Source organism: Hordeum vulgare, chromosome 1H, assembly GCF_904849725.1.
Source record: "Hordeum vulgare subsp. vulgare chromosome 1H, MorexV3_pseudomolecules_assembly, whole genome shotgun sequence".
NCBI lineage: Eukaryota > Viridiplantae > Streptophyta > Magnoliopsida > Poales > Poaceae > Hordeum > Hordeum vulgare.
In genome coordinates, this window is record NC_058518.1 from 140,439,645 (window position 1) to 140,583,823 (window position 144,179).

Genomic DNA, 144,179 nt, shown 5'->3' on the forward strand with positions numbered 1-144,179 from the left:
GTAATCACATCTACCCGGAGCGCTGGACTATCTACTCTTCTTCTTCTGATAATATATTACACACACTGTCATTTGACATCCGTGAATCTTTCTTTTCAGATGCTTCTTGCAAGACAGCACGTGCGCGTGACACTGGCCACTGAGACGACTGGGTTCCTCGCCATTTTGGTCGACCTCTTGACTAGGCTGGGATATCGCTGGTACCCCGAGTACACTGTATACGAGGACTTCCGCGAGTTCAACCACTATCAGTACCAGGCTGAGGTTCGCATCTTCGATCAGATGGGCAACTCCACCCGCGAGCGCCACGTCTTCTGCGATATTGGATTGTCGATCGAGATGGTCGTCCGTGATGTGGCCTACATCACTATCACCTGTCTCTGTGGAGCATACCCTCACCTGCAGGAGAGTGCTTTCAGATACACCCCGCATGTTCCTCCTGGGGATGAGACTGGGTATGATCTCACTGCCTACACTGCTAGATTTCGGGAGTGCAACGACCGGTCCTACGTCGCTGTCTGCGCCCCCTACGTGACGCGTCGCTACGATGCACGGGTTCTGGTGCAGTACACTGAGGCTCTAGATCATGCTTTTTGAGCTCTAACTCTGGAGCTGGCTACGCGTGCTCGTCTTTACGACGCGTTGACAGAGTTGCAGCCCGAACACCACCCGAGGGTCCCCCCTGTGCACATCCGCGAGCCGAGAAGGACAGAGCTACCATCAGGTATTGAGTGGACTGATGTTGGTGGTAGTACCCCAGGACTTGGACCTCTGCTCCCCGATTGGATGCGGTACCCTCACCAGATTCACCACGGAACGCAGGGTCCTGTTCCTACCTTCTATCACCGCCAGCTACCAGAATTTGTTCGTCTTCTCCGACATTGATGTAACCTTATCACTATGTCTCGTTGTGGTACTCTTCCATCGCGTGCGTGCGTGCCGCCTAGTGAGTCCAGGGTATCGTCTAATGCGTCCAGGTTATCGCCAAATTTCGAATTTTCAATCGATGGTCTGTAATCGAACTTATGTATGAGTATGTATGTCGAACTCAACTACTATGAAGTATCTATCACATTTACCTTTCGTCATGCTTGAATACTTCATGAATGCGTATGATGCCTTTGCAATTACTTTAAGCTAAACCACCCCTGTTAAATATTTAGCAGGATGGTTAGATCAGCTGGCCGCCCGCGTGGCCCTGCCAACGATGCACCACCCCCGCCTCCTGAGTATATGGCGGGGATGATCCAACAGTTTGAACTGAACCGCCAGTTTGTGCAAGGGTTCATGGATCAGTTCCAAAGGCCGAACATGAACCAGCAGCAAGGCGTGACACTGCAATACTTCTGCCCCTCAACCCTGCGATCTACCGCAGCTCACCTCAACCTCTTGATGCTGATGACTGGCTCCATGACATTGCTTATGAGATGGAGTCTACCAACGTGTCCCTAGCGAGCTATGTCAACTTTGCCGCCTACTTCCTGAAGGGTCCCGCTGCTCAATGGTGGTACAGTCACACGCGCTCTCAGCCCGTTGGAACTGTCATCACTTGGACGGAGTTCAAGGCTGCTTTCCGTGCTTGCTACATTCCTCAAGGAATCATGGACCAGAAGAAGTGTGAGTTCCGCAACCTTTTCCAGGGAAACAAGATTGTGGATGCTTATCAGCGGGAATTTCTGGACTTATCTCGCTATGCTGGAGAAGACATTGCAACTGATGCACGCAGACACGAGAAATTTCGTGAGGGCCTTCACCCTGATATCAAGCTGACGCTCCTCGTTCAGGACTATGCTGATTTTGCCACCCTGGTGAACAAGGCTCACTACAAGAAATAAGCTCGTTTATGACAAAAAGTAATGACGACGGTTGAATTGGTCATAGATCTATGACTAAAATTTACAAAAAGGTCATGAGGTCTCTAATAGGGTCCAAACCCTAGAAATGTTTGACCATCTCTATCAAGAAGGTCATAATCCCATTGCTCAAAATGGTCACTGGCATGTGTAGCTCTATTTATGCCCACATTGCAGGTCCTCCTTGAAAAAATTAATAAGGTGATAGGCTTAAATAGAAGTGACTGAGCAGATAACTCGACAATTTTGCCTATGTGTCTTGTATAGGTGTCGACAAGGCCACAAAGCATGAGTACATTGACAGGTCAGAATTTATAATTTCTTGATTGCCCTCAATATTTTGGGCACTCTTTCCTACCCAAACCACTGCCTCATGAAACTTTTTTAGCTCTATTTGCAAATTAAATCGTCATCAGCAAAATTCCAAAGTTTCTGTTCAGCTATAATTTTTGTGGAGGAAGTACTAGCTAGGCATTTCCTAATGAGGTGCATTTTTGCCACATATTCTGTATGCCCAAATCATATCTCTCCACAAATTTTGGTCCCCACCTAACAATCCATCTAAGCTCACAATCCAATCATTGTTTCTCATAATATTTCCAGTTTGTGAAGCAACTATATTTTATATTGCTTTATTATTGCTGAAAATTTACCAAGGCATGACACTGCCTATAAAACCTTCCTCAACCAAATTTTAGCTCATTTTAATGTATCCTATTTCCCTCAATATTTTTCCCGATTTTTTGTTGAATGGAGAGCATTGTGAAGGAAGTACTATCTAGGGTTAGCTAAATGATCTTCGATTTCTATTAATCTTTCGTATGCTCAATTAATCACTCTCCACAAAAATTGAGCTTTATCCAGTAAACCATGTGAGCTCATCATACAATTTTTATTCCGGTCATATTTTTAGTTTGTGAAGAAACTATATTTTATATTGATTAATTATTCCTGAAACTTTACTAAGATCCTTCACAAAAAACTTATATGTATATGAGAAAAGTAGACATAAAAAAAATAAGTACACATAAAGAATATATAAATTAAAAAATGTACAATATATATGAAAAAAGTAGACACAAAATATACAAAAATATAAGTAGACATAAAATATATTAAAAAACGGGTGTATACAAGAAATGTATGATGTATTTGAGAGAAGTAGACATACAAATATAAGTTATAAAAATGTTAGTTATACATTTTGAAAATCTTAATCCTCTATATAAAAATTATTCTTGTTGTATACGAAAAACAAAGAAAGCAAAAAATAACATAAACCCTGAAAAATATACCAAAGAAAGAAAGAAAAAATAAAGATAAAACAAGAAAGATAAAAATATGCTATCATTAATAACTAAAATGTACTTTGTTATTTTCATCGCATTGCAAGTATTTGTTGGTACCTCCGAGGAGGAATGGTACCTATTTTTGGTTATCTAATAAATTAAAATCAGGTTGAGTACAAAACTTTATGATGTATATAAAAATGCATGATATTATTTTCATCGTACTGCAAGTATTTGTTGGGCGTAACGAGGAGGAATGGCAAAAATGATTAGTGAGATATCTCCAATTAGGTAGATATTTTTGTTGTTCAATAAATTAAAAACAGGCCCAACAGGCTCAATAGCTTATAAACTCCCTCCCAAAAACAAACCTAACCCTAACCCCAGCCTCGTCCCCTCCCCCCTCTACTTGTCCTGCCGCCAGCCTCCACCTCTCCCTTCCCCTCGCTCACCAGATCGATCCTCTCGGCGCTCTGCACTTTGTCTCGCCACCACTCACCGTCGAGTTGGTTGCAGCTCCTACTCGCCGCGACAGGCCCCGACGTCAGCGCGTACGGCCATGGCTTCGACGGATCTAGATGTAGCGCTCGATGCGGGAGGCCGTTGCGTCGGTGCGGATGACCATGGAGACGGCAGATATGATACTACGGCCTCCTCTCTACGCCGTCATTCGTAGCTCCCGCTGGAGGAGTTTGCACCTCACCGATTTTTTTGCGTAGAGGCACGAACAACCCACGCTCGCGGCGCCGCTGCCTCCTCCTCTGATCCACAAATGTAAGGCCCCTCCCTCATTTGCCCGATCCGAAATCCTCTCCCGTGTTCTTATCTTGTTGCATTCACGTGCCCCCCACTTCTTCCCAGGAGCCTTCGCATCCCAGAATGAGGAGCAGATCCATGGAGGCATTGGGATCCAAGCTGGGGCATATGCAGAGCAAGGCCTGCGAGGTGACGAGGTTTGCAGCGAGGCATGGGTGCCCCTACCACAAGAACAAGCAGTTCGTCATGAATCTGCCCACCGTCTAAAAGTGCGAGGAGCTCTCCAAGAAGCTCTTCTACGCCCGCATCGCCAGGTCCATCCCCCACCTCCCTCTGTGTACTTCCCCACAATTTTTGTGTGTCGCGCATTGATTGCATGTTACTTGTTGTAATTCTCGAGCGATCCAGTTAGTGCGTTTTATGTCGAACCTATTGTTTGTTCGTGATTGGAACTGTTATAGTTCTTAGCGGGACATGTCAGATAGGCAGTGCCCTAGGTCATACTGTTATTTGGGGCATCTGATTTCGTAAAGATTATTAAAGTGGATCCTCTAAACATATCTTGTTTGGTAAAACCTAATTTATATTGCATCTTTGTTGACTTGTGGATGCTTGATGAATAATGTAGGAGTACTACATAATGCAGGTGTTCTTATTGTGCAAACTACGAAACAGTGTTACGAAAAATTACCTTGAATGTGGATGTGTGACGTAAATAGGAGAAGATTTTTTTTCCTTAGTCTCCTTGCATATAAGCTTTGGGCACCTGTTAATGCTACAAGTTTAAGTAATATGGCGATGGAATAATTTCACGAGCTGTATGCAACTGTTGCCCCAATTTTTTATACCACGATTGGAACTATAGTCATGATGCCATCACGTTCTTCTTTTTCTTTTGATGCAAGAGTTAGCTGGGTGCGGGAGATGGAATCAACACACATAGCACATCAACTTGTTCTTTTCCTTGTTTTTTGCAATCAGTATTGCTAATACCTCCTTGTTTCCATTTTCTTTCTCTCGTAGACACGTGTATGAACACTTCACTTAGTAGTACTAAACTATCTCCGCAAATAAATATAAGAGCATTTATATATCACTACTAAACTCTCTTATATTTCTTTACGGAGCGAGTAATTTCTTAAATATTGTAGAACTTGTATACTTTAGTTAAATGCGTGTGTGACAGCAGTAGAGCAAAGCATCTAATGGACGGTTCATTTGTTTTCCCTTTCAGGGTCAGGATGTCTCAATATTCTAGGAGAGGAAGACAATGGAGCCACACTGTCGTTATATGATGTCACTTCTTCTTTTAGTGCAGAGTAGGCTATGTTTTGTGTAATACCATTTGTCCAGGCTTTGCAATTTTAGTTTGGAAATTTTATCTGTGTAATTGTACATTGGCTAATGAAACTCGGTACAGTAGCTGGATTTGTTGTGCACATCATAGAAATAGTAACTTTATGTTCATAATACTTCTCTAGTTCAAATTTCTCGTGTAAAAAGATGAAACGATAAAAAATAGCGGTTAGAAAACTAAACCAAATAATTTCTTCGTGAGGAAGACAGTAAATTATGGATCAGAAATATGTTGTGGAAATAGTGTATTGCATATAACCCGTGGCCCAACAAAATGCAAAAAAGTTTTATGGGCCAGAATTTTTGGGCTTGGCCCATTGGGCTTGAAAAACATATTGATTTTATTGCATGCCAACCCATGCCATGTCATATCTCATGTGGGGTCCATGTCACTATTTCTGCCATGTCATATGTTTGCCACGTGGATGATGCCACATGAGCTGAGCCATGTCAGATCCTATGTGGATGAGGCACATGGGTAATGACCAAAACTTTGGCTATGACCTAATTGTTTGGTCATGAAAACAGTGACCAAAACTTTAGAAAGGTCGAGTTTGTTCATTCTTGATGGACAACTGTTGACCTCCTCATTTTGGTCATAAGAATGTCATAAATTGAAAATAATGACGACTCAATGTCCAAAAAGGAGGGTCATTGTCGACCATATTTCTTGTAGTGGCTATTCAGGTTGAGACTAGTCTGCAGGAATACAAGGATAGCAGCAAGCGCAACCGTGACATGGGCTCATCTGCACAGAAGCGGAAGATCTGGATTCCCAACAACATGTACCATGCACCTGCTCCTGCTCCGAGGCTGTCCGATGATGCGCCTCGTGTGCCTCCTCCACCACCTAGGCAGCCGAGGCTTCCAGCTCCACCGCCTTGAGTTCCTCCTTCCCGTCCTGATGACGGGCTGTGCTTCAAGTCTGGCCTTGCAGGTCACCGTGCTAGAGACTACAGGCAGAATCCGAATTAGCTTGCACTTCCCTCAACTGGCAGTGGGAACAACCAGAACCACAACAACAATGCCAAGCCTGCTTATGTTTGTGGTCAGGCCAACAACATTGAGATGGGTCAAGCTCAAGATCAGCCTGCTACCGTGATGGGTACACTTCTCGTTAACTCAGTACCTTCTTCTATATTGTTTGATACACGAGCATCGCATTCCTTTATGTCGGAAAAATTTTCATACATGCATGACATTAGGAGCAAAGAGATGAACATCCCGGTAGTGGTAAACACCCCCGGGAGCGAATGCCGAACCTCTGTGGTTTGCCCCCATGTTTCGATTGAAATTGAAGGATTAGAATTCCTCGCCAACCCCATCTTACTAAAGTCATCCAACATTGATCTCATACTGGAGATGGACAGGTTGAAAGCTCATACGGCATCGATCGTTTGTGCCACCAAAACCGTCCACCTTCTACACCCTTCAGATGTATTAATATGCTACCATGCTCATCTTGTCTGAGATGCTGAGGCACGGCTATATGCCTTGTATGCATTAAATGCATAGCCTCTTGAAGGGATTGAAAACATTCCAGTGGTCCGAGAATTCCAAGATGTCTTTCTAGAAGAACTTCTGGGGACCCCCCCTGCTCGAGCTGTCGAGTTGGTCATTGACTTGGTACCTGGTACCACTCCTATCGCCAAGCATCCTTACAAAACGCCACCACATGAACTTCTTGAACTTAAGCAAGAAATTGACAACTCGCTTTGTTTGGGTTTCATTCGTCCGAGTTCCTCCACTTGGGGAGCACCTTCTCTCTTTGTTAAGAAGAAGGATGGGACAAATCTATTGGTTCAAGACTATCGTCCTATCAACCAGGCCACTATTCAAAACAAATATCCTCTCCCTCAGATAAATGATATGTATGATCAACTTGCTGGTTCCACAGTCTTCTCTAAACTCGACTTGAGGTTGGGATACCACCATATCCGTGTTCGCAAAGAGGATATTCCAAAGACCGCCTTTGTTACTCGTTATAGATCATACGAGTACACCGTCATGTCCTTCGGCTTAACCAATGCACCAGCAATCTTCTCTCGGTTGATGAATTATATATTCATGGACTACCTTGACAAATTCGTTGTGGTATATCTGGATGATATTCTGGTATTTTCGAAGAATAAAGAAGAGCACGCTGAACATCTTCGTCTTGTGTTGGATAAGCTTCGGGAGCATAAACTCTATGCGAAGTATACCAAATGTGAATTCTCGCTGGACGAAGTGACATACCTTGGTCATGTGATCTCCAAGGATGGTATTGCAGTCTACCCCGAACGAATTCAAGCTATTCTTGATTGGACTCCCCCGAAGAATGTCAAGCAAGTTAGAAGTTTTCTCGGATTCGCCATCTATTGCCGTCGATTCATCAAGAACTTCTCCAAGATTGCAAAGCCCTTAACAAATCTGCTTCACAAAGGTGTTAAGTATGAGTGGATTGATAAATGTCAGGAAACTTTCCAGGAACTCAAGGAAAAACTGACATCCGCTCCGGTACTTGCTCCTCCAGATACGAAAAGGGATTTCGTCTTATATTGTGACGCTTCTCGTCAAGGCATAGGCTGTATCCTGATGCAGGATCGCAAGGTGATTGTTTATGCCTCGCGTCAGCTGCGTGCTCATGATGAGAACTACCCAGTTCATGATCTCGAACTTGCCGCAGTTACTCATGCACTGAAAGAATGGCGACAATACCTTGTCGGTAATCGCTGTGAAATCTACACCGACCATCAAAGTCTGAAGTATGTGTTCACTCAACCGGAGCTGAATCTACGTCAACAAAGATGGATGGAGCGTATAGCAAATTTTGACTGTAGTATATCATATAACCCCGGCAAGGCTAACGTAATGGTTGATGCCTTGAGTCACAAGTCATACTGCAACCACCTCTAGGTTCATAAGGTTCACGATCGCCTGCAAGAGGAATTCCGCAAGCTAAACCTCCATATTGTTCCTTAGGGTTACCTTGTTCCCCCTCCTGAAGAGTACCGAAAGATGAACCTTCGTGTTGTTAATCAGGGTTCCCTTGGTAACCTGGTTGTTGAACCAGATCTTGTGGGCACCATCAAGAATCTGCAAGGCTTTGACAATGATGTCGATAGGATTAAAAGCTATCTTCCGAAAGGTAAACCCTCCTTTTTCACTGTCGCTGAATATGGCTCGTTGTACTTCAAGGGTCGCCTATTCGTCCCAAATAAGAAGGAAAATCTTAGGATGACCGGTAGGGTGATGAAAGAAGCTCACGAAATGCCATTGTCTATTCACCCGGCTAGTACCAAGATCTACCAAGACATCCGTCAGAGATTCTGGTGGCCCAATATGAAACAAGACATTGCACGATATGTGGCAGAATGTGATATTTGTCCGTGGATCAAAGCATAACATCAAAATCCTGTTGGAACTCTGCAACCTATCTCTATTCCTGAGTGGAAATGGAACCATTTTGAAATGGACTTTGTCACTGGTTTTCCCAAATCTCAGAAAGGTAATGATGCTATTCTTATCGTCATTGACCGACTATTCTAGGTTGCACATTTTCTGGCCGGCAAAGAAACAAGTAATGCTAGTCAACTAGCAGATCTTTATATGTGAAGAATTGTGTCACTTCAGGGTATTCCGTTTGTAATCAACTTGGACTGTGGCAGCTTGTTCACTTCAAAATTCTGGGAAAGTTTTCAGAAAGCTATGGGGACTCATCTGTCCTTCAACACTTCATTTCATCCTCAGTTCGAGGGACAAGTTGAACGAGACAACCAAATTCTCGAGGACATTCTTAGAGCTTGTGTCATTTCCTTCGATAAGAAATGGGAGGAATCTCTCCCATGTGCCGAGATCTCCTACAACAATAGCTATCAAGCTAGTCTGAAGATGGCCCTTTTGAAGTATTGTATGGACGTAGGTGTCGAACTCCTATGAATTGGTCAGAAATAGGGGAACGATCACTCTTTGGTCCGGATATTATCCTACATGCTAAAGATCAAGTCCGCATTATTCATGAGAATCTGAAGGCTGCTCAGTCTTGCCAGAAGAGTGAGTATGACCGTCATCATCAAGATATGGTCTATCAACCTGGTGAAAAGGCTTATCTTCATGTCACACTGATGACCCACAAGTATATGGGATCAATTGTAGTCCTTTCAATAATTAAGAGTGTCGAACCCAACGAGGAGCAAAAGGATCTGACAAGTGGTTTTCAGCAAGGTAAAATATGCAGGCACTGAAATTGTCGGTAACAAGTGATTGTGTAGTGAGATGATTCGTAGCAAGCAACAAGTAACAAAAGTAGCAACGGTGCAGAAAAGTGGCACAATCCCTTTTGTAGCAAGGGACAAGCCTGGACAAAGTCTTGTAGGAGGAAAAACGCTCCCGAGGACACACGGGATTTTCTATCATGCTAGTTTCATCATGTTCATATGATTCGCGTTCGGTACTTTGATAGTTTGATATGTGGGTGGACCGGCGCTTGGGTACTGCCCTTACTTGGAAAAGCATCCCACTTATGATTAACCCCTCCCGGAAGCATCCGCAACTACGAAAGAAGAATTAAGACAAATTCTAACCATAGCATTAAACTAGTGGATCCAAATCAGCCCCTTACGAAGCAACACATAAACTAGCGTTTAAGCTTATATCACTCTAGCAACCCATCATCTACTTACTACTTCCCAATGCCTTCCTCTAGGCCCAAATAATGGTGAAGTGTTAGGTAGTCGATGTTCACATAACACCACTAGAGGAAAAACAACATACATCATATCAAAATACCAAACTAATACCAAATTCACATGACTATTATTAGCATGACTTATCCCATGTCCTCAGGAACAAAAGTAACTACTCAGAAAGCATAATCATAATCATGATCAGAGGGGTAATGAGTAGCATCAAGGATCTTAACATAATCTCTTCCACCAAAAAGTCCAACTAGCATCAACTACAAAGAGTAATCAACACTACTAGCAACCTTACAAATACCAATCGGAGTCGCGAGACGGAGATTGGTTACAAGTGATTAACTAGGGTTTGGATATGAGATGGTGCTGATGAAGATGTTGATGGTGACGAGTACCCTCCGATGAGAGGAGTGTTGTTGACGACGATGGCGGCGATTTCCCCCTCCGGGAGGGAAGTTTCCCCGACAGGATCGTCCTGCCGGAGCTCTAGGTTGGTTCTGCTCAAGTTCCGCCTCGTGTCGGCGGCGAAACCACGAAAAAGCTCCTCCTTGATTTTTTTTTCCTGGACGAAACCCTCCATATAGCAAAAGAGGGGGGCAAGTGGGCAAGTGGGCTGCCCACAAGCCCCCATGGCGCGGCCTGGGGGTGGCCGCGCCGTGCAGGCTTGTGGGCACCCCCTTGTGCCCCTCTGGCACTTCTTCGGCCCAGTAATTTTTTTAAATTGGGAAAAAATCTCCGTTGATTTTCACGGCGTTTGGAGTTGCACAGAATAGGTATCTCAACTTTGCTCCACTTTCAGGCCAGAATTCCAGTTGCCGGTATTCTCTCTCTTCATGTAAACCTTGCAAAATAAGATAGAAAAGGCATAAGAATAGTACCGTGAAGTGAAATAACAGCCAAAGAAGCGATAAATGTCAACATGAAAACATGATGCAAAATGGACGTATCAACTCTTTCCTAAGCATGTGACGGTAGCCAAGATAAAGGCGAAACAGGGAATTGGTGAAGATCACCATTACTCTTTCAGGGGCAAAAAGTAAAGGTACAAGATAGGCCCTTCGCAGAGGGAAGTAGAGGTTGTCATGTGCTTTTGAGATTTGGATGCGTGTCCTCTTAGTGCGGAGGAACGTCACTTTGTATTGCCCCCTATGATAAAGAACTTTATTATGCAGTCTGTCGCTTTTATGTCTTCCTCATCACACGTTCGTACAAAGCTTATTTTCCACACACTAATAGATCATACATATTAGAGAGCAATTTTTATTGCTTGCACCGATGACAACTTACTTGAGGGATCTTATTCAATCCTTAGGTAGGTATGGTGGACACTCATGGCAAAACTAGGTTGATGGTTTATGGATGCACAAGTAGTATCTCTACTTGGTGCGGGAGTTTTCGCTAATATGAGGTGGTAGAAATCGTCACATGCTAAGGGATCTCTAATCATATAACCTTGTTCAGAGCCAAGCAAACACAATTCATTACGTTGTCTTCCTTGTCCAACATCTACTTCTAGGCATGTAATAGTTTAGTGAGTGTTCACAATCATAGATGGTGTCAGAGATGATATATTTATATGTGAACCTCTTCTTCTTTATCACTTCCTATTAATTACAACAACGACCAAGGTCTACATTTGCCTACCCTCAACAAGTTTCAATCCTCATTCTTTTTATATGTGAAGCCATCACTTCCCATAAGATCATTACATGATCTTTCATGCTTTTGTTCTATTCTCACTCTTTTGATCATGGCAAGAGGCAAAGCCCTTCAACTAAGACACTCTTTATTATATGGCTCACGAGCAAGAATACATCGGGGGTGACACAAAGAAAAACTCAAGACTAAAACAGTAAGACTTTTAAACTAAAAGAGAAAGAGAAAACTGAAAAGGAAAACTAAAACAAAGGTAAAGGCAAAAGATGTGATGGTGATACTGTACCGGGGCAACTCCCCCAAGATTTGCACAAGCCAAGGGGATTGCCCATACCAATGCTTAGTTGTCTTCCTTTGGTGGTGATGGTGAAGTTGTTGCAACATGGGCTTGATCCTCCGTCTTCCAAGGCATAGGTGCTCCATCATGGAAAGATGAACGAGTCTCCGGAATCCTCAAATCTGCAGCCAACCGTATTGATTTAAATCTATACTCATACTCACAATTTTGGTTCTGCAGGTCATAGATCTGGCCCTGGAGTAGATCAATCCTGTCTTAGCGCCTGGAGAGGTGCTTCCCAATGTCATTGGCATCAATCCTGTGCTTGCTGGTGAACTCTTTGATCATCATGTGGTTGGCTTGAGTCCACGCTCCACCATCCCTTGGCACTTGAAGACTTGTTGATCCATTGCTTCGAGCCTCGTCTCCATGCTTCCGGTCTTCTTAGGCCCCTCAACATCACGGATGTGCAACATCCCCTCACGCATCTCGATAGATTGAGGGTGTTGCAGCACTTCCGTGAGGTAGGGATTGATGACCTTCTCAAATATCTTGTCCTTAGGAGCTTTTTGGGGAAGTCATGACGATCTAGATCTGCAACAGAAACAGGGTCGAAACGAAAAACACAAGAAATCTGTGTGATGCAGGGGTCAGACCAAACGGAAGTATATATTATGATTTTTTGTAGACCAGAAGGAGTCCCCTGCACAAAAACGGAGTCCAGGAGGCACACGAGGTGGCCACAAGCCCTCACGGCACGACCAGGGGGTGGGCCCGCGCCGTGTAGGCTTATCACCTCCTCGCGCACTTTCCGGACTACTTCCAATTTTTGTATTTTTTCAAATATACCAAAATGGAGAAAATTTCCTATTGGTAAAGTTTTGGACTCTGTTTTCTTACCGAATCTCATACCTCTTCGTTTTCGGAGTCTGAAACAGGCTGATAAATGTCCCTTATTGATGATATTGCTTTCAACATTAATGGGAGTACATGAGATATAATGCTTGATTATCTGCCCATTTACCACTCTTGGACAATTACCTTCCGTGTTGTTGATCTTGATAGCACCGGAACGATATACTTCCTCAACAACATAGGGACCTTCCCATTTAGAGAGAAGCTTGCGTGCAAAGAATCTTAAACAAGAGTTATATAGCAAGACATACTCACCTACATTAAACTCACACTTTTGTATCATCTTATCATGCCACCTCTTAACCTTCTCTTTGAACAACTTGGCATTCTCATATGCCTGAGTTCTCCACTCATCAAGCGAGCTAATGTCAAATAACCTCTTCTCACCGGCAAGTTTGAAATCAAAGTTGAGCTCTTTGATTGCCCAATAAGCTTTATGCTCTAGCTCAAGAGGTAAATGAGATGCTTTACCGTACACCATTTTGTAGGCAGTTCTATAAGCCCACAGTGCATCATCGAGCTTTTTAGACCAATTCTTTCTAGACCTATTGACAGTCTTTTGCACAATTAGTTTAATCTCTCTATTACTTAGTTCTACTTGACCACTGGACTGAGGGTGGTAGGGAGACACAATTCTATGGTTGACATCGTACTTAGCAAGCATTTTACGAAAAGCACCATGAATGAAGTGTGAACCACCGTCGGTCATTAGATACCTAGGGACTCCAAATCCAGGGAAGATAACTTATTTCAGCATCTTGATAGAGGTATTGTGATCAGCACTACTAGTGGGGATAGCTTCTACCCACTTAGTGACATAATCTACAGCAACTAAGATGTGAGTATACCCGTTGGATTTTGGAAAAGGTCCCATATAATCAAAGCCCCAGACATCAAATGGTTCAATGACAAGTGAATAGTTCATAGTCATTTCCTGACGTTTGCTAATATTACCCATTCTTTGACATTCGTCACATGACAAGACAAACTTACGGGCATCCTTGAAGAGAGACGGCCAATAGAAACCTGATTGCAATACCTTGTGTGCAGTGCTATCTCCCGCATGGTGTCCTCCGTAGGCCTCAGAGTGACACTTCTGTAGGATCTGTACCTGTTCATGTTCAGGTACACAACGTCTAATAACACCATCTACTCCTTCCTTATAAAGTTGAGGATCATCCCAAAAGTAATGCCTCAAGTCAAATAAGAATTTCTTCTTTTGCTGGTACGTGAAACTAGGTGGTATGTATTTGGCAAAGATATAGTTTGCATAATCAGCATACGAAGGTGCACTACGTGAAGCATTGATGACATTAAATTTCTCATCGGGAAAGCTATCATCAACAGGTTGTGGGTCATCAAGAACGTTCTCCAACCTAGACAAGTTATCTGCTACTAGGTTATCAGCACCCTTTCTGTCGACAACGTGCAAATCAAATTCTTGCAGCAAGAGAACCCATCTGATAAGTCTAGGTTTAGCGTAATTCTTCTCCATGAGGTACTTAATAGTAGCATGATCAGTGTGAATAGTGACTTTGGAATCAACTATGTAAGACCTGAACTTTTCACATGCAAACACGACTGCTAAAAATTCCTTCTCTGTAGTAGCATAGTTTCTCTGAGCATCGTCTAGAGTTTTACTAGCGTAGTGAATAACATTCAATTTCTTATCAACTCTTTGCCCTAGAACAACACCAACAACATAATCACTAGCATCACACATGATCTCAAAAGGTAAGTTCCAATCAGGTGGTTGAACAATAGGTGCAGTTATCAAAGCCCTCTTAAGTATTTCGAAGGCTTCCTCACAATCATCGTCAAAAACAAAAGGAATATCCTTTTGTAATAGATTGGTAAGAGGCCTATAAATCTTAGAGAAGTCTTTGATGAACCTTCTATAGAAACCAGCATGACCATGGAAACTTCTTATACCTTTGATATCTGTGGGGTATAGCATTTTCTCAATTGCATCAACCTTAGCCTTATCGACTTCAATACCTCTTTTGGAAATTTGATGTCCTAAGACGATGCCTTCATTAACCATCAATTAGCACTTCTCCCAATTCAAGACAAGGTTGGTGTCTTTACATCTCTGCAAGACTCGATCAAGGTTGCAGAGACAATCATCAAAGGAAGACCCGTAAACGAAGAAGTCATCCATGAAAACCTCGACAATCTTTTCACAAAAGTCAGAGAATATAGCCATCATACATCTTTGAAAGGTGGCACGTGCATTACATAAGCCAAAAGGCATACGTCTATAAGCAAAGGTACCAAAAGGGAAGGTGAAAGTGGTTTTCTCCGGATCAGATTGTGCAACTAAGATTTGGGAGAAACCAGAATAACCGTCTAGAAAGCAGAAGTGTGTGTGTTTAGACAGCCTTTCTAGCATTTGGTCGATAAAAGGCAGAGGGTAATGATCTTTCCTAGTGGCCTTATTCAATTTCCTAAAATCAATCACCATCCTATGGCCAGTAATAATCCTCTGTGGGATTAATTCATCCTTATCATTAGGGACAACGGTAATGCCTCCCTTCTTAGGAACGCAATGCACCGGACTCACCCAATCGCTATGAGCAACAGGATAGATAATACCCGCTTCCAGGAGCTTCAGTATTTCTTTTCTTAATACTTTTTTCATCTTAGGATTCAATCTCCTTTGATGATCAGCAACTGGTTTGAAATCAGGATCAGTTTTGATCTTGTGCTGGCATAGAGTGGGACTAATGCCCTTAAGATCATCAAGAGTATATCCAATAGCAGCACGGTGCTTCCTCATAGTTTTTAGTAACTTCTTTTCTACATGCTCCGAAAGGCTAGCACTAATAATAACATGATATATCTCCTTTTCATCAAGATAGGCATACTTAAGAGTATCAGGCAACTGTTTAAGCTCGAACACAGGATCACCCTTTGGTGGAGGTGGATCCCCAAGCAGTTCAACAGGCAAGTTATTCTTAAGGATAGGATATTGTTCTAAGACAACTCTATCTATCTCATCCCTTTCATCCATATGCATATCATTTTCATGCTCAAGCAAGTATTGCTCTAAGGGATCAGTAGGAGGCACGGCAATAGAGGCTAAGGCAAGAGTTTCATCCCTACTAGGAAACTCCTTTTCATGAGGTTGTCTACCAAACTTTAAGAAATTGAACTCATGTGACACACCTTCAAAGCCAACAGTGACAGTTTGCTTCTCACAATCAATATGAGCATTGAGAGTATTGAGAAAAGGTCTACCAAATATGGTGGAACAGAAGCTATCTTGTGCGGTAGCGAGAACGGGGAGATCAGCAGGATACATCGTTTTACCACAGAAGACTTCAACATCCCTAAAAATTCCCACAGGGCAGATAGTATCTCTATTAGCAAGTTGAATAGTGACATCTATAGGTTCTATCTCTACAGGTGCAATCTCATCTTTGATTTCATCGTATAAGGATTGAGGTATTGCACTAACACTAGCACCCACGTCACATAAAGCATGATAACAATGATCTCCTATGTTAATAGAAACCACAGGCATGCCAACAACAGATCTATGTTTGTCTCTAGCGTGAGGTTTAGCAATTCTTGCAGCATCTTCACAGAAGTGAATATTATGTCCCTCAACTTCTTCAGACAGAAGATCTTTGATAATAGCAATTCTAGGTTCAACTGTAATTTTCTCAGGGGGTGTAGGTGTTCTAATATAGCCTCTACGTATCACAGTTGAAGCTTTAGAATGATCCTTTATCCTAACAGGGAAGGGTGGTTTCTCAATGTAAGCACTGGGAACCACATGATCATTATAGGCAATGACTTTCTCTTCAACTAGAGTGGGTTTAACTACATTGACTTCTAAAGGAGGATGATATTTAAACCACTTCTCTTTGGGGACATCAATATGAGCAGCAAAATATTCACACAATGAAGCTACTATCTCACAGTCAAGTCCATACTTAGCGCTAAAGTCACAAAAAGTATTTGTCTCAACAAAGGATTTAATGCAATCAAAAGTGAAATTCATACCTGACTCCTTACCTTCTTCAAGCTCCCAATCTTCAGAGTTGCGTTTAATTCTCTCCAATAAATTCCACTTGAAGTCAATATCTCTCTTCATAAAAGAACCGGTACAAGAAGTATCAAGCATGGTGCGATCATCATGAGAAAGCCGAGCATTGAAGTTCTGAATGCTAATTTCTCTAGAGAGATCATGATTGGGGCATGAATATAGCATTGATTTAAGCCTCCCCCAAGCTTGAGCGATGCTTTCTCTATCATGAGGCCAAAAATTATAAATATAATTCCGATCTCGATGTACTAAATGCATAGGATAAAACTTTTGATGAAGTTCCAATTTCAACCGATTGTAGTCCCATGATCCAGTATCATCACATAGCCTATACCATGTCAATGCCTTATCCTTCAAAGATAAAGGAAATAACTTCTTCTTGACCTCATCCTCGGGCACACCTGCAAGCTTAAATAAACCACATACCTCATCTACATAGATTAGATGCAAGTCTGGATGTGATGTTCCATCTCTTGTAAAAGGATTAGCCAGCAGGTTCTCAAGCATACCCGAAGGAAATTCAAAGCAAATATTTTCTGTAGGTGCAGCAGGTTGAGGAGCAACTCTTTGTGCTTCCGTTCGAGGTGAAGATACCCCGAACAAGCCCCTCAAAGGATTAGTATCCATAGTGACAAGTGACAATAAATTTCAGCACACTAGATGAATGTTTACCTACCAAGTTCCACTTACCAAAGGCGCTTCACTCCTCGGCAACGGCACCAGAAAAGAGTCTTGATGACCCACAACTATAGGGGATCAATCGTAGTCCTTTCAATAAGTAAGAGTGTCGAAACCAACGACGAGCAGAAGGATCTGACAAGTGGTTTTCAGCAAGGTAAAATCTGCAGGCACTGAAATTGTCGGTAACAAGTGATTGTGTAGTGAGATGATTCGTAGCAAGCAACAAGTAACAAAAGTAGCAACGGTGCAGCAAAGTGGCCCAATCCCTTTTGTAGCAAGGGACAAGCCTGGGCAAAGTCTTATAGGAGGAAAAACGCTCCCGAGGACACATGGGAATTTCTGTCATGCTAGTTTCATCATGTTCATATGATTCGCGTTCGTTACTTTGATAGTTTGATATGTGGGTGGACCGGTGCTTGGGTACTGCCCTTACTTGGAAAAGCATCCCACTTATGATTAACCCCTCTCGGAAGCATCCGCAACTACGAAAGAAGAATTAAGACAAAGTCTAACCATAGCATTAAACTAGTGGATCCAACTCAGCCCCTTACGAAGCAACACATAAACTAGGGTTTAAGCTTCTGTCACCCTAGCAACCCATCATCTACTTACTACTTCCCAATGCCTTCCTCTAGGCCCAAATAATGGTGAAGTTTTATGTAGTCGATGTTCACATAACACCACTAGAGGAAAAACAACATACAACATATCAAAATACCGAACGAATACCAAATTCACATGACTATTATTAGCAGGACTTATCCCATGTCCTCAGGAACAAAAGTAACTACTCACAAAGCATAATCATAATCATGATCAGAGGGGTAATGAGTAGCATCAAGGATCTGAACATAATCTCTTCCACCAAACAATCCAACTAGCATCAACTACAAAGAGTAATCAACACTACTAGCAACCTTACAAGTACCAATCGGAGTCGCGAGACGGAGATTGGTTACAAGTGATGAACTAGGGTTTGGAGATAAGATGGTGATGATGAAGATGTTGATGGTGACGAGTCCCCTCCGATGAGAGGAGTGTTGGTGATGACGGTGACGACGATTTCCCCTTCCGGGAGGGAAGTTTCCCCGGCAGGATCGTCCTGCCGGAGCTCTAGATTGGTTCTGCTCAAGTTCCGCCTCGTGGCGACGACAAAACCACAAAAAAGCTCCTCCTTGATTTTTTCCTGGACGAAACCCTCCATATAGCAAAATAGGGGGGCAAGTGGGCCAGTGGGCTGCCCACAAGCCCCCACGGCACAGCCTGGGGGGTGGCCGCGCCGTGGAGGCTTGTGGGCACCGCCTGGTGCCCCTCCGGCACTTCTTCGGCCAAGTAATTTTTATAAATTGGGAAAAAATCTCCGTTGATTTTCACGGCGTTTGGAGTTGCGCAGAATAGGTATCTCAACTTTGCTCCACTTTCAGGCCAGAATTCCAGTTGCCGGTATTCTCCCTCTTCATGTAAACCTTGCAAAATGAGAGAGAAAATGCATAAGAATAGTACCGTGAAGTGAAATAACAGCCAAAGAAGTGATAAATATCAACATGAAAGCATGATGCAAAATGGACGTATCACACACTAATGAGAGGTGCACACCGTTTTGCGATCAAGGGCAAGTTAGCTCCTCGCTATATTGGTCCTTCCACTATTCTTGAAATGCGTGGAAGAGTGGTTTGTCAATTGGAACTGTCGGCGAACCTTTCTCAGGTTCACGATGTGTCGGGGGGATAACCCCGGGGTAGGCTCATCAAGCCTGTTCCTTCATTTCGGGCCCAATGGACATGAAGGTATCGAGATTCCCAACGCCCAAGTCTTCTGACCGGATAGGCATCACCTGCCGGCTCGAAGACGAGGCGGCCACCTTTCTGGCCCGCCAGGCAACCTCTGCCGGCTCGAATCCAGGAGGCCTCCCCTTCAGAGCCGGCCTGGCCCCGCGAGCCGGATTGAGGAGGAGGCGGCCACCCTAAAGCCGGCTGACCAAGCAGGCTAGCCGGTCAAGGATCACAAGTCACATCAGATCGTAGGTCAAAAAGAAACTTCACGATTAAAGGTAGCTACGCGTCAGCAAAGGTACAGGATCAGGGCGCCCGGCAGGTAAGAGTGTCGCCGGCCACGCCGCTGACCTACCCCGGCTCTGATCCATCACGTAGCATAGTGTCGGACCGTCACACTCCCACTCCATTACTACACTCAGCATGGGGAATAGTGGAGGCGGTCGTACTACTTGCCCATGAAGAATCTCGCGGGGCGATGCTCGACGTACAACGCGTGCTCAGCGTCAGCCTTACGCGAGAGCCCCATTGGCCAGCCGGCGGGTCCCACAGGCAATCGAGACCATGCAGCTTTTGGGCCCCTCATCGACAGCAAGACCCTTGTGGGTCCCTGGCCAACCGGCAGAGCATCCAGCCAGGTCCCACGCATCTACCCTTTATCCATATTGGAGGCAGGCGGGTTCGTCTATAAAACCCACTGGCCGCACCCCATGCAAAGGGGCCGATCATTCATCAGTCATTCTACAGTACACACTCACCAACCCACAGAGAGAGAGGTAGAGACGAGCCGGCTTCTCCCCTCTTCCTCCTCCCAACACAGCTCCATGGGCAACATTGTACTCTGTTCCCATACATCAAACACACCATTAGGATTAGGGGTATTATCTCTACGGAGAGCCCTGAACCTGGGTACATCGTGCGTCCCACGCGTGTACCAACCTCGTTCCCAATGCCCACCTTTGTCCCTTTGGTTCTCACCGACTTTAGCCTACCTATGGCATATGTTGTGAGTATTCACCAACATTTGGCGCCCACCGTGGGGCCGATCGCAGCATCGGCTTGCTTCACGCGCTGGGCGGAGCCCCGCACCTACACCACCGGATGCATCGCGTCCGGATGAGTCTGCATGCCCGTGGAGCTCGCTTTCGACGAGGTGACGCCCATGATGATCGACGTCCCCGTCCGCCATGCGGATTCGGACGAAGATTCCGATGAAGAGGCGCTCCCTAGCATCGTCGTCGCCGCCATGGAAAACCTCAACGTCCTCTTCACTAACCTTCGTCTCAACGACGGCCCGCGCTACTTCGGCGAGGACTATGACGTTGAGGCGCTCTGTGCCAGCTTCAGCAGGCTCTCTATCGCTGAGATGCCTGCCCACGACATTTACCCCAGTAACGTCCTCATCATCGACGGCCCTCGACCGTCGGTAGGATTCTTCACGCCATACCACGTTGCTGCCGTCTCCAACACCGTGGAGGTGATGGTTATCGGCGCTGGCACCAGCACGGCTCCCGGCAAGGCCTCTGCAGGCGCTGGTGAGCCCGCTGCGGCCGCCGCTGATACTCTTCGTGTCGGGACACCGATCCTAAGCCATAGGAATCCAGCCTGTAACACAACGCATCACTTTGCGGTCTCACGCACGGTTAAGCCCACGGCTGCATCCTTACCTTAGCCGGGACCGTTTGCGCCTTTTGACTCACGTATGCAATTGTGTCGCTATCATTCCAATGTCAAAGAACCCGGATCGACAAGTCTAGTCATAAACCAAAGTGGCAGTACCGCACAAGGACAGGCATACATGACCCAACAAAGCAGGTGTCGGTCACCAGCGAGTGTAGACGAGTCGTAGCAAGCTACAAGGACTCCATTACATCGCGTGACATTTCCCCAAAGGGGACAGACACAACAGCTAAGAAGGACACATGCCGGTCAACCAATGTGTCCGGAGCAGTAGCGAGCTACCATGGCTCGTTGGATCACAAAGGGGCATTTCCCTATAAGGAGTGCTACTAAAGTTCACGGCTAGGTAATCGAACCCCATACATATCAAGTACGAGACACGTACGCATGGCATACCGATATGTATAGATACATCGATGGCATCACAACATAACCATAAACATACAAGCTTTATTTAAGAGGCTCGGAAGAGCCACACACATAATAATACACAGTAAGGGTCTCACGACCCATAATAGCAGTCATTCAGTTACAAGCCAGCGGAAGTGTTTAAAACTGTCTGAGTACAGACAAGTGAAACTAGAGGCACATGGCGTGACTATACTACAGACCCAACCTAGGGCCAGATCGTAGCTGGGACACCAGCTACTCGTCGTCGTCGATGTCTATGAAGAACCCTCCATTAGGGTCATTAGCAACCTCTGCAACATTTATTAAGAAAACATGAGTACGGAGGTACTCAGCAGGACTTTAGGATAACTGTCTACTCATGCAATGTATCAATAAGGTATTGTGGGGTTTCATGCGGAAATCCAGCATTTGACTTGTGGCTAGACAACTTGCATTTTTAAATAATTTTGACAACTTGATTTCTCGCACTCGAGTCCACTAACACCACAACAGTACTCCATCGTGGAATCATTCCGTCTCCATAAGGAAATGCCGTCCACGACACTCACGCTTATCTTGATAATTTTATGAGTAGCCATTGAGGTTATCTATGAACAACATATGTCTCCAAGTAGTCCATATCTGCGGACGCGGCTATTCGAATAGATCATAACCCTGCAGGGGTGTACTTCGTCACACACGCTCTCGCCACTTATCGCCATGTGCACGTCATGCACCTCGGCAACCTTCAAGCGGAAGCCCAGCGAGGGAGTCGGCCACGACCGATAACCACATTAGTACCTAGTCCAGGTTCATCGCGTATCTGAGAGTAACCCGTACGGAAGTCCGGCCGAGGTCTCCGCCACGGCCTCAACGATGTGCGCACGGTTCCCAAGCCCACCATCCGGGTGCCACTTGGTACACCGTGCCATTGCCTACCGCATCACAGCAACCTCTCAAGTCAGCACCATGCATGGCCTCCAGCATGACTATAAACACCAGAAACTACTTGGAACTCCTGGACCGAGTACTAAGCGATTAATAAGTCGAGCGGGGTCATATTTCAGGGCCCAGCATGTGGTAGTATCTCGTCTTGGATTACATACACGGAACTCAGTTCCTAAGGACGGTTCCAATGAAACAACCCGCCATGTACTCCTACACAGCCTTTCACCGGTACCTTTACCAAATCAGGTTCAACACACAACCTTTTCTTACCGAACACATTCTCACAATTCTGTTTATCTCCCAGATGACAGACCATACACAACTCTAAGCATAGCATGCATAGCCGGATAAGGCACATCATGGCTCAAGCAACTACGAGGTATGCTAGGTTGCAAGGTTCAGCTATTTACTGTGACAAGGATAGGTCATGCAAAGGAAGTGGGTTCAACTAACGTGGAAAAAGCATTTGAAGCATTTGATCCTAATGCAATAAGTAAGTGCAGGAGCAAGAACATGGGATTTATCGGAATGATCAAAATGGTTGCTTGCCTTGTTGCTCAGAGGAGTGACAATATCCGTCAGACGGATGTTCGGTGGAATCCGGGGGAGCGGAGCCTACCGAAAGGACTCACAACAATCAATATCAAACATATGCAATCAAGATGATGCATGAGCATGGCATGAGGATGCAAGGTGATATACTATTATAGCTAACATGTATTAGGTTTGAAGTTGATTTGAATCAAATTCGAATATCACTTCAAACGAGGTATTCTCGGATACCATTTTAATTGATTCGACCTGATGCTCAGATCAACTTGCTTTTAACATGCATGGTATGGCATGTTAGGTTGCTGGTTTGTAATTTGGACAGGGTTTGATCATATCATGTGAAGTGAAATTTAAATATTTTCCAAATTCCATCTCCATAGTATTTATAAGAATTAACTTATTCATTAATCTACATGTTTGGGTTCAGTAACATTTTCAAACATGTTTGAAAATGACATATTCAGATTCCTTGAATTTTTCTGATACTTTTTCATATATAAATTATTTTCATTGGAGTTACAGATTAGTTCCTATGATTTTTAGAAGTTTTGGCATTTTTCTGGAATTCTATTAATTCACAAAACTCTTTATTCCATCAGCATGACATCAGCAGGTCCAACTGGTAGTTGAAAGTCAAACGTGACCAGTGGGACCCACTGGTCAGTGACTCTCGTTAGTTTTAGATTAGAATGAATCTTAATTAGCTAATTAACCTCACTGGACCCACATGTCACTGACTTATTAGATTATTTGATTTTATTTTTATTATTCCAGATTATCCAGAGGCTGGCCCCACACGTCAGTGGCTCAGGCCAGCTGAGATCCACCGGCGGTGAGGCAGTCCTCGCCGGCGGGGAGCCTCCGGCGACCACCAGTACGGTTGAGGGCATCGGAAACTCGCCTCCGTCGACCAAACTCACGGCAGAGACCACGGGGAGAACGACCACTCGACGGCGCACACGATGGGACAAACCCCAGGGGCTGGGGTGGCCAGAATCGACGCCGGCGACGAGCTTGGCGGCGACCAAGTTCGGCCATCATCGAAGCCATCGATCACAAGGTCAAAACGCGCGGGGCTGGGCTCCTAAAGCATCTACGTGATGTCCTGAGGCTGCTGGTGGCCTCAGACGGACCAACCCTTCAACGGAGGGCTACCGACGATGAGCTGCAGCGGCAGTCCTTGTCGGGCTCCGGTGGAACTAGGCCTAGAGGAAGGGATCGACGGAGAAATCTTAGGGGAAATTTGCGCAAGCTCACGAGAAGTGCAGAGGAGGGCTTAGACGGCTCGGGGAAGCACTGAGGGCGACGAATCGAGCAGAGCTCGCCAACGGCCGAAGGTTGAAGACGACGGTGCCGTGGGCATTGCAGGGCTCGGAGAGGTTTCGGCTTCTGCAGGGAGGACCAGCTCGTCGAGGCGGAGCTAACGGCACGCTCGGGAGGAAGATCTTGTGGCTAGGGGCACGGGCAGCTCGAGCTCGAGCTTCTGTCAATAGCGGCAGTGGGGGTCGGAGGAACCGAGAGGAGAGGGGGAAGAAGGAGCACGGGAATGTATAGCTACGTGCTCAGGGAGGTTATCCCCGTGCTTGCCAGTGCAAAGTGGCGGCCAGGTAGGCAGAGAGCTGCGTGGAGGCGCGCGGCGACGCGACGGCCACCTCCTGCTCCTACTGGCGAGGAGGAAGACGACAGCGCTACTGGGCCTGGGCTGAGGTGAGCGACAGGTAGTTCCTTCCTCTATTTTTTTCTCTTTTTTTTCTGTTTTGCTAACTAATTGATTTACTATTTATTTCAGCTCCAAAATAGTTTGTAAAAACTATTTTGAACACCCCAGAATATTAGTTGGAATATTTCCAACCATTCGTGGAGTTTTCAACATTTTTGAAAACTTAGAGTTTTTGAAATCAAACTTTAAACATGAAACCACTAGCTTTTTGCATTTATTTAAAATGCCTAAAGTATCAAGAAAATGGTTTTCTTCATTGCTTATTTACTTCCATGATTTATCAGAAAAGTTGAACTTTTCTTGAGGCCATTTTGAGTTCATTGATTTGAACAAGTTTATAATTCCTTTGAATTAGAGAAGTGGCTAGAGTTTTTGAGTGTTCCTTCACCATTTGCTTGTTCTTGTTGCAATTATCTTGGATGCAATGCAAAGAAGATATGAACACAAAGCTAAACCTTGGTTAGCGTTCCGGGATGTGACACTTCGGGATGCCATTGCCGGCCTGAAGACACAGGTTATCGCTTCCGCCGACCCTGCAGATGCTCGGGTCTCGCGGGAGGAGGCTCGCAAGCGTATCTTGGAAGAGGGCATCGCCGTGGCCTCGAGGAAAAGTCGGTTGGAGGCTACGCGGCGCGAGTATAACTCCAGACATGGTCTCACTCTGATTTCCGAGGCCCCTTGCTGGCTTGGATCGGTCCGCAGCCGCGGCCAGTTCATCGCCGAAGTTCTAGGCAGTGATCTGCCCACCTACGAGACTCCCGCGGCCAACATGCGGGCACCACATGCGGCCATGGAGGAGATGGAAAGCATGGAAGGTGAGGAGCGCGCCTTCCATGAGAAGCGTGGCAAGGATCTCCTTGACGCCGCTAACCAGCAGCACGGTCGGTTCGACCCTGGTCAGGCTCAACCAGAGTCCCCGGGACCGAACTCGGGGGCTCGTCGCAACCCTAGCGGCCAGCACTACACCGAAGGATCTTCCTCGCATCGCCCTTCCGGCTGGAGGGGCGAGGGAAGCCAAGACCGGCGCTCTCAGCACCAAAGCGAGCACACTTCGGGCTTGCGTCGAGGTGGAAACGAGGGCGATTCGGAGTACGGGGGACTTCCCCCGCGAACAACTCACGCCTCCGGCTCCCGAGGCGCCTCCCCTCTCGCCACCGGGCTTGGCGCCCCCGCCACCCAGGATGATCGGGACGCTCACCGGCGTATCATTGCCCTGGCCCATTTGGACCTCCTAGAGGAAGACGGACCCGTCGGTCCGGCATGCTTCGGCCCCCGGATCCAAGGGGAGCCGTTTCCCCGAGGTTTCACCTTGCCTCGGGATACGCCAAAATACAACGGCACGGCCAAGCCAGAAGACTGGCTGATCGACTACACCTCGGCCATAGGCATCTTTAGGGGCAACAAGCGCGTAGCGGTTCGCTACGTGCCACTCATGTTGGCCGGCTCGGCCCGGACTTGGCTTAACAGCTTCCCGGCCGACAGTGTCAACTCCTGGGTGGACTTCGAGGAGGCGTTCGTCCGCAACTTCACCGGCACCTACAATCGCCCTGGCCGGCCCCGCGACCTGGCCATGTGCATCTAGAAGGCCGACGAACCCCTCCGCGACTACGTCACCCGGTGGACTGAGCTCCGCAACTCCTGCGAGGGGGTGCATGAGGTACAAGCCATCCAGTACTTCATCGACGGATGCCGAGACGGCACCCTCCTCAAGAACAAGCTCATGTGTGCCGAGCCCACCTCTTTGGCGGTGCTCATGGCCAAGGAGGACAAGTACGCCACGGCCGACTCCGCGATGCGCATCAAGGTGACCGCCTTGGACAAGGTTGCCTGCGCCGGCTACTCCCAAGCCGGCTGGGGACAACCGAGGCGGCCAGAATAACTACAAGCGCAAGGCGGATCAGATGGATCCCCGCTCCAATAACAAGCTAGTGGCCAATGTGGAGGGCGAGGCGTCGGCTTCTCGAGCCGGCCCTCCACGAAAGCGCCGCAATCAGGGCAACCCCAATTGGCTGCCCAAACAGTCTCTCGAGCAGCTGCTCGACGCCCCCTGCAAGATATATTCTGGGGCGACGCCGTCCACCCATACCCTTCGATAGTGCAACGTCGCACGCCGGCTGTCGCAAGGGGAGGGCCTGCCGGCTCCTCTAGGTGCGCAGGCGGTGTCCCATGCACCGGCTCCTCATCACGCTCCGCTTCCGCCGCCACCGCCTCACGATGACGGTCCTCACCCTGAGAACTATGCTCACCAAGATGGACCATTCATCGTCTTCACCAGCCAAGGCGACGACAACCACAGCCTGCGCCAAAGACGGCGCGAGGTGAACGCCACTGTCCCCCCGGTTCCCCAGTACATGCATTGGTCTGACAAACCAATCACATGCCCAACCCGGGGTCATACGCACTTGTCCTCGACCCCACCTTCGCCTCCAAAAGGCTCACCTGCCGATTATCCCGGGTGTTGGTCGATGGCGGCAGCAGGATCAACATCCTCTACCTCGACACTCTCCGCAAGCTCGGGCTCAAGGAGACAGACATCTTGCCAACCAGCACTGTCTTCCATGGCATCGTGCATGGGCAGTCATGCTCGCCCATCGGCAAGATCCAGTTGGACGTCCTCTTCGGCGACAAGGCCCACTTCCGCCGAGAGTCCATATGGTTCGAGGTAGTGGACCTCAGTAGCCCGTATCACGCGCTGCTGGGAAGACCGGCTCTGACCAAGTTCATGGCTATTCCACACTACGCCTACCTGAAGATGAAGATGCCGGGTCCCAAGGGCATCATCACTATTGTTGGAGACTACAAGAAGTCGCTCGAGTGTGCCCAAGATAGCAGCCGCCTCGCCGACGCCTTGGTGATTACTGAGGAGAAGCGACAGATCGACCGGCTCGTGGCCCAGGCTACCGAGCAGCCGGCGATTCCTTCTCCTCCGTCCCAATCGGCCGGCGAGGGCTCTTTCAAGCCGGCTAAAGAGACCAAGCAGGTCCCACTCGACCCTGCCAACCCAAAGCAGTGCGTCACCATCGGGGCTAGTATCAGCCCAAATAGGAAGGCAAGCTCGCCGGCTTCCTCCGTGAGAATCGGGACATCTTTGCATAGTCCCCCAAAGACATGCCAGGTGTCCCGAGGAAGTACGCCAAGCACAAACTTCACGTGCGACCGGATGCAAAGCCGGTGAAACAACCTTTGCGCCGCTTCGCCGAGGGGAGTGGCGCACAATTGGAGAAGAGATCACCTGGCTCCTTGCAGCCGGCTTCATCATGGAGGTTTTCCACCCGGACTGGCTGGTGAACCCAGTCCTGGTGCTGAAGAAGAACAACACATGGCGAATGTGTATCAACTACACTAGCCTGAATAAGTCCTGTGCGAAAGACTCTTTCGCATTGCCTAGGATAGATCAAGTGATCGACTCCACTGCAGGCTGCGAACTGCTGTCGTTTCTACATGCTTATTCGGGCTACCATCAAATCAAGCTGGATCCAGCTGATCGCCTGAAGACCTCCTTCATCACGCCGGGGCCTACTGCTACACCACCATGACGTTCGGTCTGAAGAACGCAGGTGCGACGTTCCAACGCTGCATGCAGCAGTGCCTACTGCCACAGATTGGCAGAAACATCCACGTCTATGTGGATGACATCGTCGTCAAGACGAAGCAGCACTTCAGCCTCCTCGACGACCTGCGGGAGACATTCGCCAATCTGCGCGAATATAAGATCCCGCTCAACCCTGAGAAGTGCGTCTTCGGGGACCTAGGCGGCAAGCTCTTGGGGTTCTTCATATCCGCCCTTCACATGGAAGCGAACCCTGAGAAGATCAGCACCATCGAGCGGATGGTGCGACCGGCTCGGATCCTCGACGTCCAGAAGTTCGCCGGCTGCTTGGCATCCCTCAGCCGGTTCATCAGCCGATTTGGCGGGAAGGCCCTTCCACTCTACCAGCTCATGAAGAAGACGATGAAGTTCGAGTGAAACAACCAGGCGGACGAGGCCTTCCGCGACCTCAAGCGGGTAATTTCGAGCCTGCCAATCTTGGCAGCCCCATCTGAAAGGGAACCCATACTCATATATATCGCGGCGACCACTCGCGTGGTCAGCCTAGTGTTGGTAGTTCAGTGCAAAGAGGAAGGCAAGGCCCTGCCAGTGCAGCGCCCTGTCTACTACCTTAGCGAGGTCTTGTCCGCCTCTAAGTAGAACTACCCTCATTATCAGAAAATGTGTTATGGTGTTTACCTTGCTGCAAAGAAATTAAAACAATACTTCCAAGAGCATGCCATCACTGTGGTGAGCACTGCTCCGCTCTCACAGATCATGGGCAACCGTGATGCCACGAGCAGAATTGCCAAATGGTCCATCGCCATGGCAGACCATGATATTCGGTATGAGCCTCACACCGCCATCAAATCACAGGTGGTGGCCGACTTCTTAGTCGACTGGGCCGAGACCCAGTTCGAGCCACCGCCTCCAAACTCCACGCATTGGCGGATGCACTTCGACGACTCGAAGATGCGGACAGGACTGGGAGCCGGCATCATCTTGACGTCTCCAAAAGGGGACCAGATCAAGTACGCTCTCCAGATCCATTTCGCCGCCTCCAACAACATCGCCGAGTACGAAGCACTGGCTCACGGACTCCGGCTTGCCAAGGAGATTGGCATCCGGCGGCTCATATGCTTTGGCGATTCATACTTGGTGGTGCAGGAGGTCTCTGGTGAATGGGACGCCAGGGACGCCAACATGGCAAGCTACCGCTTCCTCATCCAGCAACTCAGCGGCCCCTTCGAGGGTTGTGAGTTACACCATGTTCCCAGGGCGGAAAATGAGGCGGCCGATACGCTGGCAAAGATCGGCTCCACGAGGCAGGCCATCCCAGCCGGCGTCTCCCTCGAGCAACTCCACAAACCGTCTATCAAGCCGTCTCCTGAGTCGGCATCAATCTTCGTACCGGCCGACTCTACGATACAAGCGCCGCCGGCTCCGCCAGTTATGCCGGCTCTGGACCCCACGCGGGCTGCACTGACGACACCGGCTCCAAATGCGGCACCGACTGAGTCTACGGTGCAAGCGCCGTCGGACCCACCAACTACGCCGGCTTCGGATCCTAATCCGCCCCCATTGGTCCAACCGACTCCAACAGTGGCACCAGCTACAACGACAACCCCGGCTCTGTCCGGGCTTGAATCCTCCCAGTGGGTGGAAGTCATGGAGATAGACGGTGAGCCGGCTGCAGCAATAGCACCGGAGATGCCATCAAGCTCGGGGGCTGCAGAAGCCCCCAACAGTCAAGATGAAGCAGAGGCGACCCTTGTGTCGGCTCCATCATGGGCTCAGGCCATTCTGGCCTTCCTTCTTTGCGGCGAACTTCCTCAGAACAAGGCGGAGGCGAGCTAGACCTAGTGCAGGTCCGCCGCCTACGCCATCATTAATCGCGAGCTGGTGGGATGCAGCACGACCGGCGTGTTCCAACGCTATGTCAAATCAGAAAAAGGGCAGGAGATCCTCAGAGACATCCACCACGGGGAGTGTGGGCATCATGCCGCCTCCACAACCTTGGTGGCCAAAGCATTCCGCCATGGATTCTACTAGCCCACGGCCCTCGAGGAGGCCGTGGATCTGGTGGACAAATGCGAAGGCTGCCAACGCTTTAGTGCACAAAGCCATATGCCGCCTTCAACGCTAAAAACCATTCCCTTATCATGGTCGTTCGCCGTTTGGGGGCTGGATATGGTTGGGCCCTTCAAGACGGCTCGTGGAGGGATGACACATCTTATGGTAGCCGCCGACAAGTTCACCAAGTGGATCGAAGTCAGGCCGATCAAGAAGCTTGACGGTCCCACGGCTGTCAGGTTCATTACAGACATCTTTGTCCGATATGGCGTTCCCCACAGCATCATCACCGACAATGGCACCGACTTCGCCAAGGGCTCCCTGGCGCTCTACTGTTCCAAGGTAGGCATCCGGCTCAACCTGGCTTCAGTGGCACACCCTCAGTCAAACGGCCAAGCGGAGAGGGCCAACAGCCTGATCCTAGCCGGCATCAAGCCAAGACTGGTGGCACCACTGGTCAGGTGAGCCCGCTGCTGGATTGAAGAACTGTAGGCTGTGCTATGGAGCATCCGCACCACGCCCAACCGGTCGACCGGCTTCACTCCATTCTTTCTGCTATATGGGTCTCAGGCTGTTATCCCCATGGATGTAGAATTCGACTCGCCTCGGGTCACCCTATACACAGAAACGGAGGCGAAGGAGGCCAGAGAAGACGATGTGGATCTCCTCGAAAAAGCAAGGGACTTGGCTTTGAGCCGGACGGCTATCTACCAACAGAAGCTGAGATACTACCACAACAAAAAGATCAGGCCTCTCTCTTTCAGGGAGGGAGACTTGGGCCTCAGAAGAATTCAGCGCACTACCTGCCAGCACAAGCTCTCACCCCCCTGGGAGGGACCCTTCATCATCAGTAGGGTGCTGCACAACAATGCTCACTACCTGATTGACGCCCAGAAGCTAAGGAAGTGCAAGAGGGACGATTCAGCCAAGAAACGGAGCACCCATGGAACGCGGCGTTGCTTCGCCCGTTCTATTGCTAAAAGGCAGAAGACAAGCAAAGGAAAGAGCATGCACATGTATCTTCCTCCCTCTTCAAGGAACAACGAAGGCAATAAAAAGAACATGCTCCATGTTTCTTTTTGTCAAGAGTTTTCACTCAGTGTACGGGCTACACATCGTACCACCTCCTGCCGGCTTATTCAAGCTCGGAGGCTACACAGCGCGGCCCCTTGCTAGCTTTAAACAAGCTCGGGGGCTCGCCAGCCGCCTGAACGGTCCACCCTTGTAGTCGCGCACATAGTGTACCAGCTGACTCCTGGTCCTTCGCTTGAGCCTGCAGGCTGGCTCCGGTCGCTCGGTTCGCGAAGTGACGCCAGGTCAGGTCGAATACATGCACAGTCCGGCTATACTTGGGATGACCGGCTCGGGCTGGCTCAATCATATATACGATCTCATTCAAAACTCAAGACGGCCTCTGACTGCCGGGAATAACAACTACGATGAAAAGAGCATGCTCCATGCTTCTTCTTGCTAAAGAGTTTTCACTCAGTGTACGGGCTACACCGCGTACCACCTCTTGCAGGCTTAATCAAGCTCGGAGGCTACGCACCGTGGCCCCTTGCTAGCTTTAAACAAGCTCGGGGGCTCGCCAGCCGCTCGGACGGTCCACCCTTGTAGTCGGGCACATAGTGTACCGGCTGAATCCTGGTCCTTCGCTCGAGCCTGCGGGCTGGCTCCGGTCGCCCGGTTCGCGAAGTGACGCCAGTTCAGGTCAAATACATGCACAGTCCAGCTATACTTGGGACGACCGACTCGAGTTGGCTCATTCAAGCTGGCCTCTGATTGGCTTATGTCATGTTCTTTATGTCTTGATGGCTTCGGATAAGAGAAGTCAACCAGGAATCAAAAGACGGGATCATAAGACAACACGCTTGGTGACGAATATAATGCTGAATATATACATTCATAAAAAGCATTGACCCACGGCCCACATTCGTTACATCCCTCCGGGGGTAGAACCAAAAACACAAAAGGACACCAGTTACGGCACATCGGCCTCAGTGGTCGTCTCGGCTGCTGCTCCTGATGTGGTAGCATCACCGCCTCCGGCTCCTCCCGAGGTAGTTGCGCCGTATTCCCCGCTGCGCCCCCCAGCTCCGCCGATCCCGGAGTCGGCATACACCCCACCGCTGGAGGCGGCTGCAAATTCCGCAGCCTAGACCGCCTCGTCGGAGCTGCCGTCGGTGTCGTAGGGTTGAAGGCCATGCAGATCTTCAGCGATCATGCCGCCGTCTTCACCCCTCTCAAAGACGAAGTCGTCCCAGGTTGCGTACTCGGCGATGGCGCTGGCTCTCACTCGGAGCTCCTCCTTCATGCCTTGCAGCTCCGCCTCTGAGCCGTCGCGCTGGGCAGCCAGCTTGCCCAAGTTCAGGTTGCGATACCATGACTTGGCCAAGCGCAAGGCCATATAAGCCCCAGACCGCGCTGCGGAGGCACGCCAGGCGTCCAGGCGCTCTCCACCCGGTGCGAGCCAGCAGGCAGGCCGGCTCATGGTCGTCGGCTCCACGCCCTCCGGCCACAGGGCCGCCACCATCGACGAACCTGCAACCTGGAGCTGAGTCACAGACTCGCCCAGGACGTGCAGGCAGGCCCGAAGGCCCACTCCGATCTCCTCTACGCTCCATCCGGAGGTAGTGTCTACCTCCTGCCCGGCCGCGTGGTGCTCCTCACGGCACAGCTCAACGACGGTGTCGGCTGCGACCTGGGTCTCGGGGAAGATATCTGGAGTAACGGCAACCGGAACGTAAGAACACAGCAAGAGGAGGAGACGGCAAAAAGACCAAACCCAAAACAAGGAAGAGAGACCCACGCTGGAAGGCGCCGTCGGTCTCATGAGAGACCTCGAGGAGCTCGCGCTCCCGCACCTCACTCGCATGAGTGAGGCGGGCGATTTCCTGCTGGAGGGTCGCGGCGGACTCCAGCGCCTTGGCCAGCTGCGCTTGCTTCTGGGTAAGGGCTTCGTCCTTCGCCCTCAAGGCGGCGTCCTTGAGGTTCACCTCCTTGAGGTGAAGCGATGCGAGGTGGTCCACATCGGCAGAGTAGGAGGCCTCCTTCTCCTGCAGCGTGGCCCGCAGCCGCTCCAACTCGACCTGGCCGGCCGCCTTGAGCTCCTTCTTCTCCGCCTGGAGAAGGTCCAACTGCTCTTGGAGCCGGCCGCCGGCGTCGCGCAGGGCATCACGCTCCGCAGCAACCTCGCCCAGCCGGGCTTCAAGCTCGGCGATCCGGCTATCAGCCCCCAGGTGCTGGTCCCGAAGCTCGTTGTACGCCTGTACCTGAGCATCATAAAGCGTCTGCCAAGGGGGAGAGAAAGGGAACAAGATTAAGATTCGACCTGGTTAAAAGCCTAACCAGCCCGATTCTCAGGGGCTACACCCAGTGGGTGCGCTTGCGCGCCCCCACTGAAGAAAACTGTGCAGGGAAAAAGGCCTCCAAGAGATTCGGACCGGTTGGCAATCAACCCGCCCTATTCTCGGGGGCTACACCCGATGGGTGCGCTGTCGCGCCCCCACTGACGTCAAGAGAAGAGAAAAAGCACAAAGAAAAACCAAAAAAGGAAAGGCCTACCTGGGTGCGGGCTTCCAGGCGCTCCATGTCCTCGCATGCCACGCGTGCCGCCTGCTCCACCTTCGACCGGCCGCTGGAAAACAGCGTCACCAACTCCGGTACACCGGAAAGAACGGTGTCGGCGGGCATTTACAGGCGGGCCAAGTTCGTCGCCCGCCATGACTTCATGGGCCGGCTCCTAGCCCGGCCCCAGGCCCTTGGCGCAATAGGGCCCTGCTGGGGGACGACGATGGCGTCGACTCGACGGCCGGCTCAGGCGCCGTCCCAACCGGCGCTACCTCCCCCGCATGAGGCGGATGAGCCGCGTCCAGCGCATCCATGGTCGCCCCTGGGGCATCAGGGGTTGCGTTTGGCGCGGTCAGATCCAGCACCGACGCGTCAGGAGCCGCTTCGGCCCTGGGAGAAACCGGGATCGTCTCCAGGTCCACCTGCTCCGGGGCTGCCGGTTCAGACGGTTGGGCCCCTTCGGTCCTTAGGTCCGGCGTGGAGGCGGCCTCGCTAGCTGGCTCCTCCACACGGGCATCTGCGGAGGGGTCCTGTCTAGGCTTCGCACGCTTCTTCGCCGACCTCTTGACTCGGTTGGGGCGAGGCTGACCCACGGCGGCCTTCCCCGTAGTCGTGTCCCATCGGCGCTTGGACTCTATCTCGAGCTCCCTCTCGGCAGCATCAGCTGCTGCCCTGCCGGCCCGCTCGGCTGCGGAGGCGATGTCTTCATCCGCATCCTCCGCCTCCCTGTCAAGCCAAGCTTCTCAGGAACAAAGCTCATATCAAGGTGAGGAAGGGAAAAAAGGAGGAAACCATACCCTGCAACTACTGGGACCTGCCTCCGGCCATCGCCAGGGCTCCTCTTGGCGCCGTCTGCTTGCTGCCCGGCTGGAGGACCCGGCGTCGGTCGCTTAGAGGCCGGCCGGGAAGCTGTGGCACCCTTGCCCTTCTTCTCGGCTGCCTCGTCAACAGCGGTCGCTCCGCCACCTTGACTCTGGCCACGCGTCAGCAGTGAGCTGGTGACCTCCTCCACCTTGTCGGAGTCTTCCTCGAAAGCTGCATCAGAACAGAATGAGGCTTCCTCATCGTTGTCCGTCCAGTCTGCTATGACGTGTCGCGGGTACTCACGAGACGACTCGGTCCCTTCCGACTCCAGGGGATCTTCCGAGCCGGCGGAGGAGTCTGAGCGGGGCTCCATCGCACCCTCGTCCTCCATCTCGGAGGCGTCGGACACCTCCACGTCAGGAGCAGGCTGACGAAGGGACCCCTGCAGGGTCTTGAACATATACAAAAAAAGAAATCAACCAGGCTCAGCAGCGCCACCGGCTCCAAGACAAAACAACAGAGAGGAACGGAGAAAGGCTACCATCGGAGGCAGGTGAGCCCGGTTGAACGGGGGCATACCCCAGGTCCATTCCCTGCCCTCATCCATGCGGGCGGTGGAGAACAGGTTCATCCTTCGCGCTACAGCACTCGGGGTGAACCTCTTGGCGGACAGCCGGCATGGATCAAGCCGGCCGCTCATCTGGCAGACCAGATGCGGCCGCCTCGGCAGAGGCAGAATCCGGCGGACTAGCATGGTGGCGAGAAGGTGGCAGCCGAGGAGGCAGCTCTTCCCCAAGTTGTCGAGATGGGCGCAGATAAGCGCTACCTCGGGATGTGGCTTGGGAGCCTTCGCATCCCAGTTCCGCCACGTCGGAAGAGCAATGGCGAACGGGGCATGTTGAGGGCGTCCTGGGCCGGGTCGACGCTCTTCACGTAGAAGAAGCCCTTCTGCCAGTGCTTGATGGAATCTTGCAAAGGCATCTGGAGGAAGCCGGACCTCAGGTGGTGATGCCCCAACGCGGCCCCGCACGACGTCGTGGGGCGCGGCCCCTTGAGCTACTCCACCCCGGATTTCTCCATGGCGATGGACTGTTGCTTGAAGCAGAACAGACTGCACCACAGATCGACGCGAGGCTCGATCCCCACGAAACCCTCGCACAACACCACAAAGGCGGCCAGCTGCAGTATGGCATTCGGCGCCAGGTGGTGCGGCTGCAGGCCGAAGAAATGAAGCCATTCGGAAAAAAAGGAGCTAGCCGGGAGCCCAAAGCCCCGGTAGAAGTGCTCGACGAAGACCACAACCTCTCCCGCGGCGGGTGCGGGAGCGGTCTCGCAGCTAGGAAGGCACACCGACACTTGGGAGGCCGGGGGCAGCAGTCGATGGGGCGGAGCGCATCAATGTGCTCCTCGTAGACGTCGCTGCCCAGCCAGGCCCCCTGCGAAGACGCCTGCTGCACCAACGACTTCTTCGAAGAAGATCCACCGGCCATGGCTGCGGGTGGTGAGAGCTCAAAGCGGTCGACGGAGGTCTCGGCGGCGAAGACGAAGAAGGCGAAGGGCGCGAGTTCTTCTTTCTCGAGACGGAAGGAGGAAGAGAGCACGGAGCAGCGCGAGAAGAGGGGGCGAATGGCGTCCTCGAAACCCTCGCGTCCCATTTAAACCCCCACAAAGCATCGTGGGGAGGGGATCCGTTGCGCGCCGGGCCCCATTAATTCCGTGTATTACGGGCGGTAACGCCCCCCTAAGCCCAACCGTCGCGGAGTAAATCCGCAGATGATCTCCCGCGCGGAGGCCGAGGGGGCGTCATGGCGGGACCCAGGGCCCATGCGTGGTCCTGTTAGCAGTAATCGCCATCATTACGCCAGGCGGGGCCCAACACGTGGCGTTCTCCGGGCCAGTTGCGACTGGACCGAGGTGTCGCTTCAAAGCTACCCGGTTCCAAAGCCGGCGTCCTTCGCCACGAACAACGGCTAGAATTTCACGACAAATCAACAAGCCGGTGAGGCCGCCCGCCCGCAGGCGGCAGACCTCGCCAGCTTCGGGGACTACCGTCGGGGGGATAACCCCGGGGTAGGCTCATCAAGCCTGTTCCTTCATTTCCGGCCCAATGGGCATGAAGGTATGGAAATTCCCAAGGCCCAAGTCTTCTGACCGGATAGGCATCACCTGCAGGCTGGAAGGCGAGGCGGCCACCTTTCTGGTCGGCCAGGCAACCCCTGCCGACAAGAATCCAGGCGGCCTCCCCTTCACAGCCGGCCTGGCCCCGCCAGCCGGATTGAGGAGGAGGCGGCCACCCTCAAGCCGGCTGACCAAGCAGGCTAGCCGGCCGAGGATCACAAGTCACATCAGATCGTAGGTCAGAAAGAGACTTCACGATTAAAGGTAGCTATGCGTCAGCAAAGGTACAGGATCAGGGTGCCCGGCAGGTACGAGCGTCGGCGGCCACGCAGCTGACCTACCCCGGCTCTGATCCATCACCTAGCATAGTGTCGGACCGTCACACTCCCACTCCATTACTTCACTCGGCGTGGGGAACAGTGGAGGCGGTCATACTACCTGCCCATGAAGAATCTCGCGGGGCGACGCTCGACGTACAACACGTGCTCAGCGTCAGCCTAACGCGAGAGCCCCATTGGCCAGCCGGCGGGTCCCACAGGCAATCGAGACCATGCAGCCGGCGGGCCCCTCATCGACAAGACAAGACCCTTATGAGCCTCTGGCCAGCCGGCGAAGCAGCCAGCCGGGAACCACGCATGTACCGTTTATCCATATTGTAGGCCGGCGGGTTCGTCTATAAAACCCCCCGGATGCCCCCATGCAAAGGGCCCGATCATTCATCAGTCATTGTACACTACACACTCACCAACCCACAGAGAGAGAGGTAGAGACGAGCCGGCTGCTCCCCTCTTCCTCTTCCCAACACAGCTCCAGGAGCAACATTGTACTTTGTTCCCATACATCAAACACACCAGCAATATTAGGGGTATTATCTCTACGAAGAGCCCTGAACCTGGGTACATCGTGCGTCCCATGCGTGTACCAACCTCGTTCCCAGCGCCCACCTTTGTCCCTTCGGTTCTCACCGACTTTAGCCTACCTATGGCATATGTTGTGAGTATTCACCGTCACGATGTCTTCCATGTGTCTCAGCTCCGCCGTTGCTTCAAGGATCCTATTCGAGCAGTGGATCATGATATGCTTGAACTGCAAACAAGACCTTTCTTATGAGGAGCATCCGATCCGCATTCTCGACCAGTCTGAACGTCACACCTGTCGCAAAGTCACCAAGTTCCTTAAACTGCAGTGGTCAAATCATTCTGAAGATGAAGCCACTTGGGAATGCGAGGATCATCTTCGTGATGAATACCTTGAGCTCTTTCCTTCTTCCTCTTAATTCTCGGGACAAGAATTCTTATTAGTAGGGGAGAGTTGTGACATCCTCAGCTTTTGCTACAGTAATGTCTGTAATTAAGCTACAGTGATCCCACGCTAATGATGCCACGTCATCGTAATTTCTATCGCCGATCTCGTGTTAGTCGAAACCGAGTTAAATTCAAATTTTAAAAATAAGTCAAACGAGAAAAGTTTTCGAATGTTAAAATAAAAATGTGGGATGAGTTACAAAAATTACCTAATAATTTATAAAGTTGAAACGGACATTTTTGAAATTATTTACAACCCCTATAATTAAATACAGAAACTATAAAAAAATAAATAACTAATAGATGAAAAAAACCAAAAAGCCCCCGGCCCAACTGGGCCAAATGCCCTAGCCGGCCGAACCGCCCCACTGCCCACCAACCCACCCGGGGGTATAAAACTCCCAGGGGAAACCCTAGCACCAAACCCACGCTCCGTGATACGTCTCCATCGTAGCTACTTTTCCAAACTCTTTTGCCCTTGTTTTGGTCTCTAATTTGCATGATTTGAATGGAACTAACCCGGACTGACGTTGTTTTCAGCAGAATTGTCATGGTGTTGTTTTTGCACAGAAATAAAAGTTCTCGGAATGACCTCGAAATCTATGAGGATTTTTTGCGGAATATATTAAAAATACTTGCGCAAGAATCAACTGGAGGGACGGAGCCAGGAGCTCACAAGCCCACCAGGCCCGACCCCCCCTGGTCAGGCCTCGCAGGCCTATGAGCCCCCCGGGACTCCACCGCCTCCAATCTCAGCTCTATATATTCTCCTTCGACCGGAAAAAAAATCACGAAGCAGAGTTCATCGCATTTTACGATACGGAGGTGCCGCCACCACCTTTCTTCCTCTGGAGGGCAGATCTGGAGTCCGTTCTGGGCTACGGAGAGGGGAGATCGTTGCCATCGTCATCACCAACCATCCTTCAACGCCAATTCCATGATGCTCTTCACCGTTCGTGAGTAATCTCATTGTAGGCTTGCTAGACGTGATGGGTTGGATGAGATCTATCATGTAATCGAGTTAGTTTTGATGGGGATTGATCCCTAGTATCCAGTATGTTCTGAGATTGATGTTGCTACTACTTTGCTATGCTTAATGCTTGTCACTAGGGCCCGAGTGCCATGATTTCAGATCTGAAACTATTTTGTTTTCATCAATATATGTGTGTTCTTGATCCTATCTTGCAAGTTGTAGTCACCTACTATGTGTTATGACCTGGCAACCCCGGAGTGACAATAGCCGGAACCACTCCCGGAGATGACCATAGTATGAGGAGTTCATGTATTCACTTTGTGCTAATGCTTTGTTCCGGTTCTCTATTAAAAGGAGAACCTTAATATCCCTTAGTTTCCATTAGGACCCCGCTCCCACGGGAGGGATGGACAATAGATATCATGGAAGTTCTTTTCATAAGCACGTATGACTATATATGGAATGCATGCCTACATTACATTGACGAACTGGAGCTAGTTACACATCTCCCCATGTTATAACTATTGCATGATGAATGTCATCCGGCATAATTATCCATCACCGATCCAATGCCTATGAGTTTTTCCTACTGGTCCTTGCTACGTTACTTTGCCGCTACTGCTGTCACTACTGCTACTGTTACTGCTACTGCTTTCACTGCTACTAATGTTACAATTGCTATTGTTGCTATCACACTACTTTGCTACTCATACTTTGCTGAAGATACTAAGTCTTTCAGGTGTGGTTGAATTGACAACTCAACTGACAATAGTCGAGAATATTCTTTGGCTTCCCCTTGTGTCAAATCAACAAATTTGGGTTGAATACTCTACCCTCGAAAACTGTTGCGATCCCCTATACTTGTGGGTTATCAAGACTATTTTCTGGCGCCGTTGTCGGGGAGGCATAGCTCTATTCTCTGAGTTACTTGGGATTTACGTTCGTTGATCACTATGAGGAATCCGAGAGATCCAAAAACTAAAGTCTTGCCCTCAGCTACGAGGACAGGTAAGGAACTGCCATCTAGCTCTGTACTTGATTCACCTTCAGTTATGAGTAAGTTTGCGACACCACCTCCTGCTAGAAATTTTGATATGTCGCCTGTGCTTGATGATCCTACTTCTGCTATCCATGATGCTTGTGATGCTTCTTTGCTTGATATTGCTTTGCCACTAGGTGCATTCCTAGATGCACAAATTGCTAGAGTTGCTGCTTAATGTGATGATACTTGTGAGACTGCTGAGATTATTGAAGTAGAACCAGCTGTTTCACCTGTTAGAACTAGCTCTCCTAGATATGAATTGCCTGATATACCTGAGGGTTATGTTATGGAGGGAGAGATAGCTGAGGACTTTCTTGCTTGTAAGGATAGCTATGATCTTGAGAAATTATTGCGCAAGTGGAAAGAAAAATCTCTGAACGCTAGGATGAAATACAATCCTAAGTTTGCTACTTCGCCTATCTTTGTGACCGATAAGGATTATGAATTCTCTGTTGACCCTGAGTTAATCACTTTGGTCAAATCTGATCCTTTTCATGGCTATGAGTGTGAAACGGTTGTAGCACATCTTACTAAGCTGCACGATATAACCACCCTATTCACGAGTGAGGAAAAGATCCGCCACTACTATATCCTTAAGTTGTTTCCTTTCTCGCTAAAGGATGATGCTAAGACTTGGTTCACTTCTCTTGCTCCTCGTTGTGTGCGTAGTCCCCAGGATATGATCTACTACTTCTCTGAGAAATATTTTCCTGCCCATAAGAAACAAGCTGCCTTGCAGGATATATATAACTTTGTGCAAATTGAAGAAGAGAGTCCCCCACAAGCTTGGGGGAGGCTTGTCCAGCTACTGAATGCTTTGTCTAATCACCCTCTTGAGAAAAATGAAATACTTGATATCTTCTATAATGGACTATCCGATGCTTGTAAGGACCACCTAGATAGTTGTGTTGGTTGTGTTTTCAGGGAACAATCTGTGGAACAAGCTCAGATTCTATTGAATAATATCTTGTGCAATGAGAATGCTTGGACTATTCCCGAACCACCTCCGAAGCCAACTCCGAAGAAAAGAGGTATTCTATTCCTCAGTCCTAAAGATATGCAAGAAGCTAAGAAATCTATGAAAGAGAAAGGCATTAAATCTGAAGAAGACAAAAATCTACCACCTATCGAAGAGATCCATGGTCTTGATAACCCGACACAGGTAGTAGAGGTAAATTCTCTTCGTAGATTCAATGAGAGTGATATTCGTTTTGATAAACCTACTAGCTTATGCTTAGATGAATTTGATAACTGATACGTCTCCAAAGTATTTATAATTTTTTATGGTTTCATGCTATTATCTTGTCAAACTTTGGATGTTTTGCATGCCTTTTATATATTTTTTGGGACTAACTTATTAACTCAGTGCCAAGTGCCAGTTCCCATTTTTTCCATGTTTTTGACCCCTTTCAGAGGAGGATTTTGAACGGAGTCCAAACGGAATGAAACTGCCAAAAAGATTTTTTCTGGAACAAAGAAAGACCGGGGAGCCAGAGAATCAAGGCAGGGGGCCACCAGGGACCCCACAAGCCCTCACAGCGCGGCTAGGAGGGGCCCGCGCCCCCCGGCTTGTGGGCTAACTGAGGCTCCGTTGTCCTAGGTTTTGCGCCTATATATTCCCATAAATTCCATAAAAAATCAGGAGACCATCGAAAGTACTTTTCCGCCGCCGTAAGCTTCTGTCTCCGCAAGATCCCATGTGGGGCACGTTCTGGTGCCCTGCCGGAGGGGATTCGGATATGGAGGGCTTCTTCATCAACACCATGACCTCTCCGATGATGCGTGAGTAGTTCACCATAGACCTACGAGTCCATAGCTAGTAGCTAGATGGCTTGTTCTCTCTCTTGGATCTTCAATACAAAGTTCTCCATGATCTTCATGGAGATCTATCCGATCTAATCTTCTTTTTCGGTGTGTTTGTCGAGATCCGATGAATTGTGGATTTATGATCAGATTATCTATGAATCTTATTTGAGCTTCTTCTGATCTCTCTTATGCATGATTTCATATCCTTGTAATTCTGTTCGAGTTGCGGGTTTTGTTTGGCCAACTAGATCTATGATTCTTGCAATGGGAGAAGTGCTTGGTTTTGGGTTCACACCGTGTGGTGACCTTACCCAGTGACACAAGGGGTAGCAAGGCACACATCGTGTTGTTGCCATCAAGGGTAAAAAGATGGGGTCTTCATCATTGGTTTGAGTTTATCCCTTTACATCATGTCATCTTGCTTAAGGCGTTACTCTGTTCGTCATGACCTCAATACACTAGATGCATGCTGGATAGTGGTTGATGTGTGGAGTAATAGTAGTAGATGCAGAAAGTATCGGTCTACTTGTCTCGGACGTGATGCCTATATGTATGATCATTGCCTTAGATATCGTCATGACTTTGCGCGGTTCGATCAATTGCTCAACAGTAATTTGTTCACCCACCATGATATTTGCTATTTTGAGAGAAGCCTCTAGTGAACACTATGGCCCCCGGGTCTACTCCACACCATATTTTCAGCCTTACACTTTTTATTTCGTTGCACTTTCCGCCTTCAGATCTCACTTTGCAAACAATCTTGAAGGGATTGACAACCCCTTTAAAGCGTTGGGTGCAAGCTCTTTTGTGTTTGCGCAGGTACTCTGGACTTGACGAGATTCTCCTACTGGATTGATACCTTGGTTCTCAAACTGAGGGAAATACTTACTGCTCCTGTGCTGCATCACCCTTTCCTCTTCAAGGGAAAAGCCAACGCAAGCTCAAGAGACGACAGAAGGATCTCTGGCACCACTGCCGGGGAAGGACTTTTGTTGCCGTATCAGAAGAATTTCTGGCGCCGTTGCTGGGGAGGATCAAGTCAAGAACTCATCCAAGTAAGTGTCGCAAACACATCTCTTGCATTTACTTTTTTGCCTCTCGTTTTCCTCTCCCCCACTTGTGAAAAACAATAATTTACAAAAAGATTTGCCTTTTTCGTTCGCCCTTTTCTCTCGCCTGCTTTCTGTTGCTTGTGTGCTATGTGCCTTCAATATGCTTGCATCTTCGCTTGCTGAAAATCTAGTGATATGTATCCTCACCCACTTGCTAATCTCTTTAAGAGATCCAATTATGTTGATCCAATTGCTAGTGAGTTGAGTGCATTTGACTTTCTCTATGGAGTTTTGTTTGAGATGCGTGAATCTGAAAATCGTGATGAAGAAATTTATGAAATGATTCACGAGGCTCCTTGAATGAAAAGCATGATTGCAATGATTTCATTATAAATTCTATTAATGACAATCATGCTAAAAATTTGCAAAACCCTAAGCTTGGGGATGCTAGTTTTGCTATGTCCCCTACTTGTTGCAATGATCGTGATTGGGGTGATAAATTTTCTTATGATCTTGAAAATTTGTTTAACCCTCATGATGATTATGATGTTTGCAATAATATTGAAAGTGGGTTTGGAGAAGTCATGACTTTAGTTGATGATAATCCCACTATTTATGAAGAGCGTCAATTTTGCATGCATGTGGATCATGAGAAGAATATCCTTTGTGATACCTATATTGTTGAATTTGATTATGATCCCACATGTAATTGCTATGAGAGAGGAAAATATTGTGGTAGAAACTTTCATGTTACCAAATTACCTCTCGTCATGTTGAGATTGATATTGTCTCTTTCTTCTTCCTTGCATATGGCAACTATTGGTTGTCTTGACAATCTGTTTTCCTATAAAATGCCTATGCATAGGAAGTATGTTAGACTTAGATGTGAGTTTCACATGTTTCATATGCTCTCTTCATGTCCGATTGCTATCTTTTATGTGAGCATCATTAAAATCCTTATGCCTAGCTAAGGGCGTTAAACAATAGCGCTTGTTGGGAGGCAACCCAATGAATTTATCTTTTTTCTTTCTGTTTTGTTGCGTCCACACCATCATAATTCTGTTGTGATTCTGTTTTTTGTGTTTCTTTTTGTGTTTGAGCCAAGCAAAACCTTTATGACTAGTCTTGGTAATGGTTGTTTTATCCTGCTCGAAAAAGACAGAAACTTTTCGCTCACGAGATTATTTTTCGTTTTTATTGAGAAATAGATTTTGAGTTGATTGTTTTTTCTGCTGGTTGATATGCCTTTTTCCCAGGCAGTCGAAATTTTTCAGAATTTTGAGGTACCAGAAGTATACGAAGTATACAGATTGCTACAGACTGGTCTGTTTTTGACAGATTCTGTTTTTGTTGAGTTGGTTGCTTGTTTTGATGAGACTATGAATAGTATCGGGGGGTACTAGCCATGGAAAAGTGATAACCCAGTAGCCTAACACCAATATAAATAGAAATCAATATTTCTACAGTACATAAAGAGGTGGTAGTTTGTTTTCTCGTGCTAATGATATCACGAGTTTCTGTTTAAGTTTTGTGTTGTGAAGGTTTCAAGTTTTTGGTGATGTTCTCATGGACAAAGAGATAAGGAGTGGAAAGAGCTCAAGCTTGGGGATGCCCAAGTCATCACAAGCCAAATTCAAGGACACCAAAAAGCCTAAGCTTGGGGATACCCCGGGAAGGCATCCCCTCTTTCGTCTTCAATCCATCGGTAACATTACTTGGAGCTATATTTTTATTCACCACATGATATGTGTTTTGCTTGGAGCGTCTTGTATCGTAGGAGCCTTTTCGTTTTGTTTTGTTACAATCATCCTTGCTGCACACCTTTTTGAGAGAGAGAGACATGCACTCATCGTGATTTTGCTAGAATGCTCATAGTGCTTCACTTATATCTTTTGAGCTAGATAATTTTGCTCTATGTGTTTCACTTATATCTTTTAGAGCACGGCGGTGCGTGACTTGGTAGTTGGCTTATACTATGAAAGTAGTCCCAAAGGTGATAGGTACCCAAAGAGGATACAAAAACCTCCATCTTCATGCGCATTGAGTAGAAATAGAAGTGTTGATTCCTCTCAATTAGTTATTAGACGTGGATTTGGTAATATTAAGAGCTATGTTAGTAGGGTGTTGTGAATCTAGAGATACTTGTGTTGAAGTTAGTGATTCCCGTAGCATGCACGTATGGTTTACCGCTATGTTAGGAAGTCGGAGGATAATTGATCTATTTATTGTCATCCTTTGTGTTGAGGTCGGGATCGCGCGATGGTTAACACCTACCAACCCTTCAGCTAGGAGTATGCGTTTAGCACTTTGTTTCGATTACTAATAAAAACTTTCGCAAGAAGTATGTGAGTTCTTCATGACTAATGTGAGTCCCTGGTATAGATGCAATTTCACCTTCCACCTTTGCTAGCCTCTCTAGTGCCGCGCAATTCTCGCCGGTACACAAACCCACCACATGCCTTCCTCAAAACAGCCACGATACCAACCTACTATGGCATTTTCATAGCCATTCCGAGATATATTGCCATGCAACTCCCACCGTTTCATCTCATGACTTGTGCCGTCACTCTCATATTGCCATTGCATGATCGTAAGATAGCTAGCGAGATGTTTTCGACGTCATACGCCATGCTAGATCGTTGCACATCCCGGTACACTGCCGGAGGCATTTCCTATAGAGTCATCATCGTTCTAAGCTTTGAGCTATGAGTACATAAAAGTGTGGTGATCATCATTAGTAGAGCATTGTCCCATGTGAGGAAATAAAAAAAAGAGCCCAAAGAGCCCAAATAAAAAAAGGGATAAAAGAGAAAAAAGAGGCCCAAGTGCCCAAATAAAAAAAGGGAGAGAAAAAGAGAGAAGGGACAATGCTACTATCTTTTTCCACACTTGTGCTTCATAATAGCACCATGTTCTTCATGATTGAGAGTTTCTTGCTTGGTCACCACCATATGCTAGTGGGAATCTTCATTATATAACTTGGCTTGTATATTCCAATGATGGGCTTCCTCAAAATTGCCCTAGGTGTTCGTGAGCAAGCAAGTTGGATGCACACCCACTAGTTTTCCTATTGAGCTTTCAGATAATTATAGCTCTAGTGCATCTCTTGTATGTCAATCCCTACTCATTCACATTGATATCTATTGATGAGCATCTCCATAGCCCTTTGATACGCCGAGTCAATGTGACCATCTCCTCCTTTTTGTCTCACAACCACCACCACACTCTATTCCACCTATTGTGCTATATCCATGGCTCGTGCTCATGTATTGCATGATAGTTACAAAAAGTTTGAGAAAGTAAGAGTGCGAAAACAATTACTTGGCCAACACCGGGGTTGTGCATGATTTACATTAGTTTTGTGAGGATGATGGAGCATAGCCAGACTATATGATTTTGTAGGGATAACTTTCCTTGGCCTTGTTATTTTAAAAGTTCACGATTACTTTGCTAGTTTGCTTGAAGTATTATTGTTTTCATGTCAATAGCAAACTGTTGTTTTCAATCTTACGGATCTGAACATTCATGTCACGTGAAAGAAGTTGCACAGGACAACTATGCTAGGTAGCATTCCACTTCAAAAATTCATTCTTTATCACTTCCCTACTCGAGGACGAGCAACAGTTAAGCTTGGGGATGCTTGATACGTCTCCAACATATCTATAAATTTTGATGGTTTCATGCTATTATCTTGTCAAACTTTGGATGTTTTGCATGCCTTTTATATATTTTTGGGACTAACTTATTAACTCAGTGCCAAGTGCCAGTTCCTGTTTTTTCATGTTTTTTACCCCTTTCAGAGGAGGATTTTGAACGGAGTCCAAACGGAATGAAACTGCCAAAACGATTTTTTCCGGAACAGAAAAAGATCGGGGAGGTGGAGAATCAGGGGAGGGGGCCACCAGGGACCCCACAAGCCCTCACGGCGCGACCAGGGGGGGGGGGGCCGCGGCCCCCTGGCTTGTGGGCTCCCTGAGGCTCCATTGCCCTAGGTTTTGCGCTTATATATTCCCGTAAATTCCATAAAAAATCAGGAGATCATCGAAAGTACATTTCCACCGCCGCAAGCTTCCGTCTCCGCAAGATCCCATCTGGGGCACGTTCTGGTGCCCTGCCAGAGGAGGATTCGAATACAGAGGGCTTCTTCATCAACACCATGACCTCTCCAATGATGAGTGAGTAGTTCACCATAGATCTACGGGTCGATAGCTAGTAGCTAGATGGCTTCTTCTCTCTCTTGGATCTTCAATAAAAAGTTCTCCATGATCTTCATGGAGATCTATCCGATGTAATCTTCTTTTGCGGTGTGTTTGTCGACATCCGATGAATTGTGGATTAATGATCAGATTATCTATGAATCTTATTTAAGTTTCTTCTGATCTCTCTTATGCATGATTTCATATCCTTGTAATTCTCTTCGAGTTGTCGGTTTTGTTTGGCCAACTAGATCTATGATTCTTGCAATGGGAGAAGTGCTTGGTTTTGGGTTCATACCGTGCGGTGACCTCACCCAGTGACAGAAGGGGTAGCGAGGTACACATAGTGTTGTTGCCATCAAGGGTAAAAAGATGGGGTTTTCATCATTGGTTTGAGTTTACCCTCTACATAATGTCATCTTGCTTAAGGCATTACTCTGTTCGTCATGAACTCAATACACTAGATGCATGTTGGATAGCGGTCGATGTGTGGAGTTATAGTACTAGATGCAGAAAGTATCGGTCTACTTGTCTCGAACGTGATGCGTATATGTATGATCATTGCCTTAGATATCGCCATGACTTTGCGCGGTTCTATCAATTGCTCGACAGTAATTTGTTCATCCACCGTAATATTTGCTATTTTGAGAGAAGCCTCTAGTGAACACTATGGCCCCCAGGTCTACTTCACATCATATTTTCAGCCTTACACTTTTACTTCGTTGCACTTTCCACCTTCATATCTCACTTTGCAAACAATCTTGAAGGGATTGACAACCCCTTTAAAGCGTTGGGTGCAAGCTCTTTTGTGTTTGCGCAGGTACTCTGGACTTGACGGGATTCTCCTACTGGATTGATACCTTGGTTCTCAAACTGAGGGAAATACTTACTGCTCCTGTGCTGCATCACCCTTTCCTCTTCAAGGGAAAAACCAACGCAAGCTCAAGAGACGATCGAAGGATCTCTGGTACCACTGCCGGGGATGGACTTGTGTTGCCGTAGCAATAACTTCGTTGCCAAACTACAAAGTTTCAATGATTATGTTAGCAGTCAATTGGAACAGAATGCTCCTATGCTTAGTCATTTAAGTGCTTGTGTGGATAGAAATGTCAATGATCTTAAGCTTTTGAGTAAACATGCCTCTATGATCACAACTCAAGTATAAGAAGTACTTAAGGCTCAAAATGACTTGCTCAATGAGTTGAATGACAATTCTGTTAGAGTCGTCACTAGAGGCGGTAGAATGACCCAGCAACCTTTGTATCCTGAGGGTCATCCCAAGAGAATTGAACAAGATTCTCAAGGAGTTAGCACCGAGGCACCTAGTCATCCTAGGAAGAAAAATAAAGATGATAGGAACTTGCATGCTGGCCAACCTGCTGTTGTTACACCCGAGAATCCCAACAATGTCTTTGTTTCTGATGCCGAAACACAATCTGGTGATGAACATGAGCCTAGTGATAATATCGATAGTGGTGTTCATGATGATGCTCAACCTAGCAATGATAAGGATGTGGAGATTGAACATGTTGATCTTGATAACCCACAACCTAAGAATACGAGATATGATAAGAACAATTTCATTGCTAGGAAGCACGGTAAAGAAAGGGAACCATGGGTTCAGAAACCCATGCCCTTTCCTCCCAAGCCATCCAAGAAAAAGGATGATGAGGATTTTGAGCGATTTGTTGAAATGATTAGACCTGTCTTTCTGCAAATGCGTTTGACAGATATGTTCAAAATGTCTCCTTATGCTAAGTACATGAAGGATATTGTGACTAATAAGATGAGGATACCTAAGGTTGAGATTTCCACCATGCTCACTAATTACACCTTCAAGGGTGGAACTCCTAAGAAACTAGGTGATCCCGGAGTGCCCACTATACCTTGCTCCATTAAAGGAAACTACGTTAGAACTGCTTTATGCGATCTTGGAGCCGGTGTTAGTCTTATGCCTCTCTCTCTTTATCGTCGACTTGAATTGGATAAGTTGACACCCACTGAAATCTCCTTGAAAATGGCCGACAAATCAACTGCTTTCCCTATCGGCATTTGCAAGGACGTGCCTGTTGTGGTTGCTAACGTTACTATCTTAACAGACTTTGTTATTTTGGATATTCCCGAGGATGATGCCATGGCGGTCATCCTTGGAAGACCCTTTTTAAACACTTAGGGGCTGTTATTGATTGCAACAAAGGCAATTTCACTTCCATGTTAATGGTAATGAGCATACGGTGCACTTTCCGAAGAAACAATATTGAGTACATTGCATCAATGCTATTGAAAAAACTTCATCGATTCTTATTGGGACCTTTGAATGCCCTATACCTATTGTTAAGATGAAGTATGATTTGCTTGTTGGGGATATGCACATCCCTATTGAGGTAACCTAGTGACTATTCAAAAAATCTCCGGTTCTATGCGATTCTAAAAAAGTTTGTCAAGGAGACTTGATCAACCTCATTGACGGATTTGTTTTGATGACCATGAGATGGATAAATCTAGGTGTCACAACCGTGTGTTCCAATCCTTTACCTTCCGTTGCTTAGAAGAAAAATGATAAATTTAGCTTTAGATTTTCCTGTTTTCTGCTTTCTCCGTCCCTTAGAAAAGATTCCCGAAAATAAAAGTTCTTCAAATGCCCTGAAAAATTCTAAGACAGAGAGCTAGTCAGGGGGATGCGCCAGTGGGTCACAAGCCCACTAGGCCCGGCATGTGACTCCTCCATTGGACCTTAAAACTATTTTGGGGAAATTGTTCCTTGGTATGTGACTCCTCCATTGGTCCAATTAGTTTTTGCTCTAGTGCTTTATTCGTTGCGTATTTTTGCTGCCTTGGTGACCGTGTTCCTGAGCTTTGCATGTTCATTTTAGTTGGTCCCAAGTAGTTTTGATGCGTGATATTGCCTCTAGGCACTTGAAGGAGTAGTTGCTATGAGTTTTGTTGAGTCTCGTTCACTTTTCTCTTGAGTCACTAAAAATTTCAGAAAAAAAGAAGATGTTCAGGAGAAACTATCATGGTGGTTCCTCAAGCAAAAGGGGTACCCGTCTCTCGATTCGGGAGCCCGACTCTTATCAGCCGAGGAACGCACAGGTACAACCATGTGAATGGCCTTCAGATGAATTCATGATTGATGCAGGTTTCAAAGACGAGTTTGATACATTTGTTATCAACGCGAGCCTCAAAGAATTCATCTCTGACAAATGCAAACAGTATACTATGCTCACTGCCTCTTTTGTTCGTAGATTCAGATTTTCAGTTGGCCGTGACTCATCCATACTATTTGATCTTTATGAAAAATCGTATACCATGGATTTAGAGGATTGTAATAGGATTTGCAAGATACCTGATTGGGGTAGTCCCAATGATCCTCCTAAGTCTTCAGTTAGAGATTTCTTTTCTAGTATAACTGTTGGAGAAACTAGAGATATTATGCACGCTACCTTGCGGAGCTTTCAATTCCCTGCCTTAGATTATGTTGCCCTCTTCATAGGTAGATGCATTAACGGCAAGATTGATCATTGTCATCTCTGCGCACGTGACTTTAGTATCCTTAAGAGCGCAATAACGGGTGATAGAAGTTTCAACATGGGAGCTATAATCGCGAGGAGGCTAAATAATAATGCTAATGAAGGGGATTTCTTTGTTGGTATCTATGCAACTCGCATAGCAAATTTTCTTGGAGTACCCATCCGTGAAGGAGACCCCCCTCTCCATACAGCTTTCCTTGATCGCGCCGCTATGACACGTTATCAGTTCCTTCAGAGGGATAACGAATCCCTCCTATACCGGTTAATATTTAACCGACAAGGTGTTTTCCATATTACCCTTCCTGCTCCTGCCTTCTTTGACTTTCAGGTAAAATGGAGATATTACATAACCATAGGAGAGGTAGAGGAGTATGAGAGGGAGGCGAAGGCTGCTCGCCTCCAAGAGGCAGCCATTCAGGCGATAGCTGCCGCGATCCCGTACAACCCCCATCATGATTTTGGATATCACCCGGACCAGTCGTGGGAGTATACCAACTTAGGCCAAAAGCCTAAGCTTGGGGGATTACGTGTTTCTCACTGACTTCATATTCTTGCTCACGCTTTCACCTTGCTAGTCGGTGTTAACACCTTGCCATTGTATCATCCATGTTAGTTTATTTCTTTTTCTCGCTTTCTTATCGTGTAATTGTTTAGACTGTGAAAAACAAAAAAATTGGTTGTAAGTTTGCTTTTTTGCTTGCTTAGTAGTGTTTTAAAAAAAAACCCAAAAAGATTTTCCTTTCTTCTTTTTCTTGTTGGGAGCTTTCCCGTGTAAATAGTTTTCTCTTTCTTTGGGTCAAGGTAGAAGACCATGGTTAAAATGTTTAGTGGCTCTCGCATGCATATCTTCTTATCCGTAAAGAGCAATATTACATTGTCTTCTCCTTTGTGTTTGCCTGCAGATTCCAGCTTAGTCCAATGCACGAACACTCTCATTATGATTCACATCATTTGGTCGTGCAAGTGAAAGGCAACAATGACGATATATGATGAAGTGAATGAGCGTGGAAAAGCTGGTACGAACTCGATCTATTTTGTTTTTGTAAATATGACTAGCTCATCGTTCTTAATTCAGGTTTGTTATGAGAGTAACATGTTTGGAATGACAACTTAGAGATCATAGTTTCTGATGCCATGCTTAATTAGCTAGGAGCTTATAATGGTTTGTCTTTGATGCCAACATGAATTTCAGTATGACTATGATGTAGTATGATAAGATGGTATCCTCCTTTGAATGATTCAAGTCGCTTGACTTGGCACATGTTCACGCATGTAGCTGAAACAAAATTAACATGGCCTCTATGATATTCATGTTCATGGTGATTTATATCCTACTCATGCTTGAACTCAATGTTGGTTAATTTCAATGCATATTGATGACTCTTGTCGCTCTCTAGTTGGTCGCTTCCCAGTGTTTTGCTAGCCTTCTCTTCTACTAAGCAGGAATACCGCTTGTGCATCCACTTCCATAAACTCAAAGTTGTTCCATATGAGTCCACCGTACCTACCTATATGTGGTATCTACCTGCCGTTCCAAGTAAATTTGCATGTGCCACTCTCTAAATCTTCAAGCAATAATTTGTTTTGTATGCCCGAACCGCTCATGTGGTGACAAGGGGCGATAAGTATCTTCCATGCTAGGCGTGTTATCCTTGATATGTGTTTATTCACTATCACTCACGAGAAAGGGGCCGATAATTGGAATGCCCAGTTCCATGCTCAAATTGAAAAGATAATTGCAAATAAAAATCCCCCTGGATTGTTGTTGGTATGGACGACACCCAAGTATTTGGCTAGTCGTGGAGTGTGATTGATCGGTGGTGGGGGAGTCAAAACTTTACTTTTCTGTTTGGGAACCGCCTATAGTATGTGTAGCATCAAAGATGGTGAAAACTCTTGGTCATCGCGTTGACAATGAGAGCATACCACTCAAAATTATTTATCTATGTTAAAAAAGCTCGAGCTCTCGCACCCGTGCAAATCAATGCTTCCCTCTGCGAAGGGCCTATCTATTTACGTTTCTGTTGAGTCATCCTCTTCTTATAAAAGGCACCAATTAGAGAGCACCTCTGTCATTTTCATGCTTTGCTATTAATTGATATTGAGTATGATTGTGGCTGGATCTTCTTTTCAATGAATTACAATGTTCAGTCAGCCCTTGGTCTTAGAAGGTGCTCTGCATTTATGTTTTGCGGTCTCAGAAAGAGCTAGCGAGATACCACCTGCTCATATTGCTTCATGATTGTTTTGATTCAAGTGTTGACGTTTGAAACTTATTATTATTGCTCGCTAGTTGATTATGCCATTGATATGAGTACTTCATGATACCTATATGTCATTGCTGATGTGGTTAGCTTATGATCTTGCTGAAAATCTGAATATGAGTTAGACATAATTACAACAACAAGATCAAACAGAGTTCATAAAAGTTTTTCCTTTGTCTCTTTCAGTTTGTCAACTGAATTGCTTGAGGACAAGCAAGGCTTTAAGCTTGGGGGAGTTGATACGTCTCCATCGTATCTACTTTTCCAAACTCTTTTGCCCTTGTGTTGGTCTCTAATTTGCATGATTTGAATGGAACTAACCCGGACTGACGCTGTTTTCATCAGAATTGCCATGGTGTTGTTTTTGCGCAGAAATAAAAGTTCTCGGAATGACCTGGAAATTTACGAGGATTTTTTGTGGAATATATAAAAAAATACTGGCGCAAGAATCAACTAGAGGGACGGAACCAGGAGCTCACAAGCCCACCAGGCCCGGCTCCCCTGGTCGGGCCTGGCAGGCTTGTGAGCCCCTCGGGACTCCGCCGCCTCCAATCTCAGCTCTATATATTCTCCTTCGACTAGAAAAAAAATCAAGAAGAAGAGTTCATCGCGTTTTATGATACGGAGGCGCCGCCACCACCTGTTCTTCCTCTGGAGGGCAGATCTGGAGTCCGTTCTGGGATCCGGAGAGGGGAGATCGTCGCCATCGTCATCACCAACCATCCTTCATCGCCAATTCCATGATGCTCTTCACCGTTCGTGAGTAATCTCGTCGTAGGCTTGCTGTACGGTGATGGGTTGCATGAGATCTATCATGTAATCGAGTTAGTTTTGATGGGGATTGATCCCTAGTATCCACTATGTTCTGAGATTGATGTTGCTACTACTTTGCTATGCTTAATGCTTGTCACTAGGGCCCGAGTGCCATGATTTCAGATCTGAACCTATTATGTTTTCATCAATATATGTGTGTTCTTGATCCTATCTTGCAAGTTGTAGTCACCTACTATGTGTTATGACCTGGCAACCCCGGAGTGACAATAGCCGGAACCACTCCCGGAGATGACCATAGTATGAGGAGTTCATGTATTCACTTTGTGCTAATGCTTTGTTCCAGTTCTCTATTAAAAGGAGAACCTTAGTATCCCTTAGTTTCCAATAGGACCCCGCTGCCACGGGAGGGATGGACAATAGATGTCATGCAAGTTCTTTTCATAAGCACGTGTGACTATATACGAAATGCATGCCTACATTACATTCACGAACGGGAGCTAGTTACATATCTCGCCATGTTATAACTGTTGCATGATGAATGTCATTCGGCATAATTATCCATCACCGATCCAATGCGTACAAGTTTTTCCTACTGGTCCTTGTTACGTTACTTTGCCGCTACTGCTGTCACTTCTGCTACTCTTACCGTTACTGCTGCTACTTCTACCATTGCTACTGTTGCTATCACACTACTTTGCTACTGATACTTTGCTGCAGATACTAAGTCTTTCAGCTGTGGTTGAATTGATAGCTCATTTCCTAATACTCGAGAATATTCTTTAGCTTCCCCTTGTGTCGAATCAACAAATTTGGGTTGAATACTCTACCCTCGAAAACTGTTGCGATCCCCTATACTTGTGGGTTATCACTCCCCACTCCCACCTTGCGCCGCCACGGCCAGTCCCCTCTCGCTGCCCACCTAACCCCCCCCCCCCCGCGTCGCCCCGCTCCCTCCCCAACGAGCGCCAGTCACCCTCTCTCTCGTCACCTGGCCCCGTTGCCCCACCCCACGTCCCAGATCCCGTCGCCCCGCTCCCTCACCACCTCGCGCCGGCCCTCCTCCCACCGCCGATCGCCTCGCGCTACACCACACCACCGCCCTAGTGCCTCCCTCCTCTCCCCTCGCCTCCCCACGCCCTCTCTCCCCCATCCCCCGGACCGAAACCCACCACCGGCCTCCAACAGCGAGCCGGCCACCACCGGCCGGATCTTCTCGCTGGTCCTCCGCGAGAGGACCCTCTTCCAGCACCGGTCGTCGCCACCAGCGGCCTCCTCCGGAGGCCGGCCCCCTCCTTCCTCCAACTGGCGCCTCCCCGCCGCCTCCACGCCGGCCCCTCCTCAGCCGGCCTGAGCCACCACTGGCACCACCCCGTTCCACTGCCACCGCCCCACCGCCTCCACGCCTCTCCATCGCGCCGGCTCCATCATTGCCGGCCCCCTCATCTTGTCCCCGACAGCTCCATCAAGCTTCGCCGTCCCCGGCCCCTACAACGTGCATGAGAACTCCCCCTCTCCCTCTCCTTCCACCCTCCGGTTCCGTTCTGACGCTCATCGCCTCGTCCCGGCGCCGTTGATCTCCTGTAAGAGGAGGAGATGGAGTTTTGCTTACTGTCTTTGTGTTGAGAGAGAGAGATGAACAGAGGTTTGAACAGAAAAAGAAAAGAAAAGAGATGATGGAAAAAGAAAATAAGATAAATGGATTTAAGTATATGTGTATGTATGCAAATATATGTATATGTATGTATGTATGATGTGTATTGTGGATGTGTGTAAAAATGTGTATAAGTGTGTATGTGAGACATTTTGTATAGTGTGTGTGTGTGTGTTGTGTTGTGTGTGACCACTAGGTCAGTGCCATGTGGGGCCAACCCCCCACTCCCACTGACAAGGAGGCCCCACACAACCCTTTGTTGAAAATAATAATAATGAATATAAAATAATATATTCAATAAATAGTTTAATTAATTGAATAATTAATTAGTGAATTAATTAATTAATTAATTAATTAGGTAATTATAATGATTATGAGTAATTAAAACAATTAGGTAAATCTGTTAATATAAATAAGTATTTATCCTCACAGAATATGACATGTGGGTCCCCCGCTAAATTAATCTATTTATTAATTAATTAAACCTTAATTAATAAATGTGTCAATGACACATAGGACCCACTGGTTAGAGTTGACCAGTCAACTACTCATGTCATAATAGAATTTAAATGAATTAATTAAATCTGTTTTTAATTCTTAAATATTAATAAAACTTTAAAAATTAATATAAAATAAACCGTAGCTCACATAAAAATATTTTCAACATGAAAGTTGATCAGCAGAACGAGACGAACCCGGATACGCCATCCGTTCGTATGTGAGCGTTCCTAGCATAGCAAACATGGAACTTTTCCATCGTTTTTCATCTCACCGGTAATAGCCACAGACCCGGAAAATATCGTCAAATATTCTTCCGACCTGTCTGCGACATGTGTTGCTGCGTTAGCTCATGCCTAGCCTGCATATTTCCATGTCATGCTTAGTGTTGCACCTGTTGCCGTTATTTATTGTTTCTTCCCCCTCTTCTTACCGGTAGACCCCGAGACTAACGCTGCTGCCGGGTACATCTACGCCCCCGACCATACTTAAAAACTGTTTAATATAGGTGGAGCAGTCATCCTGTGTGACCCCTCAGTCCAGTTGCCCCGCTTTATTGTCGAGTCTCGATCCCTGATTGACGAGCCAGATCCGACACAACACTCACACCCACCTTAGTTGTGCGGCGCTACAGAGCTACTATCGGGTACCGAGGGTGACACCTTGCAAAGTACTAAGGATGATATCTCTGTAGTACAACTAGTCGGTCGTGGATATCGAGGGTGATTCCTCCTTCACCACTCCCAGCGATGTCTCGGTCGTGCAACCCCTCAAGTGTGGGACCCTCGAGGGTGATTCCTCTAAGTCTACCTTGCGGATACATCATTGGGAATCCAACGAGGGTGAAACCTCGGATTCCCCCCGATGATTACAACCACACACTTACTTGACCATGTTACTGGGATCATTGGTGAATAGATGTTAGGCGGGTGGATTCCCGCCTGGATGTGTCGATGACTTAATTAAAATGATAATGGATTTGGGTATTTGATCTGGGTTGGTCGGAAGGCCTTATTACGCACTAACCGTCTGCGTGGGAAGAATTATTGGTACTCGACATCGTGGTATCAGTCGAAGCTCTTCAGACGTCAACAATGGAGCGACGTGCGCCCGGGTGGTCCCGAGATGCATCGCGCTTGTATTAAGGGGTGCTAGGACTAACATCGGCCGCCCATGCATCGTGTAGGAGCGCGGAGGGTAAGTGGGCCCACAAACCCTTTGTGCTTAGGAGTTAGAACGGCGGGCTGGCCTCTCTGTTGAGCTTAGGTAGGGCTGCGACGTGTCCATATTCCGATGCCAGGCATGACCCAGAAAAGTGTGTCCGGTCAGAGTGTTATCGAGCGTGACGGGGAATATGTTGTGCACCCATGTAGGGAAGAAATGAAATATTCGGATAGCCATGTCCACGGTTACATGATGACTTGGAGTTGTGCCCTGATCTTATACGACTACAATTTTTACTTAACTGGATTTGTTCTCCTGGGATTGCTTCCTCGCAGGGAGTCGAGGAAGGATCTCTGGGCGTGACCACATATTAATATTGCTCCAACAACATGACTATTAATTGTGTTACCTTGCTCTACTCTCGTCTACTGCTGCAAGACCCCTAAAGATGCTAGTCTTTAATATGACTAGGTCTTCTCTCTATTCTTGCTTTGCTGCAGTCAGTCCACATATAAACCCCTCCTTTGATAATGATGCATATCTAGCATAGTTCTGAGGTAAGTCTTGCGAGTACTTTGGATGACTACTCACCGTTGCTTTGCTCCCCCTTTGTCCCCTTGATCCGTTGCTGCGACCAGATGATGGAGCCCAGGAGATGGAGTATCCCGCCGCCGACGACTGCTACCCCTAGTGGTGGGCGTTCGGTATAAACCGAATTTTCGGTTTTACCATTCAGTTTTTATTCAAATTCGGTTTACAAAATTAGAAACCGAAAATGACAACATATTATTGAAAACCGAAAATTCGGTTAAGCGACTGATTCGGTACGGTATTCGGTTAATACCGAATGGACCTTGGCTTTGTGGATATTGGTCAGAGTACCTTGTAATATAGCCGCAAGTCTGCACCTTTTCTCATCAGGCAGCGATGTGGGACTAAAGTCTTGCTCGTCGGACTATCGCACCCTAGTGCTTTTTTGAGCGAAGAGTGACATGGGCTGGGAGATGCCGTCCACAAGGATATGGGGCCTTCACGCACATGTGGTGAGCCCAAGCTAGTGCATCATACGTGATTGCAGGCGCTGACTCACGAGCAGCGATGCTACATTGATTACTTTTTGTCGTTCGCAACGTGGGCATCGAGAAGCTGTGTTTGTTGAGACTAATTCGGGTTTTTTTGGTGAATCGGTATTAAACTGAACATGCCGAATTAAATTCGGTTAGTACAACTGAAAACCAAAATTTAATGTAGCAACAACAAAAACCGAAAATTCGGTTTTTTGGTATCAGCTTCGGTTCGGTCTTCGGTTCGTCTGTATTTATGCCCACCCCTAGCTACCCCGACGGTGCCTACTACTACGTGGAGGCCGCTCAAGACCAGGAGTAGTTCCGAGGTTCCCAGGCAGGAGGCCTCGCCTCGTTCGATCCATGTATCTTTTGTGCTAGCCTTCTCTAAGGCACCCTCATGTTTTTAATGTCTGTACTCACATATTGTTGCTTCCGCTGACTCGTGTGTTTATCAAGCTTTCATATTCTAGCCCTCGAGGCCCCTGGCTTGTAATATGAAGCTTGTATGTTTTATTTTGTGTCTAGAGTTATGTTGTGATATCTTCCCGTGAGTCCTTGAGTTTGATCGTACGCATTTGCGTGTATGATTAGCGTACGATTAAATCGAGGGTGTCACATAAGACCGACAACAATAAATCATTTTTTGAATCCAAACAACATTAGGTAAAAATCATCTACATGTTGATAAAATCACAATGCAAAAAGAAACAACTAATTTGGACGAACGGTTTGAGAGTTATGGCCTTCGGAAGATTCAAACTAAATCTCGTCAAATTCAAATTTATACATTACAAAACTGCTAACTTTTGATTCTATTCATATTCTAATGGTCATTGTGAGTTTACAGTAAAAACAATTATCTAATTTGTGCATATACTCCCTCCGTTTCAAAATATAAGACCTTTTAGAGATTACACTAGGAGACTACATATGAAGCAATTTGAGTGAATCTACATTCTAAAATATGTCTATGTACATACATATGTAGTTCATAGTGCAATATCTAAAAGGTCTTATATTTAGGAATGGAGAGAGTAGATTAAAAGTTAATCCAGTTCGAAAATTTAGCGAGAATCTGCACAAAAATAATCAGATAAAAACCTGGAGCTGGTGCGGCACTGTAGCAATGGCCACGTGTTGCGCTCGGATTGTTCAAAGTGGGTTTTCCTATGTGGACGGCGGCGATGATGCGTACTCCGGTGATGGCGGTGGTCCTCCGGTGCTCTGCGGTTCACCCAACGGATAAAAATTGATCCGCAGTGAAGGGTGAACTCGAGGGGAGCAAGGGGTGCGGCAGCGCGAGCTCTTACGACGACGAAGGCAGCTCCCGACGAGATCCAATCAGGAGCTCTAGGGCACGGGAGATCGCCATTTCACGAAAAATTAGACGAGGAGGGGTAGGGAGTTATTTATAGGTAGTCATAGATGCGGGGGAGGAAAGGATTCAAGCGAATCGAGCAAGGATTCGAGTCGGGAGCAGAGTCCATGATGAACACGAACCGAGAAAGGGGACGACTGTTGGAAATATGCCCTAGAGGCAATAATAAATTAGTTATTATTATATTTCTTAGTTCATGATAATCGTTTATTATCCATGCTATAATTGTATTGATTGGAAACACAGTGCATGTGTGGATACATAGACAAGACACTATCCCTAGTAAGCCTCTAGTTGACTAGCTCGTTGATCAAAGATGGTCAAGGTTTCCTAACCATAGGCAAGTGTTGTCACTTGATAAAGGGATCACATCATTAGGAGAATCATGTGATGGACTAGACCCAAACTAATAGACGTAGCATGTTGATCATGTCATTTTGTTGCTACTGTTTTCTGCGTGTCAAGTATTTGTTCCTATGACCATGAGATCATATAACTCACTAACACCGCAGGAATGCTTTGTGTGTATCAAACGTCGCAACGTAACTGGGTGACTATAAAGATGCTCTACAGGTATCTCCGAGGGTGTTCGTTGAGTTAGTATGGATCGAGACTGGGATTTGTCACTCCGTGTGACGGAGAGGTATCTCGGGGCCCACTCGGTAATACAACATCACACGCAAGCCTTGCAAGCAATGTGACCTAGTGTAAGTTGCGGGATCTTGTATTACGGAACGAGTAAAGAGACTTGCCGGTAAACGAGATTGAAATAGGTATGCGGATACTGACGATCGAATCTCGGGCAAGTAACATACCGAAGGACAAAGGGAATGACATACGTGATTATATGAATCCTTGGCACTAAGGTTCAAATGATTAGATCTTCGTAGAATATGTGGGATCCAATATGGGCATCCAGGTCCCGCTATTGGAGATTGACCGAGGAGTCACTCGGGTCATGTCTGCATAGTTCTCGAACCCGCAGGGTCTGCACACTTAAGGTTCGACGTTCTTTTATGCGTATTTGAGTTATATGGTTGGTTACTGAATGTTGTTTGGAGTCCCGTATGGGGTCACGGACATCACAGGGGTTTCCGGAATGGTCTGGAAACGAAGATTGATATATAGGATGACCTCATTTGATTACCGGAAGGTTTTCGGAGTTACCGGGAATGTACCGGGAATGACGAATGGGTTCCGGGTGTTCACCGGGGGGGGGGGGCAACCCACCTCGGGGAAGCCCATAGGCCTTGGGGGTGGCGCACCAGCCCTTAGTGGGCTGGTGGGACAGCCCAAGAAGGCCCTATGCGCCATAGGAAGAAAATCAAAGAGAAAAGGAAAAAAAGGGGAGGTGGGAAAGGAGAGAAGGACTCCACCTTCCAAACCTAGATGGATTCGGTTTGGAAGGGGAGGACTCTCCCCCTTGGCTCGGCCGACCCCCTTGGGGCTCCTTGAGCCTCAAGGCAAGGTCCCCCCTCTCCCACCTATATATACGGAGGTTTTAGGGCTGATTTGAGACAACTTTTGCCACGGCAGCCCGACCACATACCTCCACGGTTTTTCCTCTAGATCGCGTTTCTAAGGAGCTCGGGCGGAGCCCTGCCGGGATCAGATCACCACCAACCTCCGAAGCGATGTCACGCTACCGGAGAACTCATCTACCTCTCCGTCTCTCTTGCTGGATCAAGAAGGTCGAGATCATCGTCGAGCTGTACGTGTGCTGAATGCGGAGGTGCCGTCCGTTCGGCACTAGATCGTGGGACGGATCGCGGGACAGTTCGCGGGGCGGACCGAGGGACGTGAGGACGTTCCACTACATCAACCGCGTTCACTAACGCTTCTGCTGTGCGATCCACAAGGGTACGTAGATCGGAAATCCCCTCTCATAGATGGACATCACCATGATAGGTCTTCGTGCGCGTAGGAAAATTTTTGTTTCCCATGCGACGTTCCCCAACAAGGACAAGGTGGGGTCGGCTCTTCAGTGACAGGGCAAAGGAAGAAAGAAAAAAAGCACAACGACGGGGGTGGGATGCTCGCTCGGGTTGCTGGGCCGGCCCTTGTTGTGGTGCGCTCCGCGCTGGCGAAGCCCGTGCTGGGACACCATGCAGCCTAACTGCACAGTGCAGTTCGTTTTTCTAATAAAACTGCTAAAGAGAAATATATATATCACCTAGTAAAATATATGCAACTATTATATGCTGCAGGAACACTAGTTCCAAACCTAATGCAATTGTAAAAATCATTTTATGCAATAGGCCACACAACGAGTATTGAAAAAAAACTCAACTAAAAATAATTTGGAGTTTACAAAATTTGCAAAAGTGTATCACATGAGTCCAAATAATATTCTGGACATTATGAACTTTTTATTTGACAGGGGAGAAGTCATGTTATCTCCATTGCAATAAATTGCCATGAGTTGCAGAATGAATAGAATTTTCAGAAACACAAATAATGCAAAGGAAATATAAAATGCATATGAATGATCTATTAACATTCTGATTTAAGAAAATTGGGATGTTATAGTTTTCACGGAAACCACATTTTGTGCTCATCTTTTGGTTGCACGACCCCACTTTTCTATTCGTATGTGTGTGTGTTTTCATGTACACTCATTGCTATTGATCTAGCTTGTCTTACTTGCGAATTTGCGAATTTCTTTCAACATTATTGATTCTCATCGTCGAATTTCTTTCAATTTTGTGCCACCATCCTAACCAAGCTCCTCTATAAGCTTTATTTGTGTAGGTGTGAGAAGGACAATTTTCGGTACCAAATCTACTATTTCCATAATTGCACATTGGGTGATCTTGATTCATTTTCAACTTTTGAATTGCTAATTGATATTATCTTCTCACTCTTCCAATTATATCGACTTGAGTGCTGTGGATAGGACTACAATGTCAATCCCGGCCTTCGAGGAGCAAGGTGACGACGAGAACAACTACGTCACAAAACTACACTTCCTCGACGCCTAAAGAAGAATGCTCCAAGCACAAGACGATATGAAAAACCACATCGAGCAATTCGCCACCAACTTGCATGAATCTGAGGTGCGCACTAGGTACTACCTCGACGACAAGCTATCAAGCCACATGGATGATATCCGCGCATTAATGGTGAACCACGCGTCCTCAACCTGTACGTTATCGTGGTGGCGCCACACAAGTCACCAGTCCAACAGCACTCTTCCGGTGCAAGTACTCCACGATCTGTACATCATAAACGTGACGACTCTCACCACACCTAAGATTCGGACAATTCTTTCCATAGCAATGGATCACAAGATCGACTTCATGAGCGTAATCGACGCCATTGACAAGAACAAGAAGCTTTGGAGCAAGAACATATACGAAAACACTATGAAGATGAACGGTGACGTGAAGAATAAGTGCTTGAATCTCAACATGATCTCCGCGAAGCAACACGCGCTATGCAAGAATGCAACCGCCAAGTGAGCAAAGAACAAGATGCACTCTGGCATGAACGTCAAGACGAAGTCACGTACGAAGAGGAGCACCAAGATTTAGGCACCACGCAAGAGGACCTCGCCTACGACCTCAAGCAAATTATGATGATCCAATGGATGACCAATCTCCAAGGCAACAACAACAACGTCAAGTCGACAATGACATTGAAAACCCTCAGCCAAGACAAGGTCATCGCCGAAACAACCATGAAAAGCATCACCTTGGTAATCTCAAGTTCACTATGCCTAAGTTCTTTATAAGCAATGATCCCGAAGATTATCTTTCATGGACACTCAAAGTTGATAAGACCTTCCGTCTTCACAACTTTGATGAACAGAAGAAGATTGCCATGGCCTCACTTGACTTCCAAAATTATGTTCTCATTTGGTGGGAACAAGTGATTGAGTGAAGAAGAGAGAAGGGTGATCCTCCTATCACCGCGTGGGCCAAATGAAAGATTTCATGAGAGATCGTTTCATACCTACACACTATTATCATGACCTCTTCAAGAAGCTACAACTACTCAAGCAAGGTACCAAGTCAGTAGAGGAATACTATCAAGAGATGGAAATGGCCATGATCCTATCCAATGTCAAGGAAGATGCGGAACAAACAATGGCGCGTTTCTCGAATGGTCTGAACTACCAAGTCAAGAAAAATGCGGATTTCCAACCCTACGCCAACTTACTTGAGCTAGTGCGTCAAGCATCAAAAGTAGAATGCCAAGTGCAATATGACTACAAGTACTCCAAGTTCTCTTCCAAGACCTAAGCATCAAGTGCACAAACTTCTACAACTACGACGCCTTCGACTACAAAGCCTTCTTAAACAATCGGCGAAAAGTCTATCTACAAGGACAAGATGACTTCGTCAATACGCACTCCTACAACAAGCAACTTCAAGCAAATAGCTTCATCCTCTACTCCAACACTGGATGCCACCGCTAAAAATTCTCCATCAAGTGCTTCACGTGCCAAGGATGCAGCCACAAGACATTCGAGTGTCCAACAAGATGCACGATGATCCTCCAAGATGACGACACCTATGACTCTATGAGCAAAGACGAGATGGATGCATTGGAACATGTATCCATGCACCGACAAGTCCATGAATATGAAGATGTGTAAATCTTGTTGTTTCAAAGGTGCTGACTCTTCAACAACAACAAGATGAGGACCAACATTTCCACATCTTCCACACCAAGGTGGTTATTCAAGGAAAATACGTCAACGTCATCATCATCGAAGGAAGTTGACACACTTTGGCAAGTGAGGAACTTTGTTCCAAGCTACAATTGGTCAAGCATAAGCATCCTTGCCCCTACAAGATAAAATGGCTTAGTGACTCCAGCACAATCCAAGTTGACCACACCGTGCAAGTATCTTTGAAGATTAGCTCCTACGAAGATACATTGGAGTGTGATGTGGTTCCCATGTCTGTTTGCCATCTCCTACTTGGAAGACTTTGGAAATTAGATCGTTGCACCATCCACAATGGCCGGACAAATCAATATAGCTTCAAGATGAAGGGCAAGGAATATGTGCTTCGACCTGTGACTCCAAGTCAAGTCACCAATGACAAACAGAATCCATCCCATCATTGAGATAAAAGTTAGAGAGCAACCCACCTAAAAGAGAGTGAGCGCCACAATCCAAAATTGAGTGACTCCATGATGAGAGACAAGAGAGATCTATTTATTTTAGTCACCAAAAGAGACTTGGGGGATGTGAGTGAGAACTCATGAACTGTTCTTCACTTTGTACTTATGTCCAAAGATGAGGTCGTAAGGACTAATGCTTGATACGTCTCCAACATATCTATTATTTTTGCTTGTTCAATGCTATGATAGTATGTGTGATAGTCTGGCTTATTAGGGATGATAGGCTACTCATATCAATATGGAATTCCTTCTTTTTTGGGAGCCCATTCAAACAGAACTCCCAGGTTAAGCGTGCTCGGCTTGGAGTAGTTTTAAGATGGGTGACCGACCGGGAAGTTCATCCCGTGTGCTCATGAGTGAGGACAAAGTGCGCAGAAAAGACTAGTATTGATATCTGGGGCCAGTCTAGATCCCGCTAGGAGTAATGACCACCGGCGGGTTTGTCCGGGGCGTTCCAAGTTTTGGTATCAGAGCCGACCCTCGCGGTTACACAGATGTTTGCGGACAGGTGCACAGTCATGTTGTTCACGACGTTTGTGACCCGTCGTGACACACGACATGTCACATGTACTCGACTGGATGCACAGACGTTTGTGCCAAGAGGGAACACTCCTATGGCCCGACGAGCACGTCGGTTCCTCTGAGTGGTGGTGTATGTGATACCCTGGCTTATTAGGGATGATAGACTACTCATATCAATAAGGAATTCCTTCTTTTCCGGGAGCCCATTCAAAGAGAACTCCCAGGTTAAGCGTGCTCGGCTTGGAGTAGTTCTAGGATGGGTGCCAATCGGGAAGTTCATCCCGGGTGCGCATGAGTGAGGACAAAATGCGCAGAAAAGACTAGTATTGATATGTGGGGCCAGTCTAGATCCCGCTAGGAGTAACGACCACCGGCGCAGCATAACTTTTCATCCTCAGACTAGTGGTCAAGTGGAGCGTGTCAATCAGGTCCTTGAGGATATGCTAAGAGCCTGTGTTATCTCTTTTGGCATGAAGTGGCAAGATTGTCTGCCTTTCGCTGTGTTTTCGTATGACAACAGTTATCAAGCTAGTTCAGGCAAAGCTCCGTTTGAAATTCTCTGTGGAAGGAAGTGTCGTACCCCGCTCAACTGGTCCGAGACCGGCGAGCATCAGATTCTTGGGAATGACTTGATAGAAGAAGCTGAAGAGATGTGTCGGGTCATTCGGGATAACCTAAGAGCAGCGCAGTCCGGTCAGAAGAGCTATTATGATAGCAAGCATCGTGACATGTGTTATGAGCTCGATGACTTCGTCTATCTCAAGGTGTCCCCTATGAAGGGTACACAGCGCTTTGGCATCAAAGGCAAGCTTGCGCCTCGTTTCGTGGGTCCTTTCAGAATTGTTGGCAAGAGAGGCGACCTTGTGTATCAGCTTGAGCTCCCGTCAAACTTTGCAAATGTGCATGACGTGGTCCACGTCTCTCAGCTCCGGAGATGCTTCAAGACTCCTGAGCGCACTGTTCATCTTCAAGACATCGACCTTCAACCCGACCTATCCTATCGTGACCATCCAGTTGCGGTTCTCGAGGCGACTGAGCGCAAGACCCGCAACAAGACTGTCAAATTTCTCAAAGTGCAGTGGTCACACCATTCCGATAAAGAGGCTACTTGGGAACGCGAGGACCACCTCCGTTCTGAATTCCCAGAGTTCTTTCAGTCTTAGATCTCGGGTCGAGATCTTTTTGTAGTGTGGGAGAGTTTGTAATGCCACAAGAGTGCAACTTGCCATATTTGGAACCTTCTTGTATGTGGGTCCATCTTGTCATTGCAATGAGAGCATATTGCATGTGTTATTTCATGTTTCACCTTGTCATGTTTCCTTTTGCATGCATGCATCTATTTCTTTCCTTGTCTTTGTGTTTGTTGCCTTGTGATCATGTGTATGTGATGTGATGATGATATGTAATGGAGTGGGTGTTGCTTGAAGTACAAAGCTTCTATGTTAGTTTCAAATAGGATTTAAAACCTTCTTCCTCTCTTGTAACGACTAAGATGCGGTCCTTTCTGATTTGGGGAACGAGGCCCCGAATTGGAAAGAAGCGCATCTAAGCGTTTCGCAAACATGGTAACATAGCACATACATAATAATAGAGGAATGACAATAAGGGATTCAACTGTCATCTCATAAAATATATCAGAGTTACATCACGCATCCAAACAAGGTAGTTCCGCTATGGACTACAAAACAAAGGAAATGACTATGCTACCCTGCATGCTTGCCAATGATCACGACCACGCCTCAGTCTTCTGGATAGTTCATGTACAGGCGGTCGTTCTACTCGTCGTACTGCCACGCGAGCTATGTGCCGTCAGGATCACCTGTCTCGGGGTACCTGAACCTGTTGGTGTTGTGAAGGAATCTGTGAGCCACGGGGACTCAGCAATCTATGACCTCGGTGCCAGAACTAGTCAAGTTATTAGGTTGGAAAGGTGGAGTATTTAGGTTGCAACATCCTAAGCTTTATATGGTGGCTAACTTACGTAGAACATATATTGAAGGTGGTCTATTCTAGAGGTCAATGATATATGATCACTAAGTGATCCTGAACACCTACTTACGTCAATCATAACCCCACCTTGTTCCCGATCGAAGAGAGATCTTCGACGGGAACAGTCACGGTTACGCACACAGTTGGCAATTTTATTAGCTTATGTTTAAGTTATCTATTACCCGATGTTAACAAATATTCCAAGTTGCCACATAACCGCGGGCACAACTTTTCTAAAGATTAAACCCCGCAGGGGTGCTCCAACTAGTCAATCGCAAATGTACACAAGCCGCAAAGTAATCCTCTATCAGGAATCTCGTGATCTCGTCGGATTCCTTAGAGGAAAACCTCAACTCTGGGAGAACCAAAGCTTCACCAAGATTCCTATACGCAAGATATATCGCTAAGGTAAGATAAGACTAGCAGGACCTCCCCTCGTGTCGGCGACCCCGATAAGAGCCGCGTATCTCAGTCTCACAAAACGATGGATGGAAAAGCCTACACGTGCCAAACCTCCAGTTTCCCTGTGGTGGCCCCCGCAGTCTGTCCATTTTGGACCTACACTCATGAGGAGCACTGGCCCGGGTTGTTGATTAAAGATCCTCGGGCTGATCATTCCCTATGCAGATTATTATTAAGTGATTAGCACATTAACACCAATGTTGGGTCCTGCCGGACAAGTCTTAACACTACGCGATTTATCGAGGGGCTCCCCATAACAACCCCGAATGTGTTAGGAGCGATTATTATGGAATGAAACACCGGTAGCCGGTAACTATGGCGGCTATAACGGAACAAAACACCCGGCAAAAGTCTAGGCCTTCCATTATTTACCAAGTATATAGGTGCATTAATTAAATTAAAGATTTAGCATAATGATATCAAACTCATGTTATCACATGAGACAATGCACCTCCCTCTAGCAGCGCTAACATTAGTAGCTGAGCAAAGCCTACTTAGCCATTCAAGATTTGCTAGGAAGGGATGGTGTTTGGGTTTCATGGCAATTCAGGAGGCAATTATTTCAGTGGTAGGCAGCGAGCATAAGATGGAAGAAACATAATCTAGCATAACAAGTCTAGAGATGGAGTCAAGGTCATATCATCTTGCTTTGGATATCCTCAGCTTGGAACTGCTCTTGTTCGTCCTCCACGTACTCTCCCGGATCCACGTACTCGTTCTCCGATCCTGGTGCTACCCAACATAAAAATAGCATCCAATGAACAACAACACCTCAAGATGCAACAAGCATATGATGGATGAGATGAATATGAGCATGCATCTCTATTTATATCACTACCACAAGCATGAGAAGGGAATGCAAGTTCCTGGACAGAACTTTACCCTAAGCTATCTTGACATGCATGAGAATGACATGATCAGATGCGTCTCGTGAAAACGATGCAAAAGTATATAAAGAACATTACAAACGGAGCTACGGATCAACGGGAAACAACGACACAATAAATGAAGTGATACGTGTCAAATTCATCACAACACACTCCAAAGGCATATCTCTGGTATTTCCAGTTTGCCAAGACATAAAACAAACCAACATGGATGGGGTGATGCAAATAATATCAACACACCATCAACTATGCACTCACAAACATCAAAACATCAAAACTACACAATCTGCCATAAACAACATCATAGCACTTTGAGAGCTACATGCAAAGCTCCTACATCCACCTAAACATGCCAAATAAGATATGTGGCAGTAGCTATCCAAGATTACTACAAGCACAAGCAAAAAGATCACACAAAGGAGTTACACACAGAAAGTTACACAGCTACTAACTTGCCCAAAAATATCAGATTTCAGGGACTTGGTGAAAATTCCAGATTCTCACTGTCTGTTTATGCTCTCAAGCATTTTGACAGCACCCAAAACAATATCTACAGGACTCCAAATGGAGTGAAAATTTACAGGGAGCTAGGCCAACACACAAGCTTCAACTTTCCAGTTGAAAGCTAAGGCTGAATCACAACACATTGACCTGCACAAGCTCATCAACAGGAGAAGAAAATATAAACATATTCTCAGACTTAGTGAAAATCTCAGATTTTCACTAATCTGGAATTTCAGCCACATGCCTACTTTGGATGGCCACAACTTGCACATATGAATTCCTAAACATGATATGAAACCAACATGTGGTAGAGGGGGTCACTCTCTACTACCACAACCAAGAGTCAAACTCTTGTGCACACCACATCTCATGGAACCAAGCTCCAAACATAGAGCAAAACTAAAATATGCCATCTCCAGGGAATGTTCTAATGGCAAAACTGACTTCACCAATGGATTCCTGGGATGATTCTACCCCAAAAACATATAAAATACCTATGTACTTGCTTGGAACAAATGAGCACAAACTAGAAAAGAAAAACTACATAGAATCATATGTAGTGAATAGTGCATCATCACATGTGCTATTCACTAGAACACACCTACACTAGCATATGCATATGTCCACAACATCAAGTGGGCACATGAGGGGTAGACCTCATGCCCATGTGCCATGGCACACCACCACACTCTCACATGAAACTACCACAACACAATAAAGACACCTACACATGATATTGAGGGCACACACACTAGTGACACCATAGATTCTACACCCCTACTACAAAAGCATGCTCATGAGATCGACAAGGACCTCCATGCTTTGGGCATGTATGTGGACACACACACCATCAACATCACACTCACAATACCAAAGCATCTACATAGGACACACATTAGGTATGTGGGAAACCCAAACACACACATCACCAAGTTGCACTCACTAGTGCATCAACTCCTCCCCAAGAGGATGAGCTGCTCATACACATACAACTCTAGGTATGTGAAAAGCCAAAAGGTGCACACACACACACCATCCACCCAAAACAATACTAACATGTAAGGAAGACAACCGACACAAACCTACACCAAAGTATCTACAAGCTAGCAACTTCACCAAGCACCACATGATGTTTAAGGGCAAGAATAAATGCCACATAATTGACCTAGTAGCTACAGCTAATATACACACATGCTTATGCAAACAAGAAGTAAAACAAAAGAAAGAACAAACAAGAAAATAAAAGATATGGGTGAGGGTTCGAACCCTGCACCTCTGGAGCCACAAACTGCAACACACCACTCTCCTAGGCACCCAGTTCTCGACACAGGAGGGACTCCAAACAGGATAACCTACTCTGCATCCACTGCTAGCGCCACTAGGCCGAAATAAAGCAGAAAAAAGGGGTGCAACCCCTGGGACTCGAACCCTGAATCTCACACCAACACACACGTACTATCGCCACTACGCTACGTCTCGGAAGTCTGACAGAGTTGGGATCTAAAACAAGGTAAAATACCACGAGCACCTTGTGCTCCGCTCGGCACGCAGAGTCGCCGGCGATAGGAAGGCCGTCATGGCTGCACTGCTACTGCTGTTGCACCACGAGGGGAAACACCACTACTGCTACTGCACGACTACTACGCGAGGAAGGAAGCCTCTGCGATGCACTGCTCTGACCAAGCACTCACGCAAACAGACACACACACATGCACGCAAGATCTACTCCCTGAACAGAGGAACTCCGGCGAACCTAGGCCGGTCCAAGCGAGGAGGAAGGAGGGAGGAGAGATTCCTCACCTAGGGAAGGAAGAGGGGAAGCCGTACGGTGGAGGAGGCCTACTAGAGAGGAAGAAGACGCGCCGAAGGAGGCCGTGCTGCAGGCCGACGTAGTGGAAGGAGATCACCGGGTCCGAGCTGTTGACGTCGAGCTGGCCGTCGGTGAGGTCGCTCCCCGGCCTCACCGAGGACGGGAATGGGGCGCGGGCACCTCTCCCGTGCCCCTGGACATGACGGCGGCGCCGGACGCCGACGGGAGCGGGGTAGACGCCGGCGAGGTCCTGCACTGTCACTCTGCAGTCCTAGCTACATGGGCTTACTTGAGGGGAAGGAAGAAGAGGAGGGAGATGGGGAAGGAGCGGCGGCGACGGATGGAAGAGGGAAACCCTAGGAAGAGGGGAGGCACGGACGACGACGTTATATGGGGACCCTCGACGTCCGAGCCCTCACGGCGGCACGCGCGCTCTCTCTGCAAGTCAGACGGAAAGGAGACAGAGGGGGAAACGGCGTCTGAAGGAGGAAGGCGGTCGTGGGAGCTGGGCTCTAGCGCGAAGGAGAGGTGAGATGGGCCGCCAGGGGGGGAGGAAGCCCACCTGTCGCGAATTATAGGTAGGAAATAAACCCTGGGCTGTTTCTAATTACAGGAAAGCCAAAAAAAAAAAATAAGCACAACAAAAACTACTCGGGATAAAAAAACAAAAAAATACCCGTGGACATGACAAATCATGACCTATTTGAATAAAATGTAAAATGAATATATGGGGCAACTAAATATTTACAAAACAGATTTATTGGATTCTGTTTTGTGAATATTTGCATCTTTTAAACACACATCCAAATCAGAAATTCACATCTCCACATCCATCTCAAAACAACCTAAATCATGGGAATTTTTAAAACAGGAAAGGAACAAGTGGAAATTGAGCTAGAGATAATTGGAGAGGGAGTTTTGAAACCCATCCAAGCCACAATGCACTTCCTACTATCATCTACCTCCACATCATACACACATCCCACAAAACATCAACACCACATGGATTCACAAAGGCTCAAACCAAGACAACACACACAACACAGGGAATGATATGGAATGCATGCATGCAAGGAAGAATTAAACAAGGTGACACACATGAAATCATACATGCATTGATAGCTCTCATGTCATTGACAAGGTGGACCCACATGGTAAAGGTTCTAAAAAGGGAAGGTTACACACTTGGGGCATTACATCTCTTTTATCTCAAGCCCAAAATTCTATTGCTCCATCCCTATTTCAAAAATGCCCTTGTTTTAGTGTGTATTGTGGTGGTTGTGAGATTTGTAATTTGCTGGTTTGAAACTTTGTTTGTGAGATGCAAATATTCACAAAACAGAGGATTAAATACTGTTTTGTAAATATTTAAAGACTCCAAAAATCCCTTTTACATTTTATTCAAATAGGTCATAATTCCTTATGACCATGGGTATTTTTTGCTTTATTTTTAGCATCTCAGTTTAGACTGTGCATTTATTTTTGTTGTCAGTGTTGGTTTTAAATAAGAAACCCCAGAGGGTTTCTTTTCCTCTATCAGGCGCCAGCATGGGCCACTTCCCCCTCCCGCGGCCCAACACTCCCTCTATGTTTCCTAGCGTCAGCCCAAGCGTGCACGACCTCTTTCTTCGTGACGCCGTCGTCCATGCGTTGCTTTCCGTCAGACTTTAGCGAGAGGGAGCGAGCACGCCATGAGGCTCACGGACGTCGAGGCCCTCATATAATCCTCGGCGTGCATGCCCCCTTGGCATAGGGTTCTGCGTTTCCCCCTCCTAGCGCCGCCACCTCCCTCCATCTCCTTCTTCCTCCCCAGGTATGTTTAGTGTAGATTGGGTTAGCAGAGAGAGCAGCAGTGCGCCGCCGTCGGCCACCGTGCATCCCTTGCCTCCGGTGCCGGCAGGCTTGTAAAGAAGCTCGGGGTAGGCCTCCGCGCTCCATTCCCGTCCTCGGTGAGTCCGGGGAGTGACCACACCGACGGGCAGCTCCACGTGTTTGGCGTGTTCCCGGCGAACTCCTTCCTCTACTTCGGTTCTGCAGCGGGCCTTCTTCATGTCGTCTTTGCTCGCCTTCGGCTCCTTCCTTCGATCGTCCCTCTTCTCTCCTTCTCTCGGTGAGCCTAGATCCTCCTCCCTTCCCCCGCTGTAGATGCGGAGTAGGTGCTCATGGCCGGACCTCTTTGGTCGAGGAGGTGTACGGCAAGGGCATGTGTGATCTTTGTGGGTGCTTGGGCTTGTGCAGAAAGCAGAGCAGGGGCTACCCATGATGCAGCAGTGGATGTGTAGATGTTCCCTGCGGCGTAGTAGCCGTAGTAGAGATGCTCCAGTGAGCGACACCGCCATCATCTCTGTGTATCAGAGCAGGGCGTCCCATGAGTGTGTGTGTTACCTGGTATGTTACCCCTGTTTTGTCAAGTATCGTAGCGCAGCATAGTGGTTTGCGGTGTGGTTGTAGATGTAGGCGGTTGTCGGTTCGAGTCCCTGCAGCGCCACCCCCTTTTTAATTCTGTTTCGGCATAGTAGTGTTGAGGGATCGCTTAACCTGCTTGTCTTCTCTGTTCCTATCAAGTGCATGTTCAGTAGTAGAGTGGTGTTAGCTATTGTTGGTTCTGTGGTTGATCCAGGGGGTCTAGGGTTCGATCCCTCCCCCACTACTTTTATATTTCTTTCTTTTCTTTCTTGTTTTGTGTTGTTACTTGCATAGTTGCTGTGGTGGCTAGATATCCATATGAGGTATTTTTTTGATGCCTCCAAGCACCAGGTTGTCCTTGTTCTTGATGCTAGCGAGCATGAGTTGATATATCATGTGTAGAAATGCATGTATAGGTTGAGTGCATGAATATTTCTGAGCTAGTTTTTATGTGTGTGTGTGTTATGAGTGTATGATGTATTAGGGTAGTGTGTTGTGGTGTGAAACCTATGTGGATGAGTGTTGAGCTCATGCACCAGGTTGTGCAAGTGTGGTGTATGTGTGTGTGTGGGTTTCCCCCCACATACCTTGTGTGTGTTGGTGGTTCAAGTGGTGTTGTGTGTGCTTGTGTGTGTATCACACATGCCCAAGGCATGATGTGCCTTGATGTGCACATGAGAAAGCTAGTATGTGTAGGTGTAGGAATGCATATGTGAGTGTAAGTTAAGGTGTGTGTGATAATTAGCATGTGTAGGTGTTTATTATATGTTGTGCTTGATGTATGTGTGTGTGTGGTGGTGTGCTAAGGCACATGAGCATGAGGTCTACTCCTCACGTGCACCATGTATATGTGAGAGTGTGCAAGTGGTTGTGCAGGTGGTGTTCTAGTGGAAGCACATGTGATGATGCACTGTTCATCTCTATGTGATTCCATGTAAATCTTCTTCTTAGCTTTGTGCCCAATTATTCTATGCAAGTGCCTATGTATTATATATGTTTTTGGGGTAGAATCATCCCAGGAATCCAATGGTGGGTTGAGATTCCACTTTGGAACACTTTCTAGGAATGTCATGTTTCTGTTTTGATCAATATTTGGAGCTTGGTTCCATGAGATGTGGTGAGCCTAAGAGGTTGTTTCCTTGTTGTGGCAGTAGAGGGTGACCCCCTCCATATCATGTTGGTTTTGTTTCATGCTTAGGAGTTTATATGTGCAAGTGGTGCTTAGTCAATGTAGGCATGTGGATGAAATTCCACATGCCTGTAGAAGCTGCTTTTGTGTTTGTCTAAGTCTCAGAAACTGCTTATATTTTCTTCCCCTGTAGTTGTGCTTGTAGAAGTTCATGTGTTGGGAATCAGCCCTTGCTATCAACTGGAAAGTTGTAGCTTTTGTGTTTGTCTAGCTCTTTGTCAATTTTCATTCCATTTGGCTTCGTGTAGATATTGTTTTGGGTGCTGTCAAAATGCTTCAGAGCATAAACAACTAGTGAGAATCTGGAATTTTCACTAAGTCCCTGAAAACTGATATTTTTGTCCAAGTTAGCAGCTGTAGAACTTTCTGTGTGAAACTCCTTTGTATTATATTTTTGCTCATGCTTGTACAGCTTTTGAATAGATTCTGCCACATATCCTATTTGACATATTTGGGTGGCTGTAGGTGCTTTGCATGTAGCTCCCAAACTGCTATGATGCTGTTTAGGACAGATTGTATAGTTTTGATGTTTTGATGCTTGTGAGTGCATAGTTGTTGGTGTGATGATATTCCTAGCACCACCCCATCCATACTTGTTTGTTTTGTGATATGGCAACCGGGGAATACCATAAGTATGCCATTGGAGTGTGCTGTGATGGATTTGGTTCGTAGAACTCCATTACTTGTTTCGTTATTTCCCGTTGATCCATAGCTCCGTTCGTAACGTTCTTTATATGTTTTTGCATCGTTTTCGCGTGACGCATCTGATCATGTCATCCTGATGCATGTCAAGATAGTTTAGAGTGCAGTTCTGACCAGAAGTTTGTAGTTTCTTCTCGCGCATGTGCTAGTGACTAGTTTAGTGATGCATGTTCAATTTCATCTCATGCATCATGTGCTTGTTGCATCTTGTTCTACTGTTGTTCATTGGATGCTATTTTTATTTTGGGTAGCACCAGGATCGGAGAACGAGTACGTGGATCCGGGAGAGTATGCGTAGGACGAACAAGAGCAGTTCCAAGCTGAGGACATCACATGCAAGATTATATGACCTTGATTCCATCTCTAGACTTGTTATGCCAGATTCATGTTTCCTTCGTCATATGCTCGCTGCCTACCACTGAAATAATTTCCTCCTGATATTGCCATGAAACCCGAACACATATCCCCTCCTAGCAAATATTGAATGGCTAAGTAGGCTTGCTCAGCTACTAATGTTAGCGTTGCTAGTTGCAGGTGCAATTGTCTCATGTGATAACATGAGTTTGATATCATTATGTTAACCTATTATAAAATTAATGCACCTATATACTTGGTAGATAACGGAAGGCCTAGCCTTTTGCCGGGTGTTTTGTTCCGTTATTGCCGCCATAGTTACCGGCTACCGATGTTTGATTCCATAACTGTTCGCTCCTAACACGTTCGGGGTTGTTATGGGGACCCCCTTGATAAATCGTGTAGTGTTAAGACATGTCCGGCAGGACCCAACATTGGTGTTAATTTGCTAATCACTTAATAATAATCTGCATAGGGAATAGCTAACCCGAGGAATTAATCAACAACCCGGGCCAGTGCTCCTCATGAGTGTTGGTCCAAACTAGAGCACCGTGCGGGGCCATCCCGGGGCAACTCGGGAGATTTCTCTGGCCACTGTACGCTTCGCTTATCCGGTGTGTCCTGAGACTGAGATACGTGGCCCTTATCAGGGTCGTTGACACGTCGGGAGGTCCTGCTAGTCTTGTCTTACCTTAGCGATATATCTTGCGTATAGGAATCCCGGTGAAGCTTTGGTTCTCCCCAGAGTTGAGGTTTTCCTCTAAGGAATCCGACGAGATCACGAGATTCGTGATAGAGGATTACTTTGCGGCCCGTGACCGTTTGTGATGGACTAGTTGGAGCACCCCTGCAGGGTTTAATCTTTCGGAAAGCTGTGCCCGCGGTTATGTGGTAACTTGGAATATTTGTTAACATCCGGTTATAGATAACTTGAACTAATTATGATAAAATTGCCAACTGTGTGCGTAACCGTGACTGTCCCCTTCGAAGACCTCTCTTCGATCGGGAACAAGGTGGGGTTATGATTGACGTAAGTAGGTGTTCAAGATCACTTATTGATCAACTAATCATCGATCGCTAGTATAGACCACCCTCAAATACTTGTACTACGTAAGCTAGCCACCATAAAGCTTAGGATGCTGCAACCTGAACACTGAACCTTCCTTACCTAATAACTTGACTAGTTATAGCACCGAGGTCATAGATTGCTAAGTCCCCGTGGCTCACAGATTCCTTCAACACCCCAACAGGTACAAGTACGCCCGACACAGGTGACCCCGACGGCACGCAGCTGGCATGGCAGTACGATGAGGAGAACGACCGCCTGTGCGTGAACTATCCAAATGACCGAGACATGGTCGTGATCGTGGCAAGCATGCAGGGTAGCATATCCATTTCTCATGTTATGTAGTCCGTAGCGGAACTACCTTGTCTGAAATTATGTGTGATGTAAACTCTGATATTATTTATGAGATGGCAGATGAATCTATATTTGTGCGGTGTGTTTGTTGGGATCCGATGGATTGTGAGTTTATGATCAGATCTATCCTTGTTTTATTTGAGTTCTTTGCTGATCTCTTTTGTGCATAATTTAGTAGAGCCCTGTATTTCTTCTCAGAAGTTTTGGTTTGGTTTGGCCAATTAGATTATATCTTCTTGTAATGGGAAGAGGTGCTCGGTACTCGGTTTGATGTTGCGGTGTTCAGTCCTAGTTACTGAAGGGGAGTTGATACACATGTGTTGCTGCCATTAAGGATAACAAGTTGGGATGCATTCTTATATGATTTTGTCTTGAATACATCATGTTATCGTTCTTAATGCATTACTTCATTGTTATGAACGTAATACACTAGATGCATGCTGGATAGCGGTCGGTGTGTGAAGTAATAGTAGTAGATGTAGGCAGGAGTCGGTCTACTTGATTTGGATGTGATGCCTATATCATGATCATTTCCTTGGATAGCATCATAATTATTTGCTTTTCTACCAATTGGGCAATAGTAATTTGTTTACCCACTGTATGCTATTTTCTTGAGAGATATGCCACTAGTGAATCCTACGTCCCCCGATCTACTTTTATTATAAGATCAATCTCATTTACTTATATGAAAATACCAAAAATACTTGTTGCACTTTTTATCTTCTATTTGTTTATCAAGCTATCAATCTATAATATATATTTTAATCTCGTTCCTGACCGCCGACAGATTAACAACCTCTCGTCATCGTTGGTTGTGAAGGTTTGGGTTGTGTGTACAACTGTCGGTGTTGCTTGGTTCTCCTGCTAGATTGATAAATTTGGTTTCTTATCTGAGGGAAATAGTTATTCTATTGTGCTGCATCATCCTCTCTTCTTCGGGAATAAAAATCCAACGGAGTTTACAAGTAGGAGGAAGAATTTATGGGGCCGTTGCCGGGGAGGATCAAGCCAACATCATCAACTTGCCAATCTCTGGCGCCACTACCAAGTACCTACACTATCAACTATTATCTTTGCATTTACTTTATTTTCCATTTTCCTCTCATTTTCCTCTCCCCGACTTCTAAAAAAAATTACAAAAAAATTTGCCTTTTCTTTTGCCTCTTTCTCTTCGCCGTTTTCTTATTCCCTGGGTTTCTCCAATTATGATGTCTCTTGAAAATATTCAAGATACGTACTATGATAGGATCTTGACTGAGATTGAGAAAAATACCAAAGATTACATGACGGTGCAATTTGAGCATAATAAGTTCTTCACCGAAGAACTAAAGGCTCATTCAATTTTGCTTGATGCTATTTCTAGACAACTGGATGATGTTAGTGAGGATATTTCTCACCTCGAGACACAATTTGCTCTTACTGAGAATTTGTCCGAATTTTTGTGTGATGCACAATGTACTTTAGTAAATCAAATGGCCACTAAGCCAGAATCCTTGGAACCAATTGGTAAGGGCGAGGATCTAAAGATGATTGGTGTGTCCTCTATTGTTTATTTTTTTAGTAATGATAATCTTGTTGAAAATAAGACTAAAGAAGAGTCAATTTTAGATAGAGGGCGTTTCCATGATTCGGAGGGTGAATATCTTGATGCAAAAATTGTTAAAAGTGGGTTTGAAGAGGTTAAAACTTTAGTTAGTGATGCACCCACTATTTTGGATTACAAGGACTTTAATTGTGATAGTTTCTCTTCTGTTTAATGTATTTCTATGTTGCAATATATGTTGAACTCACCAAATGCTTGTGAACAAAATAAGGCTTTTACTAAACTTATCGTGGATGCCTTAATGAAAACTTTGGAAGAAAAACTTGAGTTGGAAATTTCCATCCCTACAAAATTATATGATGAGTGGGAACCTACTATTAAAGTTAAGATTAAATTTTTTGAGTGCAATGCTTTGTGTGATTTGGGTGCAAGTGTTTCTACTATTCCAAAGTCTGTTTGTGATGTTCTTGGTTTTTCAGAATTGGATGAGTGTTCTCTTAATTTCCATTTGGCGGATTCCACTATTAAAAAGCCATTGGGTAGGATCAATGATGTTCTTATTGTTCCGAATAGGAAGTATGTAGACGTGGACTTTATTGTCCTTCACATTGATTCCAATCCGTCATCCCCTTTGATTCTTGGTAGACCGTTTTTAAGCACCATTGGTGCGGTGATTGATATGAAAGATGGAAATATAAAGTTTCGGTTTCCTTTGAGAAAAGGCATTGAACACTTCACAAGTACCAATATTGAACTACCCTATGAATCCATTATGATGGCTACCTATGGAGTAAAATCCAAGGATGACAATACTTGATGTATTGCTTTATGCCTAGCTAAGGGCATAAAACGATAGCGCTTGTTGGGAGGCAACCCAACGAATAAAATGATTTTTTGATTATTTGTTTCTGTTCTTTCTATTTTACTTTATTTGCTTGTGTTTTGAATTGGTTTTATATATTTTAATGAGTGTTTGTGCCAAGTAAGACCTTCGGGATGATATGGATGCCTATGAATGCAATTCTGTGAAAAACACAAACTTTGATGCCCAGTCCAGGAATTTTATAAATTCATCACAGCGTTTAATGTGTCTGAATTTTTTACGTGTGATTTATTTACAAATTTTACACGTTTTCTAATTTTTCACAATTTTCATAGTTTGAGAATTTTGGCTGTTCGACTGATTGCTTCAAACTATTATGTTTTTGACAGATTTTGTTTTCGTTGCATTGTTTGCTTATATTGATGAATCTATGGATTGTATGGGGGGTTGAAGCCATGGTAAAGTTACAATACAATACATGTAATGCAATTATAAAATTTGAATGGGTTTTCAACAATACTTATAGTACAAATTTGCATTATAACGGATCTCACGAAGGTTTTGTTGAGTTTTTTGTGATTGAAGTTTTCAAGTTTTGGGTGTGACGTCGATGGATGAGATGCAAAAGCCAAATGTTGGGGATTCCCAAGGCACCCCAAGGTAATATCTAAGGATACTCAAGTGTCTAAGCTTGGGGATGCCCTAGAAGGCACCCCCTCTTTCTTCCAATGACTATCGGCGACACACTTGAGGCTATATTTTTATTCGTCACGTGGTATGTGTTTTTCTTGGAGCGTCTTGTATGATATGAGTCTTTTCTTATTAGTTTTTCACAATCATCACCTCTAAACACATTTGCTTGAGATGGCCTCACGTCATCACAATTTGTTAGAATTGCTTCTTGTGCTTGACTTAAATTTGTTAAGCTAGGTGGTTGCTCTAGTGCTTCTCTTATATCTTTTTGAGCACGGTGGTGCGAATATTTTGAAGAAACTTGTTCTCATGCTTCACTTATATATTTTTGAGAATGCTATATGTTTTGAATAAACTTATTGTCTTTCTTCACTTATATCTTTTTGAAGAAATTCACTCTCTTTCTTCACTTATAATTTTTTGAGAGTGTGAAAATAGTCTTGGTAATTGGTACAAGATATGTTGTTTGCTCCCTTTGTGATGAATATTCAAGTGGCATAATGAAAACTAGCATACAAATTTTTTATGGGACATGAAAAACTTGATTCTTTGTAATAGTTTTGAGATATGTAGATGATGATATGTGTGTTATGTTAGTGAGTCAATTATGCTCTAATATGAATACTGATGTTAAGATTTCTAATTCCCTATGCAAGGACAAAAAGTCAATAGTTAGGGAATGAAGTTATATCCTACTTATGGTGTATTGTTCGACTTGGGTATGTTTTATGTATGCATGTGGATCATTATGATTTTCTAGTTGGGCGCTTCTCAATATTTTTGCTAGCATTGCTTTGTACTAAGCGGCAATACTGCTTGTGCATCCATTATCCTTAAACCTTGTTTTGCCACTTGTGTCCACAACACCTACCTATACGTGGTATTTCAGTGCTGTTCCAACTAAATTTTCATGTGCCATCTCTGAAAAAATCTCAAAAATATTTTATCTTTTGTATGTCCGTATCGCTCATGAAGCGATGGGGGGTGGCCAATATTTTTAGTGTTGGATATGTCGTTATCATGATGAGTGTTTATTCACTTGTCATTACACAAGAGTATGGCAGTAAAAGGGATGCCCAAACCCAAAAATAAATGGAATGTGATGGTATGGAAGGCATGCGTGAATTCGGTTAGCCATGGATTGTGAAAATTAATTGTGGAACCAAAAAAAATTATTCTCTTGGATGTGACAGTAGAACGATGATGAGGGAATAGAGATACAAAAATATTTACTTTCTGTATGGGAACAGCCTATGATGTATCCAATATGAGAAGTGTTGGGAACCTTAAGTCGTTCTCGTTGACTAGAAAAGGATGCCACCCAAAATATTTTTTTCATCTCTTGTAAAACTTGAGCTCTGGCACCTCTATAAATCAATGCTTCCCTCCGCGAAGGGCCTTTCTATTTATTTTTTTATGTTGACATCCTTCTCCTTAAAAGCACCAACTAGGGGGTCATGTGGTCATGTGTGTGCATGGACTATGATTGATATTCGAGTGTGTATCATGAACGGATCAATGATTGAGCATAATGGGCTAGGAATAATTTATTTTAGCATTGTTATTTTCAAAGGCATGGTTGCTTGTTAGCATCACTTGAGTATCTATGTCTTCCTGTCGAATATAGACTATTGCTTTGAATCATCTAAGTCCGCATGTCTATGCTATGAAAATAACTTGAAGTATGTTGGGTAGCATTCCATAATCAAAAATATGTTTTATCACTTTCCTACTCGAGGAGGAGTAGGAGTTAAGCTTGGGGATGCATGATACGTCTCCAATGTATCTATTCTTTGGCTTGTTCCATGCTATGGTATTATTATTCTTGGATGTTTTATTATCATTTTATATCTTTTATATCACTTTTGGGGACTAATTAACCTATTAACATAGAGCCAAGTGTGAGTTCCTGTTTTCTGCCTTCGTTTTGTTTCGCAGGAAATCAATATTAGATAAGATCAAATCGTCCCGAAACTTTTTGAGGATTTTTTGTTGAAGATAAGGATCACCTGGAACTTGGAGGCCAAGGAAGATCTTGCCGGAGGGCCCCACACAACACCAAGGCGTGCCCGAGGGGGGGGGGCGCCCTGATGTTGTGTGGGCCGCTCCACACTCCATTTCCCCTGCCTCCTGCACCATAAAGTTAGCAATATTCCAAAACCGTCAAGAGAGTCCATGAAAATACTTTTTCCGCTGCCGCAAGCCTCTGTTCTCGCAAGATCCCATCCGGAGGCCTTCTCCGGTACTCCACCGGAGGGGGAACTCATCAAGGAGAGGCTCTACATCAACCTTGCCACCTCTCTGATGATGCATGAGTAGTTCACCACAGACCTACAGGTCCATAGGTAGTAGCTAGATGGCTCTATCTCTCTATTTGTATCTCAATACAATGGTCTCCATGATATTCATGCAGATCCATTTGATGTAATGACTTTGTGCGGTGTGTTTGTTGGGATCCGATGAATTGTGAGTTTATGATCAGATCTATCCTTGTTTTATTTGAGTTCTTTGCTGATATCTTTTATGCATGATTTAGTATATCCTTGTATTTCTTCTTGCAATGGGAAGAGGTGCTCGGTAATGGGTTCGATCTTGCGGTGTTCAGTCCTAGTGATAGAAGGGGAGTTATTACGCATGTGTTGTTGCCATTAAGGATAACAAGTTGGGATGAATTCTTATATGATTTTGTCTTGACTACATCTTGTCATCATTCTTAATGCATTACTTCGTTCTTATGAAGTTAAAACACTAGATGCATCCTGGATAGCGTTCAGCGTGTGAAGAAATAGTAGTAGATGTAGGCAGGAGTCGGCCTACTTGATTTGGATATGATGCCTATATCATGATCATTGCCTTGGATAGCATCGTAATTATTTGGTTTTCTATCAATTGCCCAACAATAATTTGTTTACCCACTGTATGCTATTTTCTTCAGAGAGATGCCACAAGAGAATCCTACGCCCCTGGTCTACTTTTTTTATAAGATCAATCTCGTTTAATTATACAAAAATACCAAAAATACTTGCTGCACTTTTCATCTTTTATTTATTTATCAATCTACCATATATCATTTAATCTCGTTCTTGACCACCGAGAGATTGACAACCTATTGTCTGCATTAGGTGCGAAGGTTGCATTGTGTGTGCAGGTGCCGTTGGTGCTTGGTTCTCCTAGTGGATTGATAGTCTTGGTTTCTTAACTGAGGGAAATACTTAATCTACTGTGCTGCATCATCCTCTCCTCTTCGGGGATAAAAATCCAACACCGTTGACAAGTAGCAATGCTTCACACCATCTACCTCTTGTGTTGTCTCGTCTATTGCAGGAATTCCAATACGTGTTTCCCGATGAGCTACTTCCAGGACAACCACCAAAACGAGGGATCGAACATCGCATCGACCTCATACCCAGAGCACCGCTTCCTAACAAGGCACCTTATCACGTCAACCCTGAAGAAACTAAGGAGATACAAAGGCAAGTCCAAAAAATCCTAGATATAGGGCATGCACGCGAGAGCCTAAGTCCTTGTGCGGTTCCAGTAATTCTCGTTCCTAAGAAAGATGGTACTATGTGCTTGTGTTCAGATTACCGCCCCATAAATGCTAACACCGTTCGTTATAGACATCCTATACCTCACCTTGATGATATGATATATGAACTTAGTGGTGCCACTATATGTTCCAAAATTGATTTGAAAAGTGGTTACTATCAAATACGCATACAAGAAGGTGATGAGTGGAAACGACATTCAAAACTAAGTTTGGTCTATATGATTGGCTAGTGATCCCTATGGGCTTATCCGAGAAACCAAGTAGTTTCATGCATGTGATGCATTATGTATTACGTCATCTCATTGGTGATTGTGTTGTTGTCTACTTTAATGACATTCTAGTTTTTAGCAACACTCTAGAGGAGCATGCTAAACATGTTAGGGAAGTATTCCAAGTTCCTAGACATGAACAACTTTATGCAAACATGGAAAATGCACTTTTGGTGTTGACAAGATTGTTTTTATTGGATTTGTAGTATCTGATGGGTAACGTAGCATAAATTCAAAAAATTTCCTACGCATATTCAGATCTTCCTACGGAGAGACCAGCAACGAGAGAGGGGTGAGAGCATCTTCATACCTTTGAAGATCGCTAAGCGGAAGCGTTACTAGAACGCGGTTGATGGAGTCGTACTCACAGCGATTCAGATCGCGGTGTGATTCCGATCTAGTGCCGAACTACGGCACCTCCGCGTTCAACACACGTGCAGCCCGGTGACGTCTCCTGCACCTTGATCCAGCAAGGAGGAGGGAGAGGTTGGGGAAGAACTCCAGCAGCACGACGGCGTGGTGTCGATGGAGAGACGAGGTCTCCCGGCAGGGCTTCACCAATCACCGGCAGAGAGGAGGAGGAAGAAGGGCAGGGCTGCGTCGAGAGAGAGAGAAAATCATGTCTCGCAATGGCCAAAACCCCTCTCTATTTATAGGAGGGGGGGAGGGTTGTGCCACCCCTATGGTTCCCTCCCTAGGGGCCGGCGGCGACCAGATTGGAGAGGGGGCGGCGGCTAGGGTGGGAGGGGGTGGCTAACCACCTTGTGGGCCTAAGGCCCACCTGCGCCTAGGGTTGCCCCCTCTCCCCACCACTTGCGCATTGGGCTGGGTGTGGGAGGCGCACCAGCCCACCTAGGGGCTGGTTCCCTCATGCACTTGGCCCATGTAGCCTCTTGGGGTCGTTGCCCCCTTCGGTGGACCCCGTGGGCCACCTCCGGTGGTCCCGGTGGTCCCGCTACGTTACCGGTGACGCCCGAAACACTTCCGGCGTCCAAACCCATCCATCCTATATATCAATCTTTACCTCCGGACCATTGCGGAGCTCCTCATGATATCCGGGATCTCATCCGGGACTCCGAACAACTTTCGGTAACATCGTTGACAATTCCCTATAACCCTAGCGTCATCGAACCTTAAGTGTGTAGACCCTACGGGTTCGGGAGACAGGAAGACATGACCGAGGCACCTCTCTGGCCAATAACCATCAGCGGGGTCTGGATAACCATGGTGGCTCCCACTTTCTCCTCGATGATCTCATCAGATGAACCACGATGTCAAGGATTCAATCAATCCCGTCTACAATTCCCTTTGTCTGTCGGTATAGAACTTGCCCGAGATTCGATCGTCGGTATACCAATACCTTGTTCAATCTCGTTACCGTAAGTATATTTACTCATTCCGTAGCACATCATCGTGTGACTAACTCCTTAGTCACATTGAGCTCATGATGATGTTCTACCGAGTGGGCCCAGAGATACCTCTCCGTCACACGGAGTGACAAATCCCGATCTCGATTCGTACCAACCCAACACACACTTTCGGAGGTACCCGTAGTGCACCTTTATAGTCACCCAGTTACGTTGTGACGTTTGTACACCCAAAGAAATTCTACGGTATTCGGGAGTTGCACAATCTCAAAGTCGAAGGAAAAGACACTTGAGATTAGAAAAGCTTTAGCATACAAACAACACGATCTAGTGCTATGCTTAGGATCGGGTCTTGTCCATCACATCATTCTCCCAATGATGTGATCCCGTTATCAATGACATCTAATGCCCATGATCAGGAAACCATGATCATCTATTGACTAACGAGCTAGCCAACTAGAGGCTTGCGAGGGACACATTGTGATCTATCTATTCACACATGTATTACTATTTCCTGTTAATACAATTATAGCATGAACAATAGACGATTATCATGAACAAGGAAATATGATAATAACTATTTTATTATTGCCTCTAGGGCATATTTCCAACAGTCTCCTACTTGCACTAGAGTCAATAATCTAGTTACATTGTGATGTATCGAACACCCTTAGCATTATGGTGTTGATCATGTTTTGCTCGTGGAAGAGGTTTAGTCAAAGGGTCTGCAACATTCAGATCTGTGTGTACTTTACAAATATATATCACTCCACTCTGGACATGGTCCTGGATGGAGATGTAGCGGCGTTTGATGTGCTTCGTCTTTCGGTGAAACCTGGGCTCCTTGGCTATGGCAATGGCCCCAGTCTTATCACAGAAGAGTGTCATTGGACCCGAAGCGCTTGGAACCACTCCAAGGTCGGTGATGAGCTCCTTCATCCAAATTCCTTCATGAGCCGCTTCTGACGCAGCTATGTACTCCGCTTCACATATAGATGATGCCACGACTTCTTGCTTGTTGCTGCACGAGCTCACTGCCCCACCATTCAACACATATACGTATCCGGTTTGTGACTTAGAGTCATCCGGATCTGTGTCGAAGCTAGCATCGACGTAACCCTGTACGACGAGCTCTTCGTCACCTCCATAAACGAGAAACATTTCCTTAGTCCTTTTCAGGTACTTAAGGATATTCTTGACCGTTGTCTAGCGTTCCATACCGGAATCACTTTGGTACCTCCCTACCAAACGTATGGCAAGGTTTATATCAGGTCTGGTACACAACATGGCATACATTAGAGAGCCCACGGCTCACTACAAGAAATATGATCGATAATGACCCACCATTTTGGTCAAAGAATCGTCATTGGTATCATGTTACAACCTTTTTTTGACCAAATTCAAAGGGTCAACAGTTGGCCGTCAAGAACGAACAACCATGACCTTTTCAATATTTTGGTCAAGTATTCTTTGACCAAAAAACTTAGGTCATAAAATCTTTGACCAATTTTTTTGGTCATTACATGTGTATCTGAACCACGTAGGAGCTGACATGGCATCAGCCACATGGCTAAGCTGGTGATGTGGTGGATCACGAATAACTGAAAAATAAGGTCACAATTTTACTAGCCCAATCCAAATCAGACACCTAAATGAGTCAGGACCAACAATTCAAATCAATATTTGATATTTCATCCCATTACTATTTTTATCTAGGACCAGGCCTTGTTTTTGCACAGTTTTCATACACTAGGCATCGTAGATAATTCCGATGAAAAAAAATTATGTTAAATAGTCCCGGTCATTTAAGCAATAAGAATCATTGCAGAAACTTTACAAACATGCACCACATAAAATAGTTCAGCCTTCAACTCCACTACAAATCCAGTTACAATGACGGTTCATCCAGTTACAACTCCAGCCCTAGAACCTAGTAACTATTACTAAAATGAGCACATAAAGAGAATGAAAGGTGCAATGAAGCTTCATCTCAGTCAAACATGTTACAATGACTAACAGTTAACTCGTCCTACATTACATTGTGAAATGAGCACAATATGTGATTTGACTTGTAACTATATTCATGTGTGTACACTAAGTGTGGGTGATAGAATTGAAGCCCCAGCTGCCATATCTTCTTTATTGCTCCGGAGGAACGAAGGAACAAGTGTAGCAGTCTCCATTATCTTCCCAGCCCAGGCCCATAAATTTCCATCTAAAATTCATGTGGACACATTCAAAATCAAAAGATACAGTATAATGTAGGTATCATGTAGAATGTTACTGCACGAATGCAAACACCTTTTGGGTGACTCATCAGCACTCCAATCTATAGAAAATAGTAGCTTGCACTAAATAAAGATTAATTGGCCTATATATGTAGTAAGGAATAAAGTTATGCGCCATTGTGGCCAACTAAATTTACATCAGCTCCATAGAAGTTTTAAGTTATCACTCTCTCTAGCAAATGGAACAATTAACATGACATAATCTTAAAACTTATATGGATTTCACCATTTGAACTACATATATTATTTCTGTCTTGCAAGTAGAAGGGACTGATAGATACCTGTTGATAGAAGGTAGATCTCTGAGATGAAGATAAGGCAAAAAAAACTAATGTCACGGGTCAGGAATTATGTCCAGTATCTTCTGCAAAGCATCCCAACAGTGTCTATATAATATATGTAAAAGTGATCCTCAATGTCTATTTCTCAAACAGCAAGTACTACAGGATCAAGATTTAATTAGACATGGACAAAACGCTATAGAAACAAGCATATGTATGAATGACAATAATATAGCACGATTACCTACTCGCCACCATTAGATCAGTTTTCTTTAAATAAATGTTTACCTGTATGGCTGAAATATAAAATTTGACCTGTGAAGTAGAACATCTAACGAAACTCAAATAACTTATTACCCAGTTCGAGTCCGAATAAAATACAAATCGATGCAGAATAATACCATCATTTTCCTACGGTTCAAACAAACATAGCTCATTACCGTAGGATCCAAGATGATAATGAGATCATAGTCCTATGTTTTTCTCTATGAACTTTTCAGAATGTTACGAATAAAATAGGCTCTACGAATTGTTTACAATAAACCTAATCATAAAACTATGATGTGCCAAAACTGGGAAGATATGGATTATCACAGTGATCGGTAGAGAGCATCGAATAATAGATATATGTGATACACAAATTAGAAGGAATAAATGAAAACAATAAGGACTAATCTACCGTACAAAAGGGCATACCCGGCTTCCAGAGTAAGACAATGAAAATTCATGCATTACTACGAAGCCATTTTAACTCAAAAACAATCAGCTACGACTTCATGGGTACTGCACATGAATATAAGAATGTGAAAATGACATGTAACTCAACTGTGGGAATCAATCAAATGAGTTATTTAATTCAGTGGAGAATTAATCATCGGTAACATTAAATCTGATCTGCAAAACGGTGGAAGACACAAAGAAGAGTTATAATAATACACGATAATCAATAGATAGTATTCTGGTTTGTGAGTGAGCTCCTCATAATGTAGAACCATGTACGATTGTTCTTAATTTGTAGTGGAGTAAATTTGTATTGCATTGGAACACAAATTTGTTATGATAGTATTAGCTAAAAAATTCTTTATGATAGTATCAGCTATAAAGAGATCGAACCAACTAACTAAATGTAAACTGTATTAAAATGGGTGTACTTCATTACGATAAACCCTTTAGAAGGACCTAGTTGACGTTCACTTGTTGTGCAAACAAATTAAATACACACATAAGTCCATTGGTTACTTCTTAAGGAAAGCAAAACGTAAAGGCCCAGTACCACACAGGTTCAAATGAATCTCTTGCCCATTATACTTCTTAAGTGCTAGAGCGAAATCTAATTTCCTTGAGAAGTTTCTAACATAGCGGCCATGCGAAAAGCAACAAAATCTGGATGCTGCACCGTAAAGGCCCATTCCCACGTGGATGCGAAAAGCCACAAAACCTGTAAAGTAGAACATCTAACAAAACTCAAATAACTTATTATCCAGTTCTAGTCCAAATAAAATACAAATCGATGTAGAACTATTCCCACTGAAATAATAATATGGTGTCTCACTTAAAATGTTACTATGGTTTGGTATTATCTTCTTATATAATACAAATATTGTTGGAGATAAATATATGAGATGAATCAAATAGACATGAGTGAACGATAGAGAATTTTTTTACAAAAATAGATTAGTTAATTCATGTTAAATATGTAGTGGACCAGTTTATTATTTGGAAATAAAAATAGTTACATGCAAAATAATTGGACATTGTCATAACTGACTAGTTCCGCAGTAGTTCCAGCTAGCTCCTGGCGAAGAAGATTTAGTGGTGGCCTACATATCATATTAAGTTCACAACGTTAGAAACATCAATGTGGGAAGCTAAAATATATGTAGTCTTCAAGCATTACCTTTCTGGCGGTATATGGTGCATCCTTGTCCGAAGGTTCGATGGTGAGTTATATGAAGAAGCAAATTCTAGGAGCGAGAGCAGGATATCCATAATTGCGATCTGTTGTGTGGCTTGTAGTTTGCTACAATACCTCTTCTGTAAAGTTCATCCATAGGCACTGGTTAAATATATGAGCAGAAGCAATGCCAGAACATACAATGAATGTTTCAGATTTTAATATCCATCTATAAAGCACAAACTGTTACCTGTATACTATCAATAGCCCCAAGTAGCAGCAGCTGAGTGATGCATTTACTTCTAACAGTCTCCATCATAGGGTTCTCTTCTTCTTCAGTCTTGTCAGCTCCATCAGCATCAGGTGTCTAGATCAATAAGCAGGCAAATTAAATAAATAAAAATAACATAGAAAACCATGACGGAAATGTGACTCGGTACTTCCAATGTTCCAAACTAAGCTCACTGCTGGTATCTGCTAATAGCCTAATATGCTTCAGCATATTCAATTCAATAGGTACCCAACTGAGAGAATACCATTGCAATTTCCCCATCATTCATCAAATTCATAAATTAAACACTGAATCAATTTTGTGCAGGACTGTCTTATAACAGATTATAGGTAAAATCTATCTTATAACAGATTATAGGTAAAATCTTTCTTATAACAGATTATAGGTAAACACTGAATGAATCTTGTGCAGGAAAGGTAAAATTTGTAGCATAGTTAGCACCTTAAGATTATAGGTCACTAAAGTGCATGCCGCTACATCAGCAAAATTCATATAACAGACATCGAGCTTGTGCAGGACTGTCTTATTAAGCACATCATGCTAACATGCAAACTCGTGATTGGAAAAAAGAAGTTACTCTAGCGAAAACTTGTGCTAAGAAGTAAATAGATCTTTAAGGAGCAGCGCTTCTGAACATTCTAAGAACAATCAAGAGGCGTGACAATGAGCGAGGATGGAGAGACGCCGCCGCCGTCGCTGCCGCTCGTCAACCATGCTTGGGTTGGCACCGGGAGGCAGCTGGACGTAGGCCTTCTTCCACCTCTCCCTGCTCGCCTCCGCCTTCAATCATCAATCGCAAACACAAGAGCCACTAGCATCAATCATCAGGCGCCAAACAGATGAAAACCCTAGACGGAATCTCGCGGATGGTTGAGCGAATGGATATCACCTGGAGGAGGCGGGCATGGAGGCTCTTCTTGCAGGCATCAGACAGCCTGACGGCCTCCTCCAAGCGAGCGCCTCGACCCGCGGCAGCAGCCCCTGGAGCCGGTCGTACACGCCCGGCCACTATGCGGAGGGCAACTTCAGCAGCGGCAGGGGAGGGGGTGGAGCATGGGAGGAAAACTGTGTGAAGGAGTCAGGGCGCCGGAGGATAGAAGAAGCAAGTGGCGGCTAGGGTAGAGGGAGATGAGGGAGACACCCGTGGGACAGCTTGTGTATGTATGTTCGGCTGGCAACCCTAGATGGTTTGGTGGGCTTCAGCCCATCATCAAAAGGTGAGGTTGATCCAAATGTCAACTATTTAGAAAATTTTGTCTTAAAAAAACTATTTAGAAAAACCAATATAAATCTTATGTTTCTAAAAGAATATTCTAAAAGGTAAATATATGCATGTAAAATTAGTAGGGTATCAAGACTACCAAAATTGATGATTATGCCTAGTCTTGGTGACACTCGGCAAAGGATAAAATGCAAGCATTGTTGCGCCACTCAAAAGAGAAGTGCATGCATGAATGGACTATGAGAAAACGACAAAAATAGGTTTGCCCGTTGTTTTCTAAATACTCGCAAAATTTGTGTACAATTAAAAGAGGACGGCGGTGAGCCCGTAGCACACTGTCTTATCGTGTCCCTCGACTCATAACCGCCCTCGCGCGCACCGGTGATGAGGTCAAGTACATCGTTTTATTTGGATTCAATAATCCCGGTAAACATCATAAAATTTAATAGAAGTATTAAACAATTTTGAATACCCAACAGATTGAAAATGTTTCAGTAATAAAAGAATGTCTCTATGTATATCTCTTTCTCCACACTATTTAAAAAGGACCTAAGGTTTTATCTTAAACTATGTTTTCTTCCACCACCCCTTCATCCAAACTCCCAACCTTCACTTATCTGTTTTCCCTTTTTTCATCCCCTTTTCATTTTCATAAAAAAAGTAACCCAATAAACCAAATCAATATATGGTATAGCAATGAGTACACGGTCCATAAATGGAAATTTTCTTATAGTAAAACCTCGACGTGTATGACATCTCTAATAACCCAATAATGCCAACAAATTCACATCCCAAAAGCAAATAGATATGAAATCTTTTATATTTTGGCATCATGTGATATGTGGGCCTCATCGCCCAGTTAGGATACATTACTACACTTGCACTTTGTAGTCCGAACATAGAAAGAATTGACAAGTAGGCTCGACACATGGACAAAATTGTCGATGTGTCATCCGGTCACCTCCAGCCAGAGGACTATGACCTTGTAATTTGGTCATGACGAGTTGAGAATAAGATCATGAACAATGCCAGTAAGCTTAATGACCTTTTTTGTAATAAGATTATGAACTTACGGGCACAAATGGTCATGATATTATGGAGTCTGGACCCTCGCAGACTCTCGATGACCTATTTTTGAAATTTGGTCATAGATCTATGACCAATTAAAACCCCGTCACAATTTTTTGTCATAAATGAGTGTTTTTCTTGTAGTGGCTGAAGCGTAGGGGACATAACTCATCTTCTCTCTATCTGCTGCCGTGGTCGGCGACTGAGTCTTACTCAATCTCATACCTTGCAAAACTGGCAAGAACCTTTTCTTTGAGTTTTCCATATTGAACTTCTTCAATATCTTGTCAAGGTATGTACTTTGCGAAAGACCTATGAGGCGTCTCAATATATCTCTATAGATCTTGATGCCTAATATGTATGGAGCTTCTCCAAGGTCCTTCATTGAAAAACTCTTGTTCCAGTAGGCCTTTATGCTCTCCAACATCTCTATATTATTCCCCATCAATAATATGTCATCCACATACAGTATGAGGAAAGCTACAGAGCTCCCACTCATTTTCTTGTACAAACAGGCTTCTCCGTAGACCTGTATGAACCCAAAAGCTTTAATCACCTCATTAAAGAGAATGTTCCAACTCCGAGATGCTTGCACCAGCCCATAGATGGAGCGCTGGAGCTTGCACACTTTGTTAGCACCCTTAGGGTCGACAAAACCTTCTGGTTGCATCATATACAACTCTTCCTTAAGGTTCCCGTTAAGGAACGCTGTTTTGACGTCCATTTGCCAAATTTCATAATCATAAAAGGCGGCAATTGCTAACATGATTCAGACTGATTTGAACTTCGCTACGAGAGAGAAAGTCTCTTCGTAGTCAACTCCTTGAATTTGTCGAAAACCCTTTGCGACAAGTCGAGCTTTGTAAACGGTTACATTACCGTTTGCATCAGTCTTCTTCTTGAAGATCCATTTATTTTCTATGGCTCGCCGGTCATCGGGCAAGTCCACCAAAGTCCATACTTTGGTCTCATACCTGGATCCTATCTCGGACTTCATAGCTTCAAGCCATTTGTTGGAATCCGGGCCCGCCATCGATTCTTCATAGTTCGAAGGTTCACCGTTGTCTAACAACATGATTTCCATCACAAGGTTGCCGTACCACTCTGGTGCGGAGCGTGCCCCCGTGGACCTTCGCAGTTCAGTAGTAACTTGACCCGAAGCTTCATGATCATCATCATTAACTTCCTCTTCAGTTGGTGCAGGCGCCACAGGAACAACTTCCCGCGTTGCACTACTATCCTGTTCGAGAGGGGGTGTAATTACCTCATCAAGTTCACCTTCCTCCCACTTACTTCTTTCGAGAGAAACTCTTTCTCTAGAAAGGATCCGTTCTTGGCAACAAAGGTTTTACCTTCGGATCTAAGATAGAAGGTATACCCAATAGTTTCCTTAGAGTATCCTATGAATACGCATTACTCCCCTTTGGGTTCGAGCTTTTGTGGTTAAAGTTTCTTCACATAAGCATCGCAGCCCCAAACATTAAGAAATGACAACTTAGGTTTCTTGCCAAACCATAGTTCATACAGTGTCGTCTCAACGGATTTAGACGGTGCCCTATTTAAAATGAATGCTGCAGTTTCTAATGCGTATCCCCAAAATGATAGCGGTAAATTGGTAAGAGACATCATAGATCGTACCATATCTAATAAAGTGCGATTACAACGTTCAGACACTTTGTTGCGTTGCGGTGTGTGAGGCGGCGTCAGTTGTGAAACGATTCCACAATTCCTTAGGTGTGTGCCAAACTCGTGACTCAAATACTCCCCTCCACGATTAGATCATAGACATTTAATTTTTCTGTCACGTTGATTCTCAACCTCACTCTGAAATTCCTTGAACTTTTCAAACGTCTCAGATTTGTGCTTCATTAAGTAGATATACCCATACCTACTCAAATCATCGGTGAGAGTGAGAACATAACGATAGCCACCGCGAGCTTCAACGTTCATTGGACCACACACATCAGTATGTATTATTTCCAATAACTCGGTTGCTCTCTCCATTATTCCTGAGAATGGAGTCTTAGTCATCTTGCCCATGAGGCACAGTTCGCATGTGTCAAATGATTCAAAGTCAAGAGACTCTAATAGTCCATCAGTATGGAGCTTCTTCATGCGCTTAACGCAGATATGACCAAGGCGGCAGTGCCACAAGTATGTGGGACTATCATTATCAACTTTACATCTTTTGGTACTCACACTATGAATATGCACAACATCACGATCGAGATTCATTAAGAATAAACCATTCACAAGTGGAGCATGACCATAAAACATATCACTCATATAAATAGAACAACCATTATTCTCTGATTTAAATGAGTAGCCGTCTCGCATCATGCAAGACCCTGGTACAATGTTCATGCTTAAAGCTGGTACTAAATAACAATTATTAAGGTTTAAAACTAATCCCGACGGTAGATGTAGAGTTGGCGTGCCGATGGCGATCACATCGACCTTGGAACCATTCCCGACGCGCATCGTCACCTCGTCCTTGGTCAGTCTCCGCTTATTCCGCAGTTCCTGCTTTGAGTTGCAAATGTGAGCAACATCACCGGTATCAAATACCCAGGAGCTACTACGAGCGTTGTTAAGGTACACATCAATAACATGTATATCACATATACCTTTAACGTTGCCGGCCTTCTTGTCTGCTAAGTATTTGGGGGCAGTTCCGCTTCCAGTGACCCTTTCCCTTGCAATAGAAACACTCAGTCTCAGGCTTGGGTCCATTTCTTTTCTTCTTCCCGGTATCTGGCTTACCGGGTGCGGCAACAGCTTTGTCGTCTTTCTTGAAGTTCTTCTTACCCTTGCCCTTCTTGAAACTAGTGGTCTTTTTGACCATCAACACTTGATGCTCTTTCTTGATTTCTACTTCTGCAGAATTGAGCATCGATTACAACTCGGGAATGGTCTTCTCCATCCGTTGCATGTTGTAGTTAAGCACAAAGCCATTGTAGCTTGGTGGGAGAGACTGGAGGATTCTGTCAATTATAGCATCATCTGGAAGTTCGACTCCAAGTGAAGTCAGACGACCGTGTAACCCAGACATGTTGAGTATGTGCTCACTGACATAACCGTTATCCTCCATCTTACAGCTAAAGAACTTGTCGGAGACTTCATATCTCTCGACATGGGCATGAGCTTGAAAAACTAGCTTCAGCTCTTGGAATATCTCATATGCACCGTGTTGCTCAAAACGCCTTTGGAGCCCCATTTCTAAACTGTATAACATGCCACACCTAAGCAGAGAGTAGTCATCACTCCGCGTTTCCAGACGTTCAGAATGTCCTGGGCTACTGCAGGAGCGGGAGGGTCACCTAGCGGCGCATCAAGGACATAAGCCTTTTTAGCTGCTTCAAGGATGAGCTTCAAGTTGCGAACCCAGTCCGCATAGTTGCTACCATCATCTTTCAGCTTGTTTTTCTCTAGGAATGCGTTGAAATTGAGGTTGATGTTGGCCATCTACAATATTTATAAAGACAACTTTTAGACTAAGTTCATGACAATTAAGTTCATTTAACCAAATTAAATATGAACTCCCACTTAAATCGACATCCCTCTAGTCATCTAAGTGATACATGATCCATGTTGACTAACCCGTGTCCGATCATCACGTGAGACGGACTAGTCACCACGGTGAGAAACTTCATGCTGATCGTATTCAACCATACGACTCATGTTCGACCTTTCGGTCTCTTGTATTGGAGGTCATGTCTGTACATGCTAAGCTCGTCGAGTCATCCTAGGTGTTTCGCGTGTGTAAATCTGCCTTACACCCGTTGTATGCGAACGTTAGAATCTATCACACCTGATCATCACGTGGTGCTTCGAGACAACGAACCTTCGCAACGGTGCACACTTAGGGGAATACGTTCTCGAAATTTTAAGAGGGATCATCTTATTATGCTACCGTCGTTCTAAGCAATAAGATGAAAAGCATGATAAATATCACAATGCAATCATATAGTGACATGATATGGCCATTATCATCTTTGCTCTTTCGATCTCCATCTTCAGGCATCGCATGATCATCATCGTCACCGGCGTAACACCATGATTTCCATCATCGTGTCTCCGTGAAGTCGTCACGCCAACTACTACTATCACTACTACTATAGCTAACCGTTAGCAATGAAGTAAAAGTAGTAAGCACATGGCGTTGCATCTCATACAATAAATTAAGACAACTCCTATGGCTCCTGCCGGTTGTCATACTCATCGACATGCAAGTCGTGAAACCTATTAGAATAACATGATCATCTCATACATCATACATGCAACACCACAACTTTGGCCATATCACATCACATGTCAAACCCTGCAAAAACAAGATAGACGTCCTCTAATTGTTGTTGCAAGTTTTACGTGGCTGATTTGGGTTTCTAGCAAGACGCCTTCTTACCTACGTGACAGCCACAACGATGATATGCCAAAGCTATTTACCCTTCATAAGGACCCTTTTCATCAAATCCAATCCGACTAGAGTAGGAGAGACAGACACCCGCTAGCCACCTTTATGCACGATGTGCATGTCTGTCGGTGGAACCAGTCTCACGTAAGCGTACGTGTAAAGTCGGCCCGGGCCGCTTCATCCCACAATACCGCCGGAAAAGAATAAGACTGGTAGTGGCAAGCAAATTGACAAATCATCGCCCACATCTTTTGTGTTCTACTCGTGCATGGAATCTACGCATAGAAAACCTGGCTCTGATACCACTGATGGGTAACGTAGCATAAATTCAGAAAATTTCCTACGCCTATTCAGATCTTCCTATGGAGAGACCAGCAACGAGAGAGGGACGAGAGCATCTTCATACCTTTGAAGAACGCTAAGCGGAAGCATTACTAGAACGCGGTTGATGGAGTCGTACTTGCGGCGATTCAGATCGCGGTGTGATCGCGGCGATTCAGAACAACGGCACCTCCGCGTTCAACACACGTGCAGCCCGGTGACGTATCCCGCACCTTGATCCAGCCAGGAGGAGGGAGAGGTTGGGGAAGAACTCCAGCAGCAAGACGGCGTGGTGTCGGTGGAGAGTCGAGGTCTCCCGGTAGGGCTTCGCCAAGCACCGACAAAGAGGAGGAGGAAGAAGGGCAGGGCTGCGCCGAGAGAGAGAGAAAATCGTGTCTCCCAATGGCCAAAACCCCTCTCTATTTATAGGAGGAGGGGGGAGGGCTGCGCCACCCCTAGGGTTCCCTCCCTAGGGGTCGGCGGCCACCAGATGGTAGAGGGGGTGGCGGCTAGGGTGGGAGGGGGTGGCGCACCACCTCGTGGGCCTAAGGCCCACTTGCGCCTAGGGTTGCCCCCTCTCCCCACCACTCGCGCATTGGGCTGGGTGTGGGAGGCGCACCATCCCACCTAGGGGCTGGTTCCCTCCCGCACTTGGCCTATCTAGCCTCTTGGGGTCGTTGCCCCCCTTCGGTGGACCCCCGGGGCCACCTCCGGTGGTCCCGGTACGTTACCCGTGACGCCCGAAACACTTCCGGCGTCCAAACCCATCCATCCTATATATCAATCTTTACCTCCGGACCATTCTGGAGCTCCTCGTGACCTCCGGGATCTCATCTGGGACCCCGAGCAACTTCCGGTAACCTCGTATAACAATTCCCTATAACCCTAGCATCATCGAACCTTAAGTGTGTAGACCCTACGGGTTCGGGAGACAGGAAGACATGACCGAGGCACCTCTCTGGCCAAAAACCATCAGCGGGGTCTGGATACCCATGGTGGCTCCCTATTGCTCCTCGATGATCTCATCGCATGAACCACGATGTCAAGGATTCAATCAATCCCGTATACAATTCCCTTTGTCTGTTAGTATAGAACTTGCCCGAGATTCGATCGTCGGTATACCAAAACCTTGATCAATCTCGTTACCGGTAAGTCTGTTTACTCGTTCCGTAGCATGTCATCGTGTGACTAACTCCTTAGTCACATTGAGCTCATGATGATGTTCTACCGAGTGGGCCCAGAGATACCTCTCCGTCACACGGAGTGACAAATCCTGATCTCGATTCGTACCAACCCAACAGACACTTTGGGAGGTACCCGTAGTGCACCTTTATAGTCACCCAGTTACGTTGTGACGTTTGATACACCCAAAGCACTCCTACGGTATCTGGGAGTTGCACAATCTCACAGTCGAAGGAAAAGAGACTTGACGTTAGAAAATCTTTAGTATACGAACAACACGATCTAGTGCTATGCTTAGGATTGGGTCTTGTCCATCACATCATTCTCCCAATGATGTGATCCCCTTATCAATGACTTCTAATGCCCATGATCAGGAAACCATGATCGTCTATTGATTAACGAGCTAGCCAACTAGAGGCTTGCTAGGGACACATTGTGATCTATCTATTCACACATGTATTACTATTTCCTGTTAATACAATTATAGCATGAACAATAGACGATTATCATGAACAAGGAAATATGATAATAACCATTTTATTATTGCCTCTAGGGCATATTTCCAACAGTATCTTCTAAAGGTGTGCAAGTTGGTGAAACTCAAATTGATGCTATTAAAACTTGGCCCACACCTACGAATTTGCAACAAGTGCGTAGTTTCCTTGGCCTAGCCGGCTTTTAGTATCGCTTTGTTAAAGATTTTAGGACCATTGCATGTCCTCTACATGCTTTGAGCAAGAAAAATGCACCCTTTGTTTGGGGACCATCACAAGACACCGCTCTTCATGAGCTTAAAAACTTTCTTAATCATGCACCATTGCTTGACTTACCCAACTTTGATAAAACTTTTGAAGTGCTTTGTGACCCTAGTGGTAATGGTGTAGGTGGCATGCTCATGCAAGACAAACGCCCAATTGGTTATTTTAGTGAAAAACTTTCGGGCGTCAGACTAAACTATCCCATATATGACAAAGAATTGTATGCCTTATTGAGAACCTTGCATGTTTGGGAACATTATATACGATCTCATGAATTTTTCATTCACACTGACCATGAAACATTGAGATACCTTAAGGATGAAACCAAGTTGAACAAGCAAGATGATAAATGGAGTGAATTCATAGAGTCTTTTCTTATGTTATAAAATACCTTAAGGGTAAATAGAATGTAGTAGCCGATGTGCTTTCCCAAAAATGAATGCTCGTTATGCAACTTGAATTAAATGTGATAGGATTTGATCACATCAAATATTTATATACGCATGATACTTTCTTTGCGATTCCATATGTTAAATGCCATGCTAAACCTTCTTGGGAAAAATATTACATGAAAGATGGATATCTTATCCGTGCTAACAAATTATGCATTCCCGAGTCTTCTCTTTGTTTGTTGCTTTTGCAAGAAGCTCACGGTGGAGGACTAATGGGTCACTTTGGATGCGACAAGACATATGTCAAACTCTCCAACAAGTACATTTGGCCAAAGATGTTTTGCGATGTTGCATGTTTCACCAATTGATTCTCTACATACCAGAAAGCTAAGTCAAAAGCTCATTCTCATGGTCTTTACATGCCTCTCCCTATGCCTTTTCAACCGTGGGAAGATATTAGCATGGACTTTGTGCTCGGTTTACCTAGAACAAAGATTGGTCATGATTCCGTGTTTGTTTTCGTGGACCGTTTTTCCAAGATGGCTCACTTCATTCCATGTCAAATGATAGATGATGCTTCACATGTTGCAAATCACTTTTGTAGGGGCATATTGTGGCTACATGGCATCCCCAAGACAATTGTGTCGGACCGCGATGTCATGTTCCTTAGCTACTTTTGGGAGACTCTATGCGCAAAGCTCGGAATCAAGCACCTATTATCTTTGGCCTACCATCCACAAACCGATGGCCAAATGGAGGTGCCGAAATGAACACTATCCACTCTCCTACGCGTGTTGATCAAGAAGAGTCTCAAAGAATGGGAATATTGCAACCCCATCGCCAAGCACGCCTATAACCATGGAAGACACTTCACCACCGACTAGTCTCCTTTTGAAGTGGTCTACGACTTCAACCCCTTTTCACCATTGGACATCCTCCGCTACCACTTCAAGAGAGAGTGAACATGGACGCAAGTAGAAGGGCAAGCTATATCAACAAATTGCATGAAGATACATGGCACACGATCAAAAATCAAGTGGAACGCGTCACTCACAAGTGCAACACCAACAATCTCCCGATGATGTCCAAGACTGGTGATCTTGTATGGATACACCTTCGTAAGGATAGCTTCCCCGCCGAACGCAAGTCCAAGTTACTACCCCGAGTGGATGGACCTTTCAAGGTGTTGGCACTCTACAACAACAATGCCTACAAGATCGATATTCCATGCGACAAGTACAACATGAGCGACACATTCAAAGTCAAGGACCACCCTCCTTTCCATGGTGATGTAGAACTTGATCCGAGGATGGATCTTTCCCAAGGGGGGTGCAATATGACACGGAGCATCCTATGATCATGCCCATGGATACGACACCAACTCCTCAAGGTACTACTGGGCCCATGGCGAGAGCCCGTACACGTGCCATTGAAACCGACATGACATATCTCTTTGCTCAGCTATCATTTAATCCACTCGAGATATGGTCACTACCACAAGCGAATGTTATCTACATACTAAGGTGCTCAGAAGGAGGCCTTGGAAGAACCGCGAAGAAACACGAAGAAGAAGCCGAAACTGAACGCTCCAGCAATTGGACGATTTAGCCGTGTCGGACTTCCGGGTCGTTGATAACCCACAAGCGTAGGGGATCGCAACAATTTTCGCGGGTAGAGTATTCAACCGAAATTTATTGATTCGACTCAAGGGGAAGCCAAATAATATTCTCAAGTATTAGCAGTTGAGTTCTCAATTCAACCACACCTGAAAGGTTTAGTATCTGCAGCAAAGTATCAGTAGCAAGGTAGTATGATAGCAGAAGTAGCAGCAGTAACCAGTAGCAGCAAAGTGACAGGAGTAGCACCAAAGTAACAGCAGTAGCAACAGAGTAACAGTAACAACAGTGACAACAGTAGCGGGAATGTAACGTAGCAAGGACCAGTAGGAAAGACTCGTAGGCATTGGATCGGTGATGGATGATTATGCCGTACGCTATTCATCATGCAATAGTGATAACACGGAGAGATAAGTAACTAGCTCCAGTTCGTCAATCTAATGTAGGCATGTATTCTGTATGTAGTCATACGTGCTTAGGGAAAAGAACTTGCATGACATCTATTGTCCATCCCTCCCGTGGCAGCGGGGTCTAATGGAAACTACGGGATATTAAGGTTCTCCTTTTAATAAAGAACCGGACCAACGCATTAACACTTGGTGAATACATGAACTCCTCATACTATGGTCATCTCCGGGAGTGGTTCCGGCTATTGTCACTCCGGGGTTGCCGGGTTATAACACATAGTAGGTGACTACAACTTGCAAGATAGGATCTAAAACACACATATATTGGCGACAACGCAATAGGTTCAGATCTGAAATCATGGCACTCGGGCCCTAGTGACAAGCATTAAGCATGGCAAAGTAGTAGCAACATCAATCTCAGAATATAGTGGATACTAGGGATCAATCCCCGTCAAAACTAACTTGATTACATGATAGATCTCATCCAACCCATGACCGTCCAGCAAGCCTACGATGAGATTACTCACAAACGGTGAAGAGCATCATGGAATTGGTGATGACGGAAGGTTGGTGATGACGATGGTGACGATCTCCCCTCTCCGGAGCCCAGAACGGACTCCAGATCTGCCCTCCAGAGGAAGAACAGGAGGTGGCGGCGCCTCCGTATCTTAAAACACGATGAACTCTTCTCCCTATTTTTTTCCGGTCGAAAGAGGATATATAGAGCTGGAATTGGGGGCGGCGAAGCTCTGAGGGGCTCACAAGCCTGCCAGGCCCGGTACTAAGATGGAATCTGCATGCAAATAGAAAGGAGAAGACAAAGTAATATGACTCTTTAATAGACAAGCAGATATGCATGCGAGAGCCACTAAACATTGTAACCATGATCTTCTACCTTGACCCAAAGAAAAAGAAAACTATTTACAAGGGAAAGCTCCCAACAAGCAAAAGAAGAACAAGAAAATCTTTTTGGGTTTTCTCAAAGTAGACAGACACACGAAAAGAAAACAAGAAAAAGAAATAAACTATCATGGATGAACACCGACAAACAAAGTGAAAGCATAAGAAAGAATGTAAAGTCGGTGAGAAACACGTACTCCCCCAGGCTTAGGCTTTTGGCCTAAGTTGGTCTACTCCCAAGGAGGGAAATAACCAGCTCCGGGGTACTCCGGAGTGGACTGAGGATGCCACTGCTGTCTGAGCTCCTCTGGCTCCCACTGATAAACTGGTGTCTGGTACTCGACTGGTGGCTCGGGCACGGGCACCTGTGGTTGGGCTATGCCCCCAATATGCGTAGATGTCCGAGGGCATAATAATGTACCTGCCTGCATGAAGATTGACCAAAGAAGGAGCAGGCAAAGTAATAGTCTCACGAGTACCCTGACTAAATACCAGGTTATAAATCATCCTTATATTTATATATCTATCAAGAAAGTCATGGCGAACCATGCTATCATAATCTAGATATCTCTCGGGAAGAAGAATCTCTTCTTCCTCGTCCAGTTTAATAGGTATCTCAAAATGTCTGGCAAGACGAGTAGCATAGATACCTCCATAGACAACGCCTTTAGAACGGTTAGTGTTCAACCGTTGAGCTACTATAGTGCCCAAGCTATAAGTTTTATCATTATAAAGGGCTTCGCGCAAGACCGCAAGATCTGGAGAGCTAAGGGACCCAGCTTTCCCACGGCCAATCAAAAAATTTCCCACAAATAATGAGAAGTACCGAAGCACGGGAAAATGAATGCTAGCAACTCTAGCGCAAGACACTCATCTCTCCTCTCCTACAACAATAGTATCGATGAAAGCCTCCAAGTCCCGTGGACGACGTTCATGAATATCCCCAACGTAAGGTAATTTGCAAATATTGCAAAAATCCCGGAGTGACATGCGCTGGGGGATATAATAAAGTTTGAATTCAACCATAGGAGGATTCTTCCTGGAATAGATGTTAAAGCTTTGTACGAAGATATTAGTGAGGAGGAGGTATTGCGGACACTTATCTTCAATGAAGGCGGTAAGGCATGCGTTCTCCACCAAGTAGTAAAAGTCCTCATAAAGTCCGGCGGTGCATAAGAAAACATCGCTTGGCCACTCGCACGCTCGAACTTCTGCAACTCGAGAGACTAGATACTTGGGCTTCTTCTCACTTCCATCATCCTTGGGGTCACGGCTTGAAGAGCCTCTTAAGAACCTCCTCATCTTTTCCCTTTTCTATCTGTGAAAATTTCTCAAATTTTTAGTGATTCTAAGGAAAAGTGAATAAGTCTCAACAAAACTCATAGCAACTATTCCCACAAGTGCCTAGAGGCCATATTACGCATCAAAACTACTTGGGACCAGCTAAAATTAGCATGCAAAGCTCAAGAACATGGTCACCAAGCAGCAAAAATACGTGAAGTATAAGGCACTAGAGCAAAAACTAATTGGACCAATGGAGGAGTCACTCACCAAGGAGTAATTTCCCCAAAATAGTTCGGAGAATGTTGCTTTGAGCAAGGAGATCGAAAATCCCAGCAAGAGGAGCAAGAACACGGGTTTGAGCTGCGAAACGATTTTGTCTAGAGGTAGGAGAAGCAAATGAGAGCTAAAATGAGCGGAGGGGGTGCATGTGGGCCCCACAAGCCTGCCAGCCCCGGCCAGGGGGGGGTGGTCGGGCCTCCTGGGCTTGTGGCCCACTGGCGCATCCCCCAGACTAGCTCTTCGTCTCAGTATTTTTCAAAAAATCCAGAAAAAATCATACTTGATTTTCAGGACGTTCGGAGAACTTCTATTTTCGGGGTACTTTTCTACGGGACGCTAAAACAAAAACAGGAAAAACTGAACTAAACCTACCATTTTTCTTCTAAGCAACCGAAGGTGAAAGCTTGGAACAGAGGTTTGTGACTCTTCGATTCATCCATCTCATGGTCATCGAAAGAAATCCGTCAATGAGGTTGATCAAGTCTCCTTGACAAACCTTTTCGAATCGCAAAAGAGAATGGAGAATTTTTGAATAGTCACTAGGTAACCTCAATAGGGATGAGTATCTACCCAAGAAGCAAATCATACTTCATCATAACAGGAGGTATAGGGCATTCAAAGCTCCCAATAATAATCGATGAAGTTTTTTCGATAGCATTGATGCAATGTACTCGATATTGTTTCTTTGGAAAGTGCACCATATGCTCATTACCGTTGACATGGAAAGTGACATTGCCTTTGTTGCAGTCTATAACACCCCATGCAGTCTTAAGAAAGGGTCTTCCAAGGATAACCGCCATGGTATCGTCCTCGGGAATATCCAAGATAACAAAGTATGTTAAGAAAGTAACATTTCAACCACAACAGGCACATCCTCGCAAATGCCGATAGGGAAAGCAGTTGATTTGTCGGCCATTTGCAGAGAGATTTCTGTGGGTGTTGATGTCAGTTGTTCTTCCCCTTTGCAACGGCACCAGAAGAATACCGTTAGCACTCTCCGGCAATTGAAACTAGAAGAATGTTGTTGACGCCCACCAGCGCGTGGGATCGTAGTAGTTTTTGAGGGTAGAGTATTCGACCCACATTTGTTGATCGCCAAACAGGAGGTGAGAGAATACTCTCGAGTATTAGCAGCTGAATTTGTCAGATTCAACCACACCTGAAAGATTAGTATCTGCAAGCAAAGTAGTAACAGGAAAGTAGCGAGTAACGGTAGTGGCAAGGAACAACTATAGTGACAGCAGTAGCAAGTAGCAATAGTAGCAAGCGAAAGTAGTAGCCACAACAGCAGCAGAGCAAGACAAGTAACAGCAGTAACAACAGTAGCAGCAGCAGCAGAGCAAGACAAGTAAGAGCAGTAGCAACAGTAGGACAAACTCGTAGGCAATGGGTCGGTGATTTGTTTGGATGATATTCATCATGCAATAGTTATAACACTGAGAGATATATGGCTAGCTCCCGTTCGTCAATGTGATGTAGGCATGCATTCCGTGTGTCGTCATACGTGCTTAGGGAAAAGAACTTGCATGACATCTATTGTCCATCCCTCCCGTGGTAGCGGGGTCCAAAAGGAAACTACGGGATATTAAGGTTCTCCTTTTAATAAAGAACCGGACCAACGCATTAGCACTTGGTGAACACATGAACTCCTCAAGCTATGGTCATCACCGGGAGTGGTTCCGGTTATTGTCACTCTAGGGTTGCCGGATCATAACACATAGTAGGTAACTACAACTTGCAAAATCGGATCTAAAACACACATATATTGGTGACAACATAATAATTTCAGATCTGAAATCATGGCACTCGGGCCTAGTGACAAGCATTAAGCATGGCAAAGTAGTAGCAACATCAATCTTAGAATATAGTGGATACTAGGGATCAATCCCCATCAAAACTAACTTGATTACATGATAGATCTCATCCTACTCATCACCGCCCAGTGAGCCTACGAATAGATTACTCACGAACGACGAAGAGCTTCATGGAATTGGAGAGGGAAGAAGATTGATGATGACGATGGCGACGATTTCCCCTCTCCGAAGCCCAAGACGGACACCAGATCTGCCCTCCAGATGAAGAACAGGTGGTGGCGGCGGCTCCGTATTGCAAACGCGACGAAAACTTCTCTTTTTATTTTTTCTGGGAAGAAAGTGAACTTATAGACCTGAAGTTGGGGCTGCAGAGCTGTGTGAGCCTCACAAGCCTGCCCACCGCCACCAGGGGGTGGTGGCAGAGCCAGGGTTTCTGGCCCACTGGCCCACCCCCTGAGGTGGAACTTGACGTAGATATTTTTATATTTTCCAAAACTACTCTCCGTAGATTTTCAGGACGTTTGGAGAACTTTGATTTCTGCACAAAAATAACACCAAGGCAATTATGTTGAAAACAACGTCAATCCAGGTTAGTTCCATTCAAATCATGCAAATTATAGTCCAAAACAAGGATAAAAGATTTTGGAAAAGTAGATAAGATGGAGACGTATCAACTCCCCCAAGCTTAAAACCTTGCTTGTCCTCAAGCAACTCAGTTGACAAACTGAGAGAGAAAGAAAAACATTGACAAACTCTGTTTGATCTTGTTGTTGCAACTATGTCTAACTCATAACCGGAATTTCAGCAAGATCACAAGTTAACCACATAAGCAAATGACACAAAGGTCTCACGGTAAACTAATATCAATGGCATAATCAGCTAACGAGCAAATAATAATGAGTTTCGAATACCAACACTTCAATCAAAACAAGCATGAAGCAATATGAATAGGTGGTATCTCGCTAGCTCTTTCTGAGACCGCAAAACATAAATGCAGAGCACTTTCAAAGATCAAGGGTTGACTAAACATTGTGATTCATAGCAACGAAGATCCAGTCATAGTCATACTCAATATACATTCAAAAGCAAAACATAAAAATGACAGAGGTGCTCTCTAATTGGTGCTTATATAAGAGGAGGATGACTCGACAGGAAAATAATAAGACAGGCCCTTCGCACAGGGAAGCATTGATTTGCAGAGGTGCCAGAGCTCAAGCTTTGAAAACAGAGATAATAATTTTGGGTGGCATGCTTTCATTGTCAACGCAATGACCAAGAGTTCTCAATATCTTCCATGCTACTCATGCTATAGGCGGTTCCCAAACAGAAAAGTAAAGTTTTAACTCCCCCACCACCAATCAATCACACTCCACGGCTAGCCGAATCCTCGGGTACCGTCCATACTAACATCAATCCAGGGGGGAGTCTAGTTTTACAGTTATGTTTTCGCTTTAAGCGTGGAACTGGGCAATCCAATTACCGGCCCCTTTCTCGTGAATGACAGTGAATAAACACATGTCGAGGATAACACTCCTATCATGGAATATACCAATAGCCCCCTGTCACCACATGAGCGGTTCGGGCATGCAAAACAGATTGTTTCGTGAAGGTTTGGAGAGTGGCACATGCAAATTTACTTGCAACGGCAGGTAGATACCGCAAATAGGTAGGTATGGTGGACTCTCATGGAAAATCTTTTGGGTTTATGGAAGTAGATGGACAAGCAGTATTTCTCTTAGTACAAGTGAAGGCTAGCAAAAGATTGGGAAGCGCCAACTAGAGAGTGACAACAATCATCAAGATGCAATGAGTTTGACTAACATTGAATGCAAGCATGAACAGGATATAATTTACCATGAACATGAACATCATAGAGGCTATGTTGAATTTGTTTCAACTACGTGCATGAACATGCGCCAAGTCAAGCCACTTGAAAAATTCAAAGGAGAATACCATCCTATCACACTACATCTTAGTCATCTCAAAATCTATATTGGCATTCAAGACAAACCATTATAAGCTCTCAGCTAAATAAGCATGGCATCATAAACTATGATATCTAAGTTGTCATTGCATACATGGTTCTCCCACAACAAACCTAAATCTGGGTCGACAAGCTAGTCATATTTACAAAAACAAAATATATAGAGTTCATACTAGCTTTTCTTTCTGAGTCACTTCATCATATATCATCATTATTGCCTTTCATTTGCACGATCGAACGATGTGAATAATAATAAGCGCATTGGACTAAGCTAAATCTGCACGCAAACACAAAGGAGAAGACAAAGTAATATGGCTCTTTGAAAGCTAAACAGGTAAGCATGTAAGAACCAATAAACATTGTAACCAATATCTTCTACCTTGACCCAAAGAAAAAGAAAACTATTTACATGGGAAAGCTCCCAACAAGCAAAAGAAGAAAGAAAAAATCTTTTTGGGTTTTCTCAAAAGGACACAAAACAAGAAAACAAGAAAACGAAAATAATCTAGCATGGATAATAAAGTGGAAAACTGTAAACACCGGCTAACAAAGTTAAAGCATAAGCATGAATGTATAGTTGGTGAGAACACGTACTCCCCCAAGCTTAGGCTTTTGGCCTAGCTTGGTCTACTCCCATGGATGGTCCTGGCGAAACCAAAAATCATAATGGGTGTTATATGGGATTGCTGCAGCCACTGCCTGAATAGCCGCCTCACGAAGTCGAGCAGTAGTCGCCTCCCTCTCATACTCCTCTGCTTCCCCTATGGTTATGTAGAATCTTCGTTTTACCTGAAAGTCAAAGAAAGCAGGAGCAGGAAGGGTAATATGGAAAACATGCTGTCGGTTAAATATCAAGCGGTAAAGGAGGGATCCATGATCTCTCTCAAGGAACTGGTAGCGTGTTAGAGCGACACGATCAAGGTAGGCTGTACGGAGAGCAGGGTCTTCTGGACGGATGGATACTCCAAGAAAATTTGCTAAGCGTGTAGCATAAACTCCACCAAAGAAATCCTCCTCACTCGAATTTTTATTCAGCCTCCTTGCTATTATAGCTCCCATATTCAAGCTCATGTCACCTGTTACTGCACTCTTAAGGATACTAAGGTCGAAAGCGCATAGGTGACAATGTGCACCCTTGCCGTTAATGCACCTACCTATGAAGAGCGCAAGGTAGTGCAAGGCAGGGAAATGGATGCTTCCTATGGTGGCTTGTGTGATATCTCTGGTTACTCCAACAGTTATACTGGAGACAAAGTCTCTGACCGAAGACTTAGAAGGATCATTAATACTACCCCCATTGGGTATCTTGCAAATCCTTTTGAAATCCTCCAAATCCATGGTATAGGATTTATCGTGCAGATCAAACAGTATGGATGAGTCACGGCCAACTGAAAATTTAAATCTACGCACGAACGAGGCACTAAGCATAGCATACTGTTCACATTTATCTTAGAGGAATTCTTCTAACCCTGCATTGCAGACAAGTGTATCAAACTCATCCTTGAAACCTGCTTCGATCATGAACTCATCGGAAGGCCATTCACATGGTTGTACCGGTGCGTCCCTTAGTTGAAAAGGTTCGGGCTCCCGAAAAGAGAGGCGAGGACCCTTCTTACTTGAGAAACCACCATGAAACTTCCTCCTGAACATAATTTCCTTTTGCTGAAAACTTTGAAGTTCAAGAGAAAAGTGAATAAAGGCCCACCACACCTTGTAGCAACTACTCCTACTAGTGCCTAGAGACCGTATCACGCGCTAAAACTACTTGGGACCAGCTAAAATCAACATTTCAAGCTCAAGAATAGGGTCACCAAGGTAGCAAGAATACGCGAAGGATAAAGCACTAGAGAAAAAACTAATTGGACCAATGGAGGAGTCACTTACGAAGGAGTAATTCCCCAAAATGGTTTGGAGAATGGTGCTTTGAGCAAGGATATTGAAAATCACAGCCAAATGAGCAAGAACACGGGTTTGAGCTGCGAAACTATTGTTTCTGGAGGTGGAAGAAGAGGCTGAGAGCTGGAATGAGTGGATGGGGTGCCTGTGGGCCCCACAAGCTTGCACTCCGCCACCAGGGGGGTGGGTGGCGGTGGCATGGCTTGTGGCCCACTGGTCTGGCCCCCAGGCCAACTCTTAGGCACAGAAATTTTAAAAAATTCCAGAAAAAATCATACTAAATTTTCAGGACCATCGGAGAACTTTTATTTTCGAGGTATTTTTCTCCGGGACGCTAAAACAGAAAACAGGAAAATCTAAACTAATTCTATCATTTTTCTTCTAAGCAACAGAAAATGAAGGCTTAAAACAAAGGTATGTGACTCTTTGATTCATCCGTTTCATGGTCATCGAAAGAAATCCGTCAATGGGGTTGATCAAATCCTCATGACAAAACCTTCTCGAATCGCAAGAGAGAACAGAGAATTTTCGAATAGCCACTAAGTCACCTCAATGGGGATATGTATCTCCCCAACAAGCATATCATACTTCATCTTGACACAAGGAATAGGGCATTCAAATCTCCCAATGAGAATCGATGAAGTCTTTTCGATAGCATTGATGCAATGTACTTGATATCGTTTCTTCGGAAAGTGCACTGTGTGCTCCTTACCGTTGACATGGAAAGTGACATTGCCTTTGTTGCAATCTATAACAGCCCCTGCCGTGTTTAAAAAGGGTCTTCCGAGGATGACGACCATGGCATCATCCTCGTGAATATCCAAGATAACAAAGTCTGTTAAGATAGTGGTGTTAGCAACCACAATAGGCACATCCTCGCAAATGCCGATAGGGAAAGCAGTTGATTTGTCGGCCATTTGCATAGAAATTTCAGTGGGTGTCAACTTATCCAACTCAAGTCTACGATAAAGAGAAAGCGGCATAACACTAACACTGGCTCTAAGGTCGCATAAGGCAGTTCTTACATAGTTCCCTTTAATAGAGCAAGGTATAGTGGGCACTCCGGGATTACCAACTTTCTTAGGAGTTCCACCTTTGAAAGTGTAATTGGCAAGCATGGTGGAGATCTCAAGATCTGGTATCTTCCGTTTATTAGTCACGATATCTTTCATGTACTTGGCATACGGAGACATATTGAGCATATCAGTTAACCGCATCTGCAGAAAGATGGGTCCTATCATCTCAATGAAGCGCTCAAAATCCTCATCATCCTTCTTCTTGGATGGCTTAGGAGGGAAGGGCATAGGTCTCTAAACCTATGGCTCCCATTCTTTACCATGCTTCCTAGCAGTGAAGTCATTCTTATCGTATTTCTTAGTTTGTGGGTTATCAGGATTAACCGTAGGTTCAATCTCCACATCCTCATCATTGCTAGGTTGAGCATTATGATGAACATCACTGTCCATATGTTCACCAGGTTCATGTTCATCACCAGATTGCGTTTCTACATCAGATGCAGAAATATCATTAGGTTCTTCCGGTGTGATAGTATTTGGTGAACTAGCATGTAGGTTTATATCATCCTTCTTCTTCTCCTTAGGATGACTGGGTGTATCAGCATTGATTCCTTGTGAATCTTGATCAATTCTCTTAGGATGATCTTCAGGATACAAAGGTTCCTGAGTCATTTTTCCTCCTCTAGTAATGACTCTGACAGAGTTGTCATTTAATTCATTGAGCAAGCCATTCTGAGCTTTAAGTAATTGTTCTACCTGAGTAGTAATCATGGAGGCATGTTTACTCAGAAGCTTCAGATCGTTGACATTTCTGTCTACACAAGCACTTAAATGGCTAAGCATAAGAGTACTTTGTTCCAAATGTCTACTAACATAATCATTGAAATTCTGTTGTTTGGTAACAAAGTTGTCAAATTCATCGAAGCATAGGCTAGCAGGTTTATCAAAAGGAATATCACTCTCATCAAACCTAAGCAGAGAATTCACTTCTACTACCTGTATCGGGTTATCGAGACCATGGATCTCTTCGATAGGTGGTAGATTTTTGACATCTTCATTTCTAATGTCTTTCTCTTGCATAGTTTTCTTGGCTTCTTGCATATCTTCGGGACTGAGGAATAGAATACCTCTTTCCTTAGGAGTTGGCTTAGGAGGTGGTTCGGGAATAGTCCAAGCATTATCGTTGATCAAGATGTTATTCAGTAGGGTCTCAACTTGTTCTACAGTTCGTTCCCTAAAAACACAACCGGCACAATTATCTAGGTGGTCTGTAGGGGCATCGGTAAGTCCGTTATAGAGGATATCAAGTATCTCGTTCTTCTTAAGAGGGTGATGAGGCAAATCATTTTGTAGCTGGTCGAGCCTCCCCCAAGCTTGTGGAAGACTCTCTTCTTGGAGTTGAGCGAAGTTGTATATTTCCTGGAAGGCAGCTTGCTTCTTATGGGCAGGGAAATATTTCTCATAGAAGTAATAAACCATCTCCTGGGGACTACTCACACATCCAGGAGCAAGAGAGGTGAACCAGACTTTAGCATCATCCTTTAGAGAGAAAGGAAACAACTTAAGGATATAGTAGTGGCGGATCTGCTCCTCATTAGTGAAAAGGGTGGCTATATCGTGTAGTTTGGCAAGATGGGCTACGACCATCTCAGAGTCATAACCGTGAAAAGGATCAGATTCGACTAGAGAGATTATCTCAGGATCGACAGAGAATTCATAATCCTTATCGATGATAAAGATAGGTGAAGTGGCAAACTTTGGGTCATATTTCATCTTAGCTTCCCGAGATTTTTCCTTCCACTTGAGAAGTAATTTCTCAACGTCATAGGTATCCTTACATGCAAGAAAATACTCACCTATCTCTCCCACCATAACATAACCCTCGGGTATATCAGGAAATTCATATCTAGGAGAGCTAGATCTAGCAGGAGCAAAAGCAGGTTCTATCTCAATAGTATCGGCAGTATTAGAAGCATCACGAGCATTGGCAGTAACTCTAGCAATATGAGCATCAAGGAATACCCATAGTGGAATATTAGGCAAAGTAGCATCTCTAGCAGTATCAAGCATAGCATCATCAGGCAAAATAGCATCTCTAGCATCATCAGGCAAAGCAGTATCAAGCATAGCATCTCTAGCAGTATCAAGCATAGCATCTCTAGCAGTATAAAGCATAGCATCTCTAGCAGTATCAAGCATAGCATCATCACGCATAGTATCAAGCATAGTATCATGAGGCATAGGCGACATATCAAGATTTCTAGCAGGAGGCGATGTCGCAAACTTACTCATAACTGAAGGTGAATCAAGTGCAGAGCTAGATGGCAATTCCTTACTTCCCCTCGTAGTTGAGGGCAAGACTTTGGTCTTCGGATCCTTCAAATTCTTCATAGTGATCAGCAGATATAAATCCCAAGAGACTCAGAGAATATGGCAATACCTCCCCGGCAACGGCGCCAGAAAAATGCTTGATGTCAACTGTTCTTCCCCTTTGCAATAGCACCAGAAGAATGTTGTTAGCACTCTCCGGCAATTGAAACTGGAAGAATGTTGTTGATGCCCACCAGCGCGTGGGATCGTAGCAGTTTTCGAGGGTAGAGTATTCGAACCAAATTTGTTGATCGCCAAACAGGAGGTGAGAGAATACTCTCGAGTATTAGGAGCTGAATTTGTCAGATTCAACCACACCTAAAAGATTAGTATCTGCAAGCAAAGTAGTAACAACAAAGTAGCGAGTAACGGCAGTGGCAAGGAACAATGGTAGTGACAGCAGTAGCAAGTAGCAACAGTAGCAAGCGACAGTAGTAGCAATAGCAGCAGCAGAGCAAGACAAGTAACAGCAGTAGCAACAATAGTAGCAGTAGTAGAGCAAGACAAGTAACAGCAGTAGCAACAGTAGGACAAACTCGTGGGCAATGCATCGGTGATTTGTTTGGATGATATTCATCATGTAATAGTTATAACACGGAGAGATATATGGCTAGCTCCCGTTCGTCAATGTGATGTAGGCATGCATTCCGTGTGTCGTCATACGTGCTTAGGGAAAAGAACTTGCATGACATCTATTGTCCATCCCTCCTATGGCAGCGGGGTCCAAAAGGAAACTACAGGATATTAAGGTTCTCCTTTTAATAAAGAACCGGACCAACACATTAGCACTTGGTGAACACATGAACTCCTCAAACTATGGTCATCACCGGGAGTGGTTCCGGTTACTGTCACTCCGGGGTTGCCGGATCATAACACATAGTAGGTAACTACAACTTGCAAGATCGGATCTAAAACACACATGTATTGGTGACAACATAATAATTTCAGATCTGAAATCATGGCACTCGGGCCGTAGTGACAAGCATTAAGCATGGCAAAGTAGTAGGAACATCAATCTCAGAACATAGTGGATACTAGGGATCAATCCCCATCAAAACTAACTCGATTACATGATAGATCTCATCCTACTCATCACCGCCCAGCGAGCCTACGAATAGATTACTCACGAACGACGAAGAGCTTCATGGAATTGGAGACGGAAGAAGGTTGATGATGACGATGGTGATGATTTCCCCTCTCCGGAGCCCAAGACGGACTCCAGATCTACCCTCCAGTTTAAGAAGAGGTGGTGGCGGCGGCTCCGTATCGCAAACGCGATGAGAACTTCTCTTTTTATTTTTTCTGGGACGAAATTGAACTTATAGACCTGAGGTTGGGGGCGACAGAGCCATGTGGGCCCCACAAGCCTGCCCACCACCACCAGGGTGGTGGTGGCGGAGCGAGTGCTTGTGGCCCACTGGCCCACCCCCTCACGTGGAACTTGGCGCAGATATTTTTTATATTTTCCAAAACTGTTCCCCGTAGATTTTCAGGACATTTGGAGAACTTTGATTTCTGCACAAAAATAACACCAAGGCAATTCTGTTGAAAACAACATCAGTCGAGGTTAGTTCCATTCAAATCATGCAAATTAGAGTCCAAAACAAGGGCAAAAGAGTTTGGAAAAGTAGATACGATGGAGACCTATCAGGTGTCAACATATCCAGTTCAAGTCTATGATAAAGAGAAAGAGGCATAACAGAAACACCGGCTCCAAGGTCGCATAAAGCGGTTCTAACGTAGTTACCTTCAATGGAGCAAGGTATAGTGGGCACACCGGGATCACCTAGTTTCTTGGGAGTTCCACCCTTGAAGGTATAATTAGCGAGCATGGTGGAAATCTCAACCTCAGGTATCCTCCTCTTATTAGTCACAATATCCTTCATGTACTTAGCATATGGATACATTTCGATTATATTTGTCAAACGCATTTGCAGAAAGACAGGTCTAATCATTTCAACAAATCGCTCAAAATCCTCATCATCCTTTTTCTTGGATGGTTTGGGAGGAAAGGGCATGGGTTTCTGAACCCATGGTTCCCTTTCTTGACCATGCTTCCTAGCAGCAAAGTCATTCTTATCGTATCTTCTATTCTTAGGTTGTGGGTTATCAAGATCAACACGTTCAATCTCTACATCCTTATCACTGCTAGGTTGAGCATCAACATGAACATCACTATTGATATCATCATTTCAGCATCAGAAACAGAGGCATCGTTTGGATTCTCATGTGTATCAGCATCTGGGTTGCTAGCGTGCAGGTTCCTATCATCTTTTTACTTTCTAGCATGACTAGGTGAATCAGTGCTAAATCCTTGAGAATCTTGTTCAATTCTCTTTGGATGACCCTCAGGATACAAAGGTTACTGGGTCATTCTACCGCCTCTAGTAACGACTCTGACAGAATTGTCATTCAACTCATTGAGCAAGTCATTTTGAGCTTTAAGTACTTGTTCTACTTGAGTAGTAACCATAGAGGCATGTTTACTCAGAAGCTTAAGATCATTGACGTTTCTGTCCACACAAGCACTTAAATGACTAAGCATACGAGCATTCTGTTCCAATTGTGTGCTAACATAATCATTGAAACTCTGTTGTTTGGCAAAAAAGTTATCAAATTCATCCAGGCATAGGCTAGCAGGTTTATCAAAAGGAATATCACTCTCATCAAACCTACCCACATAATTTACTTCTACTACCTGTATCGGGTTATGAAGACCATGGATCTCTTCGATAGGTGGTAGATTTTTGACATCTTTAGATTTAATGCCTTTCTCTCGCATAGATTTATTATCTTCTTGCATATCTTCAGGATTGAGGAATAGAATACCTCTTTTCTTTGGAGTTGGCTTAGGAGGTGGTTTGGGAATAGTCCAAGCATTCTCATTGCACAAGATGTTATTCAATAAGATCTCAGTTTGTTCTATAGTTCGTTCACTAAAAACACAACCGACACAACTATCTAGGTGGTCTCTAGAAGCATCGGTAAGTCCATTATAGAAGATATCAAGTATTTCATTCTTCTCAAGAGGGTGATCAGGCAAAGCATTCAATCGCTGGACAAGCCTCCCCCAAGCTTGTGGGAGACTCTCTTCTCCAGCTTGAGCAAAGTTGTATATTTCCTGCAAGATAGCTTGCTTCTTATGGGCAGGGAACTATTTTTCAAAGAAGTAGTAGACCATATCCTTAGGGCTACGCACACAACAAGGAGCAAGAGAGGTGAACCAATTCTTAGCATCATCCTTTAGCGAGAAAGGAAGCAGGTTGAGGATATAGTAGTGGCGGGTCTTTTCCTCACTAGTGAATAGGGTGGCTATATAGTGCAGTTTGGTAAGATGGGTTACAACCGTTTCAGGCTCATAACCGTGAAAAGGATCAGATTCGACCAGAGTGATTAACTCAGGGTCGACAAAGAATTCATAATCCTTATCGGTCACAAACATAGGCGAAGTAGCAAACTTCGGGTCGTATTTCATCCTAGCGTTCAAAGATTTTTCTTTCCACTTGAGCAGTAATTTCTCAACATCATAGCTATCCTTACGCGCAAGAAAGTCCTCATCTATCTCTCCCTCCATAACATAACACTCAGGCATATCAGGCAATTCATGTCTAGGAGAGCTAGTTCTAGGAGGCAAAATAGCATGTTCTACTTCAATAGTATCAGCAGTTTCAGAAGTATCATCACATCTAGCAGCAACTCTAGCAATTTGTGCATCAAGGAATGCCCCTAGTGGTAAAGTAGTATCAAGCATAGCATCATCATAAGCATCATGGGCAGCAGAAGTAGCATCATCAAGCACAGGCGACATATCAAGATTTCTAGCAGGAGGTGGTGTCGCAAACTTACTCATAACTGAAGGTGAATCAAGTGCAGAGGTAGATGGCAGTTCCTTACCTGTCCTCGTAGTGCAGGGCAAGACTTTAGTTCTTCGATCAATCAGATTCCTCATAGTGACCAGCAGACGTAAATCCCAAGTAACTCAGAGAATATAGCTGTGCCTCCCCGGCAACGGCGCTAGAAAAAGGTCTTGATAACCCACAAGTATAGGGGATCGCAACAGTTTTTGAGGGTAGAGTATTCAACCCAAATTTATAGATTCAACTCAACGGGAAGCCAAAGAATATTCTCAAGTATTAGCAGTTAAGTTGTCAATTCAACCACACCTGAAATATTTAGTATCTCCAGCAAAGTATCAATAGCAAGGTAGTATGATAGCAGTAGTAGCAGCAATTTGACAGCAGTAGCAGCAAAGTAACAACAGTAGCAACAGAGTAACAGTAGCAGCAGTGACAGCAGTAGTGGCAAAGTAACGTAGCAAGGACCAATAGGAAAGACTCGTAGGAATTGGATCGGTGATGGATGATAATGCCGGATGCTATTCATCATGCAACAGTTATAACACGGAGAGATAAGCAACTAGCTCCACTTCGTCAATCTAATGTAGGCATGTATTCCGTATGTAGTCATACGTGCTTAGGGAAAAGAACTTGCATGACATCAATTGTTCATCCCTCCCGTGGCAGCGGGGTCCTAATGGAAACTACGGGATATCAAGGTTCTCCTATTAATAAAGAACCGGACCAACGCATTAACACTTGGTGAATACATGAACTCCTCATACCATGGTCATCTCCGGGAGTGGTTCCGGCTATTGTCACTCCGGGGTTGGTGGGTCATAACACATAGTAGGTGACTACAACTTGCCAGATAGGATCTAAAACACACATATATTAGCGACAACATAATAGGTTCAGATCTGAAATCATGGCACTCGGGCCCTACTGCGGCAACAAAAGTCCTTCCTTGGCCCTAGGAATTCTTCTTGTTACTTCTCTGGTTTGCGTTGGTTTTTCCCTTGAAGAGGAAAGGGTGATGCTGCACAGGAGCAGTAAGTATTTCCCTCAGTTTTAGAACCAAGGTATCGATCCAGAAGGAGGGCCTCGTCAAGTCCAGAGTACCTGCGCAAGCACAAACAAGCTTGCACCCAACGCTTCAAAGGGGTTTTCAATCCCTTCAATATTGTTTGCAAAGTGAGATCTGAAGTCGGAAAGTGCAACGAAGTAAAAAGTGTAAGGCTGAACATATGGTGTAGAGTAGACCCTGGGGGCCATAGTGTTGACTAGAGGCTTCTCTCATAATAGCAAATATCACGGTGGGTGAACAAATTACTGTCGAGCAATTGATAGAACCACGTAAAGTCACGACGATATCTAAGGCAATGATCATACATATAGGCATCACGTCCGAGACAAGTTGACCGATACTTTCTGCATCTACTACTATTACTCCACACATCAACCGCTATCCAGCATGCATCTAGTGTATTGAGTTCATGACGAACAGAGTAACGCCTTAAGCAAGATGACATGATGTAGAGGGATAATCTCAAACCAATGATGAAAACCCCATCTTTTTACCCTTGATGGCAACAAGAGGATGCATGCCTCGCTACCCCTTCTGTCACTGGGTGAGTTCACCGCACGGTATGAACCCAAAACCAAGCACTTGTCCCATTGCAAGAATCATAGATCTAGTTGGCCAAACAAAACCCACAACTCAAAGAGAATTACAAGGATATGAAATCATGTATAAGAGAGATCAGAAGAAACTCAAATAAGATTCATAGATAATCTGATCATATGTCCACAATTCATCGGATCTCGACAAACACACCGCAAAAGAAGATTACATCGGATAGATCTCCATGAAGATCATGGAGAACATTGTATTGAAGATCAAAGAGAGAGAAGAGACCATCTAGTTACTAGCTATGGACCCGTAGGTCTATGGTGAACTACTCACGCATCATCGGAGAGGTCATGGTGTTGATGGAGAAGCCCTCCGTGTCCGAATCCCCCCTCCGGCAGGGCACCAAAACGTGCCCTAGATGGGATCTTGCGGAGATAGAAGCTTGTGGCGGCGGAAAAGTGATTTCGATGATCTCCCGATTTATTGGGATTTTTAGGGAATTTATAGGCGCAACCCCTAGGTCAGGGGGCGCTCAAGGGCCCCACAAGCCTGGGTCGCGCGGCCTACCCCCTGGCCACGGGGTGGGGGCTTTGGGGCCCTTGAGGCTCCCCTTCCTTGGCTCCCAAGCTTCCCGATCTTCTTCCGTTCCGGAAAAAATATTTTCAGGGATTTTCTTCCGTTTCGACTCCGTTTCAAAATCTCCTCTGAAAGGGGTCAAAAACATGGAAAAAATAGGAACTGGCACTTGGCACTGAGTTAATAAGTTAGTCCCAAAAAATATATAAAAGGCATGCAAAACATCCAAAGTTTGACAAGATAATAGGATGAAACCATCAATAATTATAGATACGTTGGAGACGTATCAGGCCCTAGTGACAAGCATTAAGCATGGCAAAGTAGTAGCAACATCAATCACAGAACATAGTGGATACTGGGATCAATCTGCGTCAAAACTAACTCGATTACATGATAGATCTCATCCAACCCATTACCGTCCAGCAAGCCTACGATGAGATTACTCACGAACGGTGAAGAGCATCATGGAATTGGCGATGAAGGAAGGTTGGTGAAGACGATGGTGACGATCTCCCCTCTCCGGAGCCCAGAACGGACTCCAGATCTTCCCTCCAAAGGAAGAACAGGAGGTGGCGGCGCCTCCGTATCGTAAAACGCGATGAACTCTTCTCCTTGATTTTTTTCCGGTCGAAAGAGGATATATAGAGTTGGAATTGGGGGCGGCGGAGCCCCGAGGGGCTCACAAGCCTGCCAGGCCCGACCAGGGGGGTGCGGGCCTGGTGGGCTTGTGAGGTCCTGGCTCCGTCCCTCCAGTTGATTCTTGCGCTAGTATTTTTTATATATTCCAAAAAAATCCTCATAGATTTCCAGGTCATTCAGAGAACTTTTATTTCTGCGCAAAAACAACACCATGGAAATTCTGTAGAAAACAGCGTCGGTCCGGGTTAGTTCCATTCAAATCATGCAAATTAGAGTCCAAAACAAGGGCAAAAGAGTTTGGAAAAGTAGATACGACGAAGACGTATCAGTCGTCCCGGCATCCGGATGTCCGAGCTCGTCGAGACGACCGACGCGTGGATCCACCCAGGTCCTTCCCCATAGCGCTTGAACGACCGACCCCACCCGAACATCCGACGTCGCCTCGACTGAACCAAACGCTCGGACTTTCACACCCGCCGCAATACCGAGCCTCGGATGATCGAGCACCCCGGAAATCGGATGCCACAACTCCTGATCCAAATCCCTCGGATGACCGAACGCCGCCAGACATCCGAGCCCCTTTGAGCCGCCGGACGACTGATGCCTCTTGGAAGTTTGAGCCCTGCCTGTGCATAGGCCTTTGGGCCACAACCCATGTACCCCTCTATTTTTCCTTGCACTATAAATAAACCACCTCCTCCTCTTTTATAGGGTTAGCTTTGATTTAACAATTAGAGCTTAGCTCCATCTACTATGCTCCTCCCATGGAGATGTCCTCCATGTGAGAAGATCCATAGTGATACCAAGGCACCTATCTAGGGAAGACCCCCTTGTGGATACAAGGCCCCTCTTGTAGGGAAGACTATCATTACGTGTATCCTTCCCTTGACCTTGAATCATGTATCCCCATGTATTTATGTGGATCTAGTGGATTTGTGATTGAGGACTGTTCTTGAGTTCTTGTGTTTCTCCTAATTTTACCTCTCTTGTCCCCTTCATGTGTGAAAAGATCGACCACCGCAGGTGTAGCCCGCACCACTGACTCCTGCCTACACCTATTATTATTAATCCACTCATCGACCACTATCCAGCATGCATCTAGAGTATTAAGTAAAACAGGGTAATGCATGGAGAACAATGACATGATGTAGACAAAGTAAACTCAAGCAATATGAACAAACCCCATCATGTTATCCTTAGTAGCTGCAACACAAAGATGCATCTTGTCCCCTTCTGTCACTTGGATATAGGAACTTGCCATTTGAACCAACTACAACACATCCCTCTCACCGAAGAAATACCAATCTAGTTGGCCAAACTATTTCAGTAGATCAGAGAGAATTACGAAGCTGTCATAATCGTGCACATAAGAATCATATTAGAACTCAGAGAAGACTCAAATATTTATCATGAATAATCTAAACATAAACCCACAATTCATCAAACCCCAACAAACGAAGCGCACAAAAGGATTACATCATATGGATCAAAGAAAAGATGCGATGATCATTGTATTGAAGATCAAGGGAGATAGATTGCCATCTAGGTAATAGCCATAGACTCGTAGGTCTATGGTGAAATACTCACATATCATCATGAGGGAAACAAGGTTGACGAAGATGTAACAACCATGATGCGGTCCTTTCTGATCTGGGGGTCGAGGCCCCCGAATAGGAAAGAAGCGCATCTAAGCGTTTCGCAAGCAAGTAACATAGCACAAATAATAATAAAAGTAGACAATTCGAGATTCAAGTGTCTTCTCATTAGTAACTCAAAGTACATCACAGATACAATCAAGGTAGTTCCGCTACGGACTACAGAACATGAAAATGCTATGCTACCCTGCCTGCAGGCCCACGATCACGACCACGCCTCAGTCCTCTGGATAGTTCACGTAGAGGCGGTCTGTCTCCTCGTCGTACTGCCACGCCAACTGGGTGCCGTCGGCATCATCTGTCTCTAGGGTACCTGTACCTCTTGGGAGTTTCGGAGGAATCCATGAGTCACGGGGACTCAACAATCTAAGACCTTGGTGCCAGAACTAGTCATGTTATTAGGTAGGGTAAGGGTGAAGTGTATGAGGCTGCGGCACCCTAAGCCTGATTTAGTGGCTAACTTACATAAAGCAATGGTGGAGGTGGTCTACACTAGCGGTCGTGATTACTTGATCACTAAGTGATCCTGAACACCTACCTACGGCATTCATAACCCCACCGTGTTCCCGATCGAAGAGAGATCTTCGAGGGGACAGTCACGGATACACACACAGTTGGCAATTTTATTAGCTTATGTTTAAGTTCTCTAATACCGGATGTTAACAAAATATTCCAAGTTGCCACATAACCGCGGGCACGGCTTTCCAAAAGATTAAACCCTGCAGGGGTGCTCCAACTAGTCCATCACAAACGAACACAGGCCGCAAGGCAAAGGAAAACCTCAATTCTGGGGGAAACCAAAGCTTCACTGGGATTCCTATATGCAAGATATACCGCTAAGGTAAGGCAAGGCTAGCAGAACCTCCTGGTGTGTCGACGACCCGATAAGAGCCGCGTATCTCAGTCTCAGGACAACACCGTCTATGCAAAGTGGACAAGGACCAAACCTCTAGTTTCCCTGGGGTGATCTTATCGACTGCTAGGTGATTGGACCAACACTCATGAGGAGCACTGGCCCGGGTTGTTGATTAAATTCCTCGGGGTAGCTATTCCCTATGCAGGTTATTAGGTGATTAGCAAATAAAACCAATGTTGGGTTCTGCCGGACAAGCCTTAGCACTACGCGATTTATCCAGGGGGTCTCCATAACAACCCCGAACATGCTAGGAGCGATCATTATGGAATCAAACACCGGTAACCGGTAACTAAGGCGGCAATAACGGAACAAAGCACCTGGAAAAGGGCTAGGCCTCCCGTCATTTACCAAATATATAGGCGCATTAATTAAATAACAGAATTTAAGATAATGATATCAAGCTCATGTTATTACATGAGTCAAAGCACCTGCATCTAGCAACGCTATCATTAGTAGCTGAGCAAAGCCTACTTAGCCATACAAGTTTTGCTAGGAAGGGGAACAGTGTTTGGGCTCATGGCATGTGAAGAGGCAATTTAATTTCAGTGGTCGGCAGCGAGCAATATTACATGGAAACGAAACTAGCATAACAAGTCTAGAGATGGAATCAAGGTCATATCATCTTGCCTGTGATATCCTCAGCTTGGAATGGTTCTGGTTCGATCTGCACTCACTCTCCTGACTCCATGTATTCGTGCTTCGATCCCGGTGCTACCCAACATAAGAATAACAATTAATGAACAGCATCACCACAAGATGCAACAATCATATGATGCATGAGATGAAAAATGAGCATGCACCACTATTTCTATCACAAGAACAAGCAAAAGAAACTACTACAAGTTTCTGGACAGAAATGTACACTAAGCTATTTTTACATGCATGAGGATGGCATGAACAGATGCGTCTCGTGAAAACAATGCAAAACCATATAAAGAACATTGAAAACAGAGCTACGGATCAACGGGAATCAACGAAACAAGATATGAAGCTCTATGTGGAAGAATCAACACCACACCCACAATTGGCACAAATCTGGTATTCCCAGGCTGCCAAGACATATAACAACCCAACATGAATGGATTGGAGCAAGGAAGAACACCACAACATCAACTAAGCACACACAATGATCAAAAAGACTATACTACTCGATCTGCCATAATCTGCATCTTAGCTCTTTGTGAGCTACATGCAACATAGCTACAGCCCTCCAAATATGACAAATAATATATGTGGCTGTAGCCAACCAAGAACACTACAAGCACCAGCAAGAATCACAGCAAAAGGAATTAAACTCTAGAAGACACAAGGCCACAAACTTTCCCAAAACCATCAGATCTCAAGGACTTGGTGAAAATTCCTGCACCTGAATTTCTGTCTTTGTTCTGAAGCTTTTTGACAGCAATCAAAACACAACCTACTGGACTCCAAATGACATGAAATTTGACAGGAAGCTTCACAAACATATCAGGTCCAAAATCCTAGCACTGAACTAAGGCTAGTTATCAACACAATGACCAGCACATCCTCATCTATAGGAGAAGAAAATGTATCCAGAATTCCCAAACTTAGTGAAATTTAGATTTCACTAAGCTGGACTTTTTCTGCCACATTCCCACTTTGTCTAGGCATAGTTTGCATGCAAATAACACCAAGTGATGAATGACACCACTATGGTGTAGAGAAAAACCCCTACTTCTATCACACAAAAACACATGCCCTTGGGCTCCACCTATTCCATGGAAACCAAGATCAAACTTGCAACAAATATGAATATGTCCACTCCATAAAGTATCCCAATGGAAAAACTAACTTCACCACTGGATTCCTTGGGAGTTTCCACCCTAATATCATATATAAAATGTGGGCATCTACTTGGAACAAGTCACCACAAATTGAGGGAGAGAGTTCTACTCCAAATCATGCCTAAGGAATGGGCATCATTTCATGAAGTTCCTACTAAAACATCAACTACAAAGGTTGATCTCATGTGCACAATGACAAAGTGACATGGGGGTTTGAACCCCATGTTTGTGTCATGCACACCAACTTCACAACCCCTACTTTAAGCTTCTCACACAAATATCATGCCATGCCCTCTCACATATGGACATGTGGAGGTGCAAGGCTTGCTTGCCAAGGTGGGATGCTACTCACACACACTCCTAGTCCACATCACCCACAAGCACAACATACTCAAGGTCAACACCACACACTTACACATATTATCTTAGAAACCAACTAGAATAAGGTCCACTCCATATATAAACACACAACCTAGTGCATCAACAAATGATGGTACCTACAACAAAGACGAAGCTACACAAGCTACCACTTCACTTGCTAGCTTTACCTAGGATAAACTACTAGGAAGCACCACCATACACACACAACATGTAAAACTAACCCCATGTGTATGCGCTCACACACACATGCACCTGTCACAAGCACATCCACACACACTACACCACCTAGCACAAATAACAGCAAAGGGAAAAACACAATGCCATGGCCATCTATGCTTGTAACAGGATCAGCAACAGCAAAGAGAAAGAAAACTTGCAGCAAAAGTGAAAAACAAAAGGGGGCTTCCTGGATTCGAACCCAGTCCCCTCTGGTGCAACAATCTACCCTTACCACTCTGCTACTACCATATAATCGACAGAACAGAGGGAAACAGGCAGGTTAAGGCTGCCTGCTGGAGCTACCACTATCAATTCGATGGAAAAATACTGCAAAAGGGGTGGTGCGCCGAATGGGACTCGAACCCTGCACCTGCCGGCAAACAAACAGAGACAACACCACTGCGCTATGAGACGACTACTGTTGGAACGGGTGAAACGAACCAGCTAAGCTATATGCAAGAGCCGAACCAGGCTCTGCACCGAGACGCACCAGCGTCAGGGAGGTTGTCGGGTTTCCCTCGCCGGCGTTGCTGCTGCTGCGCTGTGCTACGGAGGAGGAACGCACGAGAGCTACCCACAACTACCGCGGACTCTCACCAAACTACTACCTAACAAGAACTGCACTACACATGCAACATCACGATCATCTACCTGCTGCCGATCTACAACGACAGAGTGGCGCGGCGGCAGAGAGTTCGCCGGCTCCTCGTCGTGGTGCTGCTGCTTCCGGAGACCGGAGCAAAACGAGGTGAAGGGAACCCCTAGAGACCCACTGCTACTGCATCTAGCACTACCTAGACGGCATGACCACCACCTGCAACTACTACTGCTGCTGCTCGAGATAGAGAGGATACGCACGCGCACATGCCGGATCCGGGCTGATCCACGAAGGAGGAAGGAAGGAGAGGTTGATCCTCACCTTGGGGAGGAAGTAGAGGTTAAGTTTGGAGGAGGAGGGCGCCGGAGATGAGGCAGATCAACGACGACGAAGCCCGAACCGTAGACCGAAGAAGAGGAGGCAGACCACCGGTTTCGCGCCGTTGACGAGGTCGAGCTCCTCTGTGTAGTCATCCTCCGGAGCTCCTAGAACTGGGAATGGAGCGCGGGCACCCTACCTGTCGTGGTTTTGTCACGGCAGATGTCCTCGTAGTATTGGAGCCATCACACTTTGGTGGCGACTCAAAGGGGTTAAACGAGAGTGAGACGGCGATTTACCCAGGTTCGGCCCCTCGTGAGGAGGTAAAGGCCTACGTCCTGCTTTGAGTTGTATTGATGGAGTTTCGATTACAAGGAGGGCGTAACTCGCCAGACCTAGCACTCTATGATTTGTAACCTGCCCTCTTCTTCCCTGGGACTCGCCTTTATATACAGGTCGAGTCCATAGGGTTCACAAGGGTACTTTCCTTTCTACAAACCATGACTCTTATGATCTCTATGTCGCCATCTTCCAAAGCTTGGAAACCATCCGAAAGTTGTAGACCGCCATACAATCTTCGGTCTTGCCAGGCCAAGGCCCGTACCATGCTTAGATGAATCGCCTGATTTGGTGACCCGACCAACTAGGGCGGGTTATCAATAGATAATATCCCCAACATTAGGCCCCAGATAAACTTGAATTTTCTTCACGCCAATATTCTTGTTTTATTAAGGGCGATTCATTTTTCATCCTCTTCCGTACGCCATGAACTTAACCCGCCATCTGTTGCGGAAAAACTTAAATTGCCGAACCATTTCTCGTTGGTATCTTCTTATCCCTTGAATTCTGGAAAATATAATGACGTAATCCCAACGGATCCTTTGGTATCGTTATCCCAAAATTTTCGAAGCGCCATCATGGCGAATCTTTATCCTTTGGTGGTTCCCGCTCGTGGCGCCTCGATTCCAGTGCCTGCCTTGTTAAATAGGTGGGGGGACAAGACTGGGCGCATTCCACCCACCAGTCTTGTCTCCTTTCCCGCCCATTGCCGCAGCGAAAACCCTCATCGTCTTCCGCGAGCTCCGCCACCAACCGTGGTTCTCGCCGTCGTCCAAAAACTCTTGTTGCCCCCCGAGGACCTTGTTGCCGCCAAGAACTTCACCGCGGCCGACCAGTTCGCTGTCATCGACCGTCTCGTCGTCATCGACCACCTCGTCGCTGCCGAACACTTCGTCGCCGCCGAAAACTTTGCCGCTGCCCGAGGTTTTTGCGCCCATCCGGAAGCCTTCATCGCCGTCGACCATCTCCAGCCGAATCAACCAGGTTAGGTTTCCGTTCATTCAAGAGCAGATCCCCATTCTCTTTCGAAGTTCATCACCGCCATGTTCTTGGCAGTTTCCCGAATAGCCGTTACTTGTTCCTGATTAGTTGATATCGATGACGACTAGAAAACCAATGTCTCTAATATCTTTATTTGTCCGCTCTGGATTTGCACACTTAGAGTAGTACTTCACCAAATCAACAACATTATCCCATCTTGGTCGTAGGTTGGCGTATCCGGTCATTTTCCGCATTTATTTTCAGCTGTCCAGTAGATCCATAATCTACCGCTCGTTATGTGAAAACTGTTTGTAGTCTTCATACTTCACCATTTTTGGATAGATGCCTCTAACGCCTTGAGACACAGCTCCTTTAAGTAGTGAAACTTCGTAAGTCGCCATAGCAACCTGACTCGGGCCTTCATTTGGCGGATCAAGATTTTTCCTCAGCCCGCGGACAAATTACTTGACGAGTCAAATGAAATTGTTTCACCTCTTACAGTAGATGTTTTGGCGTGTCAATTCACCCGTACTTTATCCCTTTGTAGCATGGGCGCCGTCTTCAAAAGTGACTGGCTCCCTACCAAGGTCAATGATGTCATACTAGAGGATTATGTGAAAACAGAAAATTTGGACCCTCAGGATGTTATCGGTTGGCGTACCGGGTTCAGAGAGGAAATCCCCAATCCCAAAGAAGGGGAAATAGTTGTTTTCGTTGAACACCTTGAGCGGGGTTTTAAGCCGTCTGGATCGAAGTTCCTTAGAGAGGCCATGGCTTTCATGAATGTCCGCCTCCAGGATCTAGGGCCCAATTCGATAAGCAACCTATGCCAGTTCCAGGTGTTTTGTGAGGCTTACTTGCGGATGGAACCCTCAGTTCCCTTATTTTGATATTTCTTCCACTTAAATCGCGAAACAGAATTTCACAACGGCCCCAGTCTGGAGCTCGGCGGTGTAAATGTTGTGCGCCACAGGGATAGCCCATTTCCGTCACTCGCCATGCCAAATTACCCCAAAGGCTGGGGCGAGTCTTGGTTCTATTGTCAAGAGACCTCGCCTGTAGGTGAAAACAAGCTTCTGGGTTATAGGGAAGATCGCCTCCCAACGAATTTCAAGATCCCACACAAGCTCACCGAAGAAGAAGAATTAGATTTTATCCCAGTATTGTCCGAGTTAAGATTTTTGGCAAACAACGGCCTTACTGGGGTTGACTTGATCCGCTGCTGGGTCGAATGGCGCATCCTCCCTTTAAGTCGCCGGGACGGGTTAATGTGTGAATCTGACGGCGCTCTAGATCATCCTCAATGTTACTTCCACACGGCTCTAACGGAAAGTGATATCCTCAAGAAACCGACCGGCGAGCCTGTGGGAAAATGCAGCCAAATAGGTCTCAAACCCTTCTGGAAGATTAATCCAGCACCCAAGGTAAGCAACTTTAACCCGCCTTTTGTCTTTTACTTCTTATGTCTCATTCGAATTATGGCCTCTTATAACATATGCCATTTCAGAAAGGTGATAAATTTTGTCCAAGAAGCCCAAAAATCCAGCGATGAAGCAAGCTAGGCCGCCTCCAAAGAAGAAAACCAAGGGCAAGGGCAAAGCTGCTGTGACTGAACCATCCGAGGCCGATGAATCCCAAGTCGGCGACGCACCTTCGGAGGTAAAAACCTATCTTTTCTTAACTCGCCATCCATTACTGTTAACTTTGTATTTATACCTCTGCATCTCTTGAATAGAATGAAGACAACGAAAGCCAGGAGGATTCCGTAGAGGTAATTTATGTTTCCTCCGATTCATCTCCTTCTCCACCTAAGCCAGCCAGGCGAATTTGTGGGAAGTTCCCTTCTCACATCCAAATGCTTGTTTGGACCCAAATTTTCTTCTGAAGAAAGCACAATACACTTCAAATCGGAAGACCCGAAGTCATTCTGATGATCTGGTGTCCGGTTTACCAACAAGGAACAAGAAAAGGCCAAATGAGGTATCATTTAACAACACTTCTTCATGTCTCTTTGGATCGCATTTGTAACCCGCTTATATCTTCGACGTACAATTCTTGCAGAATTCTCCTCCTACATCTGGCGACTCGGTAATGTCGGCATTTCCGCCAATGATCCGTCTCCCTGGGTAAGTCTGTTGATAATTTTTACTTTGAATCTGATGGTGATAAATTTTCAGTCCTTAAACGCACCTCTTTCCTCTTCTAGGGCAGAGGCAAAGAAAAGGAAAACTGGCGGGTCAACTCCCATCATAATCTCGGAGCCTATCAAAGAGCCGGCGTCAATCCAAGATAACCCGGACCAAGACAAATCTGAGGATCAAATGGATCTCCCTAGCTCTCCCAAGGAAACAATGGATGTCCCCAAGCCGCCAAGTCTATTGACAACAGTAGAAGACCCGGACGCTGTAATTATCACTGGTCCCAGCTTCTCTAAACCGGCCACGGCGGTTTTATCGAAGCATGTGTCATCGTCATCTCAAACTATTCCTGAGTATGAACTCTCCAAGGCTAAGTTCTCTCAATATGAACATTTGGGATTCAAAGAACTTTTCTCTAGTTTTGCAAGTCGCCTGGAGGCGAGTTACGAGATGGAGAAAAGCCTGCTTCGGATGCTGAAAAACAAACATGAGGTAAGTTTTGTTGTATACTATATTATCCCCATTAACCCCCAAGGGTCGGGTCAGCAGTAAAAAGATGAGCCGGGTCTTGATGATTTAAAAAAGTTTCCACGAGTAACCCCCAAGGGCCGGGTCATCAGTAAGAAGATGAGCCGGGTCTTGATGACTTAAAAAACTTTCGACCAGTAACCCCCAAGGGTCGGGTCATCAGTAAAAAGATGAGCCGGGTCTTGATGACTTGAAAAACTTTCGACCAGTAACCCCCAAGGGCCGGGCTTGGACTTGATGCAGTATAATTTTGTCTGAAAAAATTATACATTAGCCCCCAAGTGTCAGGGATGTTGCATGCAATAGTTCTAAGACTTGCCCCTTAACCATATGATTCAACAGGAATCTCGTATCCAGACTGAATCAGCATTTGGCGACTTGAAGAAAAGCTTATCTGATCAGCAGGATGCCCGGGCCAAATTAGAGGAGAAGTATCAACTAGTCTTAGCTGAGATGGAAAAACTAAAAGCCGATTTAAAAAGGGCTCAAGCTGACCAAGATGCTTCAACAAAGCGAGCAGAAAAGGCTAAAGCCAAGCTGGTTACTGTGCAACAAGAGATGTCCGGTTTAAAATGACATACCTCAAACATGGCGCAAGCCGTCTTTGGTAAAATACTAACTCTTGACCTTTTTAAACAAATAACTCTTATCTGAGTCGCTGATTATCATTACCCCTTATACAGGTCCGAGAGCCGCCAACCTTCAGGATGATTGCGTCCTGATGCTGAAGGCGATTTACACGATGACAGAGCAGCTATATACCGGCAGTGTACTAACTGTGAAAGCAGTGATGGGCGCCAAGGAGCCTATAACATCCATAAAGAAGATGCTTGGCTGCCTATCCACGCTTCCTCCCCAGATTGGCGAGTTAACTCGGTCAGCCGCCCGGAAGGGAGTGCTGACTACACTAAGTCGATGCTTAGCATATGCTCCAGAGATCAACCCGGAAGAAGTAGAGGCGGGCTTTCCTCAACTCAAGGATGATGGGTCAGAATTCGCCGAAGAGGACTACCAGCATGTTGCCAAGGACTCCCGTCTGGCGGCGACTCAGTTTGCTGCAAGCCTGGACTTATCAAAATATGAGGCCGCCTATGATAGTAAGAACAAGAAGGTCAACCCGCCAACCTTTGTGACGACCAGCTTGACTCCGCGGCGACCCAAGAATCCTTTTGACTTGGACGCAGATCTTTCATCAATCCTGACCGATGAAGATGACTTTGCCGCTTTGTCCAAGTGTAACTGGGTACTGGGAGACTTGCAGATTGAGGTTGGCAAAGCTCGCAGCAGGCTGATCCAAGGGCGCCAGCAGAATAAAATTTCATTGAATTGGCCATGAGAGCCATGTAATAGGTCTCGTTTAGGAATCAACACTGCTTTTGTGATACCTTAAAAAATCCTTGTGGCGCCCTTAAGGCGTTTTGAAATACTTGATCCGCCGTGTGAAGCTTTTTTATGATGCTTAATCCGCCATGGATCGAATGATTTTGATCATCAACCTGTTCTAAGCTTGAAAAACATATGTCAAATCATCTTAATGAATAACAAGTGATAACAAATAGTAGTCGTCCCAAAATATTTTGAGATGAATCAGAAGAAAGTCTGAAAAACCTTGTGGCAGTGCCAGGAAGGTAAAAATAGCAATTTCGTCGGCTCATAAGGTCGCGGCAGGATAGGGCGAGTCAAGAAGCTAAAGCGCCACCCAAGATAATGATTTCGTCGGCTCATAAGGTCGCGACAGGATAGGGCGAGTCAAAAAGCTCAAGCGCCACCCAAGATAGTGATTTCGTCGGCTCATAAGGTCGCGACACGATAGGGCAAGTCAGAAAGCTCAAGCGCCACCCAAGATAATGATTTCGTCGGCTCATAAGGTCGGGACAGGATAGGGCGGGTCAGAAAGCTCAAGCGCCACCCAAGATAATGATTTCGTCGGCTCATAAGGTCGCGACAGGATAGGGCGAGTCAGAAAGCTCAAGCGCCACCCAAGATAATGATTTCGTCGGCTCCTAAGGTCGCGACAGGATAGGGCGAGTCAGAAAGCTCAAGTGCCACCCAAGATAATGATTTCGTTGGCTCATAAGGTCGCGACAGGATAGGGCGAGTCAGAAAGCTCAAGCAACACCCAAGATAATGATTTCGTCGGCTCATAAGGTCGGGACAGGATAGGGCGAGTCAGAAAGCTCAAGCGCCACCCAAGATAGCAGTTTCGTCGGCTCATAAGGTCGCGACAGGATAGGGCGAGTCAGAAAGCTCAAGCGCCACCCAAGATAGTAGTTTCGTCGACTGATAAGGTCGCGACAGGATGGGGCGAGTCAAAAAGCTCAAGCGCCACCCCAAATAATGATTTCGTAGGCCAACATGGATAAGAAAATTGATCAGAATGAGAGGAAGCCCCCAAGTCGGGAGGCGTTTTAATTTTATTGCTTTATAATAAGAACCGAAAAACTTACAAAATGCAGAGCTTAAAAGCTCAAGTGTAATAAGGCTGCAAGTTGGCAATATTCCAGGGGCGAGTCGACTCAGCCTCCGTGGTTGGCCGGTTAGGCCGGAGATCCATCAGATAGTAAGAGCCGTTGCGAAGATTTTTGCTAACGACGAACGGTCCTTCCCATGGTGGTGACAACTTATGCATGCCAGCACAATCCTGTATCCACGGAAGCACTAAGTCGCCTTCCTAAAAGGTTCGGCTCTTAACCCGGCGGTTGTGATAACGTCGCAGATCATGCTGATAGATGGCCGAACGGGCCGCAGCCAAGTCACGTGCCTCCTCTAAAGCGTCCAAGGACTATTGACGCGCCAGTTCGTTTTCCTGTTCCACATAAGCGGCGACTCTAGGCGAGTCATGCCTTATGTCAGTGGGAAGAACAGCTTCTGCTCCATAGACCAGAAAGAAAGGGGTAAAACCCGTGGACCGGTTCGGGGTGGTCCGGATGCTCCATAGCACTGAAGGCAACTCTTCGACCCAACATCCCGGGGTTTTTTCCAAGGGAACCATGAGTCGGGGCTTGATTCCCCGTAAAACTTCCTGATTCGCCCGTTCCGCCTGCCCATTAGATTGCGGGTGAGCGACCGCAGAAACATCAAGCCAGATATGCTCTCGACGACAAAACTCCTGCATCGCCCCTTGAGACAGGTTAGTGCCATTATCAGTAATGATACTGTGTGGATATCCAAACCGAAGATCAACTTCTTCAAGAATTTGACCGCCGTCTCCGCATCGCAAGTTCCAATAGGTTATACCTCAACCCACTTGGTGAACTTATCAACCGCCACCAGCAAATGGCTTTTCTTGTTGGATGACATTTTAAAGGGGCCAACCATGTCTAACCCCCAGACCGCGAAAGGCCAATTGACGGGAATCATTCTTAGTTCTTGAGCCGGCACATGAGCCTGTCGTCCATAACGCTGGCATCCCTCGCACCGACGAACTATCTCTTCTGCATCTGCATGAGCCGTCAACCAAAAGAAACCATGACGGAATGCCTTTGAAACCAAAGAGCGTGACCCGACGTGATGCCCACAATCCCCGGAATGAATGTCATTTAGGATTATGCATCCTTCTTCGGAGGAAACGCATCATTGAAAAACTCGAAAGGCACTCCGCTTATATAATTCGCCATTGATGATCACCATGGATTTGCTCCGTCGAACAATTTGGCGGGCCGAAACTTCGTCTGTTGGTAACTCGCCCAGGGCGAGATAGGCTAGATAGGGAAGAACCCAATCCGGCGTGACGTGGAGAGCCGCCACGAATTGAGACTCAGGATCTGGTATCGCCAACTCCTCCTCCGACAGCAAACTCACGGATGGATTATGCAAAATATCCAGAAAAACATTGGGGGGAACCGGCTTTCACTGGGAACCAAGACGTGAAAGGGCGTCAGCTGCCTCGTTGGGGCTCCGGTCAATGTGATCAACCTGATAGCCATGGAAATGACCCGCCACATCAGACACAGCTCTTGTGTAAGCCGCCATCACGGGGTCTCGAGAATCCCAAGTGCCTGAAACTTGGTGCGCCACCAGATCAGAGTCGCCAAAACATCTGACTCGCGTAAGGTTCATCTCCTTGGCGAGTCACAAGCCGTGAAGCAAAGCTTCATATTCTACAGCATTGTTAGTGCACGGAAACATGAGTCGGAGGACATAACAGAATTTATCTCCTTGAGGGGATACCGGTACCACACCAGCCCCCGAGCCTTCCAGCTGTCTGGATCCATCAAAATAAATAGTCCAATATGTAAGATCAGGCCTGTCCTCCGGGGCCTGCAACTCCGTCCAGTCATTGACGAAATCAACTAAGGCTTGAGATTTGATGGCTGTGCGAGGGGTGTATCGTACGTGATGCGGCCCAAGTTGAATCGCCCACTTGGAAATCCGCCCTGTTGCATCCCGATTCTGGATGATGTCCCCGAGGGGGGCGGAACTAAAAACCGTGATGGCATGCTCTTGGAAATAATGCTTAAGTTTCCGACTTGCCATAAACACCACATACACTAACTTTTGCCAATGTGGGTACCGTTGCTTGGAAAGGGTTAGCACTTCGCTGATAAAATACACCGGGCGCTGCACTGGCTACTCCTTCCCTTCCTCCTTTCTTTCAATGACCACCGCCACACTCACTGCTTTGGAGTTTGCCGCAATATACAGAAGCATGGGTTCTTTCTCAGTCGGGGCGGCCAAGACCGGCGGGTTGACCAGTTATCGTTTCAAGGCTTCGAAAGCTTCGTGTGCTTCATCTGTCCAAACAAAATGGTCATATTTCTTTAGTAATTGATTATATGGAATCGCCTTTTCTCCCAGGCGGCTTACGGAGCGACTTAAAGCCGCAATGCGACCCACCATTCGTTGGACTTGGTTAACATTTGCCGGTTTTCCAAGGGACGTAACTACTTTGATTTTGTCCGGGTTAGCTTCAATGCCACGCTCAGACACCAGGAAGCCCAACAATTTCCCTGCAGGAACACCAAAAACACACTTGGTGGGATTCAGCTTCATCTGATACACCCACAGATTATCGAAAGTTTCCTTGAGATCCTCCAGTAGCGTCTCCCCCTGGCGGGTTTTGATCACAATGTCGTCGACATAGGCGTGGACGTTGCGCCCGATATGGCTGCGGAGGCAATTCTGGATGCAGCGCTGATAAGTAGCCCCTGCACTCTTGGGCCCAAACGGCATGGACACATAGGAAAAAGCCCCAAAGGGGGTTATAAAAGCCATTTTCTCTTGATCCTCCACAACCATCTTGATCTGGTGATATCCGGAGTAGGCGTCCAAAAAGCACAAACGTTCGCATCCCGCCACCGAGTCAATAATTTGGTCGATGCAGGGAAGAGCGAAAGGGTCTTTCGGACAAGCTCTGTTGAGGTCCGTGTAATCAATGCACATACGGAAGGTACCATTCTTTTTTAGTACCAAGACTGGGTTAGCCAACCATTTGGGGTGGAAAACTTCCACGATGAATCCGGCGGCTAAGAGACGGGTTAAACCTGCGAAGATACTGCTGGATAGGTTTTGCCTTTGGGTCAACATTAAGATGGTGCTTAGCGAATTCTTTCGGCACACTCGGCATGTACGAAGGTTTCCATGCGAAGATGTCCCGATTCTCACGGATGAATTTGATGAGCACGCTTTCCTATTTGGGATCCAGACCCGTCCCAATGGTGAACTGCTTGGATGAATCGCCAGGAACGAAATCAACCGTTTTAGTGTCATCCGTTGGTTAGAACTTGAGGGGCGACTCAGCATCTGTCGTTGGCTTCTTTAAGGGTGACATGTCAGCCGGGTCAACATTGGCCCGATGATGTTTGAGCTCCTCTGCAGCGCAAGCGACTTCCGCATAAGCCGCGTCCCCTTCTTCACATTCCTTTGCAATCCTTCTATCACCATCAACCATGATGGGTCCCTTAGGGCCAGGCATCTTGAGCTTGAGGTAAACATAGCATGGGCGAGCCATGAACCGGGCATAAGCCGGCCGCCCAAATAGCGCATGGTAGGGGCTCTTCAATTTGACCACCTCAAACATCAGCGACACACTCCTGTAGTTATATGGCGTTCCAAATGCAACTGTGAGTCTGACTCGGCCTATGGGGTACGCCGACTTGCCCGGGATGATTCCGTGGAAAACCGTGGTTGAAGGCATCAAATCCTTTTCCAATAGGTTCATCCTTTGGAAAGTATCAAAATACAAGATGTTAATGCTGCTACCACCATCCATTAGTACCTTCGACAGGGTGTACCCCCCAACTTGGGGAGCTACGACCAACGCTAAGTCGCCAGGATTGTCAACTCTTGGCGGATGATCCTCCCTACTCCATGATTTGGTCTGCTCGGACCAGTGGAGGTACCTGGGAAGTGCCGGCTCAGACACACTGTACGCCCGCTGACTCACCTTTTCATCACGTCTGCAAGCATTGGTGGTGAAAACGTGGTACTGCCCATTGCTTAACTGTTTGGGGTTGTTGCGAAAGCCCCCGTTGTCATCCTGACCCTGGAAGCCCCCTGTGGGGGCGGTTGCTGAAAAGCTCCGGGCGGGTTATACCGCTGCTGGTGATGCACCGCATACTGGCCGCTGCTCGACTGCGAGCCCCCCTGAGCCCCCGGTTCGGGAAAACCGCCGAAGGGGTTTTGACGTTGGTTGGCCGCAGCAAACTGCTCCTGCCGTTGGTCCGGGTCATCATTTTGGCTTTTCTTGATCCCCTCCGCCAGAAATTCCTGCATCACGAAACAGTTCTCCCAGGAGTGAGTCGCCGGGCCGTCTGCCATGGCATGGTGCGCGCAAGGGCCCTTGAGTAACTCTTCATAGTTACACGGCTTCTTACCGCTGTATCCCCTGTTTTTTTCTTCTGGCGTTGGTTGCCATTGTTGGTGTTGGTATTGGCGACTAAATCCGAAGATTCCTCTTGCTGCCTTCTCTTGCCATTGCTGATTGTGGCGGTTACGTCCCTGGAACCGGGTATGATTTTTGGATGACTCGCCCTTCTTTGGCGAATTAGCTTTACCGTCCTCACTGGGATCTTTGGTGTCGTTGCATCAGCGTATCTAGTGAGGGTATCCATTAGCTCCCCCATGTCTTGGACCTTTCGCTTGAGTCGCCCCAACTTCTGCACCAAGGGTTCGTAGTGGCAATTCTGTTCGACGATCAAGACAGCCTAAGCCGCTGTAATACCGTCTGATGAATGGATAATTTCCGCAACCCACCGTGACCAATGGTGGGCCGAATCATCAGGGCGCTGAACGCAGTGCTGCAGATCGACAATCGTCATTGGACGTTTGCAGGTTCCTCGGAAGTTTTTGATGAAGCACTCTTTCAATTCAGCCCAGGTCTAGAGGGAGTTGGGGGGTAAGTTTTTTAAACCAAGTACGTGCTGACCCCTCGAGCATCATCGTGAAGTATTTGGCGCAAACTGCTTCGTTTACATCGAGCATGTCCATGGCGATTTCATAACTCTCGACCCATGATGCCGGCTCAAGGTCCGGGGTGTAGTTAGGCACCTTTCTTGGTCCCTTAAAATCCTTGGGCATTCGTTGGTTGCGAAGGGCGGGGGCCAAGCACGGCACCCCCACTCGTCCACCGCTCCCGACGAGAGGGGCTGGGCGACTTGGATGTTTGGGAGATCCCGGACCGGCGGGTTTTGATAATCAGGCGGGTTGTCCTGGGGGATGAGTCGCGGTCCGCTGTTTACAGCGGGCTGGTCCTGTGGCCGACTCTTGGTGTGACTTGCCTGGGGAGTAGAATTAAGCCTATCTAGGCTGTGTGAGAACTGGGCATTTTGAACCACCGCCGTCTTCAACATCTCAATGGCGTTCCTTGCTTCTATCTCGGCAGGAGTATTGTCGTGAACCGGAAGTGATTCCAAATGGCGAGTTGCAGCAAGGACGTTATCCACTGGGTTGGAAAAGTGACCTTGAGGTGTCCGGAATCGGGGAATGCGATCCTCAATTGGCTGAACCGGCGGGTTAGGTGGCAGGACCGGTCCTCCCCGTGGGGCGGCTCCGGCCCCGGGAGTTCGCGGAGTATCGAATAGGTGGGTTCGGTTGAGATCAGGGGGCAGGCAACCATGGTGCCTCCGCTGATGGACGGCGTCGGATGCGCGCTGGTGTCTTTCGAGCTGCCAGTTGTTAGTTTTTAGGCGAGTTCTCTCGGCCGTAATTTGAGCTTGCTGGGTCTCAATCCTGGCGGACTCCACCTCGGCATCCCAATGAGCCTTTGCCACTACTTCTCTGAGTTTCGCCAATTCCGCGTTTACTGCCTCCTGGTTTTCCGATGTGATGGGAGTCGCCATAAGCCTTGTAATTTCCACTGCTAATTCCACCAAGACGGCGGCCGGGCTTCTAGATGTCTCGCCAGTTCCGTCGCCTCCTGTCGGGTTTTGCGAGGGTTGAGTCGCCCCAGCCATATAAATGGCAATCTGGCGGCGGGTTCGGTCAAGAACTTCGGGGTCCATGGCCAGCGACAAGCACCCAAGACAATCCCCATGTAGAGACCGGATTGAATCTGAATCGCCCATGGATGATTCGTCATCAGTGTTGATCGGTGTAGTTTCCTGGGTCGCTGATTATTCTGGTTCCTCCGATCCCTGCGTGAACCCAACAAAGACCGGGCGATTTAAACTTGGCGTTGTTACTAAGCGTACGTACCTGGCCGGCTCGACGACATCGGTGGAGATGTCCGGCTCAGGCACGGATGATCCAATCATGCCGAGGAAGACATTGATCTTGCCGAAGGGGACCCTGTAACCAGATTCTATCGAATCCGCCTCGGGCTCCCATTGCAGGTTGTTGATGTAGTACTTCCCACGGCGTCTCCGAGTCATGAGCCCCGTCATGTAGCTCCCAAACCCTGGTAGGGCTCCCTTTGAGAACTCAACTCCACCGTGCGCAGGCCCCACGCTGGGTGCCACTGTCGTGGTTTTGTCACGGCTGATGTCCTCGTTAAAGGACTTAGTATTGGAGCCATCGCTCTTTGGTGGCGACTCAAAGGGGTTGAACGGGAGTGAGATGGCGATTTACCCAGGTTCGGCCCCTTGTGAGGAGGTAAAGGCCTACGTCCTGCTTTGAGTTGTATTGATGGAGTTTCGATTACAAGGAGGGTGTAACTCGCCAGACCTAGCACAAGATGATTTCTAACCTGCCCTCTTCTTCCCTAGGACTCGCCTTTACATACAGGTCGAGTCCCTAGGGTTCAAAAGGGTACTTTCCTTTCTACAAACCGTGACTCTTACGATCTCTGAATCGCCATCTTCCAAAGCTTGGAAACCTTCCGAAAGTTGTAAACCGCCATACAACCTTCGGTCTTGCCAGGCCAAGGCCCGTACCATGCTTAGATGAATCGCCTGATTTCGTGACCCGGCCCAACTAGGGCGGGTTATCAATAGATAATATCCGCAACACTGCCCGAGCACCCGGACATGGTCACCGGCGAAGTTCGACGGAGAGGCGGGGGTAGACGCGGCGGAGCTCTCTATCTCTCTCTCTGTTACTGAATCTCTACAGAGACTTACCTGTACAGGAGGAAGAATAGAGATGGAGATGGGGAGAAGAGAGGTGGCGGCGGCAGGAGAGGAAAGGGAGGAACCCTAGGACGAGGGGGGGCACGGACTCCCAGGTAATAAGGGGGGTTCTCGACATGCGCGCTCACGGCGTCGGCGTGCTCTCTCTCTGGAGCCTGACGGAAAGGGGGCGCTGGGAAGGAACGGCGTCACGGGAAAGGAGGGAGCGAGCTGGGCTCTTGCTGCGCTAGAGAGAGGGATGCTCGGCCGCCAGGGAGGGAGGAGGCCCATCCTGAGCGCCACAGAAGAGAGAAGAAAACCCTGGGGTTTTCCTTTTAACAGGAATTACCAGAGAAGGAAGAAAAACACAAGGAAAACTACTGGGGATAAAAATACAACAAAAATGCCCCTTTGCCTGGAAAAAGCTAAACTATTTAAATAAAATGCAAAAGAATATTAGGGGCAAATGAATATTTACAAAATAGCAATATGTGGCCTGTTTTGTAATTATTTTGTACCTTTTAAAACCCCCTTTAAAACAGCAGCTTCACATCTTCATCTCCACCACAACACATTCTAACACATGGGCATTTTTAAAAGAGGGAAGGGAGAAGAGAATCTTGACACAGGAGAAATAGAGAGGAGGGGTGGAGTTGGTTTGAAACCTATGCAAATACTTCCACAAGCATCACCCACACAAGCTATACATCACATGCACAACAACACAAGGACAAGACATGAAATCACAAGAACACAATGCAACAACAAGAACACATGGCATGTTATGGAATGCATGCATGCAAAGGAAGATAAAATAATAAGGTGACAACACATGAAATAATGAGCATGGGCTCTCTCATAGCATTGACAAGGTGGACCCACATGAGATAGGTTCCAAATATGGAAGGATTACATCTGGGGCACTACAAACTCTCCCATACTACAAAGAAGATCTCGCCCTCGAGATCTAAGACTGAAAGAAATCGGGAAACTAGGAACGGAGGTGATCCTCGCGTTCCCACGTAGCCTCTTTATCGGAATGGTGAGACCACTGCACTTTGAGAAATTTGACAGTCTTGTTATGGGTCTTGCGCTCAGTCGCCTCGAGAACCGCAACTGGAAGCTCACGGTAAGAAAGGTCAGGCTGATGGTCGATATCTTGAAGATGCACAGTGCGCTCGGGTGTCTTGAAACACCTCCGAAGCTGAGAAACATGGAACACATCATGGACATTTGCAAAGGTTGACGGAAGCTCGAGCTGGTATGCAAGGTCGCCCCTCTTGCCAACCACTCTGAACGGACCGACGAAACGAGGCGCAAGCTTGCCTTTGATGCCAAAGCGCTGCATACCCTACATGGGCGACACCTTGAGATAGACAAAGTCATCAAGCTCATAAGACATGTCACGGTGCTTGCTATCGTAATAGCTCTTCTGACGGGACTGAGCTGCTTTGAGGTTGTCGCGAATGATCCGACACATCTCCTCAGCTTCTTCGATCATATCATTATCAAGGATCTGACGCTCACCTGTCTGGGACCAGTTGAGCGGGGTACGACACTTCCTGCCATAGAGAATTTCAAATGGAGCCTTGCCAGAACTAGCTTGATAACTGTTGTTATACGAGAACTCCGCGAAAGGCAGACAATCTTCCCACTTCTTACCAAAAGACATAACATAGGGTTTCAACATATCCTCAAGAACTTGATTCACTCTCTCCACTTGACCACTAGTCCGAGGGTGGAACGCTGTGCTGAAGCGGATCTTCGTGCCCATAGCAGACTAAAAGGAGTCCCAGAACTTGGAAGTGAAGATACTTCCGCGATCTGAAGAGATCATCATCGGTACACCGTGCAAAGATACAATCCTGGAGGTGTACAACGCTGTCAGCTGAGCTGCTGAAATGGACTCCTTGACTGGAAGGAAATGAGCCACTTTACTCAATTTGTCGATGACGACGAAGATATCATCATTGCCCTTCTTGGACTTCAGAAACCCGGTGACGAAATCCATCTCAATGTGATCAAACTTCCACTCGGGAATCGGCAAAGGCTGCAAGAGGCCAGCTGGTCTTTGATGTTCTGCTTTCAACCTTCGACATACATCACACTCGTTTATGAACCGTGCAATTTCACGTTTCATACGAGTCCACCAGAACGTCTGCTTCAAGTCATGGTACATTTTGCAACTTCCAGGATGAATAGAGAGCAGAGAGTTATGAGCTTCTTCCATGATCACGTTCCTGAGATCACCTTTCGGGACGACAAGGCGATCCTCGAAAAACAATGTGTCCCTGGCATCAACAGTGAAACACTTATACTTGGGGAGACTCTTTCCCACGCCAGTCTTGACCTTTTCACCATAGCGTCAAGTAGCTGAGCTGCTCTAACCTGATCTTTCAAGGTAGGAGAGATCTGAAGGTTCGCAAGAAAACCCTGAGGAACCAGCTGAAGATTGAGCTTCCTGAAAGACTCAAAAAGACCCGGCTGGAGAGGTTGCAGAATAAGACTGTTGCAATATGCCTTCCTGCACAATGCATCTGCCACAACATTTGCCTTGCCTAGCGTATACTCAACACTCGGATTAAAATCCTGGAGCATTTCCACCCAATGTGTTTGCCGAAGATTCAAGTTAGGCTGAGTGAAGATATACTTGAGACTCTTGTGATCGGTGAAAACTTCAACCTTACGTTCCAACAAGAGATGTCTCCAAGTCATCAAGGCGTGCACAACAGCTGCTAGCTCGAGATCGTGCACAAGATAGTTCTTCTCCGCAGCCTTCAACTGCCTGGAGGTATAAGCAACCACCTTCCTATCTTGCATCAAGAGTGCACCGAGACCCTGGAGAGAAGCGTCGCAAAAGAGCTGGTACGGCTTGGAATCTTCCGGAGGGGACAAGACCGGAGTGGAGATAAGCTTCTCTTTGAGTGTATCGAAAGCCAATTGACACTCTGGAGACCAAACATACTTAACACCCTTCTGAAGAAGACTAGAGAGCGGCTTGGCGATTTTGGAGAAGTTCTCAACGAATCTTTTGCAATATCCGGCAAGCCCGAGAAAGCTTCGATGCTGCTTCACATTCTGTGGAGGTTCCCATTCAACAATGGCTTGAACCTTGGACGGGTCAACTTTAATGCCCTCGGCAGAGATAATATGCCCCAGATAAACCACTTCTTTCAGCCAGAACTCGCACTTGGAAAACATGGCATACAGCTTGTATTCTCTCAGTTTATCAAGCACCAACCTAAGATGTCTTTCATGTTCTTCCTCATTCTCAGAAAAGACCAGAATGTCATCGAGATAGAGCAACACAAATTCATTCTTGTATGGTGAGAAAATATAGTTCATCAATCGAAAAAATGTCGGAGGAGCATTAGCCAGACCAAAAGACATGACCGTATACTCATACGAGCCAAAACTAGTCTTGAATGTCGTCTTCGGAATGTCTTCCTCGCTAATGCGAATCTGATGATAGCCCATTGTGAGATCAAACTTGGAGAATACTTTAGCACCTTAACACTGTTCGAACAATTCAGTTATGTTCGGAAGTGGATATTTGTTCTTGATTGTCTTCTTGTTCAATGGGCGGTAATCGACACATAGCCGGTCCGAACCATCCTTCTTGTTGACAAATAGAACAAAACATCCCCACGGAGACGAGCTTGGTCTGATCAAACCCAAATGCTCCTGCTCATCGAGTTGCCTCTTGAGTTCCTTCAATTCTTCTGGACCCAGCTTGTACGGCCATTTGCACACTGGCTCTGTGCCAGGCTCAACCTCAATGACAAACTCAACTACACGGTGCGGAGGCATGCCTGGCAGCTCTTTAGGAAACACATCTTGATAATCGGATACCACTGGGACTTGCTCAATAGGATAGATCTCACCCTTTTCATTCAAGGAGAACAAACGGATTGTATCATGGCGCGCCGCGAATATAATCACATCCTCCGAAGAGTGGGTAAGCTTGACTTCTTTAGCTTCACAATCAATTGACACCTTGTTCATGGCCAACCAGTCCATACCAAGAATCAAGTCAATGTCGAAATTGCCCAAGACAATAGGAGTAACCAGAAACGCAGAAGCACCCATCTTGACAGAAACGTCCGGAACCACCATGTGAGAATTCATGATCTTACCCGGAGACACAATTGAAAGAGGCTTAAGCAAATCACTAGTAGGGAACACATGCTTAAATGAGAACGGCCTTGAGATAAACGAATGCGATGCACCAGAATCAAATAACACTTTAGCAGGAATATCATTGAGGAGGAGGTTACCCATGATCACATCAGAGGAGTTGTCTGCTTCAACTGCATTCACCATGTTGACTCGAGCTGATCTGGGGTTGAATTTGACAAGAGCATTGCTTGGAGGTTTGCCTGGAGGAGGAGGCGGCAGACGGAGCTAAGAAGTACATTTGTTAGCATAGTGACCCTTCTGCCCACATTTGTGACAAGTGACATCTGCTCGCTGCCGGAACTGAGTCTGAGGAGGCCCTTGCTTCTGATGCTGGTATCTCTGCTGGAAGCCAGGGTTGGGTGGGTGGGAAGAACCACGTCCACCTGAGTGCTTCAGCTCCTGTGAGTGCCGAGGAGGAGGAGGAGAAACCCAAAACCTCTGTTGCTTCTGAACCACCTGAGTCGAGGAAGAGCTGGAATCTCTGAAGCGCTTCCTGGAGTTTTCCACCCTGAGCAAGGCTGCCTCTACTCGGAGAGATAAGTTGTACAACTTCTCAAACTCCTCAGGATCGTGCAAAGCAAGCACTAACTGCAAGTCCTCCTTCAAGCCACCCCTGAACTGGTAGATCTTGCTCTTCTGATCCGGGACATACTGCAGTGCGTAACCGGCCAGCTCGTGGAACTCGACATTGTACTTGTACACAGAATTGCTGGCCTACTTCAAACGCCTGAACTTCTCACGCATCTCCTCAACAAAACTGGAAGGGATGTAGTGGGACCTGAAGTCACGACAAAACTCGTCCCAAGACATCACCGTGTCGCCTCTGGAGTCCTTAAGCTGCTGCCACCAAATAGAAGCCTGCCCCTTCAACTGAAACGTTGCAAACTTGACATAGTCCTCCGGACGCACATTGCTACACTCGAAATGCTTGTTCATATCACGGATCCAATCTTCCGCATCAAACGTCTAGTCGCAAGAAGTGAACGTCTTAGGCTAGTTTGACAGGAACTGACTCAGATTGGCGAAGTGATTGCCACCCTACTGGAAATTGCCCTGCTGATGATTGGCTCTCTCCTAGATCAACTGCAACATCATCTGAGTGTTTGCATTAGTAGCTACCATCATCGCTTGCCAGGCCTCTGCAGGAGGAGGCGGCGGCGGAGGAGGAGGAGGAGGTGGTGGAGGCATATCCTCACGCGCTGGGGTCTGACGAGTCGGGGGAGCCATCCCTGAAGACGGACAACATATTAGTCCACAGAATAATTGAAGATATTGCTGAAT